This window comes from Microtus oregoni, unplaced genomic scaffold, assembly GCF_018167655.1.
Source record: "Microtus oregoni isolate MIOR12 unplaced genomic scaffold, Mior012 000092F_000, whole genome shotgun sequence".
Classification (NCBI taxonomy): domain Eukaryota; kingdom Metazoa; phylum Chordata; class Mammalia; order Rodentia; family Cricetidae; genus Microtus; species Microtus oregoni.
This window is the reverse complement of record NW_024544601.1, coordinates 3,061,392-3,205,570: the sequence shown is the minus strand read 5'-3', so window position 1 is coordinate 3,205,570 and position 144,179 is coordinate 3,061,392.

The following is a 144,179-nucleotide window of genomic DNA, read 5'->3' as shown; positions in this document are numbered from 1 at the left end:
CAGGCAGTGAGCCAGAGGCCTAGGGAGCCAGCCAGATAGTCTTGGTACAAATCATTTTGTCCTCCCTTCCTGGGGAAGCACCACCAGGAACCAGGCCATGTTCCTGCTGGAAGGGAGGGGGCCCTCCTTCATGCGGATGCCTGGGAGAACCTGCCTTACATCTTGGTTATTGGTTCTTAGCAGTTGCCTCTCTCCCCAACCACTGTCCTGAGTCATATTGTACTCACCTACCAATAAGGTCCATGCTATTGTATGCTCCTCAGCCAACAGCCTCAATTCCCCAAGTGCTCCTCAATCAAAAAGTTAAGAGCAGGTATTTTCAGAGGGGATTCAGGACCCTAACACAGTCGGCTCCCTTCTTATTGGTCAGTGAGGATGACAGCTATCCGAAGCAACTAGTCTTGACAAAATAAATTAGGTGGCTAGTTGGTGACCTATTAGTGAACTGGAGACATTTCACCCTTAAATAGCCTTTCTGTGGAGGCTCCAAATATCTCTTCCATGATTTCATTGTTTTTGTACTAGGCTCTGGCTCTGGCCTCCCCTGTGGTCCTGTTTTCAAAAGATTTTTTTTTTTGCATCTTAATTTTTATAAATCATGGGCCTTGGGTATGGGGCAGCCAGGGAGGAGTGTCTGCCAATATGGAAGGGATATTATTCCCATTTTCCCTCCTAAGCCCACCCAGCTGGGAGACAGATATGTCAATTGCCTGTGAGGGTCTTTGAGGGAAGCGCCCAGGGGCCTGATGTTAAATCTTCCAGAAGAGTAGAATGGGCCAATGTGGTACTCAGCATCAAAGACAGGATACCTCGGGATATTGGGAACAGCTTGCATACCCTTGTTCAGTAATTGATGATGGGCACCCTGGGTGTCAGTGTTGAGAACTGCAGCTGATGCAGGAGGTCCCTTCCTCCACACTCATGCTGCAACAGGTCAGCCAAGACTAGTCACTAGCAGAAAGCAGCATTGCTTAAGTTAAGGGTTCCTGAATGGGAGACCACAAAGTTGCCCTCTTGCCCTGTCGACCCTGGATTTCCCTTGGGAACTAGGGGAAGTCATAGAGTCATTTTTGGCCAAGGATGTGTCATTCTCAGACATCTGTTGGGATGCTCCTGGCTACCCTTGAGTGCTTAGTGGGTATAGGCCATCTGATGGATGAGGGAGCTTAGCTCCTTGCAGGTGCCCTGGATTCTTCCTGGCTGTATACCCTCGGTCCACCTGCCGAACCGCAAGCCTCAGTTTTCCCATCTTTACAATGAAAATAAAAGTTCCAGCATCCTAGGGCTGTCGTGAGATGAGACAAGACAGTGTACATATATGTTTAATACTGTGCCTGAAATGAGGTGATTGCTCATTAATACCACTTATCTCTTTTTCTCTCCATTTCTCCCTTCTCTCTTTTCTTCCTTTGTTTTCTTTAGGGTTGTTTTTTTTTGTTTTTTTTTTTTGAGACAGGGTTTACTAGGTAGCCCTGGCCAGCCTGTAACTTGCTATGTAGACCAGGTTGGCCTTGAATTCATAGTGATCCATCAACCTCTGCCTCCTTATTGCATTAAAGGCACGCAGCACCCATACCTGGCCTTTCTCTGTCTTTTTAATAAAATTCTCTTTGTTCTTTTGAACTCACTGCAGTATATTTGGCTGCAGAGGAAAAACAGACAGCCTGAGTTCAGTCATGCAAGGGATGGTGGCGATTACAGAAACAACACTAGGTCTTTCAGCGAGGTGACTTTATTAGGGAACTAGCTGCAGAGGTCAAGGAAGCTCTGGAAAACCATGCAAGTGAAACAATCTAAAGATTCCTGCTGGCAGGAAGCTGCTACCATGCTAGGACTATAGAGTCCAATGAGGAGACAATATCTTTGGGGATTCAGAAATCAGCTTAGTCTAGTGTGTAGAACCCTGGAAGAAAAAACTTTTGAGAAGCCGCAAGAATGGAAGACATACCCTGGCCTTTCTTGTTCCTTGCTCTCTCATCTGCCAGGACCTCCTGATGGTCAAACTTCCCTAGAAAGCTAAGGGGAAAGAATGGAAGGTATCCGGATGCCCTGCAATCTGGAGAAGACTGGGAGGAATATGGCAGTGACACAAATTGCCATGTGACTTGTCAAAAGACCAGATCTCTGTGCAGGTCTGCTGCTATAGCCCAAACCAGGCAACCTAAGGCCTTTGTGACTATGTCAAGTAGAGTTCAACCTAACAACAGGTGACAGGTCTCTTGTATTTGTCCTGGACCCTGAAGGTACACCCTGTAGCCTGTAGGATGCTGCATTGAGATCTCATTCTTCTTTTAGTTCCCGACCAGCAAGTGACAAAGGCTACCTTGTCCCCAAGGTGGCTATAATTGGGTTGTGTGTCCCATGGTGTGGGAAGTCCTTTTGTATATGTTTTGCTTTTATTGGTTAATGAATAAAGAAGCTACTTTCGGCCAATGGCTTAACTATATGCAGGCTGAAAGAGATATAGAGAGAGTAGGCAGAGTCAGTGAGAAGCCATGTAGCCCGGCTAGAGACAGATGCTGGACAGAACTTTACCCAGTAAGCCATAGCCATGTGGTGATACACAGATTAATGGAGATGGGTTAGTTTAGAATATAAAAGTTAGCCAAAAGCACAGTTAAGCTATTGGCCAAACAGTACTGCAAATAATATAGTTTCTGTGTGGTTATTTCGGTTCTAGGCAACCGGGAACGAACAAGCGGCCTCTGCCAACAGTCCCCAGTCATGATGTACAGTGTTTTCACTAATAAGTTCCTCAAGCTTCACGCTACTGCTTCCTGGGAACCTGGAAAAGTCAGTAGAGGGCCCGGGAGATGGCTCAGCAGGTAACGGTGCTTGACATATGGTTCAATCCCCAAAACCCATGCAGTAGGAGAGGACAAGCTTGAGCTCACCATACTCCGACCTCCGCATGTGTTCTGTGACAGATGGGCACACACTGAAGACATAGAGGAAAAGCCTCTTTAAAGAACTGGTTGAGTCAGCAGACATGCATAAGGGGGCAGTGTGGAGAAGAAAGACTTACGGTAACTTCTAAGAACTACCTTGAGACATTCTGGAGAGAGGCCCTGAACTCCAAACTTACCTCATGCAGGTGTCTCTAAACTCTCTTTATACATGTTACCTTGCCGGGCGTTAGCATTTTTGTTTTACTTAAACATGTTTGTTCGTTTTAGATAAGGTCTCGCTATGTTGCCCAGGCTGGCCTTGAATTCATGATTTTCTTGTCTCAGTCTCGGGGTGCTGGGAATGTAGGCATATGCACACCCCACGTGGCTCAAGGCCTTACGTATTGGAAACCTCACTTAGCAAAGGTCTTAGAGAAATTGGGATAATTTATTCGGAGTCTGTTCCAGCTTCATCCATGTTGCTGTAACTAAACATCCTGACCCAAAGCAACTTAGGGGAGGGTCTACTCAGGCCACAATTCCAGGCTACAGTCTATCATTTTGGGGAAGGCAAGGTGGGAATTCCAGCAGCTAATCACAGGATACCGACAGCCAACAGCAAAGAGCAAATGCATCCTTGCTTGCATATGCTCAGTGCGCATGCTCAGCTGGCCTTCTTCACTCTTACATCAGCCTCAGAAATGATGTTGGCCACAATATGCAATCAAGACAGTGCCCCATAGACATGCCCACAGGCCAGCCTGATTGAGACAGTTCCTCAACTGACACTCTCTTTCCAAACAATCTCAGGTCGTGGCAAGTTGACATTTAAAATGAATGATCACAGAGCCCAAATAAAAATGGAACCAAAAAGCACCTTTCTCCTTGTCTTAAATTCAGGCATTCTCTTATTGAACGTCTTTTAGTGCCGTACAGTTCCTGGCTTATTGCTTTAGCTTGATGTGAAGGTACAGAGTGACTGGTGACATTTGAATGTTGATGGTTGTCTTGGGAACATAGGGGATGTCTGGCTTTGAGAATCTTCCCTTTCTACACCAGGGTGGAAACATGGCAGGGCCAAGTGAGCCGTTATTAGTGGCCTGATTATTTTTGTTTGGTCCCCAATCGTACACATTTGAACCTTATTGGAATCTGTGCCGGAGAGTCAACAATTGACAGAGGGACAAGCGATCGAGAAAAAAGATCAAGTGACCAGATTCAGAGCTGCTGGGACAGATCGCAGCCCTCCCACCCCTACCCCCAAGATATTTGCTCCTGGGTCCTAGAAAAGAAGGAAAAGGCCAGCTAGATTTTTTTTTTCTGTTCTTTGTAGGTTGAGGGAACTGGCTGAAAGAGAGAAGTTTGCCACACGAGTGACTACATAAACAACTTTCCAGGGGGCCTATTTAAAATGCTCTGGGGAATAGATTGTTTTAAAGCTTTTAAAAAACACCATTTACATACAATTAATATGTTGATTGCACGGCGTTTTTATTAATTCATTATAGCAAGGACTTCCAAATAGCAAAACAGCTTTGCAATACTTAGCTTAGTTTGTGATATAACATGAGGCAATTACATACCTAATCATTATATATGTTCGTGTGTGTGTGTGTGTGTGCGCGTGTGTGTATGCGCGCGCCTGCGCACATGTCTGTGTGTACAATTGAGAGTCTCATCATTTCTCAGTATCCACACGATGCTTATATAAATACATTCTTTGCCTCCCAGGGCGGCACAAAAGAGATTGTATTTTATATACTTTTAATCCTGGACTCCCAGTTTGTTATGACAGCAAAGGCCCTTGACTGAGTGGAGTAAGCTCAGTGCACTGCATGAGAAGCAGAGACTCTATGGTTTAACACACACCTTGCTGAGTAGGGGAGCGGGAGAAGGGCAGCAGATAGTAGGGACCTACAGAAAATCAGATTTGGAACTTTCACAGGGACACCAGGATGTATGGTTTTGACCTTGGGTCTGCTTTGGTTCTTCATTGCTGAACAACAAAATCCCTCAGAACTTGTTAGGTTGAAGCAAACATGACTTAATTCCTCTTCCTGATTCAGTGGCTTGACTGGGGATGAACTGGGCTGTCTGCTGGTCTTGGCTCAGATATCTGCTGTAGCTGAGGTAGATGGGAATGGATATCTAAGCCTGTTTTATTCAGCCATGATGGAGGCACACACCTTTAAAGATCCCAGCACTTGGAAGGCAGAGACAGATGGATCTCTGTGAGTCCAAGGCCAGTCTGGTCTGGTCTACAGAGCGAGTTCGAGGACAAACCCTGTCTTGGAAGGTAGGGGGAGTCGTCACCGCCACCACTAAAAAGCCCCAAATATCACGTTTCATGTTTCATTCTCATACCCGGCTCTCTGGAAGGCTGTGGCTCTGATTGGTCTCTACATGGAGTGTGCGGGGGGGGGGGGGGGGAGCTACTGAAAGCAACCAAAACAACCTTCTGAGGATAGAGGTTTTGTTGCTTTAAAAATACTTTTGAGAGAGGGTTTTATTATATACCCTAGACAGGCCTTGAATTTGCTACGTAGCCCAGGTTCGCCTTGACCTTGAATATTATTTTCCCTCTTGCCTCAGCCTTCAGAGTGAGGAGTTTACAGGAGGGGGCCATTATGAAGTTCTAAGTTCCTTCCATTCTGTTTTCTTATTTTCTCAGCCTTTCTTTCTCCTACTCTCCCATGTCCCCATCAGAGGCCAATGTTCAGGGACAAGGACAACTCAGTGTCCAGTGTTCAATGGCAGCGCTTGCATGAGGGTCAGGTTGTCCTTGCTTCTGAAATGTCAAGAGTCATATAGCACAGGCAGGCTAGATTCTTTTTTCTTTTTAAGATTCGAAGTCGGATGTTTTAATATTTCACTGAACTACTGCAGAAAGCCCTTCATTATGGGATGGAAATGCCTGGAAAATGGCCTTCTAATTAACGTGAAATGAGACAGTGCCCCTCAGAGCAAGGGGACTTGGCAGCTGTGAGGGTGATGTCACTATGCCAGCACTTCCTGGGCGGGGTGATTGGATGGGGCCCGATCCTAGGATATATTTGCCTCACGGAGCCCATTCAGCATAAATCCTACCACGGGGCTGGGCTGGAGACAGCAAACTGAGACCCTTCCACAGCTCGCTGAGTTACTGCTTCCCAGAAATTACTGAAGCCATTGATCTTGATCTTTGTAAATCATTAAGTAATTCTGGCATTTAGGCACATGGTAGCTCTGTGCATGGTGACCTGCAGGAAGGCAGACCTGTTTCAACAGCAGATCCTGGGCGCTGAGTCTCAATGGGCTCTGGCTCAGCTACGTGGGTCACAGTGACCTTTATGCTCCTAAATAAGACACCAAGTGGTTTGCTCGGCAGCTGCCCCACGTCCCCCGACAGTCTCACGTCCCCCGACAGTCTCAGCGGAGCAATGTGTTTCTGAGAGACCTTGAAAGCAGCTCAGATCCTGCCAGGATTGCCTGGGAGAGTCTCTGGATTATTTAGATCTGTCTTCTTGGTTGCTTCTCACACTGAGCAAAGTGGCTGGCAGCTGTCCTGGGGTAAAAGGAATTAAAAACTTGCTTCAAAGCTTGGCTTATTGAATGCGAGTAACAGAACCGCTGCACAGTAGCTACTAAGTACTCACTGTGTACCAGCACAGCGCCGTGTACTCGACATCCATTTTTTGCATGTAAATTTGACAGCAAAGCTATAAGGTAGATACTCTCTTCTTATTCCCCATTTGGAGGCTGCAGATGCGAAGTCCTATGTCCCACAACTAGCTCTTGTCAAAAAATTTGCTGTCCTCCTGCCCGAATGACTCAGTTCAGTGTATCTTATAAGACTTGGTTTAATCAATATCGATCGCATGCCCAAATAATTCCAGCATCAGAGGAAGACAAGGCTACAGAACAAAGAAAGTTGGGGATCTTGAATTCAGTGCAGCTCTGTGGCCTCAGTTTCCTGTTTTGTGAAGTGTTGGTGACAATACCTACCTACTAGGGAAAGCCTACTGAGGGGTAAGACTGCCATGACGTTAGTTGTAATATTATTTTCCCGTGTGATGGGAGTGAGACAGAAAGGGATTTGGTGACAGCCGTGGACCGGGTGGAGGGGGTCCACTCACTGGATTGCAGGGAGAGGTGAAGTCGGGGAGGAAGGGCCCAGGGGAAATTCAGGGGGGTGGCCGCATCTCTTTTCTGTATGGAATCTGCTTCTGTAGATGGCATTCCTGAGGTGCTGCTGTGGGTGCTGGGTGGTCCCCCTGCACTTCTATCTTCATTATGGGCAATGAAGCATGTGCCATGTGCCGTTAAGTGGCATTTGTGGCAGTTTGGTGAGCGCTTCACGCTCAGACCTTCCCGGTTGGCTTATTGACATCAACTCAATGCCTTGTCCAGGCCACACGAGGAAGTGTAAGAATGATGTGTGTCTTTGGGCCACAGTTACTTGGAGATCCTGGAGTGATGTTTCTTCCAAGAGCTGTTTGGCTGGGGACATGCCTGCTCCAGGGGGAGTAGAGGAAGTTGACTTTCTGGAACAGTGGCCTGGGGTGGCAATGCTTCTTCACAGACAGTCTCAAATACCAGTGTGAGGACTTTGAGGAGGAACTCTGAGTTTCTCTTCGGGGTGCAAATAATAAAGACTCCACTCAGATCAGCTGGTACACAAAGTAGAATTGGAGTAGGGGCCTAAAATATCTAGCTGATAGTTTCTGGCATAGGCGGACCCAGGGACACAGATAATGACTTAGGGTCCTACCACTTGTTTCTTAGCCAGCCTCAGGCAATAATGTGAGGATGGCCACTGACTTTTACAGGTCCCAGCCTACCCTGTTGGAAACAAAGGCCTTACCTCTGGGAGAGAGGTCCCAAGGAGAACTTTGATTGTCCAAGCCAAAGATAAAATGTCCCAACAAGTATTGGAGAAAAGTGATTGACTAGTCAGGGCTGCTCCGTAGTTTTGCTGATGGGGATGCTGGTTCTGGAAGACTCAGACTTTTTAATATGCCTAGACAGAGGAAAAAGATGCTTTCACTAGAAGACGATAGCAGACGGAAAGAACAGTTAGCCGTGACCAGTTATGGGTTAAACGTTCTAAACTATTAACCAAATGGTGATCCTAAAGTCACTCTGGAAGCTTTTTAGGCAAGCACACTTGCCTTCTAGACTGTCTTTTAGAGGTGCCGGGGGCAGCCAGCCAGGAGGGCCTGACTCCTCTCCCACCCCCCATCGCCTCCTCTGTGCCCAGCTGCAACCATTTAGTTGGGCCCTTTGGCCCTGGGAACAAGGGCCCTCCTTTGACTGTCTGCAATATTCGGGACAGCCTCGTGCTCAGCCAGAGGGCTATGCCTTGTCCAGATGTCCAGAGGGGCTGGTTTCATGTGTCTGACAAGGCCTTCTTTCTATACAGGGGGATCTGAAGGAGGGCGTCGTCTGCAGCCTGGGCACAGGGTGATAAATGCCCCCTGTGGAATGCAGAGATGAATTCTCAAAACGGGGAAAGAAAGTCTTTCATTGCAAAAGCCCCAAACAAGGGAGTTTTCTCATCTCAAACTGCAGGATGGGGGTGGAAGAGGGATGTTGGGGGAACAGTGAGTAGGGGGAGGCTACTGGCAACACAGACTCTTGACTGTAAAACTCCTGGGGAAGGCCCAATAGAGCAGAGACCTCTTTTCCTCTTGAGCAGCCCAGGACCCAAGGCCATGGCAGCCTGAACTCAGCCTCTTGCTGTGTGGCAGGGGCTGTATGTTACTAGCCCCGGAGAATGGGGGCTGTGTTGGCTTCATTCTGCTCCCTCCCCCAGCACCACCCCAGAGCTACCCCCACACAAATGGCATTGTACAGCCAGGGACAAAAACTTCTGTTCATTCCCCATCCACGCCTGGGGACAAAAAGCTGAGTGTGGCTCACTCTGCTCTGGTTTAGGAAAGATGGAGCTATGGGGACAAAGAGGGCTGGGAACTCAGTGGCAAAGCAGGGATGGCTGGAGGACACAAATCCACTCTGGCCACTTGATGAGAATCTGTGACCAAGATACACCAGCAAGGAGGGCAATCCCTTCAGTGGCCCTTGACCCGCTTTCACAAGAACGGATCACCTATGGCGGAGATCAGTGACTGGACCCTTTACAGTTTCCCTGATACATCCACCCCCTGGGCAAGTCTCTTGGCCTTAAGATGTCTCTAGAAGTCTCCATTTCGTCAAATGGCATTTGTAGAGTCATTCCATTATGGTTAGTTAAGTGTGGGCTTGGGACATCAGATAGACCTGGTTTCAAAAATCAGCCATGGTGCCAGCTGTGTGGCCATTAGTTTGTCCTTTGTCTTTCCTCATTTATGAGGTGGAAGTAATCATAGCATTTGTAAGGTTGGGAGGAGCAAATGCCACAGCCCACTGGCATGTACCACACAGAGCAGTCCACGGTGATATTGACCGCACTGTGGATCAATTGACGCATAATATTGGTAATTTTGTTCACCATGCCGTTTTGAGGGGATAATGAAAATTCAGAGAGTAGTGCCTTATGAATGAGTTGTATCTCATAGTTAACTGGGAAGCTTGTTTTCTGGACCCAAACATATAGTTTCCATAGAAACACTGCTAAGAAAAGTCTTGAGGTTTCCAGTTAACCCACAAAAGCCTATTCAACTGTCAGTTACCAGAAATAACTGAGTGGTGGCTTAAAAACATAGCAGAAAATTTTTTAATGTCTCTCCCAATGAGAAGTGGGCTCTGGATCCCCTCTTTTTGAGTTCACCAGGCTTTGTGGTTGCTTCAGTCCACAAAGCATGACAGAAGGGGCATAATGTGACTTCAGAGAGTGGCCAAAAAAGGCTGTAAGGTTTCTACCTTGTTTGTTGGACACTCTTGGAGGCCGGAAAAGCTATGTAAGATGCCAGGATACTTGTAGGCCTCCCAGCTGAAGAGGCCATGGGGTCACACACCACATACATGCAAAGACAGAGACAGAGACCTTCTGAATCCAAAGTCATACAAGTCAGTCCTAGCTTTTAGAGTCTTCCCAGGCAAGGCTCAGGCACTGTGGAGCAGTGTACAGATCACTGTATCCAGAATGAATTTCCAATCCACAGAATCCACAGCATAATCCCATGGCAGCTGTTCGGGTTTGGGGCTATTTGTTACACAGCAGTCGCTATGTCTAGCCCCTGCCCTTTGTAACAAAAACTATGACAACAGCTGATGCTAATGGTGGTGAGATCTTGTGCCATGCCTGGTGCTGTGAGAAATATATGCTTTTTTTTTTTTATCGGAAGTTATTATCCCAGCAAGGAATCACATTTTCTGAACTCTCTCTTCCCCCTTTGTGCTGGTTAGCCAGTCACATCAGATTGTGACACTGAGCTCCCACCAATGGGATGAGATGCAGTCACCACCTAACTCCGGGATGAAAGACAGGAGTCACATAGGCCCTGGTGTGTTCTATCCTAGTTTGGGTTCTGGTTCACCTTTTTTTTTTTTTTCAGAAGGAATCACCTTTTTGAACTCCCTTTACTTTCTTCATGTTCCTTTGTAGGATAGTGAGGTTGTTCGTTGCTTCCAGCAAGCCTGTGCTACATTCCTTCTGTGGAATGGCTCAGTCCATCCTCAGAAGTACCCTAAGAGAGAAACTGGTATCAAGGAGAGTCCTTAGAAGCTTGTGGCAAGGCCATGGCTATGGACGAAGAAAGTTTCTTTATGAATGAGTCCCAGGACTTGAAGGAAGACGGGTTCCCTGGCTGGATCCAAGGAAGCACTTAGAGGGGTGACTGTGATTGTGGATAGCCCTTCCAGACAAGCTGAAGGGTTGCTAGGCCTTGAGGACATTGACTATCGTAATCTGCCTTCACTTCCAGGTCAACAGTCTTTCTTTTCTTTGATTCAATTGTCTCTGTTACAGAATTTTACCTCATATGTGGAATAGAAAACATGGCCTACCTTGTGATTGCCAGGCATGATCTGGTTCTTTCCCACCCTTTGACTTGGGGCTTGACCATGTGACTTGCTTGGCCAATGGGATGAGGGAGAAGGTGAAGTGTTCTGGTTGGGGGCTGAGGCTTCAAGAGTTTTTGCTTGGTCTCTTGTGTTAGGTTTCCCAAGAGAGGAAGCTGCCCTGTTTACATGGTCCCAGGAGGTAGAGGACAGAGATGGTGATAGATGAGCCAGTCTCAGCTGATCGTCAGCCTAGTCAGTAGGACGTGACTGCTCATTGATGGGGACTACTATGATTTTCATATTGTTCCACAATGATTGTGGCCAATATACAAATAATGCTAATTTACTGTCTGAAACAAATGTGTGTGACAGGTGTCAGGAGGTTCCAATGTGTCCTCACAGGTTCTTTCTATCTATCTATCTATCTATCTATCTATCTATCTATCTATCTATCTATCTACTTATTTTGTTTGTTTGTTTTAACCATGTCCCCAAGTCCATATTTGCCTCTTGGTTGCTGGCCATACTGCCTGGAGAACCCATTCCAGGTCAGGCGGGGTGGCCTTCCCTTGAGTACAAAAGTGTTTCTGGTGCACGAGCTGGGCTCTAGGATGATTTCTTTTTTACACCACACAGAATGGTTCCCACCACTCTCCAGTTGACACCACCAGTTAGGCAGCAGAACAAAGAACACAGACATAGTTGCAGATATGGCGTTCCTAATCACAAGGGAGCCGTGCTGAGGGGGCAAAACCAGCTCTTCTCCAGGTGGTCAGAGACTGTTGAGACTGTTGGGAGTTGCCAGCCACCTTGATGCTAGAGTCAACAGTCTTGAAATGGTCTACCCTAGCCTGCATCTTAAGGAACACTGTAAAGAGGACAAAGCAGGTGGAGGACATCCGCTGCCCAGGAGAAATCTGCGTTGAGCTTAGCATCTAGCATCCTTCATAGAGTTGATTTCTTTGGACCTCCAGGAAGGGCTGTTCAAAAGACAAGAGAAGGCTTGGGAGAGGACCGTGGGAAGAGAGAATTGCTCCCACTCTTCTTCATGCAAAGCATTTCTTTTCCTTCCTATGTCCTGTGGCCCATGAACCTCCCTTTCAGGGCCCCTGCGTCCCATCTTGGTTGTGGACCAGGCAGTTGGTACCCCCACTGACCTCAGCCCTTCTCAGAGGAGCGGATGTGTGTCTCGTGCCTATTTTTGGCAGTGTCAGTGTTCGTACTGCCTGCCTTTCCAATAGATGCATGTTTAGCTACAGCTAATTTGGAATTTGTTTCTCCATAAGCATTCAGAGTTGTTTTTGCCTAATGCATCAGATTTAAATTTTGGGGCTAATTAATATGGAGGCATGAGGAAGAAAGGAGAAAGTTGCTTACCAGGTCTAGTAGAGATGAACTGGAATGACCCTCTCTTTAGCATCGTGGCACTTGAAGCAGTCCTGATCCCTGCTGAGACTACAGATAGGGACCATATCTTTTTCAGACTTGTCCAGGTGGCCAAGGGACTGGGGGACTAACGGACAATAGGGGTGTGTGTGTGTGTGTGTGTGTGTAGGTCTGTCTCTCTCTTTGTGTGTTATTTATGGATTGTATGTGTCCTGTGTATAGTGTTTATGTGTTATATATCCTGTGTTTGTATGTCATGTGTGCTATCTGCATGCTATTGTTTTGTTTGTTGCCTATATTGCCTGTGTCTTGTGTCTTGTGCTGTGCTTTATTTGTTTATTGTATACATTGACATGCTTGCCGTGTGTGTATTGCATGTTGCATGCCTTCTGTGTTTGCATTTCGTTTTATGTATATGCTGTATGTTACAGATATGTATATCACAGGCTTGAAAGGAACTTTCAAATATATAAGACTCATTGTAGTTAGGGCGGAGTTTGGCACCTTTGGGGGAATACTGGGATGTTCCCTCTTATGCCAGGTTGAAATTGAAAAGGATAAGGGTGAAGATGGGCGTGGAGTTCGAAGCTTGGATATTTTGGAACTCTCTTAATGCTACAGTCCCTTCAATTCTCATGTAGAGATCTAACTCTCAAAGTGATGATATTAGTAGTGGTACCATTGGATGGTGCCATTCTTTGGATGTGGCTTATTCTCTAAGGGTTCATGTATTGGTCACATGGTCCCCAGTATAAAATATTAAGAGTTGGTCCTCCTCCTCATCCTTCTTCTCCTCCTCCTTCTTCTCTTCCTATTCCTCCTCCTCCTCCTAAGAGGTAGTCCCTTTAAGAGGTTGGGTAACTGGAAAGTAGTTAGGTCATTCAGGAGTATCATCCTCAGAAGAGATTAATGTAATTCTTGGAAGAATCTTCTTAGTCTGTTATCAAACGAGGCCTCTTCTGTAACCTCTTCTGCCTGTGGCCTTCCCTTTCTTACCCTGCCACACTGTGCTTTATTCAGATAGCCCTCTCCAGGGGACAAACAGATAGGGTCACTAGCCATTGGACTTCCATCAGCGGTCCACTCAGCATCGGGCATTTGCTTATGGCCACATACAATGGACTAGTGGGTGTGATTACACAAAAGTGTCTGTGAGGCTTCAGGGGTGAAGAACTAAGGATGGGCTCCTGTGGGAGGATGGTAAAGGAGGAGAGAAAACCAGGCAGAGTGCCATCTCAGCCCAAGTTTCTGCCTCACCTGCTCCTACAGGGGAGCGTTGTAGTGGGAGTTATACCTCTGACCTTGTCCCAACTTGAGGCAGGGAATCCGGGTTTTATACTCTCTTACCAGTTTTACGGACGATCTCCTTGGGTAGCATAAACTCCTAGGAAGCTCCAGAAGGTCCAGGCCAGGTGACTGAAGAGAATTGCAGGTGCAGGCTGTTTGAACCACACAGACGCCATCAAAGGAAACTGAGGGAATCTGTACTAAGCATGAAGCATGTTTGCTACCTGGCAGACTCACATCACACCACCCCAAGTTTGGTATTTTTATTGCTGCACAAAATATATGCAAATGTAGAAACTTAAAATGCTTCGCATTTATTAGTCATGTTCTGCATGATGACAATTTGGACAGTGACAGCCTATTTGACAGTGGTCCCATAAGACTATATCACCTAATATGCTAGACATGGTGATGTGTGCCTGTAATGCTAGCACCTTTCAGGAGGTTCCCTATGGTATTTTGAGTGAGAATGCCCTCCCCCCTGCCATAGGCTCTTATGTTTGAATGCTTGGTCCCTGTTGGTGGCACTGTTTTGGGTGGATTAGGAGGTTTCATCTTGTTGTAGGAGTTGTGTCACTGGTGGAATGGTTTAAGTAAAATGCTGCAGGTTCCTGAGTGGCGGCAGTGGGCAGCAGGCCATGAGACTATGCTGCAGGTTCCTGAGCGGCAGCAGGCAGCAGGCAGCAGGTCCCAAGACCATGGTGGGCCATGAAGGCAGCCTGGTCCCAGGCAGGGAGCCCCTGAGTGGCCCCTGGGCCATGAGGGCCAGCAGGTCCTAGACAGGAAGCCGAATGGCAGGTGAAAGAGATGGATAGGCATGCCATACAGAGTGAAGTCATGTATTTATTTAATGGGTTATAGAAGGGAAGGAGAGAAGGGGGAAGAGCAGAGCAGAGAGAGAGAGAGAGAGAGAGAGAGAGAGAGAGAGAGAGAAGGAGAGGGGGTAAGGGGAGAAGTGGGAGAAGGGAGAGACAGAAACTGCCTCTTCAAGAGAAAAGAGAAGGACTCAGGCTGGAAGCTGAAGATCAGCTTGCCTCAGCAGATAAGGGAGTGGGCAGAGCTTGTCTCTTAAAGGGACAGGACAGACCATTACAACTGGAGTGGGCTTTGGGGGTTCGAAAGACTAGAGCCTTTTCTAGTGTGCTGTGTGTCTCCTGTTTGCTGTTTGACATGTGAGATCTCAGCTGTTCCTGCTGCCAAACCTTTGTTCCACCATCATGGACTCTGACTTGGTCATGATGCTTTATCACAGCAATCGAAAAGTGATTAAGATGCTGAGGCAAAAGGATTGTGAATTGGAGGTCAGCCTTGGCCATGTAGGGGGACCCTTATCACAAGCAAATAAAAACAAAGCAAAAGCTTCTATTATCTATTGTCATAGCCATCTGAGTGCAGTTACAGGACGCCATGTCTGCAAAAGCGACAAAATCCCCAAAGGCCCTGTTTCTCAGAATGTATTTCTGTTGGTAAGAGGCACATAACTTTGCTTCACGGTTCTTTTTCAATTCCTGCCACAGCATACCTGGGTTTTCTATTCAGGGGCTCACCAGGCTAACAGAGAGGTGTTGCCCAGGGCTGGGGTTCTCTCAGTGAGGCTTGGGATCCTCTTCCAAGTTTCCTGGAGTTAGAAAGGTTATGTATATTGGGTTTGGGGTGGGGAGAGTTCTGTTTTCTTACAAGCTATTGGCTAGGGATGTCTCCACTTCTAGAGGCCAACAGCAACCCTTTGCCCTATGCCAGTTCACATAAGTTTCAAAGCCCTCCCCAGTGACACACTTCCTCCAACAAGGCCACACCTATTCTAACAAGGTCACACTTCCTTGTAGTGCCAATTCCTATGAGCCCACGGAGGGGGGGGGGGGTTCATTCAAACCATTGCAGGTGCCCTTTGGGCAAGATGCTACCCAACCAAGCTTCCAACTTCTGAAAGGGAAATGCTTAAGGAATTTTCTGTTCCTAAAAAGCAACAACCAACAAAAGCCGCTGCAAATGCGATTCAAGGGGCCAGGGTCCACTCCAAACTGGCAGCTGAAATTGGCAGTGTCCTCTAAGTGTCATTGGCTTTAAAGTTCTAAAAGATACAGAAGCAAAGAAGTGGTGGAATCTTTCTCCAAGGTTTCCGAGTCACTGAGGAGGTGTTGGGCAGAGATGATGAAGACCTTGATAAGCCCTTTTCGTGAAGCTGTGTGTGACATTGAAGTGGGGATTGCATTAGAGACCCCAAGATGTTGAAGATGCCAGAGCCATGGGCTATCGACCGAGGAAAGCAGCACACAGGGAGCGGAACCAGCCCAGGAGAGAGGCAGACGGCAAAGCTGGGATGGCAGCGCCATCGAAACCCTTTGACCTCAGTTGTAGAGTACAGGATTTGGAGCTTGCTCTGCTGTGTTGAGGTCATGCTTGGGCTAGTATTTCCTCACCATCCCCATTTTCCTCCATTCTGCAATGGTAATATATATTCGGTGCCATTGTATGTTGGAAGTATTTTATTTGCTTTTTGTTTTTATAGGAGTTACAACTAAGAGATTGCCCAGAGTCTCAGAAGAGACTTTGAACTTTTAAACAGTGCTGAGACTAAAAGACTGCGGAGACTTTTGAAGTTGGACTAAATACATCTTGTATTATATGGTCACGAGACTATGGGGATGGGGGTGGAATGTGGTACTTTGAATGAGATGACCCCCCAGTCCAGGCATTTCAGTACCTGGTCTCCAGCTGGTGCCTGTTTGGGGAAGATTAGGAGGTGTGGTTTGTTGGAGGAGGTATGCCACTGGGGATGGGTTTTGAGGTTTCAAAAGAACAGCACCATTTTGAGTTCTCTCTGCTTGTTGCTTTTGTCCTCAGGAGCGCTCAGCTATTCCGGCTGCCATGTCTGTCTGCTGCCGCTCTTTCCCCCGGTGGTGCTGATAGACTCTAACCCTCTGGAGCCGTTGCAAGCCCAAACAAACCCTTCCTTCTCTCAGTTGCCTTGGTCCTGGTGTTCCCTCAGAGCAACAGAGAAGGAACTAAGACAATCACATGTATAATGACAGGATCTACATTTAATTGTACCCACGGGTTCCGCCCATACCCAAAGGGAAAGAGACCATCCAAACACGTGAAAGTTGGCGTAGGTGGTGTGGCGGGGGGAAATCTTAGGGTTCTTCCTGCCAGACTCCACATCTTTGTAGATATAATATTCTAAAGTTAACCCAGCAATGTGAGTGGCAGTTTAGTAGTTACCTCACACCCAGATGTTAGTAGATTCATGGGCATCGGAAAATCCCCAGCCTCGCCTCATTACAGTGGTCCCCTGTCTAGCTAGCGGATAACTGGCAGTTGGCTCTGCTGTCTGCTATGTTGCCTGCAGGGAGCCTGGGACTCTGGTGGGACTTGTTAGGGCAGAAGTCTGGGCCCTACCCCCAGAGCATTTGATTTAGTAAGTTTGGGGTGAGGCCTAGGGGTGTGCCTTTGTCAGTGCTGGTTTTGAGAGAGACCTTGCTGTCTAGTCCGGCTGGCCTAGAACTCGTGATTCTCTTTCCTCTTCCTCCCAACTGCCAGCATTGCAGCTGTGTACACCAGCATGCTAAACAAGAATGGCCATTGTGTTTCTGGGCCCACATTGGCAACCACTGATCCAGGACTTTTCATCTGAAAAAAGGAAAGAGTAAGCACAGAGAAGGCAGACATGTGTTCTTAAGTGTAGAACTCTCTCCTTCACTAGGTGCAAGAATAGTCACATGGCCTCCCTAGAATACAAGAGGAACTCGAAATGTATGCACCCTGTATATCACTGTCGACTGTGTATTATGAAAGCAGAGGGACACAATTTTTGGTGGAAGAATTGGCTCTCTCTGTGTTACCTCCTGAGCTAGAGTTGTTGGGAATTGACCATGTTATGTGACCCAAAAGACTCAAGTGGATACTACCAAGCCTCAAGGCTCAAAATCTGAAGAAATCTTTTTCCATTACAAAGTCCACAGCACAACTATTTCTATGGGACACAGTCTGATTGTGAACTATCGCACCTGGCCTAATCCTAGAGGCTCCCATATTTTGGTTACACATTTTGAAGGACACGTTTCTTGACTCTTAGAGAAAAGGCCACTGATTTCAGGACATAGCCTCAGACAAATGGCCAGACCACACTGAAGAGACACATCCCCAAAGGCACATTGCTGTGGATAACCCACCCTACCCAGCCAGGTCTCAGGGTTGCTGAGTCACCCACTCTTCTGCTCCCACGCCCTGCAGCAGAGAAACAGTGCCTATCGTCAGCCTTGTGTTTATTTACCCTCTGATTCTTCTCTAGACCCTCTGAGCACCTGCCTGAGCTTGGGGGACGAGACATCTCTGCCTAGACCTGTCATACTGCAGCCCATTGTTGCTAACACACCTGTGCTTTTTCTCGTGGAGGAAGCAGGTCTTGATGAACCTCTGCCTCTTGCTCCAACCTAGTTTTCTCCTTGACAAATGGCATCCATCACTCAAGTAGACGGTCTCTGCATAGTGTAAAGTTTGGAGATTGTCACTCATGGTGGAAGGGTTGCCAACTTCTTGAGTCTGAGAGTGATGGAGCACCCGGGAATGAAAGGCAGGTGCCTTTCCATTTCGCATGTGGGGAAATATTAAAAGCACATAAGAATTGTAATGCCAAAAGAATAATTAGGCCACCACTAGCAGGGATCCAGAATGCAAAGGAGTGTAATTCAGGCTTAGAATTCATAGCACATAAGGTCAGGTAATGGCAAGACAGCTCTTCATTACCGTTCTTCATTATTTCATCTAGCACAGTTTTTCAACTCAGCTATGTACGCTGAGTCATGAGGCTCCCTGGCAAGCTTCAATTGATAGGTTTACAGGGCCATAGAAACAGAGCAGAGGGGGAATGATTAACCATGATGATTTGGCTGCCTTCCAGATACAAACTGATTATACCAGAAGGTTCGTTGCAAATTCTGTCATGTGGTCAGTGAAAATGACTCCTGGCATCAGAAAGCCTGGCTGTGGTCCTCAACATTGTCAGTCAGTGGTGGGGTGGGGTGTGGTGGGGTGGTCAGCTTTCCTCCCTGGCCCTTGCACTTCTCATCTTGGGGATTTCCAAGGTCCGTTTTCACTCACATATCCTCTGGATCAGGTAGATTTCAATTACAAATTTACAGAAGACATTGCCTTTCTTGCTAGAATCATTGCAGCTACCAGTAGGCAGCTAAAGCCATACCCACTTGGTGATTGAAATAAATAAATAAAGCACACTTATTGAGTATGGAGGTCTAGAAGTAAATTGATTATTATTGTTATTGGTTATTATTGTTATTATTGTTAGTGAGTGTGTATGAGGGGAGGTCAGAGTACAGCTTTTTTCCATGTAGATTCTGGGGACTGAAACTAGGTTGTCAGTCTTGGCAGCAAGCACCTTTACCCACTGAGCCATCTTGTTGACCCCAGTATAAATCAAGGGCCAGTGAGATGACTCTGTGGGTAAAGCGTGTGCGTGTGCGTATGCATGCATATATGCACGTGTGCATACACATGCACACACACTAATGATAAATGAGAATAAAAAGTGATTCACAAACCTCTTTTGTCACAGGTGCTTTATAAACATCCTTTCTAATTCTTTTTTATTCTTGTTTCTTTTTCAAGACAGGGTTTCTCTGTAGTTTTGGAACCTGTCCTGGAACTAGCTCTTGTAGACCAGGCTGGACTCAAAACTCACAGAGATCTGCCTGCCTCTGCCTTCTGAGAGCTGGGATTAAAGGCGTGCGCCATCACTGCCTGGCTTCTAATTCTTACCTCAGTCCTTTTGTGATGGTTCTGAGGGATTCCTGGGTAGCTGGGGAGGCACCATTTCTGGGCATGTCTGTGAGAATGTTTTTACAGGGGACTGGTATGTTAGTTGGTGGAGTAACATACCAGTTAGTTGTTGACATAACCAGTATGTTAGTTGAGTGAGGAAAGTGTAAATCTTTAGTGTGGGGTGGGCCTCAACCAATTAGCAGGGGCCCCAGAGAACAAAATCCGCAGGGAAAGGCAAACTCACTCTCTTTCTCTGCAGAGACAGAATTCCCCATTTGCTCTTAGACATCAGACTCTGGGTTGACCCACCTCTGGACTCCAGGGTTTGTACCAGCAGCATTCCAGTCCTTTGGTCTTAAGCCAAGAGTTCCATCATTGACTACCTGGTTCTCAGGCCTTCAGACTTGGATCATCTGCCTCTTTGCTTCGCTAGCTTATAGGTCTGCTGTGGAACCCCTCAGACTTCGTAAGCTTGTTATCTACCTGTCTGTCTGTCTGTTCATTTATCTACCTATCCATCCATCTCTATCATTATCCCCTGTTGGGAGTAGTGAGACCCCAGATCCTGAATTTCTTGTAAACAACTTGTTTTCCCCTGATCTGTGTGCCTGCAGCTGCTCTGAGCACGAGACCTTCAAGAGTTCCTGACGGCAGGAGAGTGGTTTCTGGTGGGTTTGGCTGGGGCGTGGCTATCTCTATATAATCTGCCCCTGAACACAATAAAGGGGGCATTTTTGGGGGAATTCGAGGATGACCCGTGCCGCTGTCTCTCTGTCTGTGTGTGTTTGTGTATTTTAACCTCCAGCCCCCTTGTCCGAAGCTCGAGAACTGGGTAATAGTGCACTGAGCGCAGACACGGGGGCGCGGTGCGTGGCAATTGGAGGTCCCCACCGAGATATCAGCAATCCCTTTTGTGGTATTGGTTCTGTCTCTCCAGAGAACTCTGTAGTATACTGTTGAAGTAGATAGCATTACCCTAATATACAGACAGGAATGCTGAGACTCAAGCTGAACCAACTGATCAGGACACTCAACTACAAAATGGTTCTACTCTGTACCGTTTTTGATTAATGACTTAACGCACTACTGAAGTGTTAAGGTTTCAGTGTGATGCACACTTCCACATTCATATGCTTGGATATTGGAACTGCAGCGGGAGGTACTATTTTGGGAAGTTGTGGAGTCTTTGGGCCCAGGGGCCTAATTGGACAAGAGTCTCTAGGGTGAAGTCTTGAATATTATACCCACCTCTGGTTCCTGCCTGCACTTTTTGCTTCCTGGGGGGCTACAATGGAGGAATCTCTGCCAATGATCTTACTGCCCTGCTTCCCTGCCATGATGAGCTGAGATCCTCTGAAATTATGTGTCTCAACAAATCCTCTCCCTTATGCTGCTTCTGTTGGGTATTTTTGTCACAGCGATCAAGAAAGGCATTAATATAGACAGTAAAAGCAAGACGATTTGCAGGTAAAGACCAGCAGAAGAGGTAGAAAGGACAGAGCAGTTTCGCCCAGCATGCTGCACACTCTTGTCAGAAATTGTAACACACTATGTAATGGCACCCAGGGCAGTGGCTAGCTCTTATGATTGCAACATTTTAAAATTCAACCTAAAAATGTAATACTAGTGTATTTTTCTGTCAGAGATACTTAAGGAATGAATCTCAGTATCATGACCAGAGATCTCAGCAACTGGTGGATTTCATATTTGCTTATATAAATAAATTTTTATTTCTAGTTCTGATCAAGATAACCCCAGATCCCATTTTCCACAGTTATCTAGAAATAAACAAATATTTATTTGAATGAATAGATGAGCACACAGGAAATTGACAGAGGCTGCAGATGAAAGGAGAGCTGAGAAGTAGGCCAGCCCGTGAGTGACATGATGGGCTGACAGAAAGTCTGAAGGGTTGGAGACACTGCCTCGGAACTCTAGGGCCGTGGACAATTTAATATTCACTTCGGACGGGGCAGGGTGCGGTCAAGAACTGATGTCTTAAGTTCATGTATAGCAGAAGTTGGATCTAAGAGCCATTCCATCATGCTGGAACCATCCATGTAAGGCTAGGCGAGGAGAAATCTACCCCGTGACCTGAAGGGTTTGTCTGTTTTGTCCTAGACTAAATGAAAAAAGAAAATCTTTGGGAAAAATTTTTGACCTATATCTTATGAAGGTTTGGAATTGAATATATATTACTTGTGTTTTCTAGGAAGCCTCAAACTAAGTAGTTTTTATAAGATTGATAAGCCCCAGAGGGCTGATCAAAAACAAACAAATGTCACAGAAAGACATCCTGTCAATTAGGATTCTAATAAAGTCTACACATAAAACCCTACTTATAATGAGTGCATAATTCAAAACTATAAAATCGAAGAAGAAACAACCGATCATGAGCAAGAACCGCAGGATTAAATACTCACGAACTTTAGATAACAGAGTATTAGAGATCATAAAATGAGCACATTTTGAAATGACTCAAGGCATAGATACAGAAACATAAGAAATAGACAGTACGCTAAAGAACCAGGATGTGTGAAAAGGCTAAATAAACATACGATCATCAAGATACAAACCTCTATGTATGTGTTAAACAGAAATCACTAAACCAACAATGTCGGAGAATTACCCAGGATGCAGTATAGAGAAATAAAACTAAAAAAGGGAGGTGAAAGATGTGGAAGATAGGCTAGACCCTACCAAATACAGCTAATAGGAACCCCGAATAAGTCTAGAATAGAAAGAATGTTGGGGAAACAATAATGACATAAGAGGGAGGGATGAAGCAAGGATCATCGATTCAAAATGCATTAACCCCCAACAGGATAAACACATGGGAATGTACTGGTACACACCTTTATTTGTTCCTAGCATTTAGGAGGCTGAGGCAAGCAGATCTCTATGAGTTCAAGGTCTGCCTGGTCTACATAGAGAGTTTCAAGCCAGCTAGACTTTTAAAAAATTGAAGCCTATCCACATTATAGTAAAATTCCGCCAAAGAAAGAACATTTTAAAACTAATCAGAAAGGAGGGATGGATTATTGGGGTCTGGAGAGATGGCTCAAGGGTTAAGAGCATGTACTGTTCTTGCTAAAGACCCAAGTCTGTTTCCCAGAAACCCATCAGATGGCTCACGACTGCTGTAACTCCTGTACTCATCTGTATATACGCAACACACAAAGACATGATCAAAAATAGCATAAATCTCAGTTCTGGAGAGATGACTCAGCAACTAAGAGCAGTTTTTGCTCTTGTAGGGTACTGGGGTTTGGTTCCCAGCTCGCTCATATACCTGCTAACAACTATTCATAGCTTCAGTTTCAGAGGATCTGACATCCCCCTCTGGACTCTATAGCTACTAAATCACAATGCATGCAAAATACCTGTACACAGAAAAAACAAGCAAGCAAGCAAACAAACAAAAAACAAAAAAATGAAACAAAATGAAAACCTTTAAAAAATAATAGCATGACATTGGCAGAATTCTCACCAGCGACTATAAAATCCAGAAGATGGAATTCTATCTTCAAACTACAGAGTGAAAATAATTTACCTACAATTGCATAGCTTCTTACACGCTCTCAGACAGGTAAGAACTGTCTGCCATTAACAGATCATTGTTGACAAACTCTTAAAACTTGTGCTCCTGGTACTGGCATAAAAACAGACAGGAGGGCCAATGGAACTGAATAGAAGACCTGGATATTAATCCACACATATCCAAACACCTGATCTTTGATAAAGAAGCAAAAAGTATCAAATGGAAAATAGAAAGCATATTTAACAAGTGGTGCTGGCATAACTGGATATCAACATGTAGAAGAATGAAAATAGACCCATATCTATCACCATGAACAAAACTCAAGTCAAAATGGATCAAAGACCTCAACATAAAGCCAGCCACACTGAACCTTATAGAAGAGAAAGTGGGAAGTACACTTGAACGCATTGGCACAGGGAACCGCTTCCTAAATAGAACCCAGCAGCACAAACACTGAGAGAAACAATTAATAAATGGGACCTCCTGAGACTAAAAGTCTTCTGTAAAGCAAAGTCACACATTCAACAAAACAGCCTACAGAATGGGAAAAGATCTTCACTAACCCCACATCAGACAGAGGTCTGATCTCCAAAATATACAAAGAACTCAAGAAATTGGTCATCAAAAGAACAAATAATCCAATAAAAAATGGAGTACAAACCTAAACAGAGAACTCTCAACAGAGGAATCTAAAATGGCTAAAAAGACACTTAAGGAAATGCTCAACATCCTTAGTCATCAGTGAAATGCAACTCAAACCAACTCTGAGATTCCATCTTACACTTGTAAGAATGGCTAAGATCAAAAACACTGATGACAACTTATGCTGGAGAGGTTGCGGGGAAAAGGGAACACTCCTGAATTGCTGGTGGGAGTGCAAGCTGGTACATCCCCTTTGTATGTCAGTGTGGTGATTTCTCAGAAAATTAGGAAACAAACTTCCTTAAGACCCAGTAATACTTACTACTTTTGGGTATATATCCAAAGGGTGCTCAATCTTGCCACAAGGACATGTGGTCAACTATGTTCATAGCAGAATTCTTTGTCATAGCCAGAACTTCGAAACAACCTAAACACCCTTCGACCAAGGAATGGATAAAGAAAATTTACACAGTGGAATATTACCCAGTAGAAAAAAAAATATAACAACATCTTGAGTTTTGCAGGCAAATGGATGGAGCTAGAAAACATCATTTTGAGTGAGGTAACCCAGACCCAGAAAGACAATTATCACATGTACTCACTCATAAGTGGTTTTTAAACATAAAGCAAAGAAAACCAGCCCAAAAACCACAATCCCAAAGAACCTAGACAACAAGGAGGACCCTAAGAGAGACTTACATGGATCTAATCTACATGGGAAGTAGAAAAGGACGAGATCTCCTGAGTAAATTGGGAGTGTGGGAAACTTGGTAGAGGGTTGAAGGGAAGGGAAGAGGCAGGGAGGGGAGCAAAGAAAAATGTAGAGCTCAAAAGAAATCAATAAAAAACCCTTGTGCTCCATACAAAAAAAGAAATTGATCCCAGAAGGTGCATGATGTGGGATGCCCTGTTAAATAAGTAAATCGGTAAGCATAGACTTGTGAGATAGTAGCAGTGATATGTAATTTAAAGGATGAAAACAAGACAGAATTGAAATGGAACCATGGTAACATGATCTTAAGGCAGATCAGCAGAACTAAGTGCCCTAAGGTCTTCCTTAAATTGTACAAAACAAGAGAAAACATAACTACATATTAACTCAAACTTTGTTATACCTAATATGTATATGAAAAAATAAATGTCACATTAAAATAGAGGCATAAAGTGACTGCTTTCCAATCTAGTAGTAATAAAAGAGAATAAAAGAAAGCCAAGTGTGGTGGCTAATCTTGATTGTCAACTTGACACATCTGGAAGGAGGGAACCTCAATGAAGGCATTGCCTTCACCAGATCAGCTTGTGCCCATGTCTGTGGGACCTATTTTAGATGAATGATGAATGCAAAAATGAGCTGCCCACTTGTGGGTGGTACTACTTCTGGGCAGGTGGCTCTGGGTTACACTGGGAAACTGTCTAGATATGAGCAGGGAAAGCAAGCCAGGTAGCAGCTCTCCTCCATGGCCTCTGCTTCAGTTCCTGTCTCCGGAGTCTCGCCTTGAGTTCTTGCCCTGAGTTCCCCTGATGATGAATTATGACTATAAATCATTTTTTCATCATACTGTTTTCATCACAGTAACAGACGGCAAACTAGGACATCAAGTAATCGAACAGAAAAAGTGGAGGACAGAAAAAGAATCATAGTAACTAGGACAAGGTAAGATGGCACATAGGAACATAGAAATCATGGGCAAAAATAAATGGCTTAAATACTCTAGTCAGGGCTAGTTACAATGGGACATTCCTGGCAGGCAGATCTCCTGAGCCCAGGTGTTTGGGGCCAGTCTGGGCAGCATATTGAGGATCCAAGAGATTAACAACAACAACAACAACAACAACAACAACAACAACACATAATAATAATAACAATAACTCTGGATGTGATACTCATGATCTCAGTACAGTCACTGAGCACTGGAAGCTGAGGTGGGAGGATCACACCTCAGAACTTCCAAACCTACTAGACTTATATATCAGAATCTTGTGTCACAAATGAAACAAATGACCTCCTTGAACCTCCAGTTATGAAATATGTGGAAATAAAGAACGACTGAGAAACTTAGTTACTAAAATTTCATAACTTAAGTAAGTAACTCTATAAAAATGTAAGAGATCCCTTTCTTCCAAGTACATTCATGTTACTCTTAAGCAAAGTTCTAAAAGTAGAAACAGAGTAGTGGGGTAGTAGATAAAAAATAGAAGGATGTTAGAATATGTCATGGTGTTGTTGCCCCCTTCCTCTCCTCCTCAAAATTAGTTAATAGAAAATGGAAAATAATTTGGTTAAATAAATTCCTCATGGCAATTACAATAAATATAAGTGGATCAAATTTTCTGATCGAATCCATCTTCGTATTGTCTGATTTCCCTTCTTTTGCTTTCTTAAAACTGAATGATATAGAGTATAGGACTTCCCTGGTTATTCATATTTTTGCTTTCTGTGGTTTCAGTTACGTGTGATTATTCATGTTCTGTAAACATTTGAAACATACAAGTAATAAGCAATTCATGATTTGTAAATTTTGTTATTATGAGTAGCATGATGAAATCTCAGCTTCTCTTACCTATCCTGGTCAGTGTGAAAATCATCCACATATTGATAGCATGCCTAGTACAGTCTAGCATATCCAGACTGCATACACTACCTACCCATTAATTACTTAGTGGCTACCTCAGTTATTGGATGGACCCTGCTGGTACTGTGATACTTGTGTTCAAGTGACCCTCACATTATGCTGGGTCACAAAGCCTGTGTCTTTCACCTTATTTCATTTCATCATGAAAGCATTCTACCATCTCATCAAAGAGAGGGGACCACAATACAATATGATATGATATGAGGGCAGGAGAGAAAGCTAGAGAACATCCACACAACTGTTAGTTACTACAGTATATCATTATAATTGCTCCATTTCATTAAGTAGTATTATTCTTTTCTGTGGCTTATTTGTAAATGGCACACATGTATAAAAAAAGAGAGGGGAGACTCATGTAGCTAAAAGAAAATGAATAGGAAAAAATGAAATGAAGTTGGAATTGAAAATTTAATATCTTACAAAACAGAATATTCAAGGCAATAGCACCACAAATGAAAAAGAAAGGTGGGACATGCTTGGGGAAGGAATTATAGGTTTAAAATATATAACAAGCATGAATACATTTACGAAACAGAATTTATTAAGTGCATATGATATACTCATCATTGTTCTTCGTTGAAATAATATAGCACACACCAAAGCAGTCAGAAACATGTCTCTTCATTATAATTTACAGTCTATGCAATTATCAACATTGCTGCAAGTATTTTAAGCATCAATGGGCAGGACTAGAGAACGTAACAGATAAGTCAGGAGATGTAGACAGAGATCCTAAGAAACTAGGAGGTGTAGATGGAAATGTTAAGAGCTCTTTCTCTGAAAACTAGTGAATAATAAGGATGAAAGAAATTGGAGCTGGAGAGCTGGCTTAGTGGCCAAGAACATTGACTGCCCTTTCAGAAGACCTGGGTTCAATCCCCAGCACCCATATAGCAGCTAACAACTGTTCGTAACTCCACGATCTCTGACACCCTCACACAGACATGCAGGAAAAATAACAATGCAAATGAAAGTAAATAAAAATTTTTTCAAAAAAAGATGAAAAAAATTGGACCAAACAATGAATGAACTTTAATGGATTTCAGAAAAATCTGACACACTTTTTGAATGCATATAATACATTTCCAAAAAAAAAAAAGAGAGAACATAACATACCATGAAGGCAGCATGAGCATATTCCAGAGACTTAATCTCATTCAGAGTTCAGGCTCTTTGCCTTTTAGTCCAGGCACTTCTTTGCGGAGAAAGCTTTTGGAAGGCAAACCAGGAGAAAATGGAAGGACTGTTCTCTGCAAACAATCTGCCTTCCTGGAGTGAAAGCGCAATCAAAATGGTGCTACCCCACAACCTAGAGCCATGGATAGTACTATCCCTCTTCTCCCACAGGGGATATCTTCTGTTGGCTCCTAGTTATTTTATTTTATTTTATCTTGGTTTATATTCTTCTCTCATACATTACATTCTGGCCATAGTTTCTCCTCCCTCCAGTCCTTCCAGTTTCTCTCACCCCACAACCTCTCCTCTCCCCTCAATCTACTGCTCCTCTGTTTCCCTTCAGAGAAGAGCAGGCAATGATAGCAACTGAACACAAGATACAACTAAACACATACCTTCATATCAAGACAGGGCAAGGCAACCCAGTAGGAAGAAAAGGGTCCTATGAGCACACAAAGGAGTCAGAGACACCCCTCCTACTCTCATTGTTAGGAATAGCACAAGGATCCCCAATCTATACAACCACGACATATATGCAGAGGACCTAGGTCAGACCCACACAAATTCCCTGCTTGTCACTTCAGTCTCTGTGAGCCCCTATGATTTTGTAGACTGTGTTCCTGTGGTGTCCTCAACTTTTCTGGCTTCCACAACCCTCCCTCCCCTCTTCTGCTGGACTCCCCAAGCTCCACCTAATGTTTGGCTGTGGGTCTCTGTATCTGTCCTCATCAGTTGCTGGTTGAAGCCTTTCTGATGATAATTGGGCTAGGCTGTGGTCTAGGAATATAGAAGAATATCTTAAGTCTCTGTACTATCCAGTCTCAGGTTCCTGGCCATCCGGGCAGGGTCAGGCATGGGCGCCCTCTCATGTGGACCAGACACTGGTTAGCCACTCCCACAAGTTCTGCACTACTCTTACCCCAGCACATCTTGCAGGCAGGACAGATTGTAGGTTGGAAGTTTTGTGGCTGGGTTGATGTCCAAGTCCTCCACTGGAAGCCTTGTCTGGTTACAGAATATAGCCGGTTCAGGCTCTGTATCCCCCAGTCACTAGAGTCACCCTCATAGATCCCAGGGAATTTTCATTGTATTAGGTTTTCATATCGCCACTCTCCTAAATGCCACCCAACTCCAGTTGTCTCTCCTTGTATTCTCTCCTTCCACTCCTCCTCCCTTCTCCTGATACCTCCTGTTCCCATCCCTACCTACTCACAGTCTCTTTCCCCTTCCTAGGCGGCCCCATGTGTCACCCCATGAGCCCTCCTTGTTACTTCGCCTTTCTGATTCTGTGGATTGTAGTGTAATTATCCTTTCCTTAATAGCTAATATCCACTTATAAGTGAGTACATATGCTTATCTTTCTGAGTCTGAGTTGCCTGACTCAGGATGACTTTTTTCAATTTCCATCCATTTGTTAGCAAATTTCATGATGCCACTTTTTTAAAAAAAACAAGTAATAATCCATTGTGTAAATGTACCGTTTGCACTCCCACCAGCAGTGGAGGAGTGTTCCCCTTGCTCCACATCCTCACCAACATGAGCTGTCACTTTTGTTATTGATCTTAGCCATTCTGACTTTGGAATCTCAAAGTCATTTTGATTTGCATTTCCCCGATGGCTAAGGATGTTGATCATTTCTTTAAATGTTTCTTTAGCCATTTGAGTTCCTCTATTGAGAATTCAATGTTTAGATCAGTACTCCATGTTTAATTGTATCATTTGGTTTTTTAGTAACTCTTTTCTTGAGCTCCTTATATGTTTTGGATATTAGTCCTTTATATCCAAATGTGGACTTGGTAAAAATCTTTTTCCATTCTGTAGGCTGCTGTTGTGTCCAATTAAGGATGTTCTTTGCCTTACAGAAGTTTATCATGAGGTCCCACCTGTTGATTGTTGATCTCAGTGCCTGCTATTGGTGTTCTGTTCAGGAAGTTGTCTCCTGTGCCAATGCATTCAAGGCTATTTCCCCACTTTCTCTTCTATTAGGTTCAGTGTATCTGATTTTATGTTGAGTTATTTGATCCACTTGGACTTGAGTTTTGTGCAGGGTGATAGATTCTTCTACAGATTCTGACATTCTGTAATACCAGCATCATTTGTTGAAGATGCTTTCTTTTTTCTAAGTGTATACTTATGGCTTCTTAATAAAAAAAACCAGGTGTTCATAGGTGTGTAGATTTATATCTGGATCTTTGATTTTATTCCATTGATCAACTTGTCTGTTTTCATGCCAATACCATGTTGTTTTTCTTATTATAGCTATGTTGTACAGCTTGGAATTAGGGATGATGATACCTCTAGAAGTTCCTTTATTGTATAGGATTGTTTTGACTATCCTGGGATTTTTCCTTTTTTCCATATGAAGTTAAGTATTATCTTTTCAAGATCTGTAAAGAACTGTTGGGGATTTTGGTGGGGATTTCATTGAATATGTAGGTTGCTTTTGGTATGATAGCCATTTTTACTATGTTAATCCTACTGATTTATGAGCGTGGAAGAGCTTTCCATCTTCTGATATCTTCTTAATTTTTTTCTTTAAGGACTTGAAGTTTTTATCATACAAGTCTTTCACTTGCTTGGTTAATGTCACCCCAAGATATTTTTTATTATTTGTGGTTATTGTAAAGGTCATTTTCCTATTTTTTTCTCAGCCCATTTGTCATTTGTGTATAGGAGGGCTAATGATTATTTTGAGTTAATCTTGTATGCAGCCACATAGCTGAAGAAGTTTATCTGGTGTAGGAGCTCCCTGGTAGAATTTTTAAGGTCACTTATGTATACTATCATGCCATTTATAAATAAAGACACTCTGACTTCTTTTCCAATTTGTATCCCTTTAATATCCTCCAGTTGTCTTATTGCTCCAGCTAGAACTTCAAGCACTATATTGAATAGATATGGAGAGAGTGGACAGCCTTGTCTTGTTCCTGATTTCAGTGGAATTGCTTTGATTTGTTGGCTATAGGTTTCCTGTAAGTTGCCTTTTTTTAATATTTGGATATGTCCCTTGTTTTCTTACTCTCTCTAAGATCTTTGTCATGAAGGGGCATTGAATTTTGTCAAAGGCTTTTTCAACATCTAATGAGATGATCATGTAAGTTTTTTTTTCAGTTTGTTTATATGGTAGTTTATATAGATTGATTTTCATATGTTGAACCATCCCCGCATCTCTGGGATGAAGTCTAGTTGATCATGGTTGATGATCTTTTTGATGTGTTCTTGGATTCCATTTATGAGTATTTTATTGAGTATTTTTCCCTATGTTAATGAGGGAAATTTGACTATAATTCTCTTTCTTTGTTGAATCTTTGCATGGTTTGTGGCCTCATAAAATATATTTGACAATGTTCCTTCTGTTTCTATTTTGTGCAATAATTTGAGGAGTATTGGTATTAACTTCTTTGAAAGTCTGCTAGAATATTCTGTGCTGAAATCATCTTGATTCCTTGTTCTTTCATCTCTCCTCTTGCCCATGCTATGAGTTTCTCCTCAGATGAAATAAAATGGTACCCAGCTAGGAAGGAGAGGCTTTCCTCCCAGTTCTTGAATAGGGCTTTTGCCTGGACTTGCCTCTCAGAGGGATTGCCTGTGCTAAGAAGTGTAGTTTAATGGCAGTAAGGGTTTTCCTTTGCATTGAGTGGGGCTCTCTCACTTCAGAACAGGGTTGTCTGCTTTGTGGACTGGCCCAGGTCAGAAACCACCCCCTCACCCAACAGCTGCCAAAAACATCATCTAAATGTCACCTACAGGAATTAGATGCCATCTAGGTGTTTACAGCAGGAAACCTGTCTTCAGAAAGGCCTCCATTGGATGCTTCTGCCTCCTCAAAGTGTTGTTGATCTCGGGGCTGTGGATGTGACTTGGTTAGCAGAGCAGCAGCAGGGGCAGGGCTGGATGCCCCATTCTTCTCATGGTAGAGACTGCTACAGAAGCGAAGCCTCAAGTCTTGACTGTGCCGCTGAAAAGAATCTCAGAAGTAAGTATGAAGCCGAGTTGGAGTTTAGTAAGAACAAATTTTAAGAACGATTTTAGGGAGGGAAAGGGCACTACACAGCCATGTGTGGGTGTGGCCTTCCCAAGAGTTGCACTTCATTATCTTAGTAGCTGAACAGTTGTGATTTTGTTGGCTTCTAAAGTTACGTTGTCCGAGAATTTTGTAAAATTGTGTTTTTTCTTTTCCTTTTCCTAGTAAATGAGATCAGAGGGTGGTTCTTGAGGTAGGGTGAATAGGATTGCAGCTGATGACTAAAAAACTAAGACGTGAGGTTGGATAAGAGGCCCAAACTTGTTTCTATTGTAAACAAAGTTCATAATCTTGATGTGAGTCTCTGAAAATTGCAGAAAGTTCATCGACCCTTAGGCTAGTTTAACATTCTTTTTTGAAATCTCTGGGTGAAAGGAATCTTGTCATTGCATTAGCAGCCTTTAGGGCAAGTGCTGTTAATTGTGGCGTAATTCTACTTATTTATTTATTATTTATGTGCATGCATACGTGTCTGAGTGCATGCATGTGTACTGTGTGCGTGCAGGAGCTCCTAGAGGTCCAATGAGGAATGAGATTCCCTGAGACTGGAGTTATAGAAGGCTATGAGTTGCCATATGGGTGCTGGGCACTGAATTCAGGCTATCTGAAGAGAAATGCTCTTAACCACTGAGCTATGGCCCAGTCCCAGTGTCCTGGAATTCTTGACTCTCAGCCAGTGAGAGGCTTCAACTAGACTCTGGGGTAAGGAGTTCCTTACCCTTCTCCTGTCCCTTTAACTTTCTCTCTTTCTATCCTGATCCAGGACAACATTTGCCTAACATGCACTAAACCATGGGTTCAATCATGGTATTTAAAATAAAATTTCACCCTAAGCATAAATTATTGTTCCATTTAGGGCAAACTCTTGGACTTAAAAATAAGTCCCTCAAACTGGATGGTGGAGGAACGTGCCTTTAATCCCAGCCCTTGGGAGGCAGAGACAGGTGACTCTCTGTGAGTTTGAGGCCAGCCTGGTCTACAGAGCGAGTTCCAGGATATTCAAGGCTACACAGAAACCCTGTCTGAAAGAACCAAAAAAAAAAAAGTCCCTCATATGTATCCATTTACTCTAATTTTGAAGATTCTATTCTGTTCCCTAAACCTACTATTCTTAGATATTTTAAGGGCCACATCTGAGTGATTCTCTTTCCTTCTTCACAAGTTTTATCTTGAAAAAATCCACAAATATGGAACCATTAAAACAAAATCAAAGAGTAACACCGCTCCCCATTTTCTTCATGGGAAACACATCAAACCAAGCCAAAAACAAAATCCACAAAATGAAGCTGCAGCTGAGGCAGGCAAACAGAAGTTCAAAAGCGACAGGAGGAATCCACGCTTATTCCTGGATAACGGCCTTTCAGATGTGACACTCGCTGCTCCCCCACATACTTAAAAACTAAATGAATCTTTTGATTGGCATTTGGAGTATTGGAATCTGAACCCAGGCTTTATTTTAAAGCCCAGTCCCATTTGTATTCACGGGCAAGCTTTGCTCTCTGGTTCCACCCCTGCCTTTTGACATTTAGATGTTACCCAAGGTAATAAGTGGTCCAGATCTGAGCTCTGCGGTGGCGGTGGCTTCCCTCGTCCTGGGGCTGCTGTGCTGTTTCACACGCACCCCTTTCTTGCTTAAAGGTATGGAGAAGTTAATTCAGTCTCACATTTGAAAACATCCAGACAAAGAATTAGTTCGTTGCCAAAGCTTCTTGCGGGTGTTCCTGAGAGAGCAGGCCTTAGCTAATGCGTCCATTTTCCCAGCTGTTGAGTACTCCCTGCGACCAAGGTGTCTGCATTTGTGGCTCTCAGCCTTCCTTGAGGACGTGAACGAAAATCTCAGGGTCATTTCTGTGTCATCGTCTCCTCTTTCAGTTTTTGTTTGGAAAGATGTCAAACCTCCAGAAAAACAGAAAGAGTAGACCGTTGGGCAGCTGTGTACCCTACCCACATCTTGATTTATTTATTGTTTTGCAACAGTTGCTTGTCTGTCTGTGTAATTGTTTATCTTTCCCCTAACCCATTAGTATTTTTGTTCTCTAAGCCAGGTATATGGAAACACTAGAGAGGCTGAGGCAGATGTGAGACTCTCTCTTTGTGTGTGTGTGTGTGTGTGTGTGTGTGTGTGTGAGTGTGTGTGTGTGTGTGTGTGTGTGTGAGAGAGAGAGAGAGAGAGAGAGAGAGATAGAGAGAGGAAGAGAGAGAGAGAGAGAGAGAGAGAGAGAGAGAGAGAGAGAGAGAGAGAGAATATGATGAATTTACCAGGCTTCATGACATTTCTCATCTAAATATTACAGCCTGAACGTCCTAGCCACAAGACCATTTTCACATGCAGGGAATTTATACCAATACAAAAGACCGTGTTCCACACCCCCATTTTGCCAATAGTTCCTACACCGAATGCTCATTTCCTGATGCAGAGTGCAACCTAGGATCAATATTGCATTTCGTTGCCATGTTTCCTCAGCTTCCCTTAATCTGTTTCCTTACACTTAGTATTATCTTTCTGCCCCATCACCTACTAACTTAAGAGAGCACCGTGGATGAGAGGTGTATTAAATGAATTTGGAAGCAGACAGCCATGGGATTATTGCCCCTTCCTTGTTCCCTATGATGTCTAGAAATTTAGAGAAACTCGGTGAGCCTGTTTTTTCATCATTAAAATGTGATCATTGGACTAAGCTTACAGCACTGGAGTAAAGATCAAATGAAGTAACCTGGAAAAGCTCACTGCACGTTCATATTCAGAATCTCTTTCTAGAGCGTTCCTTCTGCTGTGCTATGAGATGGAGACAGACAAGCGAACAACACTGGGCTTGACCCCCGTTTTTGTTCAACTTACCACTGGGTTGGGCACACACACACATAATGGTTATTCGTTTCAATTAAAATACTCTGGATGGGGCTGAAGAGATGGCTCAGTGGTTAAGAGTGCTTGTTTTTGCAGAGGACCTGGGTTCAATTCCCAGTACTCACATGGGAGGCCTCAAAACCAACTGCAACTCCAGTTCTAGGGGATCTACCACCCTCTTCCAGACTGCATAGACGCTGCAGGCACCGCATGGTATATGGGCATACACGCAGGCAAAAACACCCATACATATAAAAACAGAGGTTAGAAAAAGATCCTTTATTCCAGGTGACACAGTCCTTTAATCTCAGCACTTGGGAGACAGAGGCAGGAAGATCTGTGAGTTCGAGGCCAGCCTGGTCTATGGAGTGAGTTTCTGGACATCCAGGGCTACACAGAGAACCCAGTCTAGAACTCCTCACCCCCCCCCCCCCCCCGCCACCACATACTCTAGATAGAAAAGCAGACTGTCTGTCTCCTTTATTTCAGTAGCCTCAATGCCTGCCGCTGCCCTTGAGCCCACACTGATAAATGGTAACTGGATTCTTTTAGTACTGACTTCGGGGACTAGTCAACTACAGACACGGCTTAGAAATTCTCATTCTCATTGGTCTCCAAGCAGTACTCTGGAATGATGTGACCTCTGGAATGGATCTCTTTTGAGCAACAGCCTGGCTGGCTGGGATCGAAAAGATATCCACCAGCAATTTCCAAAGAGACCACAAATCACGGCCCATGTTTTGCTTACTAGTCAACTGGCAAGTATTTCCTGAGGAGCGCCTGTGTCAAGCGGCAGGCAAAGAAGCGGAAGGCTTGAGGGGGATGTGAGAAATGGGTGAGAGATTCGTGGAAAGAGGGCCTCGGGTGAGAGGATGAAGAACCTGATGGTGGCTGGGAAGGTGAACTCCTCTAGGGTTGACGGTTAGAGAGATGCCCGTCAGCTTGCCGGTGGAGTAAACGCATGCTGTTTGGATTCTCATGAAATGATCTACTCAGAGGCTGGGGCATCAGAGGCTGGGGTAGCAGCTCGGTGGCTTGGGTTCAAGCCTGACCACTGTCAACAAAACAGTGTGTAGTTCGAATGCTGGCTGAAAATGCTTGCCTTTTAAGATTGAGCATAGATCTAGAATCTGCAAAACAAGAACTCTACCCCTGAGCTCAACTCTTTGGCCTCTTCTCTTTTGTTTTGACACGGGGGTTCACCAAATTATCCAGACTGGCCTTGCAATCACTCTTCAGTCCAGACAGTCTTGAAATGGAGACCCTCTTGCCTCACCCTCTGGAGTAGCTGAGATTACAGGCCTCTGCTATCAGGCCCCAGTGAGGAAAACCCCTTTCTCTTGATGGTCGTTTACGAACACACAGATGAGATGGCTCATGTAAGGTGAAGTAGGCTTAGTTAGGCCACATGGTGCAGAGATGCAGACTGAACACCCTGGAGCAATGCAACATGGCCTTCCAGTGTTTTACTTGGTTTCTTAACCTCTCTGAGGCCCAGCTTCTTCCCTCTGAACTGTAGAGGGCATCTATCTGAGAGGTTGGTGGGTGTCTGAAGTGAGGATACACACACTGAATACTGGGTAGATAGTGTGAGCCCTGTGCTATTCCAAGTGTTCTAGTTTAATGAGATGCAAGCTGTAGCTTGGCCACATACTCTATTTCCCAAGGAGAGCACTGAGTTCAAAGTCAGTTACCCAGAGACACGCAGGTCTAGACACCAGGCATTGGGCTCTCGGGCTCAGCTCCTCTGCCCACAGCTCCTAGCTGCCTGGAAGCAGATGGTAGGGGAAACAGACAAAGCCATGCAGGAGAAGCAGCAACTTGCTCTTGAACCAGCTGACAGCCCCCCTTTCCCCTCACAGCCTCACCCTAGGCCGGGAGCGCATGCTGGGAAGAGGATTAAATCAATGGCAATTCACATCTCTCCAGAAACCGGCTCCCTGATCTGAACTAATAAGCAAATCAGTAGTGAATTAGGGCTGGGGAGGGCTCCGCGCAGCGTTCCTTAAACTCCAGCTGTACGACAGGCGTCAAACCCCAACCACTTTCCTAGGCGACCTCGAAATGATTAAAACAACAATCAAACTACTCTTGTCCCCAACTCAGCCAAGCCCCAGAACCTTGGTGACTACTACAGGCAATTTGGACCTTCCTTCCTTATACTGTAGCTTACCAGAGCTGGTGATCTAAAACCTTTCCTTCCTTACCAGGCTGCAGGCCCTGAATAATTTTGCAGCAGCGAGGATAACCAGAAGCCAAAATGCCCCCGCCCCCAGCCCTGGGCACAAACTTGGCCCCCTTGCTTATTCCCTGGTGAAAGCCTATTATCTCTCACTTACATCTGAAAGACCCCCACTCACTAAGCAGCAGTAATGCCATTTTGCAAGGCTTAAACTTTGGAGCAACGCAAGTAATTAGAGCAGGGAAGTTCGACTTGAAAGCAAGGGCGGAGAAGCCAGGCGAGATATCTGCGGTCAGCCGGTCAGCCACCTGGCCCCAAGCGATAAGGAACCCGCAGCTGGCCTGCTCTAATGAGAACATCCCGTTTGCTTAGGGAAACGGGATGCCTATAGTCAGCACATGTGCCCAACTTAGAATGTCAGTAATTCACAGAAGAAGACAACTCCCCCTATGAAAGATCCCAGCTTATCTGCTGTAACGTCATTTCACAAAGCTTTTGACGAACGACTGTAAGTGCAGAGTAAGGTCAGGGTCCCTGGCTGCAAAACAGGATATTTATATCCATAGATTCGGACAGGACATCAATTAACAGGATGTCTGTTCCCATACATCTGTGCTGGGAAAAGGAAAAACCCCCTGTGCCCCTTGCCCCATTCCAACTGACCACTAACAATGCATTTGCTTCTGTAATCTGCTTCTGCTGCCCTCTTTCCTATAAAAAGACCTTCCCCCAGTCTGCAGGCGCGCTTGTCTTCCGAGAGACTAAGCCGCCCCAGGTACCTGTGTATTAAATAAAGCCTCTTGCTATTTGCATCCGAAGAGTGACTCGCTGCTCCTTGGGAGGGTCTCCTCAGCCTGAAAGACTGCCCACCACTGGGGTCTTTCACATCTAAACTAGCTTTTCATACTATTTTAAAGGCCGCCCCTCCCCTTCTGTAATCTCCCTGTGCATGAATTAAAAGTTGATTCTTGAAACGCACAAATCTTGGGGGCAGTTTCTTTTTCCTTATTTGCATACGCTGTTTTGGACTAACCCTTTTATTTCCTCCCAATTATGATTTCTGGTGTGTTTTCCAGAGCTTTACAACATGGCATCTGATTATACACAAAGCTTCAGAATAAAGCCCTGTTTTTCCCTTCATTAACGACACAAAGGATGGCTGTGTGATCCACACAGCACTCGGTGATTTAATACAGCTTACGCTCTAAATCGCACCCGGCTTGGGCAAAGCAGATTTGGGAGTGAATCAACGCATTTTCTTGCTGCCAGGAGCTCCCTTGCAGATTCCAGCAAATTCTTTCACCACACGGAATTAGCATTTGATTAAGCTCTACAGACACGCTCAAACTTTTACCACTGAGTCCTGGCGGGGCTGCAATAATCTGCCTAGAGAGAGGAGAGAGGGAGAGGCATCTAGAACAGTCACCGCTACCTGGCCTGTCTCCAGCAGATTGAGGGAGAAGGCACTGAAAGAGAGAGAAAGCTGGGAGGGGTGGGGGAGGTTGACGGTGAGGGACATTGGGTGCCGGTTTGAGTTGGGCCCTTTCTTTCCTACACCTACCCTAGACAAGTTTTCTCACTTAGCGTGCTTTCCAACAGAGGAAATACTTTGGTAGCTGTGATTCTTGGACTGCCTGGAGGTGGGAGGGATATGACCTTCAACTAGAACCTGTCTGGCCCCAGGGAATGGGAAGACTCTTTCCCTGTGCTGCCTAGCCCCAAGGTCCTGCCTGCAGGGTTAGCTATCTCTCTCAGCCACCTCCACTTAGAGGAGCTTCTAGATTTGCTTCCAGGAGAGCTTCAAGCTAAAACCCCCTAGCAGCCTAGGTAGAAAATCTCGTCCATTTCCATTATGCAAATACGAGAAGCAGAAGTTTATCAAACTGGGGCTTTGTACCTCGAAAGTGGGTGTGCCAGCATGGGGGGCTATAAAGGCTTTATTGTCACAACTTTGGGGTGATTGCTTCCCTCGCAAATGCCGGGAGCACCATTGAATTATGCAGGTCTTCCAAACAGGTGGCAATAAAAACTTTACAGTCTCCCACACCAGCACAGATTTTGTTTATGCCTCTTAGGTGTCTTATTTTGTTAGAGGTGTTTGTTTTTTTTTTAAACTCTGCTGTTACTATGGAAACAGAAATAGGTGGAGGTGATTCTGGGTACCTGTTTTGGTAGATGCAAATGAGTTATCATGGGGTACTCTGATTGATGGAATAACTGAGGTTTGGGAGGGTGGGAACTAACTAGAACTGAACAATATGGCTATTTAAATCCTCTCTTTGGGGAAGATAGGAAGTGAGGGGGAACATGTCCATTTCACAGATGGTGAAACAGAGGGTCAAAACACAGCTTTCTTGCAGTCAGCAGCAAGCTTGCCACATGAGAAGAAAATAGCAAAGGGCCAAGTATCTTTGTGTCTGGTTTCCTAGGACTTGGAAGCCAAAATTTGTGGTGCCCTTTTGATAACCTGAGGTCAGGCTGCAGTGACATCTGCTGGCAGAGACAGAAGTGGCCCTAGCAGGATTTTCTGTTGTGGGCAACTTCCAGGTCAGGCACTGGTGGGCCTGTCTAGTCCACAATGTGGGCTGTTAGACGGCTTGGTTGGGAAAGAGTTGCACAGGCCCTCTTTGCCCTGAATGAGAAAAGAAAACCAGGCTGAGGTGGTGAGCTGTGGGACTTGGGAGAACTTGGGGGTCCAAGTCCCAGGTACCCTACCTGTTCTAGAAAATTCAAGTCACCAGTGGGTAGGAGGAAATATCCAAGATAAATCTTTTGGTTCTTGTTGCCAACCAAAGAGTTCTCTCACTTGGGGGGGGGGGTGGTCCTGTCTCTTCTTTTGGAGAGGTTTTGACTCTTCTTTTTCATGAAAAAAAGGGTGAAAAAGGGACCTAAGAGGGTGCAGAGGAATCAAAATGATGTTCATTGACATTGTCAGCCACTGCAGAGAAAAGGAGCCCCTGTAGAGACAACATACCACTTGAGGACACTCATGTAGACATGCCATCCTCACCAGAATGAGGAAGTTGGCAGCAGAGCTCATTGATATTAAGGGAGACCTTAGTTTATAAGGTGGCTGTGAACTTGAAAAATGCCCAGTCCTACCCAGAGTCTTGGATTTCCCATTTAGGGGAGTGTGACTATACTAGTGTCCTAGCGCTGTCCCTTGGAGACATCTATAGAATATAACATACAGAATATAATCATCAACATCTATAGAATGTAACACTCAACAAAGAGCTGTCAGGCATCCCTGTTTCCTGGAATGTGTTATCTCAACGACATCCTTGCCTGCGTTGGAAAACTTGTCGGGACTAGGAAGCTCTCTCTGTTCAAGCATGTTAGTCTTCTATGGCAATGATTCTCGGATGGGTCTGCAGACCTAGGCAGGCTCAGCAGCAATTTGTTACCCTGTAAGTGACAAGCTAACACAGAAATCAAGAATATACATTTTACAACTTCTGTGTGTCAGAGTCATTCTATGTCTATGGAATCCAAAGGCCATTAAAATTTGGGCTTAAAAATGTAATCCCCCCTCCCATAGTTCATCTTTGTTATATTTTACCAGAGATTTGTCTGTGAGAGCTGGGGAAAGCAAACAAACAAAAAAGAAAGAAGTCTTTTGGTACCAATCATTTGAGCACTGCTGTCCTGTGGGGCCCATGACTGGCTGCCTATAGCATCCCTGTCTCTAGAACATCACTTCCGCAGCTAGGCACAGCTGGCTACTCTCTCACCAAATTAGGTTATGGATAGCTGTCTGCATCAGGAAGGCCTTTCCGTGCTGCCGACTGCGTTGGCCATGGTTTACAGTGGATATTCATCCAGCTTGTTGGTCTGACTATACTCTCTCAGCCTCAATGGAGCACACCTGCCTCTCGGGGCTGGAGGGAGGGGTAGAGAGAGGGTGGGCAGGGGGTTCCTGAGATCTGTTTCCATCCATCTTCCCATGCTTCCAAAGCTGGGGGAGAACATAAAAAGGCCCTCTTCCGGCTCCCTTTTCTTTCTTCCCAAAGTGAACCTGAGAGAATGGGAGAAGCTATTGAACAGGCAAATGATCTTCTGTAATCTAGTTCATCAGGCTGCCGAAGGCTGGGCCCACCATCCGCAGAGCTGCAGCTTAGGCTTGTTTTCCCCTTCTGTGTATCTCAGAGGACTGCTCCTCTCCCCTTCTCCACTATACCCATTCCTATGGGCCTCCTTGCTCAGGTGCCTTGCCCATGGTACATTCTTTGGGCTGAACCTGCAAGGATTGTTTGGCTGGAGGTCAAATATGGGCGAATGGCTTGTGACCTGGAGCCAGTCGTCTCTCCGAGCCTCACGCCTCTTAGCTGCTCATTGTGTTCGATACGCCTCGTCATACAAGTTAAGTTGTTTGAAAGCCTGGCTATGATCAAAGGGAGGAAGGACCCCCAAACATGCTTAGGAATTGAGAGATCTGATTCTAAGTTTTGTGGTTCTTGGAAATTAAACATACCGCTTCCATGATCTCGTCTGTAATCAGGGGATTACAAAACTCTCCTTCATATGCTTGTTCTAGATTAGAAGAGATGATGCTGGGGAGAGGCACGAGGTGGGGACAGGACACATCAGCTCTTCCAGAGTTCCCAGCATCCACCTTTCCCCCCCCCCACCCCAGAGGCTAGTCGCTTAAGATTTTTCCTCCCATCTTTGTGGATTTGCCCTCCTCTGAGTCAGGTCCGTGTGCCATGCCTTCCTGCTCCGCTTCCACCCAGTGACTCTGTTTAGTAGGCTGACCCAAAGGTCTTTTGTTTAGGTAAATGGGTACCTTCTTCTGCACAGGGGCGGGAAGTGGATAACTGCACATGGGTGGGCAGGTGTAGTCCACTACCCTGTCACTTGACCCAGGCTGGCAGCATTCCTTCCACGGAGCCTGGCCAGGTATTTCAGCAAAGGCCATCAAGTAGCGTACAGCCCTGAGCCTTTCAGGGATTCAGGCTTTGCCTTCTTTAAATTACTTAACCTCTCAAGGTTACCTGGAGCCGCTGTATTTTTTTCGAGTATGCAGATCATCTTTTTCCCTGTATGTTGCTAATTTTATAAATTATATTTGTGTATACTTTTCCTCTATTTCTCTCTCTGAGGTTGTCCCCACCCTCCCCCTCTTCTGGTAGAACATCCACAGCCTTTTACCTTAGTCAGCCCGTTTTGTGTGATTCAAGCATTAAAATATAACCAAATAAATACAATCCAGAGGAGGAGCAGCAATAAATCAAACCATTATATTAATTATTGTCGTGATTGGAGTTCTCCAGAGCTGAAAGGCAATCGGGATGATGCATATTTTAACACCTATTTAATGTCAAACTCGGGGCTTCTAAAGCGGCTCTGCATTTTATTTTAGCCTTCCTTCAAAAAAGTTCTCCAGGCCGCTGATAATTCTAGAAAAACGTAATTGAGATCTACCAAGCAGCTGCTAGACACTAAGCTCACAGTGGGAGATCAGCTGGGGTTTCCCACGGTGTGCTAGAATGCGCTGGAGGGTGGTGGCAAATGCTCAGAGCTTCCTCCCTTTTATTCATAGTTATTTCTCCTGTTGTTGTGAGAAGATACCCGAGTAAAGCAATGGAGGGAAGGGAGGGCTCACTTTGTCTCCACTGTGAGGGTTCAAATCCATCATGGTGGAAAGTCGTGGTAGTCGGCTCTCACACAATAAGACTGCTTCCTGTGCACCGGGAAGCAGAAGTGTACCGAAGCTGGCGTGCAGCTTACTTCTCTGTTTTGGGCACTCCAAGACCCTACCTATCTTCAGGAAATGCTCTTTCCTCTCCACTTAAACCGTTCTGGAAACAAGCTCACAGACACACCCAGAGGTGTGTTGCCATGGCGATTTTAAATCCAGTCAAGTTGACAAAGAAGATTAACCAACACAGTTTCCGACCTCATGCCCCAGCATGCATTGCAGCTGTGTCCTCTTTCAATAAAGCTTGGATGTTTACGGCCATACTCTGGATGTTCCAGGTACTAGGGCTGCAAGACAAATGACTTTCAAACTTAGCACCCTGAAAGCATTTATTAAATCTTCACAGACACTGCTCGCTGGCAACTGAGACAGACGACAGCAGAAACGGCTTGTCTCTGCTTTAGGGTGCCTGGAGGATCACCAGGAAGGCTGGAGTCTGAGGGTCGTTAGAAAGCCTGGCCAGGCATAACATCTGGTAGCTGCGTCTGACTGCCAGTTGGGCTCTTAGCTGTCCTCTCACGTAGTCCAGGTGTCCTTCAGAATTGGTGATTGGGTTCCAAGGATGAGTGACGAAAGCCAGATTATACAGTGCCAGTTTCTTTTTATTTTATTTTACTTGTTTGAAACAGGTCTCACTATAGTCCAGATTGGCCTAGAACTTGAAATCCTCCTGCATGAGACTCTCAAGAGCTGTGATTGTCTGTGTCAAGGCCAGCTGTGTAGTATCTTTCCCAAGGAACATTCTTGGTAGGAGTGGTCATAGGACACGGACTTCATCTTTGTCTTACTTAATTTAGATGTGTGTGTGTGTGTGTGTGTATGTGTTTGTGTGTGCATGTACACAGGCAAATACCACGAGGTGAACATGGATGGCTTTATCTTCTTCCAGTCTGTAGGTCCTGGGAATAGAGCTCAGGCTATCAGGTTTGGCTGCAAATGTCTACGCACTGAGCACCCCTCATTGTTCCACGCCTTACCCCTTTCGATGGGAAGCAGAAGGTGCTAAAGAACACACGAGCCCTGTCCACGGGCACTGTTGGAAAAGACAGCCTGTGCACTGACTTCCCATTCTCCCTCCAGTCCAGAGCGGGCAATGCTGGTCTTTTCTCTTGAAGGAGTGGTGACTCAACAGTCACCCCGATAATACTCTACAGGGGGAGAGTGGGCTTTGAACAGAAACAACCCTACGACGTTCAGCTTCTGTTTTTCTATGGAGCTTGTTCCCTGACCAACACTTTCCCTTGCCTAGACATATGGCTCTTAGGATATTCCTCAGAGTATTTTGTTGTGACAGACAGCTTGGGCCAGGAGAGGAAGGGAAAACCAGCTCCCATAAGTTCCTAGACCCCCTCCACCCCGTAGAAGCACCAAATGAGCTGCAAATATGAGTCACGAAAGTAATTCAAAGTTTTCTGCTAGTCATCTTAAAAATAACAAGAAGCAGGTGACAGTCATTATTAACATACAGAGATCTATAGACTCTCTTTCACTCTTTTATTGTGCCTGGTCTGTGAAATCTGGCGTGTATTTTGTGTTTGCAGCATCCCCCAGTGGGACTAGCCTCATTCCCAGCACTCAAGAGCTGCTTATAACTACAGTCTGTGGCACAGGACAATGCATACACCCAACACTGCCATCATCACAGAAACGAGTATTAGAAACCTGGTATGGGGGGGCTGGAGAGATGGCTCAGAGGTTAAGAGCATTGCCTGCTCTTCCAAAGGTCCTGAGTTCAATTCCCAGCAACCACATGGTGGCTGTAACTCCAGTTCCTGGGGATCTGATGCCTCTTCTGACCTCTGCCAGCATCAGGCATGCATGAGGTGCATACATATAAAATCAATAAATATTTAAAAAAAAAAAAAAGAAACCTGGTATGGTGGCCAGCTGTCTGTAATCCTAGCACTTGGGAAGATGAGGCAGGGGGATTGCCACAAATTCGAGGCCAGTTTTGACAGCACAGTGAGCTCCAGGGTAGCTTGATTATTGTAAGAGATTCTGCCTCAAAAAAACCCAAGGCGGTGGATGGGGAGGGAGTGTTGGAGCGTGGGCTAGAGAGATGGCTTAGTGTTAGGTAAAGGAACCCGCTGTCAGTCATGACAACCTGAGTTTAATCCTGGAAGCCAGTGTCTGCTTTGATATGTTAAATCAGCCATTTGTCCCAGGTTTGAAATCTAACATCCCAGAGTTTTTGTTGATAAGAAAGAAATGATATGGGGCTATGCACATCTCTATGACTATCTCCTGTTGACTCTGGACAGCATTGTTGTTGGAGGGCAAGGAAGCTGGAATGCCGGCCAAGTTGGGGAAGAGCGGGCCATTTCACTGTCCAGGATCTGCAGGACCATCTGGGGCTAGGGAAATGCAGACCACTTGGATATGTTAAACAGGCACCTCGGTTGTTCCTCCCAGGTTTGAAACCTAACCATTATGTAAAAGAAAACTGAAGTAAATTTAAAAAGTTTTATTTGAATAAAGTTTCAGACTTACAGAGCTGTTGGAGAGAGGTCATGGTACGAAGGATACCAACCATGCAGAGTCACACTTTGGTCACTTCTGAGACAGTTTTCAATCTGTAGCCTGGACTGCTCCAGAACTCACTATGTAGCCCAGACTTTAAATTCATGGTGATCCTCCTGTCTCAGCCTTTTGAATGTTAGGATTACAGGTATGATCATATTTGGGTTCAGAGTCACATATTTTTAACATTTTCTATTTCATTTCATTTGTGCATCTCCTACACACACACACACACACACACACACACACACACACACACGTAAATACATAGTCAAACTTCTGTATCCATGGATTCAAGCAGTTGCAGATTAATGTAAGTATGGAGCCCTGGGTGTATAGTTGAGTTGGTAGAGTACTTGCGTAGCATGCACAAGGCCCTGGGTTCCATCCCCAGTTTGGTAAGGAGGTGAACATACATAACCCTAATACTCAGGAAGTGGGGGCATGAAAATCAGAAGGTCAAGGTCATCCTTGGTTACATAATGAGTTTAAGGCCATTTTGGGCTACCCAAGACTCTATCTCCAACCACAATCACAACAGCAGCAACAGCAACAACAACAACAACAACAAAACTAGAAAAGCCAAACACAACAGAACTCCAAAATGTAGTTAGGCCTAGGATGGTTGAGCAGGAACCCTAAGCTGAAAAGCTACATAACAACTGTTTACATAGCATTTATATTGCCTTAGATATTGCAAGTAGTCTGGAAATGATTTAACGTGTAGAAGAGCTACATGAAAATACTATACCATTTTATTTAAAGGATGGGGCTGCTGAAAACTCCAGATAAAAGTGTTCTTCAATTTGCTTCACTTTCCTAATATATAGTTAGCTCTCCTGGTGTATCTAAGTATGCAAAGTTCAATTTGCAGTCATCTTTATAGGGAAAGCTCTGATATATGGCCTGCAAATACATCTAGAATTGTTTATCACATCTTTGAGGTATAGAAAGTAAATGTGGAGCAGAGCTGACCACTAAAATGATTCTAGTTTTGTGCTTTCTTTTTTAAAAAAATAATTTAGTTATTTTTATTTTCCATACACTGGTATTTTGCCTGCATATATGTCTGTGTGAGGATGTTGGATCCTCTGGAACTGGAGTTACAGACAGTTGTGAGCTACCATGTGGGTACTGGGAATTGAGCCCAGGTCCTCTGGAAGAGCAGCCAGTGTTCTTAATCACTGAGCCATCTCTTCACAAGCCCTTGGGTTTTCTTTTTAAAGAAAAGATTAATGAATTAATCTGGTGTGTGTATGTGTGCATGCATGTGTGCGCATGCATGTGTGTGCATGCATGTGTGCGTATGAGTGTGTGTTTGTGTGCATGCATGTGTGTGTTCATGCATGTGTGTGTGTGCATGTTCAGGAGCAGAATCCTGGGATCAATCCTCCGCAGATCACAAGGGATGACTGCATAAAATCTTTTCCTATATTGTTCAAGGGTATGTTCCTGTTCTTATTAACTTGGATGGCTTTTAAACAAAAAGAAATTTAATTTTTCCCCACTCCTCTGGTCCCTGAAAAGCCAGAGTCAATATGCTAGCGTATTCAGCAGTGAGGACCTTCTTCCTGGTTCACAGAGGGCTGTTTGCTGTATTTGCACGTGTGCCGCGGGGTTCTTTTGGTCCTTTACAAGTCAGGAAGCTAGAAGATTTGGAGTCTGGTGAGAACCCACTTCTGATTCACAGATAGCACTTTCCTACTTTGTCCTTGCGTGGGTAGAAGTGACATGCCTTTGGGGGCCTCTTTTATAAGGATACTAATCCCATTAACAGATTCCTGAAGGCTCTATTCTCAAGCCCTCAGCTCCTCCTAAAGCCCCTGGCTGCTAATACATTACATCGAGAGGTAGAATTTCAACGTGAATTTGCAGTGCGGGGAACACAGACGTTCAGACTAAAGAAGTTGTGTGCCTCATGACCTTCCATTAGGAGCTGGATACTGGGGGTATCCATCTCCTAAGAATAGGAGATAGTGCAGCTATCACCTTCAGGAAATTTACCAATATAGGACTTCATTTGGCTTTACATCCATGTTGTGATTTTGTCAATTGCCCTTTTCTTCCTGTGGGGCATAAGATAACTGTCAAGATCACATGTCTCTTCCATTTCCTGTGTGGAACATCACCAGGCCGATCATTTTAAAGGGAAGAATTGTTTATGAATTGAGTTTTCCCTCCCTCCCTCCATGTCCAATATGTTTGTTTTGAGTCTAAAGTTTTAACGCATTGGGTTGTCCTAAATGCAGACCACTGCCGTTTCTAGAAAAGTACGTGTGAGACAAGAGACATCAGAGCCCTGAGCTGTCTTTTTCCAGTTTGGGGCAAAGCCTCAAACCCTAGTTCTAAGAAAAGAACCCCCAGGAGTTCAGCCCTTCTAAACCAGGGACACTGTTTTGCAAGCAGATGGCAAAGCGGCCTTCTGCTGGAGGATCAGGTCGCAGTCCTGGTGTGGTTTCTCAGCCACAGAGGGCCTGCATGGGGTCTTCCTGGTTGCTTATCGTTCTTTGCCTCCCTGAGGATTTTCATGTATGCAGCAGGCCCACCAGGAAGGCATGTAGCAGCTGACCGGAGCTGGCTGCAAAACTCGGGTTCCCACTCTGTGATTTAAGACAGGGCTTCTTCACAAGTTCACTTAACCTCCCCGACAGGCTAGATTGCAAAAGCAGGCAAGAGTTTCCCTGAACGCCCATGAGATCCAGACCAGTTGTCTCGTTTGTTCAATTACAGCGATAGACAGATTACAATGGAGGGAAACTGTAAATTAACCGTGACAGTCATTAATAAGACCAGCTTGGTGGCAGCGGCTGTGTCGGAAGATCGCAGATCCGATGGCTGTAACATACTGGGAATCGGACCGCCCCCATTGGCTCTTTAGTGGGCCTTGAACTTGCTGGAAAAGACCCTGCCTACACACAGGGCCCTGTAGCCATGGCAACAGGCTCTCGCTCAGCAAAAACACATAAAGATGATTCATTTTGTTTTCCTTTCCTTTCTTTCCACCCTAATTTTCATGTGGGTTGGAATCTATTTTTAATTTTTTTTTCCTGGGAGGAGAGGCTATTTTTGATTTTGTTACCTCCTTCCTGGGGATCTGTGAGGTCTCCGCGTGAGTGACCCAGGGAGGTGGGCCCCACCAGCCTGTGGTGACCCAGGGAGGTGGCCCCACTGAGCCTGCGGCTGCAGAACTTCTCTAGGTTTTTCTGGGGTGGGGGAGGGTGGCTAAGATAAGATCTAAAGGGACAATGGTACAGGGCCCGTCTTGGTAGTCAAGCAGGGACCTGAAATCTTGTAAAAGCCCTCAAACTCTTCTCCCCAAACTGGGTTTCCCTTTCAGCTCTTCACTGAGACAAGGGCCCCTATTATATTGTCTCCAGGGTCTCCTTAGAATCCTGACTTCAGTACATTGGCTCTTCTTCCAGCATGATAAAAGTGTGTGTGTGTGTGTGTGTGTGTGTGTGTGTGTGCACATGCCCATGTGTGTTGTACATGTAGAGGTCACAGGTATCTGTACATGTGGGGGTCACAGTCTCTTGCTTTCCACCTTGTTTTTTTGAAGTAGGTCTTCCACTGAACCGAGAGCTCACAGTTTCTGTCCCACTGGCTGTCCAGTGAGCCCCTAAGATCTGCCTGTCTCTGCCACACCACCCTAGCTCTGGGGTTACAGACATGCTGTGCCCAGCTTTTGAAATGGATGCTGAGGATCCAAACTCAGGTCTTCATGCTTGTATGGCCAGAACTGCATCCGATGAGTCACTTTTCCAGCCCACGGATTCATTGTCTCTTTTGAGCTCTGAGGCAGTTAGGTGTGACAGAGAGTCAACTGTCCTGTCTACAGCAGGCCCTACACCAGTCAGGCTCATGGTCCAGCTAAGCAAGCAAGAACAGAGGTAATATACTCACTGCCACATCCGGTCTAGTGCCGAAAGCTTCTTTGCTGACCCTTTCCTCTGTCTTTTTACACAGCTACCAGAAGCATGAAGAGGAAGCGTGCAGTGGTTCTCAACCTCCGAATGCTGCGACCCTTGAATACAGTTCCTCACCTTGTGACAACTTCCTAATCGTAAAGCTATTTTCATTTGCTACTTCATAACTGTCATTTTGCTACTGTTAGGAATCATAATATCAATATTTTTGGAGATCGAGGTTTGCCCAAGGGGTTGTGACCCACAGGTTGAGAATGTGTTGGATGGGGAACCATTAGATAGATAACTAAGGAGCCGGCCACCAGAGCATCCAATCCCATCCCAAGTGAATGTGGATGTAAACATACCTCATTCTTTATTTCCACTAACTTCCTAATGAGATTTCCCATTTCCTCCAATTATGAGCATAGACTACAAACCATGGCTGCCTTTGCAGTCTGAGCCCGAGTCTCCAGTCGAATGCCATGGTACTTCATCTCATATTACCGTGGTTGCATAGACCACCAAATATCATTTTCACTTATCACTTCTTCGAAATTACAGCAGTTATTAGGCCTGCCACTTTATCTTATTAATTACTGTGTTAATAAAGAAACATATATAGTACAATATCGCAGGGCTGTTTTTTATTTTCATATAATTGGGTTTCTCTGTAATTGTACTCTGTGCATTTACAAACCTTCATCTGAGATGCAGCCCATAGGTGCTACGGTTTGAATATCATTTGTCCCCTCGAAAACTCATGTTAAGATTGGATTTCCACTGTGGAAACGCTAGGAGGTAGGGCCTGTCAAAGGGGATTAGGTTAAGAGAACCGATGTCTTTATCACAAGAGTGGCTGTTGTTGTAAGTACCTTGTGCTCTGCTCCACCCTTTTTGGTTTCCCCTCTGTCTGGACCTTTCATCAGACATCATCGTGCCCTTGGACTTCTCAGACTTCAAGCGACGCAAAGCACCTTCTTCTATAGACCACTTAGTCTCAGGTCTTTCGTTACAGCAACAGCACGCAGATTAGGGCAAGAGGCCTCAGTAGATGGTCAAAGGGGCTTGCGGCACCGAGGGGTAGAAATCCTGGAAGCTTGTCCCAAGATTGCCATATGGTACTGCTATATGCTCCTAAATCTGATGGCAAAATTCTAATCTTGTCTCTCTGAGCTTAGCCGGTGTCTGTCTGTAGCTTAGCCTTCGGGTGGCAAGAAACCATCTTCTCCAGTGCACGTGTTTAAAGTTCTGAATCATTCTGGGCTAACAAACACGTGAGGCTGCCCAACAGTCACCAATCACAGGTGCCCACTGAGCACTTGAAATTGCCCAATGGGACCAAAGAACTGAATTGTGGATACTATTTTGTCTTAATTCATTGAATTAGCCACCTATTGGTGGCTCCTACGCAGGGCAATATAGTTTTCTGCCAATGTTTCTGCCACATGAGTGTGTGGAGTAGAAGAGCGGAACAGAGACTTAGCTGGCGCACACAGGACCTGCAAGAGGCCGTGCTGGCTCCTCTGTGTATATATTACGGCTTCCAGGTTTTGTGTGTGTGTGTCAAAAAGTGGCTGGGTGGTGGTGGTACACTTCTTTAATCCCAGACCTTGGGAGGTAGAGACAGACGGATCTCTGTGAGTTCAAGGCCAGCCTGGCTTGGCCTATGGAGTGAGTTCCAGGACAGGCTCCAAAGCTACAGAAAAACCCTGTCTGAAAAACCAAAAAAAAAGTGTTGTCTCTGTTTCTTGTGCCTTCTTCTAGGGTTTTTTTTTTCCTTCTCTGTATTTGTTTTTATCTATTCCCAGTGTATTAGATTTTGCCTTATCTTATTTTTATTTTATTATTATGCCTTAAAAAGCAGCACTGGCAAACTGGAAGTGGTGGCACATGCTCTTTGGGGAAGAGGTAGGAAAATTAGAAATTCCAGGTCAACATTGGCTACATAGTGAGTTCAAGGTCACCCTACAATATTGTGATCCTGTCCCCCAAACCAAAACCAAAGCAAAATAGAGACAACAACAAACTAGTCTGGTCTGGGCTCAAGAATCTACACGTCTTAGCTGGGTGGTGGTGGAGCACACCTTTAATCCCTGCACTTGGGAGACAGAGACTGGCCTCTGAGTTCGAGGCCAGCCTGGTCTATAGAGTTCCAAAATAGTCAGGACTACATGGAGAAACCCTATCTTGAAAAAAAATGACATCTTGATAATTGCAGACAAATGGATGGATCTAGAAAACATCATATTAAGTGAAGTAATCCAGACCCAGAAAGACAAATATTATATGTACTCACTCATAAGTGGCTTTTAGACAGAAAGCAAAGAAATCACAATCCCAGAGAACCTAGACAACAATGAGGACCCTAAGAGAGACATACATGGATCTAATCTACACCAGAAGTAGAAAAAGATAAGATCTCCTGAGTAAATTGGGAGCATGGGGACTATGGGAGAGGGTTGAAAGGGAGGGGAGTGAAAGGGAGGGGAGCAGAGAAAAATGTAGAGCTCAATAAAATCAATTAAAAACATCCGCCTGTCTACCTTGGTTCCAGGTATTGTTGCTACTACCATGTGGTCTCTCAATATACTGTATGATTCTGTGTCAGCTCACCCTTTGCTGTGGGGCTGTTCCTGTACGTTATAGTTGTTTAACAACATGCCTTCCCCAACTCTCACAACTCAAAACATCTTCAGACATTGTCAAATGACCTCTGGGAAACAAAATGTCTGCCGAGCCTCCATTTGAGAACGACCAACTTAGACACACGCAAAATCTCATTTTGTTTTGTTTTCTAGCAGGGTCTGAATGTGTTACTTTAGAAAACCTAAACTGTCTTCAATTGGAATCTGAATTTAATTTCTTCATACATTTGGCTTCAAAAGTATCAAACAGCAGGGAGGGTGATGGCCTATGCCTTTAATCCCAGCACTGGGTAGGCAGAGACAATTGGATCTCTGTGAGTTCGAGGCCAATGTGTTCTACAGAGCTAGTTCCAGGACAGGCTCCAAAGCTACAGAGAAACCCTGTCTCGAAAAACAAACAAACCAAAGAGTATCAAGGAACAGCAGCATATCAGGAGGTTTATTATTATTTAATTTTTTTTCTTTTTTGCCTTTCAAAAAGAATTAATCTTGTATGTGGCTGGGCATTCCGGGGATGCTCTTCTCGTCTGTTGTGCTGCTATAACACAAGACCACAGACTGGGGAGCTATAAAGAAGTAGCTCACTGGCTCATGGACCTGGAGTTTGGGCAGCTCCAGAGCATGGCAGCTAGGGAGAGTCTCTGCACTATTGTCATGCGATGGAAGGGCAAGCGAGCATGCCGAGAGAGGAAACTGGGCCAAACTCACCCTTCCCTAACAAACTCAGTCTCCAGTTAGGCTAACCCAGCCCCAAGAAATGGCATTAATCCATTCATGAGGCTGGAGCCCTTATGAACTAATCATGTCTTACTTGTCCCATTTTTTTTGTCTTTTATTTAAATTTTGAGAGCATCTCATGTTGCCCAAGCTAGCCTCTATGCATGTAGTCAAGAATAACCTTGAACTTGTGATTTTACTATCTCTGGCTTCTGAGTCTTCACCAGCCTGCCCAATTTTCTTTGATATGGGAATCCAGGGCCTTGTGCATTCAAAGCGGGCACTAGGTCAGCTAGGCTGCATTATTGATCCCGGCTTTGCTGTTTGATGCTGTTCCAGTGGTTGCCTCCACTGCTGGCTAGTGTCCCTCCTGTAGTCCCAGCTTCCACTTCCTTTCTTCCCCTCCTTGCTTCTATTTTCTAATCATCCTTCTGTTTGGCCTCTATTTTCTCCCTTTTGCCTTCTAGATTTTTCCCTGCCCTCCTGCTGCTCTTCCTGCCCTCATCTTTATTCCCCCACTGTCCCTTTCCTCTGCCCTCTTCCCTTCACAGCCCCCTCGTCCCTTGTTTCCACTCCTCCTCTTCAGCATCCATCCACATGTAGAATATTGTTTTTCCAGTCTTCTCTGCTTTCATTTTTCACCTCTGCTCTGTCTGCCATCTGTCTGAGCTTCCTTCTCTTCTCTTTTTATCTCCAGTCTGTTTGTGCGGAGCTGGTCAGGTTTGGCCTCTGGCTTCACCTCAACTCCCTCTCAGAGCCTCAGCCCCATCCCCTCCAGCCCTTCCCTTGAGAATCAGCAGCTATGAGCATGGATGACTGTGGCTTGGTATTGAAGATTTTTCTAAGAGCAGAGAAGAAATAAACAGGCAAGACTTGGTTGGCCCCATGCCCAGAGTCATGTGAGGCCACCAATCAGGACAGGAGCAGGAATTTGCCAGGGCTTCCTTTAAATGAAGAATTGAGAGTGTTGCCATCGTAGTTATGGAGGGTAGGGAACAATCCGTGTCGGTGGGACAGCCACACATGGCTTGGCATTTGTCCTGTGGAGAAGTCAAACATGTCAGAGGCTGACATTCTCATATGGAGGTGACATTAAACAAACAAGGTTGTGGGAAACTCTTTAAGTCACCTGCAATACTGTGAGCAGTCAATCAATAGCCGTGACAGGCAGGGGCCGTACACCCTCTGTGACCACTGGGCTTGGCCTCTTACAGGAGCACGCTTGACAGGATCGCAGCTGCTAATTTGGGGCACCACGTCTGTCTCCCTACCTTGGTTTATCTTCACTATTGGTGAAGTTTTTTTAAAAATGACCTTTTAAAAGACCCACACTGAAGACTATTTCTACCCGGGGCTGATTACTTGGAAATATTGGATTGTGGACTAATATTTCTACTTTCAGCTGCCTGCTTGGGCTGGTGTCAGAGGTATTAAGTCACACGAGTTCTATTCTACTCTATTTAAATCTTTATTTATGAGAGCAGTGCAGGCTGGGAGAGTCAATGGGAGGCTGGCCTGCAAAGGAGATCAGGAGCCGTTGTGAATGTCCCACCCAAGACAAGGTTGATTCCTCCCAAGGCAGGAAAGAGAACTTAAACCCCAGTATTCCTGGGAGACAGGGTAGAGATTGGGGGCCTTGATTCATGCTATGTTCTGGGCCATTGATCTTAGAAAGTAATCCTTGAGGCTGAAGGTAAGCTTAGCTGTAGAACGCTCACCATTGTGAAAAAGTCTCTCCTTCCATACCCTGCACCAGGCATAAAACCCAAAGTCTCTTTCAGCCAGATTTGTGTTGGGAGAAAGGCATCAGGGATCTGCTTGAGAATTCTGTCTGATCAAGAATGGGCAGTAATGCGGGGGAGAGAAAGTGCTATGCACCAAAAGTGGTGGGAACAGCAGCTGGCACCAAACAATCCTTCTCTAGTATCCCAGAATCCCACAGGAGCTAATCTCCTGCATGGAGCCAGGCACCCTGTATAGCACACCATTGCCATCACGAAAATTGAGCAATGGAGCACATCAAAGTAGAAGGGTGTGACAGGAAAGAATTGCACACCACATGGTGGGCAGGAAACAGAGAGAAAGATGGAGTGGAGCCTGAGACAAAATACCCTTCAAAGGCTTCTCTTTGACTGACCTACTTTCAGGAAGAGAGCATCACATACAGAAGTTTCTGTAACCTTTCAAAGGGCCATTGAATCCTGAATCCATCTGTAGGTTAATCCACTGGAGAAGGCAGATCTCTTATGATCCAGTCCCCTCTCAGTGATTGATCCACCAGCTGGCAAACAAACCTCCCACTTGAAGTTTTTGTGCAGGACTGTAGGAAGAGTTTTTCTGTCCCACCAGCCGGCTCCCCAAATAAGCACACAGAGACTTAACTATAAATGCTCTGCCGATAGCTTAGGCTTGCTATTAACTAGTTCTTTCAATTTAAATGAACCCATATTTCATTCTACACTCTATCACATGGCGGTACCTTTTTTCAGAACAGCATGTTTATCTTGCTTTTCTCTGAGTCTCCTTGTGTCTCTGCCCTCCTTCTTTCCTGCACTCTCTTTTTGTCTGCAAGTCCAGCTAAGCTATGGGCTGCTCAGCTCTTTATTAACCAACGAGAGCAATACATATTCACAGTGTACAAAAAGATTGTTCCACAGCAGGGGCACTTCATACACAAGCCATTACAGCCAACTTCGTAACTTCTCATGAGGCTGACAGATGCAGAAGAAAGGCAGCTTCATTGCAGAAGTGTTTCTCTAACTGTTCCATCATGTCAAGATTGCTAACGTAAGTCATTTGGCCAACATCTATGGCCAGCATGGGGAGAGGAGCGGGACTCTAACTCTTTGGTGGTTGAACCTTTAAGGTTACATGCTCAAAAGCATGGACAATGGAAGGCTGAGTGAAAATGCACATGAGATGTTTAGTTCTGTTGGCTTGACTCAATACAGAATCACACACCCCCAAAAAGAGTTTCTGTTAGGGATTATTTAGAGCGGATTGACATGTCTGTGGGGAATTATCTTGATTGCCTTAATGTGAGAGGACCCAGTATGAAAGTGGGGGGCTCCATTTCCAGGTTTTGGGCCTTAGACTGCAATAGTAGAGAGAACTAGCTGAGCACAATGAATGTCTGCATCCATTTCTCTGCTCCACATCACCGTGGTTGGGATGTGACTAGCTGCTTCAGGTTCCTGCCTTGTCTTCCCTGTAACGATGAACTGTAACCTGGACTTGTAAGCCTTACTTGCTTTTCTCCTTGAAGTTGTTTTTTTTTTTTTTCTTTATCAAGATGTTTTATCATATCATCGGAAATGAAGCTAGGACAGGCCACTAGTATGTCTACCATAGATTTCATGGAGTCAGGTCAAAAGAGCAAAATTATCTCCTCTCCTTTTATGGGTATTATATTTCTATTAATTCGCCTAAAATTTAATGGGACTCTCACTTCTTGTGATCTCTTTCACCCCTGAGACTTCCCAAGTTTTCCCCTCCTCCCTGTGACTTCCCCCCAATAAGAAAAAGAAGGAGTTCATTTCAACATGTGTTGTTTATATACTCATTGGAACACAGTCAGATTCCTAATCAGGAATTCATCCCTAAGGGAGGATGAATCTTTCTCTGCCTGTATCCCTGTCAAAAGTCATCATCTGAGGAGAGTGGTGCCATGATCAGACAGCCATTCCGCCACCCATATTACAGTACTGTGGGCCTGAGATGTGTGGGACCAGTTCTCCTGCAAGGGGCAAGACTAGCTCTCCATGTCCGGGGCCTTGTTGGTGGCTCATGCATTGATGGGCAAGGGACAGGGCCAGCTCTCCTGAGATGGGTGGGTTCATCTCTCCCTCGAGGGGTGGGGCTGGTTCTCTCAGGTACATTGGCAAGCGAGGGATCCAGCTCTCCTGGGCACAGCGCTGTTAACATGGCTTCAGGCTTCAGGCAGCAATACGGAGGGTCATAGACATTAACATGGCCCTTGACCCTATCGGGACCACTGACCCACTTGTGGCTCTTAGGTGCTGAGGTCATGGACCTCAACATGGCATCAATTGGTTACACATGTCATTCACATCAGCATGGTGCCCAGCGACAGCAAAGCCCGAGGACATGGCCAAGGCATCAGGCGTGTCCAGTTCCACCTCTCTCAAGCGGACATGCCTCTCTGTTTTTCTATCTTTCCCACTTCTCCATCACGTGTTTGTTCTTTGTAGTGGTGCCTGCTACCACCGCTATCCTGGCCATGAGGCTAGGGGCAGCGCTTGGCTGTCTTCCACCGTGGCCGCCGCTGAAATTGAAAGTTGTTATATGTGCTTGCCAGCCTCTGGAGCTCTGCCATGGACCGCAAAGTGCCAACTGCAGGCCATTACATTTATTCCCATTCGATGTTATCTTGATGGAATCAGGTCCCAAGATATTCAGGTGTGTTGGAATCTATGTCCTTTCTTCTTTCATGTCTGACATCACCTGCAATTTTCATTATGGTAGTAATAAATACAGCCCCAAGTCCTACTGTCAGAGACTGTTCTCTGTGTTGTCAGGGATATATTATCCTGTTTTCCTTGTGTCTTTTATACTAAAAACTAAAAGATCATCTAATGTACTCACTATCCAGTCTTGTCCATCTTGTCCCAAGAGCTATAAAGGGAGGTAGGACTTAGAGAGGACGTAGGATGTCGAGGATTCTAGCACGGGGCAGGCAGAGTGAGAGAGACCCTTAGATGGGGTATGTATGGGTGTGTAGGTGAGTGCTCACCTATACTCAGGCTGGCACAGGAAGATGCATGACAGCCAATGGGAAACGAGAGGACATAAGAGATGGGAGGCTACAGAGAATCTGGGCTCGTATTATGAAGAGTTTGGGGTACTAGGATAAAAATTTTGGAATTTTTCTTGTGAACCTTGCTTTTCAGCATCTTCATCCTTTCTAGCTGGCTGTCTGCATAACTTTGATCCTGTAGTGACTGGAAGCCATTCATAGCAGAGTAATACGATAGGAATATCGTGGTCCCTGACTATGTAGGATGCCCTAGTAGTTGTGCCATGACTATTACGGATTGCTTTTGTGTTAGCTAGAAATTAAACCCTTTCTGTGTTGTGTGCTGTTTTGTCACAGCCCCAGCCTTATACAGATGAATAGGAAACCAAGTGACTGGTTCCTTGTTCTCTACTTTAGCCACTGTGGTTTGCTAAGAAGCAAAGAACACGGTTCTAGACTGTGGAGATCCACAGGAGATTTATGAAGCAAGGAAGAAAGAGTAGCACCTGTATTGAATGCCACTAGCAAAATTAATATGTGAGTGGCTCTAAAAAGATGGTTTAACAGTTAAGAGCACTTGCTACTCTTTCAGAGTACCCAGGTTCAACTCCCAGCAACCACATGGTGGATTACAACTTCTAATTCTAGGATATCTTAGTGTTTTACTGCTGTGAAGAGACACCACTGCCAAGGCAACTCTTATAAAGAAAAACATTTAATTAGGAGTTTGCTTACAGTGGGAGAGAGAGAGAGAGAGAGAGAGAGAAAGAACCTAGCATGGGCTTTCGAAAACCTCAAAGCCCACCCCAATGATACACCTCCTTCAACAAGACCACACCTCCTAATCCTTCTCAAATAGTTTTACTCCCTTGTGAGTAACCATTCAAATATATGAGCCTATGGGACCAATCTTATTCAAACGACCACCAGTTGTTAGTTGCCCTTAGGTCAACTATATTCTTGCTGTGGATGTACACACACACACACACACACACACACACACACACACGTTCTGTTGTTATAATAAATACCAGAGATAATCAACTTTAAAGAGAAAAGCTTTGCTTTGGCTCACAGATTGAGGGGTTTCATTTAGAATTTGGACTGTTGCTGTAGCCAGGGCAGTGCCTCATGGGGTGGGTGTATGGGCAGCAAAACTGCTCACCTCAAACCAAGGTTTGACATAAAAAAGCCCTGAAAGGGCCAGAGTTCTGCTATTCTCCTCTAAAGGTATGCAGTCAGTAACCCAAGGACCTTTAAAAAACCCCACTTCCTTAAAGTTCTGTGCCTTCCTGACTATACTATCCTAATGATCAAATTTGGGGGATGGTTATAGCGCAAACTATAGCAGTATATTTGTAGGTCTGGAACATTTTTGAAGAATACTGCAGAAACAGTTAACAGGGTAGCTCTAAGTCTACGACTGGCGGATGAGGCAAGGGAAAAGTTTGTTGTTTGTATTGAGTTTAGAATTTTTGTCAGAAATTCCTGTTGCTTTAAACATTTTTAAAATCAACTTTTATTTTTTGTGTATGAGTACTTTATCTGCATGTATGTCTGTGTGCCACAGAGGCCAGTAGAGGGAGTTGGGTCCCCTAAAACTGGATTTGTAGGTGGCTATGAGCTGCCATGTGGGTGCTGGAAATCAAATTTGGCTTTTATCTCTTGATGTTATAATTTAAAAATACTAATACACACATATTTCATTTCTGCCTTAGTTATTTTTCTCTTGCTGTGAAGAGACAGCATGACTCAGGCAAGTTACTGAAGAAGGCATTTAATGAGGACTTACAGTTGCAGACTGAGCCTGTGACCACCATGGGAATCTTGGTGGGAGGCAGGCAGGCGTGGCATTGGAGCAGTAGTTGGGAATCACCATCCTCATCCACGTGCAGAGACAGAGAGAGCCAACTGAGAACGGCCCGCATGGGCTTTGGAAACCTCAAAGTTCTCCAACAAGGCCATCCCCCCTGATCCTTCCCAAACAGTTCCACAAACTGGTGACCAAGCATTCAAATGTATGAGCCTATGGAGGCCATTCTTCTTCAGACCACCACAGTGTCAAATTACTTCAGGATTTTTGTCAATGTAGGGGCACTGGATTGAAGTTTTTCTATGGTAAGCATTTTCTGCATGTTAAAAATACTACCTTGAAAGAACAAAAATGCTTATTTCCTTAGTTTGTGCATTAATTTCCTGCCTACTTCCAAGGAATAGTTCAAAATCCTAAGGTAATGCACTAATTAAATGCCGCTAAGACGGAATTTCCAGCCAAGCCAAGGAACCCGGATTACCACAGAGCTAAATTTGCACATTGGAAAACTAAAACGCCACCAAAGCCATGTGACTGCACCCAGAGCAACTGGCTCCGAGCCATGGAACAGAGTTAATCCATCTTGGAATCAAGGATCAGAGTGCTGTAGTCTGAATCTATTTCCCAAGATTCCGATATCGACACTTACTAGGCAGTGAGATAGAATTAAGAGGTGAGTCTTCTTTAGGAGGTGAGGATGGGGCTCTTTTATAACAGGGCTTGAGGGGTTTAGGAGATGGCTTAATGAGTAAAACCATTTGCTTTGAAAGCAAGAGAACTTGAGTTCAAATCCCCAGCACTCACAGAAAAACCAACACGTGCCGAACCCCCAATGTTATAGTGGTGGAGACAAGAGGCTCCCAGGAGCACCTTGGCTAGATGCCCCAGATGAAACAGTAAGATTCAGTCTCAGAAAAAGACCCCACTTCAGGAAAAAATGTGGAGAACTATAGAGGAAGATATGTGATACACTCTTCTGGCCTCCTTATGCACACACACACACACACACACACACACACACACACACACACACACACACCCCATAGCAACGAAAACTATCTCAGAGTGGCTTCATTCCTTTCTACCGTGCCGGGATACAGCTTCGGGTTGGAAACAGAGATCAGGTCTTGGAGACACTAAATCTGTTTGTGCCTTGATCTTGCACTTCCTAGTCCCTAGAACTGTGAGAAAACAGATTCATGTTCCGGAGAGATAAATCAATGAAAAGCCTTTCGTTCTGGCAACACACACAGGCTGACCCTTGCTTTAAGGTTTTAGAGACCATGCACATGGTGGCTAATCTTGGTTGTCAGCTGGATTAGGTTGAAAACCACCTGGGTGATTAGTAAGGCAAATCTCTGCCTGTGTTTTTGAGGACGTTTCCAGAGGAGGTGAGCAGCGGCATCCAATAACCGGAGGGCCCAGAGGAGCTAAAAGGAGGAAGCAGGCATTCTTCCTCTGCTTCTTGGCAGCTAAGCTGTGAGCGACTCTGTTCTGATGAGCTCTCACCACAGCAATGAACCGAAACCTCCAAAGTGGGAACCCGAAGGAACCCTTCTTCCCGCAAGTTGCTTATATGAGATTTGAGGAGAAAATAGTGCGGCTTTTGTCTTCCTACCTTTACCCCTTGCTGGGGAGCGCTTCTACCTTGCTGCTGCTGCTATGCTGCTATGCTGCTACTGTCCTATCAGAAACCATCTTCTTCAGCCTTCCAGGCTGAACTGAAGTTCAGAGGCTCTCCGGGAATCTTTTAGGCCTTCTTGGGTACCAGACAGGGACTGCTGAGGCACTCTGTCTCATGGAGTAAGTGGCTTCTTCAATGTGCAGAAGGTACCTCCTGTTGCACTACCCAGTTTGTGTCATATAGGCTTATCTAGTAATGTCCCCCGTCTTTGGTTACATAAACTAACCCATTTATTGTGGGTTAGGGATATCTCAAACAGAAGTTCTTTGGTCTTTCAGTGTCCTCCGTCTTCTGGTAGCAGAGTTGACTGTGGCTCCCAGCCCCTCCAGCAGCTGCCATTGTGCAGAAACCACAGTGCCAGACACCCCTTGCCCATCTCTTTATCTTGGTCTTGCCACAGAAGGAGCAAGTGCCCGTGACACGCTGGCTGACCTCAATTTTTTTCCACCATTTTCTGGAGGGAGATACTATAAGCTGGCCTCATATTTACCAACCTTCCTGGTGAATTTAGCCATGTTGCTGTAGCCTAGGCCCAGTTCCAGGGGAAGCCAAATCTCTTTTGTAATATATTCTATAAATTCTGCTCTCCTAGGAAAGCCTGAATAATACAATGTTTAAAAGTATAAATACGGGGCCGGGAGAGAGAGAGAGAGAGAGAGAGAGAGAGAGAGAGAGAGAGAGAGAGAGAGGGAGGGAGGGAGGGAGGGAGGGAGGGAGGGAGGGAGAGAGAGAGAGAGAGAGAGAGAGAGGGAGAGAGAGAGAGAGAGAGAGAGAGAGAGAGAGAGAGAGAGAGAGAGAGTTAAGAAAATTTCCTGCTCTTCCAGAGAACCAGAGTTGAATTTCCAGCACCCACACCAGGTGGATCATCACTGCCATAACTCCAACTCCAGGGGAATCTATGCCTCTGGGGTCCGTGAATATTTGCAGTCACGTGAACATATCCATACCTAGTTAAAAATAATGAAAGTAAACTCTGAAAAAAACAAGTATAAATACATTTGCAAGACTGTCCCTTGAGAGGACTGCGGGGAAGGGGACACTGCTCACGCATGATCACCTCAGGAAGAGCATCTCCGTTTCAACCCATCCATGCAGTCAGAGACTTTTGAATAGTACTGGAACTTTTCAGACTGTAGTGACCTTTGGAGATGAACATGGCTTTGTAGGGGTCAGAGATGAAGTGTTTCAGTTTATGGAGATATGTTTGGGTATCACATTGAGAAGGGTTTGGATAGGGAAGGCCCTACAAGGCCCCATCCCTAGCTAAGGAGTTTTTTGACAGCCGAGGGTTGCTTAAGGGAGGGACAGTTATTTTTCTCTAGGGGTGTAGACCTTTGTGGTTGAGCATGCTTCAGCAGATGGCCTCACACTAAGGCATATATGAGTACCACTAATTAAACTCAGTAGGGTATTTTTAAAAAGGACATGAAGTTGGCAGAGGGGATGTGGAGTAGGATTCATTAGGAGTTGGAGGCGGGGAGTTGGGCATGTTGCAGATACATTGTATGTGTATTGAATCCTTAAAGGAAAAAAATACCGTGCACACAAACAAACAGAATTTATTTCTCCCTGTGCCTGAGAAGTGGAGCAATGCAGGTGGTTGTGGAAATGGTCTAGGGTGCAGAGGACATGGGCTGGGTCCTTTCATATTCTCTCTTTGTCTCTTGGTGGGATGAGGCCAAGGCTTGTTGTCTATCCTCTTCTTCCATGAGACTGTGCTTCAGTTAACCACCACGGTCATGTGTTGACCTGTGCTCCTATATTGGCTCTTTTCCTGCTCTCATTTTGGTCTTTCATGGCCAGTTTATCTCGGGACACTAATAACCTCCTCGACAAACTGCTTCCACACAATCCTGGCCTCATCTTCTGCTTCTAGAGGAACCCAGACTAAAGCACTAGTCCAATTAGCTTTGACCCATGTCATTTAAGTAGAAGGGCCACTCTCAGAAGGGGATTGTGGGTAGACTGGACATAAGAAGGCTGACCTTGCTTTTAAAAAGGAACTGTTAGAAGGAGAGGTGGAATATCTGCACACAATACAAAGATTATTCCCACATGGAAGTTCATAGACCCGAGGGTGGGGAGCTGTGTTGGAAACCGTGTGGGTGGAGATCAAAGGCGAGGCGAATAGAAGTCGTATTGTAACAGTATATTACAGGCTGCTGGGCCAGATGGGGGAACTGGTGATGGGCTCCTGACTGAGACCACACAACTGGCCCAAAGAGAAGAGAATTACAGATGGGGGCACCCCAACTGCTTGGCTTGCCCAGTTTCTATGAGCTTCAAGAAGAGAGTACCCAAACCAGGTCTTGGCTTGCTTTCTTAATGGTTCATGTCGTGTGAGATGGGGGGGAGGCTGGGTAACAAGGGGAATTGCTACTGCTGAGTTAATTCAAACTAAGATGGAACTATTTGGTGAAGAAGTGAGATGGGACGTTGGGAGCAGGTAAATTCATTGTCTTAGAACAAGAGTCACAGATACGGTCTACTCTAGCTTCAAAAGGCTTAGAGTATTGGCTTCTAGGCTGGGGGTGTAGTGTACACACCAAGGACCAATAAAGATTTCGTGCCTGTTCTCTTTTCTGGGTCCTGTCTCCTAAAGTCTGATTGGCTAGGTTAGAACTTTTAATGCAAGGGTACCTCAGAAGATACTTGGGAAAATTATGCCTCAGAGAATATGGAGACCAGAACTCCTGGCTTGAGACCAGCCGAAAGGTCGGAGGACACAAAAATTAAATTCCCAGTCAGCTACCACAAAAGAGCCCAAAGAAGAAAGAAAAAGGAAGATGATTAAGAGACAGTCACCCAGGGAAATCTAATATACAGAATTAAAAATAAATCAAACAAAAAATGGTTGTGAGGGGATACTCAGTCAGTAGTGTTTGCTGCATAACCATGCGATACTGAGTTCGATCCCTAGAAACCATGTAAAACCCAGGCATGGTAGCATTCACCTGTGATCTTGTCACGGAAGCAGGGGGCCCTAGGTCAATGACAGACTGTCTTTAAAAAAAAAAACCAAGATGGCTATCTCCTGAGAAGTGACACCTCGGGGCCTCCACACACGTGTGCCACACACATGTGCACATATGTGCGCTCGCACACACCCCTTCCCACATACAAATCATTTGAAAGAGGCAACAAATGGCTAATGATGAACATGTAACCATTGCAAAGAACCGAGAGTGTCCCGAGGAAGCCCAAAGGGGCCTTCGGGCTTACACGATGCCAAGGTGTTTGGAGTTGAATTCTGGCTTGGAGGACGTCTGCTTATGGCTTCCGTGAGATACTAGCAGATGATAGAGCAGCTGGCTTTTCTTTCCATTTCCTATTGGTCTCTCAAGAATTACAATGGCCATTATTAGAAACCTCCTTCTGCACAAACTACTTTATTTAAATCTCACAACAGCCCTGCAAGGCAGACACTCCTTAGACTGGTCATCTGTCTACTGTTTGCGAATGGGAGGAATCTGGCTCCTGTGAACTGGGAGAAAACCAGAATTTATTTCTCCCTGTGCCTGCGAAGTGGAGCCATGGAGCTGGTCATTGACATGATCTAGGATGCAAAGGCTGCCGGCCAGGTCCTTTCACATTCTCCCTCTGTCTCTCTTCTCTACACGGGCCTCCCAGTCCTTCTGGCAGACAGATTTCATCCATATGCTGGCAGACATGGACAGCCAATGCCTGCTTTACATCCATCTTAGTCTGTCCTGGGGCTTAGGCCTTCTCTGCCAGTCCAGCTGGAATGAGCCCAGAGACAGCCCCGGTTGGTCTACTTGGGCTCTAATTCTATTCCTGAGGCAGAAGTGCATGGGATCCCGTGGTTGGCAAGGCCTCATGGCTGAATGAAAGACGAGTGGGATGGGCTGGCAAAGGAAGGGACTTCCATATGCATCACCCTGGCTAATCTAAATCATGCTCGAACTGTCTCATTGGCACCCTCACTCACACACGTGGGAGCAGAGCCTGAGGGAGACGCACCAAGTGACCAGCTGATGCGCAAGGCATGTTGTGGACACAGGACACAACCTGACATTGGCTACCACCATACGGAGATTCCTCTTTTCCCTGGACAGGGCTGGAGGAAGAGGACAGGGACTGGAACTTGTTTTCTGTAGCACTGGGGATCGAACCCAGGACCTTGGGCACACCAGGCAGGTGTCCTACCATTGAGCTGCAGCGCTAGCCCCACCTATTTCCTGAGTGGATGTCTTGAAAGAAGTTACTGGGTGCACAGCTCCTTTTACTCGTCCTCCAGTCGTCGAGGGGAGTGGCTCCGGACATGGAGCTGCCCCCGACTGACTGTTCTCCATTGCCCTGGAGCTTGGACTACCACTAGGAAATGCCTGCTTGTCATGGGGTCCTCACACTCCAGAGTCCCCCATGGAATCAAACTAAGGTGAGCTTTCAACTGGACCCCTGTTTCTCTTTGGGGTCCTCTCCCATATTCTATATCCCTCTTTTCTTCTCAGGACACATCTTCATTAACCCGCTGCAGGAGAATCGCTGTCTCAGCTCTTACTTCAGCGGCCTCTAACCTAAGACATGTGGCCAGAGTTTGGGTCCCGATATGGTTGGCAGTTCATGCATGGAATGTCGGGGATAGGAGCCTCAGGAGAGTCAGGAAAGCAGCAAAGCTGAGTAGTGAGAAGGGGCTCAGGAGGCTGGCATGGGACTGGGGCATTTCTCCTATTTTTAGTATTGTGACAAATACTAAATTTTGCATTTTAATCACTTGTAAATGTGTAAGATTGCAAAGTTGAACTTTTCTGGGAGGGGGGAATTGAACCTAGGGCCTTGTGCATGCCAGCCAAGCATGCTGCCACTGAGCCACACCCCTAAAGCTTTAAAACTTGATATTTATTAAGGTCTCACTCCCTGCCCCCTTCTTACCTTAGCCTCTGCCACCCACAGCCCCACCATCTGTCTCTAGGAATGCGAATACTCTAGCTTCCTCAGAAAAGAGGAATCATCTAGAATCTGTCCTTTTGTGCCTGGTTTCTTTCTCTTGGCACAATGTCTTCAGTGTCTGTCCATATTTTAACTTGTATGGGCACTTTGTTCCACTTTAAGGCTGAGCAGAAGCCCACTGCATGGTGTTTCCCCTCTCAGCTGTCTGCAACCAGTTGCTGTGAATGTGGGCATACAAAGATCTGCTCAAACCACTCTTAGACATTGCAATAGTTTGTGTGCTGACCATCCCTTAAATGCCCATGTCTTAGAACTTGGTTCCTATGGTGGCACTTTTGCGAGGTGGTGGAATTAGAAGGAGGAACCTAGTGGGAGGTCCTTAGGGGCATTGGGGGATGTGTTGGTTCACTTTTTGTAATGTGACAGAAGCTAGAGTCATCTGAGAAAATGGGACTTAGTTGGAAAAACACTTCCATTGAATTGCCCTGAAGATGAGTGTGGGGGGTATTTTCTTGACCAATGATTACCGTGAGAGGGCCTATCCCATGGAACAGTGCCCACCTTGGGCAGGCACTCTAGGGTGTGTAAGAAAGCAGGCTGAGCAAGCCAGTAAACAGTGTTCTTCCGTGGCTTCTGCTTCAGTTCCTGCTTCCAGGTTCTTGCCTTGAGTACCTGCCCTGAGTTCCCTTCATGATGAATGAGGATTGGAAGTGTAAGCCAAATAAATTCTTTTTTCCCCTTAAGTTGCTTTTGGACATGGCATTTAACACAGAAATAGAAAGTGAACTAAGATGGCGACATGCCCTTGGAGGAGACTCTGCGACTCTGACTTTTCTTCTTCCTGTTTTGCTTCTGGCCAAATCCCCAGGCCAGAGTCATCATAATGGTGTGAGGTGGCACTGTCTTAGGAGGGAGAAGCCTGGGAAGTTATTCTCAGGTACTTGCGTTAGTGCCGTGAGGTAAAGCCACGGTTGTCACTATGGATAGCTAGAAGATGGCTAGTGCCAAGGACTCTGGGCCTGTCTCTACCTTCACTATGGCCAGAGATGTTTTAAATGTTGTCATTATCACCAGAGTTTGTATTTTTTTTAAAAAAAATGTACCATAAAATGTTCCTGTTGAAGTTGGATAGTGGTGGCACATGACTTTAATCCCAGCACTCAGGAGGCAGAGGCAGGTGGATCTCTGCGAGGTTAAGGCTAACTTGGTCTACAAAGCAAGTTACAAGTACAAGACAGCCAGAGCTACACAGAGAAACCCTGCCTCAAAAAAACAAACCCATTGAAAGGGTATATCACTCAATGGATTTTAGTATATTCACAGCTATCTGCAACCATCATCAGAGTTTTGTTAATAATTGATTTCTTGGTGTGTGTATGATGTATATATGTGTGTGTCCATGTGTGTGCACACTGTTGTGTGTAAGTCTGGGCATATGCATGCCACAGTGTATGTGTGGAGGTCAGAGGGCAACCTCATGTCTTGGCTCTTGTTTTCCACCTTTTTTGCGACAGTGTCTCTTTGTTCACTTCTGTGTATGCCAGGCTAGCTGGTTCACGGGCTTCTAGGGATTTCCTGTCTTTGTCTGCTATCTGTAGAAACACCGGGAATACAGATGTATGCTACCATGCCCAGATTTATGTGGGCTCTGGAGATTTGAACTCAGGTCACATCAAGCAGCTTCCCCCACTGAGACATCTTCCAGCCCCACACTTTGAATATTTTTACCATATCCAGAAGAATCCCCCTATCCTTTAGCTACTGTCCCTAGCATTTCTGCTCATATATTGTCCTTCCTCCTAGTGTGAAGCAGTCACATGGTTTAGATTTTTCCTTCTTCTTTCCCTAATCTCTTGGCCTGTGGCTGTGTCCAGAACTCCTCTGGGCCTAGAAGGAGGATTTTGGTGACAGATTGTTGTGTCCTCGCAAGCAGCTCTGCTGTCTGGCCCAGGGCCATGTGACTGCTTGCCATTCTCTGTCTCCCACGGCTGCTACCCTGCAGGAAGCGCCTGGGTATCTGGTGTTGAGTGTCTCTAAGTCCCTGGGCCTGCCCAGGCAGGGAGTACCTGAGTATGGGCACAGCCAAGCTCTATGGGATCCCCCCACCTGTTGATTTGAGATGAAGATGTTAGTGGGTTCACTTGGGAGGCAAGCCCAGGAAGTGCAGTGAGCAATGAGATAAGGAAGGATGGAAGCAGAAACAACACAGGGGGCCCTGGTGCCCAGGCATTCCGCAGCGACTGTGGAGCAGGCCTCAAAGGGGCACTACCAAGAAAGAGCTGGCCCTCGCTGTCTGAGCTCTGTTCTGAACTCTATCGATTTGCTGCAGACGTGGGAGGAGCATGTTGCTGTGGCCAGTGAGCACTCACAGGCCGAGACAGGAAAAGCGGCTGATACGTGACCCCCATGAACACTGATGGCACCTGCTGCATTGTCCTTGACACTATGGGGAGCGTGTTCAAGTCCAGCCTTTCGAGATGGTTCAGCAGGTCAAGGCACTGGCCATCGGCACTAATGTCCTCTCTGGTCCCCACACCCCACGTGGTGGAAGGTGAAAAGAGATTGCCGCAAATCATCCTCTGACTTGCACGAGCATGCCACAGCACACACATGTATATGGCATGTGCACACACACACACACACACACACACACACACACACACACACACACACTACTCCGAGGAAGCCCTATACACGGCAAAGGTATTGTTCACAGGGGAATGGAAGGCAGAGATCCACAGGGATGGCCTGTAAACTCGGGATCATTGCTGTGCACAAGCTCAAAACGATGAGAGGATTTAGTAGCTGCCAGATCCCAGGCTCAGAGGAGGTGTGCTGGCTATTTTTATGTCAACTTGACATAAGATAGAGTCATTTTAGAAGAAGGAATCTCAATTGAGAAAATGTCCCTGCCAAATTGGGTACATTTTCTTGAAGTGATGATTGATGTAGGAGGACCCAGCTCACTGTGGATGGTGCCACCCCTGGGCTGGTGTTCCTGAATTCTGTAAGAAAGCAGGCTGAGCAAGCCATGGGAAGTAGTAGAAACTCTAAATAAGAGATGAGGGGTCTTTAGTAGAGTAGCCAGCAGCCTTGGTGTAGAGTGAAGCCAGCTGTAGGGACCTGGCAGGGAAGGAGCCAGGGGCGGGCATGCGTGAACTCGACTCCCCTTCCTTGCCTCTGATCACTCTCTGGGACTCCCACTATCTAGCTCCACCCAAACCATCTATTCAGGGAAGTCAGTTAATGGCGCCTGATAGGTCAGCTGCTATGACCTGAGTCAGGAAGGTGGAGGGCGACCTTGGAGTGGGCAGCTATGAAGCATGAAGCTCATACCCTCCCCATCTAGTAGACACAATTCTCCCTGTGCAGGCCAGACTAGTCTTCTACCTGGTATGCTCCTGCCTCTGCCTCTGTGTTTGGAGCAGTGAGTCCCCAGATCCTGAATTTCTTGTAAACATCTTGTTTTTCCCTGATCTGAGTGCCTACAGCTGCTCTGAACTCAAGACACTCAGGAGTTCCTGACGGCAGGAGAGTGGTTTCTGGTGCGTTTGGCTGGCACGTGGCTATCCCTATAGAAGCTGCCCCTGGACACAGTGAAGGGGGCATTCTGGCATCAAGGATGACCTGTGTCTCTGTCTGTTTCAATCTCAAGCCCCTTGCCCGGTTCACAAACTGTATGGTGGCGCAGACAGGTGTGGTGTGCCGCACCTCTGAGTGCTGAGATGACAGATGGCTTAGCCCTGATGCCCACATTTGAGTGTCTGAACATTGGAAACGAGGCTGCTGCCCAGGCTTGCTGGATGGAGCGTTCTGTCCCTTTAAGGAGAGTTTCTCTGAAACAGTGTCAATGGCTTCCTTTAGAGCATGGGGCCATTTCCTCATTGCTGGGACCCACTTTCTCTTCCATGTGCCCAAGGGCCATGATGGAGAGAGGGGGTTCAGCCAGGCCTGGAGAAAGGGAACAAGGTAGAACATTTCCAACTGGGACTAGAACTCAAGGCAGGGTTTTGCTTGCTTTCATAAGCTCCCCCTCCCCCCATGCTCACACTGTGCGCTGTCTTTCCATTTCCTCTCATCCAAGACTTTGCTAGCTTCATCACTTGTATCCTATGCCTGGGCTTGTTCCTTCGGGTTGTAGGACAGAACTTGATACTATTTCCCTCTTCAGTGCCATCATTCCCACCGTTTGGAGGGACCAGCCAGAGGCACCGAGGGTTCTTGCCTGCTCACTTTGAGTTGTCCTAGAACTGAACATGATGTTCACATGTTTCTCTGCATGTTTTAGGTTAGTAGATTCCCATTCCATCAAGTCACCTCCATGCTTTTCCGGAAGACGATACGGAAGCCGAGAAACACATACATGCTGAGCATTTTGACAGACTCGTTCTGTTAGAGGAGTCTAGGAAGACAACACTGGACTCTGAATGAATTACCCTCCCAGCTTGGGGCAAGCTGGCATTTGATTAGTGTGCGTCTTCCATGGGTCCATCTGCCCCATGTAGAAGCCTGCTACATAAGGCTGAAAATTAAAAAATAAACCCTGGAGGGGAATTTGAAAGTGCATCGCTTCCTTTGATGTCAGGGGATTTTACTCTGCCCCTCACCTCTACCACCTGCTCCAGCAGGGCAGGCAGACAGCACACCTAATGCACTCGATTCCTCTGCTTCCCTCCACTGGTGCCGAAAGCAGCAAGTCGGCTGGAGTGGGCACAGTCCCAGTTCCTGTGGTGGCTGGACGCTGTGGACAGTGTGTCCTCTTGCTTACTGTGCAGGTTGCCAGGGCACGCTTTTTATGATCAAATACTTCCTCTTTCTTCCTGCATTAAAATTTGATTCACCGCATGCCAGTTTGCTTATTAAGAACCTCCCAGGTGTTTCTTCCCTCCCTGCCTTGAAATCTCAGCCCTGGTCAGTGTCTTCTCAGTTTCCCCCTTATCCTGGTGCTAAGAGGCCTCAGCTGGTTCTCAGAGAGCACTGCAGAGGCCAGGGGCAGGTCTCAGGGGCAATAGGTCACAGTATGCAACATCTCCTCCTTCCCTGGGAGTGTGGGTCTCACTCGTCTTGCCCAGTTTTTCTCTTTTTACCCTCCTCCTAGACAAATTGAGCCATCTCCCTGCCTGTGTTTACTCCCAGCTTCAAAACCCTTCCCTCTAATTCATTCCACATGTTAATTTCTCGGTCCACCCCAGAGGCAAACCTCAGGATTAACCCACCACTTGCCGTTCCAAATCCAGTACAGAATTTTCTCTCTTCTCCCCTCCCATCCCTTAGACCAGAGCTCCAGTGTGTGTGTGTGTGTACGTGTGTGTACTTCAGAGGACAACCTTTGGTGTCATCTCTATGACTACCACCCACTTCTTTTAAGATGAGACCTCTCATTGGTTTGGAGTTCCGTCAGTCAGGTTGGACTGTCTGGTCAGTAAATGCTCATGAACTCTCCCAGTGCTAATATCACGAATGAATAGCGAGCTTGCCTTTTTATGTAGGTATTATTGATGGAATTCAGGTTTTCTAGGTTTTTTTTTTTTCTTAGATTTTTCAGAATCGTAGCGCTTCTAGGCCAAGCACTTTACCAACTGAGCCATCTTCTCAACCTGCAAGCAGAGTTTTAACCTCTTCCTTGCTACAGTGCTCTCTGTGGGTCTAGGCCAGACTGCGCTGTCATCTCTAACAAACTTAGCGATGCTGGTTCAAAGGGCACACAGGGCAAAGCTCCCACAGGCTTTCAATACCTCCACCCCCTGCCCTGTGCAGGCCCCTCACCTCCCTCAAGTGCCAGGGCACACCTGTGGTCACTTCTGATGCATCAGCAGATTTTACAGGCACAGAGCACCCCAGGTGTGTGTCCTGCCTGCCCTGCCCTGTCGCAGTTCATTAGCTGCCAACAAACGATTCTTTATGATGGGAAAATAGGAGCTGGCTAGCCCCAAGCCGAGAGTGTGTGTTGCGGGAGACGCTGCCCTTGGCCTCCTACCTTTCCAGGCTGTTGCACGAGAGAAAGAGGTGGAGGTGGCGAGGAGGAAGAAGAAGGCAAGGAGGAAATGAAAAGGAGAAGAGGAAAGGAGAGGAGAGGAGAGCAGAGGAACGTTAAGGGAGGAGAAAAAGAAACCTAGCAAGTGGGGATTGCTCAGAGGAACTGGCTTAAGAGGCGGTGGAGTCTGGCTGGTTTCCAGGCAGTGAGTTTAGCCAAAGGGCGCTCGTGGGCTTACATCCCTCCAAAAGAACGGCAGGTGTACCCAGGCAGGCACTGGGCTCTGGATATATCCTTTGCCCATTACCCTCAAATAAATGAAGAACTTGGCAGTCCACAGAGTCGCCGACCCCAGCTATCCCCCCTGGCAGTATGGAAGAACAGTCCTGTGGTGGAGGGATGGCCACCTCTGACTTCCAGAGATGGTCTAGAAGAAACTACCTTTCCAACCAGACATCATTGCTTTCTTTTCCTCTGCTCTCTGTGAGGACCTTGCCTTTTACTTAAATATTTTGTTCAGTGAGCCAAGAACTTGACCCTGTACCGATATTTACAAAGTTAAACAAACCAAAGTCCTCGCTTTCACTTTCTAACTTCTACCAGACTTTAACTAACCATAGCACTAGATCTTAAAATTATTTTTAGAAGAAGGAAAAAAAGCTGCTTAGTTTTTTGAGCTGTGCCCTTGAGGCGTAGTCTCAGGACCTGCAACATGGACATTCTCAGGGAAGAAGTTAAAAACAGAGCTTTCTGGTCCCATCTCAGCCTTCTGGACTCAGAGAGGAGGGCCAGAGCCTCGGGTGTGGGGGGTGTTCCAGGGGATGCTCTGGGCAGCTGTTGGGGAAGAATGCCTACAGAGCACGGCAGAGTCCACATTTCGGAGTAATGTTCAGGGCTGGGAGATACAGCCATGGGGAATTAACAGAGGTGGGCGCTGGTGTAGAAGGTACCCTGTAGTTAATTCTGTCTGCACGTGCCTTAAGACAGGTGCAGATCACTGTAAGTTGGCAAAGGGTCCCTAGCCTAGACGCTCTCGGTGGGAGAGGTACTCCTAACCCCCACCCCCGTGACAAGGAAACAGGATGGTCTTCTAACATGCCCAACATGATAAGAGCATGGAGCGATGAAATATCGGGAGTAGTTAAGTAATCAAGGCAGGAATAATTAGGTAGACTAAGCCCCAACAGAAACAATCCATCTTTTGGAAAGAAATGACATTTTGAAAAATTTAGAAATCTTCATCAAGCTATTATTATTGCTGCCATATAGAAGCACTTTACATTATGCGTTCTTCCCTGCAACACGTGACACATACGAAAGTAATTAAGGGATTTCAGTCTGTCCGGAGCATGTCATCTCAATGATGGTGGCACCGGACACTGGGGACTAATATGAAGAACTCATCAATTATCTTCCCTAAACAAATTGGCTATCAGTTTCAAGATAGTATTAGTTTGAGCCCAGGTAATTAAAAGCCTCATGCTAAATGTTACAAGCATTCTGGCTTTTTTTTTTTTTTTTTATCATTGAATGAGCAGGGTGAGGGAAATGTTTCCCATTTCAAAAGTTCCCAAGGACTGCCTTCCTATTTCATCAGTTAATATTTGTGATGAACCTGCTTCGTGAAATATGGGTGCTTTTACCCTGGAATGCAAGAGAAGATTTCCCCCGATTATATCCTTTGTGAAAAATGGCCTTTGTCATCCGTGACTTGGAGGGAACACTGGTGTACTCAGATCTATGGATTATCAAGGGGCACCCTGGGGAGAGATAAGACAGAGTGTTGGGCTGGGCTCCAGGAGTACACAGTGTGACCTTGATCAAATGTGTGGACTTTACGCCTCAGTTTCCTTATCCACTCAGCGAGCAGTGGAGGGTGTCAAGCTCCTAGATGGCTCTGTGCACCCCTCCCCCATCCTACAAGGATGGAGATCAGGTGCTCAGATTAGCTACAGAATGACCCCTAAAGGAACAGTTGTTCAAATTTAGTGTGTCTCTCTGGCCTGTGTGCATAAGAAGCAGGTATTCGGGGCCCTTCATGGTGCTGCTCCCTCACTTCTTTGAAAAAGTTGCTCCGAGGCTTTTCTTGGTTCAGGCCCTCTCTCCCTGCCAGGAATGTGGGATCACTGTTCTACGATCCACCTAGCTTTAGGAGGCTGCTGTGCTGGGTAGTACATTTTCTTCCAGTCAACGCTTGGAGCAACTGGAGCGCAGAGTCGAAATGACTTCCCTTAAGCGGTTGCGGGAACGTGGAGCAGAATAAACAAGAGGACTGTAGTCTTGGGTTTTTCACTTTCAGAGACCACCTGCCAACTCCAGGTCCCCGCCATGAAGTTCAGGGGGTGTCACCCAAGGTCAGAGATTGTCCTTCCAAGGGTGCCGCCTCATGGCAGACCCTCTCCTTGTTGTTAGGGGGAGAAGCATCTTGCTAAATCCCACATCAGCGATACACAAGTCTGGTAGTTTTCACAAGAGACCTAATGGTCTCAGCCCACTTTTCAGCACAAGACTGTCTCGAGGCCTCAAGCTACTGGAAGAGAAGTGCACGCAAATCTGTGCTTTAGAGAATGCTGTGCTCAAAACAGCCTTCAGGTTTGCAGGAAAAGGATTTCTGGTAAGATGCTAATTAATGGGGCTTTATCCCAAAGCCTAGTTCGGTTCCTGTCTTTCAACTCCTTTGCTGCCATGTGCGCCACGCCTACACTAGTAGGACAGATGCATAAATGAATGCAGCCACTCCTGCCTCCGTTCATCTGCTCCACAACACCTAGTAAACCAATGCCAGCAGCAGCAGCTAGTGTTTGCAGTCTTTCGTTTGCTTTGTTTTTTTTTTTTTTTTTTTTTTTTTGAGACAGGGTTTCTCTGTAGCTATGGAACCCTGGAACTAGCTCTTGTAGACCATGTTGGCCTCTAACTCAAAGAGATCTTCTGGCCTCTGCCTCCTGAGTGCTGGGATTAAAAGCGTGCGCCACCACTGCCCGGTACTGAGAGTATAGATGAGTAAGATTTGGTTCCTGACTCTCGTTATTTGCAGATGTTATGATAGTATACATAAGCGACCCCAAAAACTCTACCAAAGAACTCCTACAGCTGATAAACACCTTTAGTAATGTGGCAGGATACAAGATCAACTCCAAAAAATCAGTGGCCTTCCTATACACTAAGGATAAGGAAACAGAGAGGGAAATTAGAGAAGCATCACCTTTCACGATAGCCACAAATAGCATAAAATATCTTGGGGTAACTCTGACCAAGGATGTGAAAGATCTATTTGACAAGAACTTTAAGTCTTTGAAGAAAGAAATTGAAGAGGACACCAGAAAATGGAAGGATCTCCCTTGCTCCTGGATTGGGAGGATCAACATAGTAAAAATGGCAATTCTACCAAAAGCAATCTATAGATTCAATGCGATCCCCATCAAAATCCCATCAAAATTCTTCACAGATCTGGAGAAGACAATAATCAACTTTATATGGAAAAACAAAAAACCCAGGATAGCCAAAACAATCTTATACAACAAAGGAGCGTCTGGAGGCATTACCATCCCTGACTTCAAACTCTGTTACAGAGCTACAGTATTGAAAACAGCTTGGTATTGGCATAAAAACAGAGAAGTCGACAAATGGAATCGAATAAAAGACCCTGACATTAACCCACAAACATATGAACACCTGATTTTCGATAAAGGAGCTAAAAGTATACAATGGAAAAAAGAGAGCATCTTCAACAAATTGTGCTGGCAAAACTGGATGTCAACCTGTAGAAGAATGAAAATAGATCCATATCTATCACCATGCACAAAACTCAAGTCCAAATGGATTAAAGACCTCAATATCAGTCCGAACACACTGAACCTGATAGAAGAGAAAGTGGGAAGTACTCTACAACACATGGGCACAGGAGACCACTTCTTACGTACAACCCCAGAAGCACAGACATTAAGGACCTCATTGAATAAATGGGACCTCCTGAGACTGAGAAGCTTCTGTAAAGCAAAGGACACTGTCGCTAAGACACAAAGGCAACCCACTAACTGGGAGAAGATCTTCACCAACCCCGCAACTGACAAAGGTCTGATCTCCAAAATATATAAAGATCTCAAGAAACTAGACCGTAAAAGGCTAACCAACCCAATTATAAAATGGGGCATTGAGCTGAACAGAGAATTCTCAACAGAAGAACTTCAAATGGCCAAAAGACACTTAAGGTCATGCTCAACTTCCTTAGCAATCAGGGAAATGCAAATCAAGACAACTCTAAGATACCATCTTACACCTGTCAGAATGGCTAAAATAAAAAACACCAATGATAGCCTTTGCTGGAGAGGTTGTGGAGAAAGGGGTACACTCATCCATTGCTGGTGGGAATGCAAACTTGTGCAACCACTTTGGAAAGCAGTATAGCGGTTTCTCAGGAAATTCGGGATCAACTTACCCCTGGACCCAGCAATACCACTCTTGGGAATATACCCAAGAGAGGCCTTATCATACAACAAAAGTATATGCTCTACGATGTTCATAGCAGCATTGTTTGTGATAGCCAGAACCTGGAAACAACCTAGATGCCCTTCAATGGAAGAATGGATGAAGATATACATATTAGAGTACTACTCAGCAGTAAGAAACAAGGACTTCTTGAATTTTGCATACAAATGGATGGAAATAGAAAACACTATCCTGAGTGAGGTAAGCCAGACCCAAAAAGAGGAACATGGGATGTACTCACTCATATTTGGTTTCTAGCCATAAACCAAGGACATTGAGCCTATAATTAGTGATCCTAGAGAAGCTAAATAAGGAGAACCCAAAGAAAAACATATAGGCATCCTCCTGAATATTAACCTTCAGCAAGCGATGAAAGGAGACAGAGACAGAGACCCACATTGGAGCACAGGACTGAAATCTCAAGGTCCAAATCAGGAGCAGAAGGAGAGAGAGCACGAGCAAGGAACCCAGGACCGTGAGGGGTGCACCCACACACTTAGACAATGGGGATGTTCTACTGGGAACTCACCAAGACCAGCTGGCCTGGGTCTGGAAAAGCCTGGGATAAAACTGGACTCTCTGAACATAGCGGACAATGAGGACTACTGAGAACTCAAGAACAGTGGCAATGGGTTTCTGATCCTACTGCACACACTGACTTTGTGGGAGCCTAGGCAGTTTGGATGCTCAACTTACTAGACCTGGATGGAGGTGGGGGTTCCTTGGATTTCTCACAGGACAGGGAACCCTGATTGCTTTTCGGGCTGAGGGGGGGGGACTTAATTGGGGGAGGGGGAGGGAAATGGGAGGCGGTGGCGGGGAAGAGACAGAAATCTTTAATAAATAAATAAATTAAAAAATTAAAAAAAGAAAATATAACAATAAAAAAAAAAGAAAAAAAAGATTTGGTTCCTGATGAAGCCCGGGGAGTTCATGAAATAGAGAGGTACATTATAAACCCTCAAAAAAACCCCAAAAAACTCCTACAAAATTGTATTTCCAGGATCAAATCCCAGCCCCAAGACTGCCTTTCTTTGGCTTGCATAGCATTAAAAACTGCACTGATCAGCAAGATGGTTCAGTGGGTAGAGACTCTTGCCACCAAGTTCAATTCCCAGGATCTATATGGAAAAAGAATTGACTCCACACAAGTTCCCTGGAACTTCTCTCTCTCTCTCTCTCTCCTTTTTCCCTCTCTCCCTCTCCTACTTTCTTCTCGCTTTTCTTTCAAATATAAACAGGCAAATGTACAACATATAAATAAATAAATGTTAAAAATTATCCAACATGCACACATTGAAAACAGCTATGTAGTGTTGCTAACCGGTGACAGAGGCTTTGCCTAGCATTGATCTCAGGCACTGGATGAACTGGCTATGATGGCGATCACCTTTAATCTCAAAACTTGGGATGTGGAAACAGAAAGTTCACGGCCGTCCTCAGCCATATAGTAACCTTGGGATCAGGCTGGGCTATACAAGCCCTTGTTTCAAAACAAAACAAGACAAAACAAAATGAAAACATCTCCTGAAGGAAGTCAGGATTTCTGGAACGCCTGATCTGGAGGGAACAGTGAATTGAATGATGCCCAGAATGGTCAAGTTGTGTACGAGTATGGATGCCCTTGCTCACCAGCCCAGCCCAAGGCAGGCAAGTTTGCAGCTCATGGAGTTGAGTGTGGAAGGGCAGATTCATGACCAGTACTTCACCGGCTGGTGAGCTGGGTACCTTTGCGGTGTTGTCAGGCAGAGTGAATCTAAAGGAGCTGGCCCGCCCGCTCCTCTGTGATCTGCCTTCTCTCACGGTCCCTTAAGCTTCTGTCTCACACTCACTCACACTTCTGGAAAAGGGCCCTGTGGTTTTATGCCTCTGTTTACCATGACACCGGTAGCTGCTAGCCACATGGGCAGATTTCAGTTTAAAACAAAATGAATGAAAATGGAATACAGGTTAAAATTCCATGTCTTGTTGCCCCAGCAACACATCAAGTGCTGACGTAGGTAACAAATCCTGTGGTGGGTGGTGCAGATCTAGAACACGGTGCTTATCTGGAGACGTTTCAGTAAGCAGCGTTGCTTCTGGGTTTTGTCTAAGGTGCTGTTCTCTTTCTTTTGGATGAACTCTCATATCTGGTCTTCTATTCATTATTGGTTTTGTGCGACAAGGTCTTGTGTAGCCAAAGGTAGCCTGGAACTTAGGACAGCCTTCCTCCCTCAGCCTCCTGAGGGCTGGTGTATACCACCACACTCTGGCACAACAATTGTTTTAGGAGATCATGTGAATATCCTCATCCTCTCCTCTTGAACTTGCCTGTATCTACCTTCTAAGCATCCTAACCCAAAGACCTAATTTTGACCTCTGTGAGCATCCTGTTATTCACTGCAGGCTTAGGGATAGTTATGTTAGCACATGCTAGATGCTCAATAAATGTTTGGGGGATGGACGGAGGAGCAAGGGAGAGACTCACATTCTAGGCAGAGTGCAGGGTTAGGGCTTGTGGTCTGGACCTAGACTACAGAAAGAAGTGAGAGAGAAGCTACTGAGGTGATTGATCCAGTGGTTCAGAGCTAGAAGGCAAGGTTGTTAGGACTCAGAATGTGATGCCCCAAAGGAGCACACCATGTTCCAGAGCTGTCAGTAAGGTTAGAATACCAGAGAATTCTTTTTTTTTTTTTTTTTTTTTTTTTTTTTTTTTTTTTTTTTTACAAGCTCAGCCTTGGGTAGCACATACATTCACAGCAATTTCCAGCTCAAGCGAGCTGTTACCGCAAACCTCTAAGAAGTCGGTGTCTTGCAACATTGAGCAATGAGCAGCCAGCCTTGTGGGGATGAACTCGGAGGAGTCCTTGTTTATCAACTTGCCTTCCCCTCCTCTCTTCCTTTCTCTTTGCCTAGTCAGCCTCACAGGCTCCTGCCTGGCAGCCTATTGCCTTTCGGTTCCTACCAGTCACAGGTAATTTATACCACCCCTGTCTCCAGTCAAGGTGTCTGGACTTCTCAGGGCAAAGAATTACGACAGATAGCACTGAACAGAAACATCTATTAGAGAGGGGACTCATAATTAAAAATAATGAGGGATGGGAGGACGTGCCGACCTAACAGCGAGTGCTGGAAGTCACTGAGTTATTTTCTTTGTAGGGATGGCGTGTCAATATGGAATCTTAGGATTGGTGTCAGAGAAAGGGTACAGCAATGGTGGCCATGAGTCAGCCTGAAAGGTGGAGGGCAGCTCTTTGTCTTCAGCCCTCTGGAGGTTTTTCCTCCTCTTAGAAGTGCAATTTTCTCAAATTTGGCTAGAGATAAAAAGTAATTGGCATTTCTGTTCTGTGTATGTTGTCTTCAACTGGGTTCCCTGGAAATGGGCTTTGAGATGAAGATAGGTATGCAGAAGGCTTTTTATTAAAAGACCTTTATTAAAAATGATTTACATGCTAGAAAATCCATCTGTTTTAAAGCACACAGTTCAAAGGCTTTTAGTAAATTTTTGGAGTTACGCAAGCATCACTAGAGCTCAACTTCGGAACGTGCCTGTTCCCTTGAAAGGCTCCCTGGTGCCCATCAGCAGTCACGGCTTCTTCCTACCCCCAGTCCTCCACAACTGTCAAGCGGCTTTCAGCTTTTCTATAGCCTTGCCTGTTCCGCATGGCTCAGGCAGATAGGACCACACAGCGTGTGTCTTGTGCCTGGTTTCTTTCACCAGCTAGAATATTTTAAAGCTCTCTGTAGCAGTACTACTTCGTGCCTTTTTACTGTTGACTACTATTCCATCGCGTGCCTAGGTGTCACTCTCTTTACCCGGTTGTCTGTTGGTGGCTATTTCAGCTGCTTCTACTTGGGGACTGTTGTGAAGAATGTTTTGGAAGACAGTCACATCCAAGTCTCTTGAGTATATACTTGCGAGTGGAATTTCTAGGTGGTATGATAATGTCAAATGATTTTCCGACGTAACTGTACTACACATTTTATATCCCCACCAGCAATGTATGAGGGAGCTGCTTTCTCCACAGCCTCCCTAACGCTGTTTCTGTCACACTTGAAATGTTTTTAAATGATCCATTTATTTGTGTTTTATGTGCATTGGTGTTTTGCCAGCATGTATGTCTGTGTGAGGGTGTCAGATCCCCTGTAGCTGGAGTTACAGACAGTTGAGAGCTGCCTTGTGGGTGCCGGGATTTGAACCCCGGCCTTCTAGAAGAACAGCCAGTACTCCTAAACACTGAGCCATCTCTCCAAACTGTCTTGTCAAACTTTTTGATTCTAGCTGTCTTCAGTGAGTGTGAAGTGATGCTTGTGTGTGTGTGTGTGTGTGTGTGTGTGTGTGTGTGTGTGTGTTTGTGCGGAGGCCAGAAAGTCAACCTCAGGTGCCATCCCTCAGGTGCTGTCCAATTTTTAAGTCTCTCTCTCTCTCTCTCTCTCTCTCTCTCTCTCTCTCTTCTGGAGCTCACCTAGTAGGCTAAGATGGCCATAGCTCCCTAGGAACCCACTTATCTCTGGTCTGCCTTGCCCTGGGATCACCCCCATGCAGCAACAAAGCTAGCTTTTTTTTTTTTTTTTTTTTTTTTTTTGCACAGATTCAGGAAATCAGATTGGGGTCTTTATGCTTGCACAGCAAACACAATCACCCGATAGCACTGTCTCCACAGCCCCAGCTGCGGTTTAAATCTGGAGTCCCCTGATAACCAAATAGCATCAAGTATCTTTCCCTAGGAAAGGTGCTTTGGCTCTTTGCATATTCTCGTTGATGGGATGCTTATTCGTTGTTTGGTTCACTTGAAAAATTAACTGGTTTTGCTCTCCTTGACATTCAAGTTTTTCATATATGTACTTCTGTGCACATACACACATATGCGGAACACAAGGCCCTTATTTGATTTTTAATTTGCAAATATTCTCTTAGCCCGTGGCTTGTTCTTTTTCATTTTCCTTAAGAGTATCTTTGAAGTGCAAAAGATTTAAAACATGATGTACTACAGTTTATTAGCTTTTCACTTAGCAGATTGTAGTTTGAGTGTCGTAATTAAGAACTCTTTGTCTAATTCAAAGTCATAATGGATTTTCTTTATGTATTTCTTAAATTTTTATAATCTTAGATCTTTTATTTTGGTTTGTGATTCACTGTGTTAATTTTTCTAATAGGTAAATGCCTACATGTATTCTTTTGGATACGTCTAGCCAGTAGCCCCATTACCTTTGAATAGCCTATCACTTTAGTTGAAAAAGTAATTCATCTTAAATATGACTCTTTCTTTACCTCAAATCCATTACATGTAATCTATGTCTACACTTACAGCAATACCACACTATCTTGATAATCACAGTTTTGTAGTATGTTTATGTGTATGAGTGCTTTGCCTGCATGTATGTATATATGCCTTGTATGTGTCTGGTACATAAGAGGCCAGAAGAGGGCATGAAGTTCCTTGGAACTGCAGTTACCTACAGTTTGTGAGCCACCATGTGGGTACTGGGAATCAAACCTGGATCTTCTGCAAGGGAAGCAAATGCTCTTAACTGCTGAGTGGTTTCTCTAGCCCCAGAGTATAGGGTTTTTTTTTTTTTGAGATTTATTTTATTTTTAAAATAATACATTTACTTGTGTGTGTGTGCAGCTATGTATGTGTAAGTGCAAGTGCCTCTGGGGACCAGAAGAGGGCATCTGATATCCTGGGTAGACGTGGTTGTGAGCTGACAGATGAGGCTTCTGGGAACTGAACTCTGTTCCTCTACAAGTGTAGTATGCACTCTTAACTTGCAAGTCATCTCTCCAGCCCCTCGTAGAATGTTTTAATTGAAAAGGTGATTGCTCTTTTCAAAGTTTTTTTCTGAATATTCTGGACAGGGCAGGTGGCTGTGAGCAAGGGCAGTGCCAAGTGAAGCCCCAGCTCTGAGTGGCCAGTGATAACTGAATTGCTGGGCTGGGCGTGTTGATCCTTACTCTCTCTGCTTGTGTGGCTGAAAGCCTTCTGCTTCTTAGGAAAGCTCTCCTCCATTTGGGAAGAATCTGTACAGGGTTTTGAGTGGCCTTCTGTCCTGGAGACACACCACGGAAGGGTGAGCAAATAGTGTGACTGCTACTGAGTTTTCCTAGCCCTCCCCTGCTAACCCATTACAGCGCAGGTCCTCTCACGCTCAGCACTCTGCTGACCTAGCCGTTTTTATTAGTTATTTCGCGTGTAGGGAGAAGTGGGAGTGGGAAACCCTTCATTTCCTTTGAGTTGGAGCCTCTAGTTGCCCTCCGGCTATGGTGGCCATATTTGTTAATTTATCATGAAGCTTGCGCAAGAGAATGCCAAGAGGAGATTGTAGCAGAAAGGCCTTTGGGCACTGAGTGCTCATCCACCTTGAGATTCTAGGACAGGACGCTGCTGCTGCGTTCCAGGTCTGCTGCTTATCATTGGGACAGTGGCTGACTGGTCTGTTGTTGGTTCAGCTACTGACATGAAGATTGGGGAGTCATAGCTTCTTCTCTTAACTTAGCTAGGACATTTCGGTATGAGACTTAGACCCAGGATAGGACAGCTGTTAAGATAATCTCTATTATTTGCTCATTACCTTAAACTAGACATTTAGCATGAGTTTCTTGGTGGAAGTTCTATTCTTGTATGGTTTTGCCTTTTCTTTTTCCTGGACAGGACAATACTTGATATTTGTTCTTATTATATATAGTTTTGCATTAAGTTCAGAACCCTCTAGTTTAGACAAAAGAGGAGGTGTTGTGGGAATTCATTCAGCCAACAGCCTTTTAGATACCAACCTACTGGGGCATGGCCTGAAGTTCTATAAGCACAGATAGGAAACATGCTCACTCTCTTTTCCTTTCGCTTGGTTGGTGGTCAGAGTTCTGTTTGCAGGCCCAGTGCCCACAGAGCAGAGGAACACAGCGTTATTCTATCGTGACTGATTCCCAACAGACATTTGCTATCTTTTATTATGGGCTCTGTGGACCTCTTTTAATTGCACAGCCCAGGCCTTTCACACTCTGTTTTCCCCTGCTGCTGGCTAGACCTTCCTGGCTGGTCTCTCGTCTCCATTTTTGTTCTCACCACTGAGACAGACCTGGGGGCTGTGCTCAGTTATTTCCAATAGGAGCACACATAGAGATCCCAAGAATCCAGAATAGCCTCCCCTAGATCTAGAGAGTCAGTTCAGCTGCAGTTACTCAAGCTCAAATCAAATTAAGCAACAACCATAACCAAAATCGGATTTGCAGTTTCCAGATGGATCACAAATTCTTCACAAATTGTCTCATCCAGGTAAAGTTCTGTCATAAGTCATCGATGAAAAGAGAAGAACCCAAAATCTGGGGTTTTGGTGCCGTGTGCTTGTAATCCCGCCACAGATGAGGTAGAACACAGGAGGGTCCCGTGGGGCTTGCTGGCTAGCCAGTCGAATCTACCCAGTGAATTCCAGTCCGGGAAGAGACCCTCTCTCAAATAAACACAGTGGATGGTGCTTGGGAAATGATGTCTGAGGTTGCTCTCTGGCTCAACACGTGAGTGAGTGTGTGCGCATACGTGCCCCACACGCACACGATGGGGGTGGGGCAGGGGGAGAGAACTTAAAAGACATAGTCTCTGCTTTTGAAAGCTGCCATTTATGTTGACAAATGTGCCACAAGACAAATCTAGCTAATAACAGTGAAAGAGAGAGACAATATGACCCTAAAAACTCTAAGGGTACAATGTAGTCAGGAAAACTTCAGTAACTTACATGTAAAAAAGAACTGATTTAATAAGTAAGTGCTCAGGTGCATGCTATAGCATACATGTGGAGGCTCGAGTATGATTTGTGGGAGTCAGCTCCTTCCCCTCATCATGTGGGTCCTGGAGAGGGAACCCAGGTAATCATCAGGCTTGGTGGCAGCTGCCGCTACCTGCTGAGTTCTCCCACCAGGGATAACTTCTGGTTTAAAAGATTAGTTACTCTCTGCTACAGTAGTAAACAAGTCCCGGGTCTGTGTCTTCACACAAATATTCTTCGCTGTTGATGCTCCAGCCACTTGGGGACCTACTGTAAATGCTGTTACATCGGTTTTGCAGTTTGCCGTCTTCAGAATGGCAGGGTCAACTTGCAGCTGGAATGTTGGCTACCAGTTGCCATTCTTCACAAATACCCAAGAGGACTGCCCGAGGGCAGTCCGCAGTCAGTGGATCGATTCAGGGCTGTAAACACCTGGTTATTTGACCACAGTTGGTCTAGTTCCCAGTGGTTATTCCCTGGAGTTGGAACCAGATCTCCAAAGGGCATCAGATGTTAAACTTCAAGTCAAGCCACGAATTCACTTAGATTCTTCCAGTGTTTCAGTGGCCACTCCTGCTCCTTTGCCTGTTTCCTTCGGTACTTTCTGTCAATAAAAGCTCTTAAAGGAAACCTGCATCTCCAGCTCTGCTGTCTGGGACAAGGGTGGGGAGAACTGATAGAGGCAAATGGAGGGAGGAGAGATTTATTTCTACTGATGGTTTCAGTGCAGCATAGCAAGGAAGGCGTGTAGGAGTTGATGTGGTGGAAACCAATCAGGAAGCAGAGAATGGGACCGGAAACAGGTGGACTATAACCCTCAAGCCTCGTATCCCGTGTCCTATGCCAGCCTAGTTATAGATGCTATGGCTGAAGGTTTCACAACCTTCCAAAGCAGCATCAGCAGCCGAGGACCACTGGTGACAATGGTCACTCTAACTCTCTCATCGCTTCTTACTCGGTGTGGTCAGTGAAGGCAAGCCTCTCATCAAGACAAACAGAGATTGAAATGTGGTTTATTCATACCCCAAAAAAGAAGAATTTGAGACAGGATCTCACACTGTAGCCCTGACTGCTTTAGAACTCACTGTGTAGACAAGGCTGGCTTCGAACCTGTGGTGATCCCCATGCCTCTGCTTCTGGGGTGCTGGAATTATAGGTATCCATCGCTGTATCTGGCTTTAGAAGAACCGTTTGTGGTATATGTCTGCTCATCTTTGCCCTATGACATGTGCTGGCTTTGCTAGATCTTCTTTTAGGGTGAGGGAAGGCCACTGTAGCTTTTGTCTCAGATGCTTACCCAGTGCTTGGGACACAGAAGGTGGGGACCAAGGTTTGGTGGGTTGGGGAGGTTCCCTCCGGTCTGAGGATGGAGGCTTGCAGAGGTGTACAAAGGTAAGTGGGGAATGATGTTGAGGGCAGACATCAGCCTCCAAACACTGGCTCCACAAAGCAGGAAGGCCTCCAAGGCCCACAGTCCATCTGTCCTTTTCCTGAGGGGTAAAGCCAGGTCGACAAAAACTCCAAATAAACCACCACCCCTGCTCCCACCAACACAGCAGCAGCCTTGTGTCTTAGCAGTCACAAACCTGGCAGGGATGGGCTGAAGCAGAGAATTGCTGTGTTAGGCAGGCTGGCTTCCAACTAGAGTCATCCCCCTGCCTCAGCTTCCCAGGCTTTGTGCCATCAAGCGTTGCTTGCAAATGTTCTAATGGCATGCAAGCTCCTCTCCGCTCTCCACCTTCCACCTCAGGTTGCCAAGGTGGCCTCTCTCCTTCGTGCTCCTTTGGTCTGCCTGCCAGCTAATAAGGTTCGGAGGCTGGATGTTTCCTGACTTGACAACCAGCAGCCCCCTTGGCTGGGGGCCGGCCTGGCTCTCATTAGTGGTTCCAGGCTTCGTGTGGATCACAGGGAACTCCCAAAGAAGTCGTATTTGTATGTATCTGAGGGAAGGATTACGATGTGGCCATGTAGACGTGAACAGAACACAGTAATTAAAAACACTGCCTGGTCACCAATGGCAGCTTGGCCTCAATGAATCACATCAGGCAACTTTCAAGGGAGGGCGCGCCTAGGGAGCTGGAAGGCTAGCAAGGGACTGTACGGGCTCGGAATGAAAAGCAGGTGTTGAGGGGTTAACTCTGCTACTATTTTCTTCAGCATCTTGTTCTTAATGTTATGAAAGCTTCTGCGAACGCTCCCCGATTTGTCAGGGGCACCACGCTTTCGTTCCCTATGTCAGGCACTCTGATTTGCATGTTGGGGACCAGCTCACAATTGTCTAACTATTGGTAAAGTGTTTTGAATGCCATTTTTGAAATTCCTACCGAAAGAGTGTTGGCTGCCCTGGAGATGCCACTTCTGCGGTCTTAGACACAGAGCAGTAAACAAGGCTGCTTGGGGGTAGTGGAGGAGGTGGCGTTCCCTGATTGCCAAGTGAGGTTACAACATTCGTTTCTGAACTCTCCAGCTCTGCCTTCGGGAAAGCTGGATTACGTGCTCTTTCCTTCGGTGGATTAAAAAAAGTAAGATACTGGCTTCAAATTCATTTCCAGAACTTACAACTAAAGTGAGCTTTCTTTCTAGAACATTGTCCCAGAAAACAGCAGAGGCCACAGCAGAAGAAGCCAGAGTGGACAGGATGGCTGGACGTTGATCTGTAGAAATCACTTTTGGGTCTGGTCCCACCAGAGGTAACTTCGTCTCGAGTGGCTTCATGGGCTGTCCTGGTATAGTGCAGCTAGTGTCCTGGGACAGGACGGTGAGCGTGTCCTGCTGGGAGCTCTGGAGAGCTGGGTCCAGTGTTCTTGCTTTGACCTTGCCAACCTGCGGATCGCTGAACATCAAGGCATGAGACTGAGCTGGTCCTAGCTTTCCAGAATTCTGAATAGACTCATCTGCTGGAGAAGGGTTTGAGGAGATAATGAAGGTGAGAGGAGGACCCGCAAGTTGCATGGTCATCGAGAAAAATCTGTGTTGTTTCAGACAAGTTCAAGTCTGATGATATAAGGCTGTCTCTGGGGCCATTTCACTCCCAGTCCCATGGAGGAGTCTATGAGCCCTTGCTTACCTGAGAGAAGTCCCTGGGAAATCACCGCCAATCACCTTATTCCATTCCTACGAAAGAAAAAACAGCCATAGGCGAATCTCTGTCCTTTGTTCGAGACCATGGGCTTTGGGCCTCTGGAGGCTAGGCATAGGGATTGCTGGTGCCAGCTCTTCAACCATCACCGCTGACTCTGCAACTGGCCTGGTTCAGTGCCTCGGAACTCATTGGCCAGCCTTGTTTTCTCCCTAGCGATGTCTGTGCCCATCACTCTACCAAAGGAGGGGCTATGTATAAGGACAAACGTCTCTGGGGAACTGGGAGACCTGAGAGAATAGAAGTGTGCCAGCCAGCTGCATTTTGATGGCAACTTGAACTTCCAGCTTTTTACTTCCAGCTCCCTTCCTCCTACCCAGTGCCAGGGTGGCAGCATCCTTAATGGTAATTTTGAAAAAGGTGCCAGGCATCTACTCATTTGCAAACCATCATGTCTAATTTGCATAGCATATCCAGGAGGCCCTAAGTCTGCATATGGAAAGTGGAATACGGTATGAATATGATAAATGGGTTAGGTCAGCTGACTGCAAGTGTAGTCGCAGCTGACCCACAGGCCCCGTGCTCATGAACTACAGAGGTGGTTTGTCAATCAGGCAATTTATTCCGATCCTGGAAGCAAAGCCCCAGAATGTGACTTCATGAGCGCACACACACACACACTAGCGGTCAATCCCTAAGGGAGAAAGAGGTCATCAGACAGTTCCTGCACAGGGCCAGTGTGGCCACGGAAACCCCCATGAAGGGGGAGGGACATTTCTGCAGACCACCTTTGTTCAGTGGCCTTCTGTCAGAGGAATCCTTGCCTGTGGTCCGGGGGTTGTCAATGGACAAGACTGTCTCCTTGAAATTGCTGACGAAGTAGCTGGCAGCTCAATATTTGAGGAGAACAAGTTGCTAGAAGGAAGGGGTCTGGGAGGCCTTCAGGCCTTCCTACCTGTCCTGATCCTCAGGCACCCTGTCATACTAGAGCAGTCAGTCATCTCGGGAGGCGAGCCAGGCCTTGGCAGCTGTTATCTGGGGACTCAGGAAGTCTGGGCTCCTGCTCAGCACGGGAAACAATTACCTTGGCAGCTGGCCACTTGTTTTTCTGTCTGCCACTCAACTCTCTCTTTGGCCTGACACATGAGTCCCCCTAGCTGACCCCCCACCCCCTTCAGGACACAGATCATCCATCATGGCAGTGCCATCCAGGGCAGTAGCAGGTGGCTTGTCATTTTTATCAGCAAAACTCAGGAAGCAAGGCACAAGCAGTGGGCCCGCTTCGGTGGATTAATATGAGACATGCGAGCACCTTTTGCAATTAGTTAATGGCTTGGCTATGTGGGGTAGGCTTCTTTGGCCTTCTGTCTCGGGATTAATGACCTCAGATGACAGATGGGAACCTAAACTCTCTTAGGAAAAGAAAACATGTCTGTGTGTAGTAGGAGGTTGGGTGGAAACAGTGGTCCAAGTTCTGGGGTGGGGGTAGGGGCAGAAAATAACAATTGGTTATTGAGCAAGGATGGAGTTGGGCCAAAGAGATGGCTCATGCACAGTTGGAGGAACAGGGGTTTTACTAGGAGCTGACTCATGTCAGGTGTGTGTGTGTGTGTTTATCTGTGTGTATACAAGTTGGGTGTGCCAGTGTATGGCTATATAAACATGTATATTTATGTATGTGTGTTGCTGACTGTGTATGTATCTATGCACAGAGAAGTTGAGTATGGTGCTTATATATATTAGGTACATATTTTAGATGTATAATGTGTTGATCATGGCTACGTATATGTATTTGCAGTTCATGTTTATGTGGCGTGTGCGTGGATGTGGATGTATGCATGTGCGATTCTGGGTCTGGACATATAGAAGCTAAGCAGGTTTTAATTGGTTGTTAAACTTACCAGGCAGTCAACTCTGTCGGCTGCTGAGTGATTTGGAGTTCAGGCTGCCATGGCTGCTGGTAGGGCCACACACAACACTGACCCTACCTTTTCTTTCAGCAGTTTTTGCTCTGTTTCTTGCTGAATGGCCTCAATTCTGCTACTGCACACAGCTCTATCCATAGTGCATGAAAGGTTGAGTGTCTACACAGCGTCCCAGTTTAGCGACGTGGAAACGGAGCATCTATTTCTGTGGCTTACAGCATTTGCCAGGTTCTTCCAGGCACAGATATTCTCACCATGGTCAACTTCTACCCAAGAACAGTGTATATTTGACCATCCCAAGCTGGTAGAGGAAGGAGAGCTCCCACAAGCTGCCATCCCTTGTCTGTACATTCAATCTGATTGCCTTCCTTTGCCACTCAAACTTAGCCCTGTCCTGGTTAGTTGTTTCCTCGGCTTGACACAAGTTGTCTGGACTGAGACTTGAGAAACATTTCTGTCAGCTTGGCCTGTGGGAATGTCTGTGAGAGAGTTATTTTGTATTGATGATTGATATAGGAGGGCCAGCCCACTGTGATTAGTGCCCCTCCTGGGATTGTGGTACTGCGTGGTATAAGAAAGCAGGCTGAGGAAGTCATGAGGAGCAAGCCAGCAATTAGCTCTCCTCTATGGCCTCTGTATCAGCTCCTGCCTTTAGGTTCCCGCCTTGCATTCCTGCTCTGATTTTCCTGAGTGGTGGACTACAAGCTGTAAGACTTCTCCTCCCCTCGTTGCTTTTGGTCACGTTGTTAATCTCATCAATAGAATCCAATAACAGTGAGGGAAAGGCCGTAGCGGAGTGAAGCCGGGCAGGGATAAAGAAGAACAGATGCAAGCTGCTCTCTTCAAGACCTGGGGCGGGGGGGGGGGGGGGGTTGGCTGACCTGAGTCTTCTGGGAACTCAGCAGTGTTCCATGTTCATTTTCTCTAAAACAAGGATGTCAGGGAAAACCTCTGAATGCCAGTGCCTACTGCGGAGTCAATGTCGCTTGACCGGGAGTTGTGATCGCTGGCCGGAGAACAGAATGTTGAGGGTCCCAGGACAAGTGGTTGACTCATTTCTCCCTAGGAAACAGGCCAGGCATCTAGGTGTGGCTAATCAGGAAGCTTGTGTGTATGTGTGTCTGGCTGTACAGCTGGCATCTGCAGAAACAGCCAGGCGGCTTACCTGGAGCCTTCCTAAGGTCAGGCAGAGGATAAAGCCAGGGGAGAACAAGAGTAGGGTTGCAAAGGCGAGTTGTAAAGATGATGGGTGGCCAGTGAGCTTGACAGCTTCACGAGCCTGTGGCTGCTGGAGAATGGGAGCTTCCCCGGGGGAGTCAGAGGGCTGCTGGTGGCACACCCACCCTGTGGGTGTCATGGACCTGGTTAAACGGGAGGAAGAAAGAGGGTGTGGCTGTCCAGGAAGCTCGTGCCAAGCTGATTCCCACTAAATGCACAGACCAACAGCCTACAGCAGCACTATTTCGAAGCTAGTTAGAAACATACACTCTTAGGACCCAACTGGATTCATACAAGGAGCCATTATGTGTATGTTGCTGGGCGATCCATATGTATTAAGCTCTTCAGCAAGTTCCAGGCTTCGATCAAGTATAAGAACCAATGTTGTGAAGGAGTAGTTAGCTGGGCATGGTGGTACAAGACTGGTACAGTCCCAATTGTGAGGCTCAGGAGGACTGCTTGAGCCCACAAATTTGAGGCCAGCAGAAAGTAAAGGAGCAGTAGAGGCCCAGCGTGTCTTCAGCGGCAGTGTCGCTGTATAGTCAAAGGCTGCTTCTGTCTTGCTTGTCCCCTAAGATTCACTTGTGGCCATGTTAGCTCATGTTCTGGTCTCCAGAGACCAAGTTCTATGGACTGCCACACTGGCGTCCTTGACCTTGGTCAATGTTAGGGCTGACTTACAGTTGGCTCCTGTCAACAGGAGGGACGACATTCTATTTGTTTTTTGCCAGTGGGAGGGTGCCTTTTCAGTTGGTTTCTGGTAATAAGATGCCTGACTCTCAGATGACTTTAGTCAAAAAATGGGCTGCCTCTCAGTTGGTTTCAGCGAATGGGTGGGCTTTCCTTGGATTTGTTTGTTGTGAATACCAGATGAGAGGCGAGTAAATGAGAGGTCAAGTTATTTTGTTTTCTTTGCTCTCTTTCTGCTGGGCAACTTTCTAAGAAGAAAGCAGCATCTTTCCCTCACTCCCCCTCCTACTGGACACCCCCTAGGAGGGCCGACCATTCTTTGAGCCTCACAGTCTTTCAACTTACCCCTGAGAGTACCAATGGTTCTCTACCATCCTTAATTGCAGGGTGCCTTGTCAATATCTCCTCATTTCCCCCCTGCTTTGCAACACCCAATGGATAGCAGTTGGGACATAACTGGGTGTCACATTCTAACTCAGATGCTGATGCTGCCCCTGGCCAGCTTCGGAAAAGGGACAGTTTTTGTCTTTGTTCTTTTCTGTGTTTTGAATGTGAAATGTCCCCCACTGGCTCATGTAAGTTTGAACACTTGGACTCCAGTTGGTGGTGTCAGTTTGGAAAGTTGTTGAGTCTTTAGGAGGTGGAGCCTTGCCAGAGGAAGTGGGCCCTGGGGTCAGGTCTGAGCTTTCAGAGCCTTGCCCTGTTTTCTGGCTGCTCTGTTTCCTGGCTGTAATACGATCAGCTGCCTCACGCTCCCATGACTTCTTGACCATCATAGACTTGAGACTGTGAGCCAGAGCAAACCTTTCCTGTCTAAAGCTGCTTCTTGTCAGAGAGTTGGCCACAAGAGCAAGAAAAAGAAATAATGCAATGTCTGTAGGAAAAGAGAAGGACCATATCCGGCCCAGTACCCACTGCAAGCCAGGTGAGCTCAGCGTTGTTCTGTGTGGAACTGAAGTCACCGTCTCCCTAGCCCTCCATCGCATTCACTGTCATTTCCGGTTTAACAGCAGTGGGGCCAATGCTCAAGGCCTATCAACTGATAGGGGCAAAATCTTAGTTTGAATTTCTGTCAGTGTAGTTCATGTGTCTTTGTTATTACCTGTGCCCAAAGGTGCTTAGGAATAGATAATAAAACTGTTTAGATCCTTCCAATGTCAAGATTATGTCCCAATTGTAGACACAGACCAGAAAAATATCACGAGGAAGAGATTTTTTTTTTTTTTTAAATATTGGCCATTGTGACATGAGAAAGCATTAGCAGGTGACGTGGGAAGGGTGTATGCACTGTGTTCTTTTAGGGACTCTCAGATATTGGCGACTTCACATAACTAGCAAGTGTACCCAATGGAGTGGAGCGCATGACCCATTGCCCAGACAGGGAAGTGAAGACTTACAAAGGTTAAGTCATGTGTACAATAGCAGCTCTCCCCTTCACCCCTTCTCTCAACCCTGTTTTATTTTCCTTCATGCACCAGCTTTTATTGTGTAGTGCCAGCCTGTCCTCATTGAATACCATTCCCTGAGTGGTGCCTGGCATATGCTCATTTAACAATTATTGGCGGAGCCAATGCAAGTGCATTGCAGGTCCGGGAATTTGCAGAGCTGGGAAATTTCAGTTCTGAGCCTGGGATTCAGGAGCCTCTGGTTTGTACTTCACTGGAGTCTCACCTCTCCTCAAATCAACACCTAGAAGAGGATGCTTCCTGTGCTCCTACCATGCCTGGGCTCTGTTAAGTGTCTGCCTCAACACCTGGGACAAGCATTCCTTGTGTTCTTCTGTAATTACACTTTTTCCCCAAACCATTTTAGGATTTGATCTCCCCCCTTTTGCCTCACTAATTTTAATCTGGTTCTGCTTGCTGTGCTTGTTGGCCTTCACAAAGTGCTTGGGGTTCTCCAGTGATCCACACCCAATTCATTGTGTGCCTACTGTCTCAGAGAATCAACCATTGCTTTCTAAAGCTACAGGCCGCTGGGTGCATGACTGAATCCATCAGGGAGGGTAAATACACAGAATGGTAGCAAATACCCCTCTGAACTCAAGTCCGTGAGCACGTGGATCAGGGTTCTTGAGACTCCTTGCTGCCCCTCATGTTACAGAAGTGGCCCCTGCCCTTGGCAAGCTTCCTGAGGCACTCAATGATATAGGCAGCTTATAGTTCTCAAACGTCCCAGAGGGCAGGAGCCTTGGTTGGGGCTATTATTTTACAGATGGGTTCTTGATACATGCTGCTTGCAACCAAATTCATGATCGTTGAAAAATGACAGCAACATTAGATTTGTGTCCCACTCGACTTGCTAGGAGAGACAACTGAGGCTCAGAGCGGGAACCTGAGAGTTACTTGTCCCCAGGGTGTCATCTTCAGTTACACTCAACACTACACACTTCAAATATCAGTTGGGGCTTTGAACAGAGAAATCTCTACACCCCCCTTCTGTTGTGGTTCTGGCATTGGGAATATCTTCAAATGTCGCCACGTGGAGACTTCTGATATATGAGGTTCTCAACTGGAGAAGATATCGCTTTGGCAAGGCATGTTTAGAAATACCTTCTGCCACGCCTCCTGCTCTGGCCAAATGCAGGGGCCAGGCTTGTGAATAGAGTCCCTGCTTTGGGCTTGATAAATTTTCTGGGACACCCCACAGTATGGTCAACCTGCCATGTGGCAGCACCCGTCACAGAAGATGCAGCCTGCCTGTTAGATTTGTAGGTGGGAGGTTTGGGCCGATCTTCTGGGGGCGTCTGGATAGCGTCCTGTGAACTGGGAGTTAAGTAGGAGGCTAACTCCTGGTGTCTGTTGCAACAATCTATACCTCCATGTTGACTCAATCTTCTGAAGAGACAAGAAGCTTCAAGTTACCAATGGGCTCTGTTGAGGACATTAAGGAGATCTAGCACATTAAAGTCAGAATCCATGAGGCGACAGAACTATTTCCCACACTCCATTTTAGAGAGAGACAAAACTCAGACCCTTTTAAATGGCAAAGACCCCTCCCCACCCCTCACAAGGCGTTCACAATACCACCAATTATTCATTCAGTCAGCATTTTCTGAGCTCTTTCCAGGTGACAAAATACAGTTTGTACCAGTTAAACCAGACACTTGTGATTGTTCACTTTATGTGTCGATCCTACTTGGCTCCAGGGTGCCTAAATACTTGGTCAAACATGATTCTAAGTGTTTTCTGTGGGGATGGTTTTGGGTGAGATTAGCATTTATATTATAAGACTGAGTAAAGGAGTTGGCCCTCCCCCATCCAATGTATTGAAGGCTTGAGTAGAACAGAAAAAGAGAGAAGTCTACAGTGACTACCTTAGGACACCCATTCTGCAGCATACCTGTAGAGGGTACTATCTCCTAAACCCGCCCCTGCATCTCCTGCAGCGCAGCCACCTTGCACAACACTCCACCAGCTCTAACACCTAAGGTTAAGATACCTCCCTCAATCAGAGCTGGTGTGTGCGTGTGTGAATTTTTATGTGTATATGTGTGTGTGCTATGTGCATGCTTTCATGAGTGCAAACGCCCAAGGTTGATGCCAGGAATCTTCCTTGATCGCAATCTACCTAATTCGCTGTAGAAGATCTCTTGCTACCCATGTGCTGCACAGATTTCCCCACCTCTGACTTTGTAGGCTGGGGTTACAGGTGAGCGCAACACCCACTCAGTATTTCTGGGTTCTGGGAATCTGAACTCCAGTGTTATTGCTTTAACCACTGAGCCATTTCCACGGTCCTATTAAAGAGTTTAAACCTGAGAGGGGCGAGCGCTAAGCCAGGTGCCAGAGGTTTTACTAGGTAATGTTCAGGAGCCCTGCTGACCATCTTTTCTTCTCTGTAGAGACAGTGGAGCAGTGAGGAAAACCTGAGAGTGCAGCCAAGGTTGGGGAGAGGCTCAAGCAGCTCTCGGTCCCAGCTCAACCTTGACTTAACACTTTCTTTCATAGGACATTCTAGCGTCTTTTTACCATAAACTCTCAAATTGGTTTCTATCACTTTCAACCTTATACATTCACACACACACACACACACACACACACACACACACACACACACACACAAGGAAAGGCAAAAGCAGCAAAAGAAGAAAATGAAGCTGCGGTCAAGGTTGGTGGATGAATTTGAGGCTTTGTGGTCACATAGAAATGCTAGAACTGGGCTGTATTATTATCTTTGAGCCCTCCTGAAACTAACCCACATATGCACAAAATTCTCAGGGACAGCATTCATCCTAGTGCAAGGGTGATAGCAGAGGGCACTGTCTCTATGGGTAGCATTAGAAGGGGCACTAGGCAATTTGGAACCCACTCATTTTTCAATCATCTTTTGCACATATGCATATATAATATGTGTGAGAGAATTTGTGTATGTGTTTCAGTGTAAGTGTGTATATGCCATAGTACATATTTGAAGGTTAGCAGACCATGTCAGGTGTAGGTCCTTGCTTTCCACCTCATCTTAGACAGCGTCTCTTAGTCAGGGTTCTTTATGCCACGTGAGCGTCCAGGGATTCTCCTGTCTCTGCTTTCCATCTCGCCATAGAAGTGCAGACATGTACTTCCACACTTGGCTTTATGTAGGTTCTGGAGATTTGAACTCAGGTCCTTATGCTTGCATGAAAACTACTTTTCTCCACTAAGCCATCTCCTTAACTCTAGAATAGTTCTTAAAATGTCACTTGAGTCAGTCAGGTGTGGTGGCTCATGCCTTTAATCTCAGTACCCAGAAGACAAAGTCAGGTGGATGTCTGAGTTCAAGGCCAGCCTGATCTATATAGTGAGTTCTAGTATAGTCAGTGCTATAGTAGGACACCTTGACTCAACAAACAAACAAACAAATGAGTGTTAATTAGAACATCACCATTGTAACCTGGGAACTTGGTATAAATAAATATCTTGCATTTATATTCTGGGTGTGTGGCCCTCTTCATGATTCTGAAGCAACGCTAAAGCTCTAAAGGAGCACAGCATGAGAAGCCGTGCCCTACAGCCTTCCGTCTCGGCAGTCAGCATGGCAGTCTTCAATAGTGGCAATGACAGGCTGGTATCCCCATCTGTTTTGCAAATGCAAAAGCCCTCCTTCACCAGCTTCTGTGGTCTGGGGGAGGTGGCCATGTGGCACAGACCTGGCCATTCCTGGCTCATGAACTTCCCCAACTATCAAAACTCTGTGTGCATGGCGAATTGCTAACTCATGTGAATCCATGTCAAAACGGGAACACTCACTTTGCTTGCCTAGGAGTCTAACCTTGAATGGGCCTCAGCTCTGGCATGCTTGCTTTAAAGGGGACACAAGCCTGTGGAGAGGGAGAGGGAGCTCTTCTTTTCACGGCAAATGAAAGAGCTGTTTGGGGCACTGGAAGACGGAGCCAACATGGAAAGAGAAGTAAGGCCTAGAGCGCCAGAGTGGGAAAGTGGGAAGACAGTTGGTGGAGGGGAAGAAGAGAGGAGAGAGGACAGGGACAGGACTGGAGAAGAGAGGAGAGGAACTTAGATGGTAGTATTTTATGTACCTGGCCCAAGCTTCCTTGCCTTAGCTGTAACTGACCCTATAGCCTCTTGGTGCAGAAAAGCCTTATAACCTTTCCAACTAGACTCAGGCCAGAAATTCAACTTTCTGTATATCTGACCTCCTGGGGAAACTGATGTCACCACCATAGCTGGTGCACTTTTTTTTTGCTGTCTGTGGATGGGAGTTGGGGGGATTTGCAGACGTCTGGGTTATATGTGTACAGTAGGTGGCAGAAGACCATAGTAGGGGGGCAAAGTCTTCTTCAAGGAGGAACACCCTATTAACTTTGCCTTTAGCCAAGAGTTGATGTTGCTCCAAGTTACCCTTGAAAGGTATGCCAGGAAGTCCTGTGGTTCAAGGTTGAATAATGTATGATGGTGTGTGTGTGGGTTGATATGTTTGTATGTAAGCATATGCATGTGTATATGTGTGGACGTACGTGTGGAAGCCAGAGGCCAACCTCAGGTATGGTTTCTCAGGTGTCATCCTTCTTAGTTTGCTTTTGAGTGTGTGTATGCGTTATGTGTTTGTGCACGTGCAGAGGCCAGGGTTCAAGGCCAGGTGTATTCCTTGCTTGCTCTCTTATCTTAGTTTTGAAGACAGATTTTACTTTTGTCCTCCCCCTCTGTGTGTGTGTGTGCCACAGTGTGTGAGAAGAGGTCAGAGAACAGTTGCCAGAATTTTTTTTTCTTTCATTATGTGGGTCCAGGGGATTGAACTCAGGTCTTCAGGCTTGGTAGCAGGTGCCTTCTTTACCCTTTGAGCTATCTTACCAGTCTCCCTGCCCTTAAAAGGCTTATTCATCATTATTATTTTTTAAAATGTGTTTGTTTATATTTATTTGTATGCATATGTATATAAACCTGTGTGAGTTTGGGTGTACCTTGGAGGTTAGAAGAAGCATAGCGTCCCCTGAAGTTGGGGTTACAGACAGTTGTGAGCTATTGATCTGGGACCCGGAAGCCAAACTAGAAGAGCAGTAAGTGTTTTGGCCTTTGAGCCATCTCTTTAGCTCCCACTTTTACTTTTATGTGTATGTGTGTTTGACTGTGTATATGTGTGTGTGTATGTGTACCATGTGCATGCCTGTTATCTGCAGAGGCTGCAAGAGTGTCAGAGACTCTGGAACTGGACCTACAGATGATTGTGAGCTGCTGTGTAAGTCCTGGGAATCGAACCCAGATCTTCTGCAACAGCAGCAAGTGCTCTTAACTGCTGAGTCAGCTACCCAGCCACCACCTTATGTGTTGAGACAGGGTCTCTTATTGAACCAGGGGCTTACTGACTGATAAAGTCAGGGTGTCCAGACAATGAAGTCCAGGGGTTCGACCGAGTCTATCTTCCCAGTTCCAGGACTACAGTAAATGCCTGGCTTTTTCTGTGGGTGGTGAGGATCTGAACCCAGTGCTTCATGGTTGCAAGGAAGGCATTTTACTTACTGAGCCACATCCTTCGTCTTCACTTCATTTCCTGAGCCAGGATTTCTCAGTGCCGTGGGCTTCTCTGATTAGGGTGTTCTGGTTGGGATTGCAAGGGCATGTCACCATTACTGGCTTTTTCTCCCGGGTTCTGGAGATGGAACTGTGGTCCCCGTGCTTACCCTCGAGCCCCCGCTCCAGCTCACTGTGAGCTCTTTACTGAAGTTTGCAGGGCCACAATGGGCAGCAGCACTGAAGACTGACAGCTTCAAATGATGACTGCCCCAGCCGGTCACAGCTGTGGGACTGCGTCACACATGTGCCGCCAAAACCTCTGGTTCAGAAGGGAATTCTGGGCGATATGTACATTGTCCTGAATGGATCACCTTGAATTTTCATCTGTTCTCCACGGATCTGTGGCCCTAATGAAAACTTAAGATAGGGCCGAGGAGAGGGCTCAGTGAGGAAAGGCGCTTGCCATGAAGCCTGACAAGCCGAGTTCAATCCCCAGAACCCATTTTACAGTGGAAAAAGAAACCTGGCTTCACAGAGTTGTCCTCCAACCTCTACACTCTGGCCATACCACTTGTGCACCCACATACACACATCATGAGCACACGCACGGGGTTGGGGATGGTGGCTATAAGTTAGCAACAACAAAAGCTCACGCTATACTGAACATTGTACTGCTCTATGGGAGGAACTCAGGGATTGCATTTTCCTTTCTGCTTCCAAAAAGGCCACAGAGTTTCCTGAGAAAAACTTTACCTTGGCTGATGGTGTAGCCACAATGGGAAGAAAGAGATCTTCTAATCCAGCCTTGTCCTTACCAGCTAGTGAGCTTCCCCAAATGGAAAACCCCATGTGCATGGCTAATTGTTAAAGCACACGGCTCCAGGTCCAAGTGGACCTTACTCTGTGAACTCTGCCGACCGGCTAGGAGGCTAACCTTGAATGCACTGTGGCTTACCGCCTGCCAAGGGCTTTGGGGGAAAAAAAGCAATATTTATGGAGGATTTCCTGAGGTGACAGTCCATATATCCCATCCTCTGAGATTTATCTTTGGATTAAGGCAGAGTTAGGAAGTGAACTGCTAAGGAGGAGTGGGCAGGACCAGATGGCATGAGGTCAAGCTCCGGAGCCATCCCCATCCAGCTGAACTAGCTGGGGTTGTACATCCAGCTACACTGACTCTTATCCAGAAAATGATTGTGATGGGGATACCTACTTCTGTGTGGCAGATGATCTCCCAGTTGGCCAGCCCTCCCTGAATCACTGCCCTTTGCCTTGTAAGTTGGAAAAACTTGGAGCCAACTGACTTGCTCCACTCATTAGGGCTTGGCTATATGACTCGCTTTGGTCACTGGGATGCTAGCGGGTGGGACACAAGCAGAAGGCTTGAAGTGGGCTTATGTTGTGGCCTTCACTGTCTGATGCCTGTGCCATAGAGACACATCAGAGCAAAACCCAGTGGCCAGACTGTGCCCAGTCCACACTCAGATGAGCAAATAAGCCCAGGAAAGACCAACAACAAGAGCTGCCCAAGCCAACTAGCTCAGACAGTAAGCTCCATAGCAACTCTTGAAACAAATGCCAGCTGTTATGTGCCACAAGGTTTTGAGATGCTTGATTCAGTAGCAAAATCTTACAGACACGATCTTGGTGGTGGCATGACAGTTCTAGCTGCCAAAGTCCTGGGCACGGCGCCCTTGTCTTCTGTGCATCCACAGAGTGTTTCTCTCTGTCTTCTAGACATCATATCATGGCTGTTCAAGCTCTCAGAGCTGTGAGATGCTGAGATGATCCAGCTCCACACACCTAGCCCAGAGCTCAGGACTGTGACCACCTCTCCTCTAGAGGCAGCTCCTCCTCTCTTTTCTCAGGCTCCCTTCTCTTTGGAGCTGACATTATGAGAACAAGTTCTCCATGAAACCAGAGACTTTGCCTGTCTTGATGGCTGCGATTTCTCTAGTGTCCAAAACAGTTGCTGAAACGTAATGGGTTCTCAAGGAACATTGTTTGGGGAGATTACAAATTCACTTTGATGGCATCAGTTTCCTCCATCCCAGCGAACTCTGGCTGACTCTTGCTCCTTCATGCCAAGAAAGCTTAAAGCTAATGGGTGCTGAGTCCCGAACCTGAGCGGCGACTGATAAAGACCTGTCAAATGGAGTAAGTGCTGGCAGCTACTGCCTTTCACCATGAGCCATAGACATGGCGGCCATTCTTGTAAGTGACGTTGAACGTTGGCTGAATGTGATTGGAGGAATACGGGCATGGCAGAGTCTTCTTTAAAATGTCCAGCTCTCAATGATGATTAGAACTCTACACAGAACTGTGTCAACCAGATCCCTTTCTTGCCGTTAGTTTAGACACGCAAATACTCCTGCGAGACGTGCTGTTTAGATGCTATAACTCATCACTATGGGCGTGTTTCTAAAAGTTTCCTTTTTATAAAATTATGGAATTAGATAACTCATTCTGAGAGCATGTTTTACACACCTTCTGCCTGGCTGGGTGCAAAAGCTGTGAATCTATCCAGGCCCCCAGGGAGCATCAAATTGGAAAAAAAGCTGTTTCGTGTCAACAGCTTTACCCGAGATGGGATAAGAGAAAGAAGGACTGTGGCTAATAATAACTACTGTGGATGATTGCAAAAGTAGGCCCAGGTTCTCCCCACTTTGAATCCATATTCGCCAAAAGGCGATTCATGAAGGAGGAGGTGAAACTTCCTCTACTCCCTGGAGCTTGGGCTCTGCTCTAGACAGGGTGAAATATTGTTTGTTTGTTTTCGAGAGGGGGTTTCTCTGTGTAACAGCTCTGGCTATCCTGGAACTAGCTCTTGTAGACCAGGCTGGCCTCGAACTCACAGAGATCCGTCTGCCTCTGCCTCCTGAGTGCTGGGATTAAAGGTGTGTGTCACCACTGCCTGGCAGGGTGAACCATTGTTAGCAAATGTGATCCAAATCAAGATGTGAATGACCCATATGTGTCTTCCGAGGTTTAGTTTTATTTTATATTCTAGATGTCCCACTCTAACTTCAGTTTCTTTGGCTCTGAGAAACGCATGGCCTTGTCACTACTATTGCCAGCAGCCAACCCACAACTGGGGACCACTCATGACGAGTCACTTCAAAGATGAACCTCTGCCTGGCACCAGATCCCCTGGGCCTGGAAACACTGAGTAGCATTGTCATTGCTTTCTGACATTAGAGTTTAGAGCAAAAGTTATCTGCACAGTAATGCATAGCTAACAACTCCGACTCGCCAGTGACTGATGGGCCCGGAACTTGCTATGCCCGTCAGTCCAATACGTGTCCATTTACTAATCACAACAGTTCAACTAGGAAGGGAGGGACTCACTACTATTCCACAAAGGGAGACACAGCACAATTAAGTTCCTTACCCACGGCCGTGTTGCTAATTAATTGAAGACCCCCAAATGATGCAGCTCCAAGTTGTACACGTGTGAGGAGGCTAAGAGTCAGCCTTGGCTTTTGTTCCTCAAGAGAGATTTTTTTTTTTTTTGAGACAGAGTCTCTCATTGTCCTGGGGCTTGCCAAGTAGCCTAATATTACTAGCCAGTGAGGCCCAGGAGATCTACTTGTCTCTGCCTCCCAGGGTGCTGAGACTGTAAGCATGCCACCATGCTTGGGTTTTTTTTTTAAGTGAGTTCTGGGACTTGAACTCAGGTTCTCATGTTGGCAAAGCAAGCACTTTACTGTTTGGGTGATCCCCTGGCCACCCACTGCTGGGCTTCAAAGACAAATGCTTGGAGTGAAGACGCATGCTCTTTTATTTTGGGGACCTGTGTCGGAGCAGAGAGGAGACAGGAGTACTACCTTTGGCTGCTTGTCAGTACAGACCCTCGGTGCTGAGACATACTTCCATTCTAAAGAGCACCAAAATCATTCACCTCATGTCCTCTCCAGGTGACCAAGTCTTTGCCTCCCCTCACTTGCTATGCACAATCAGCCCCTTTCCAGAATGTCACCTAAGTGTTCCCCAGCCCCTGGCTAGGGCCCCGGGTCCAGCACCTCTCAGCTGCCAATCCTCTGACGAGCTCCTTTTCCCAACCCTCAATGGCTGTTAGGGAGGTTTGTCAATAATAAATTCTGAAGCAAATTGAAATATTTTGAGACAGTATAAAAACAAATGGGAGAAAACGGTTCCCATTCCGAAATGCTGATTGAATCAAATATTGCAATATCGATTGTATGATACATTTTCATATTTAATTCAATGAAAACCATGGGGTTCGAATGCTTTCCATTACCCTACAGAATTTTTTAGTTTGCTGGAGAATTTATTATTGGTTTGCCACCCAAATCGGATTACTATTGAATCGAAACCCTGCTATGTTATTCAATCAAAGACCATGATTCTAACCCCGAGAGTCGATCATTACCACTTTCCCCAAAGTGTATTTTCCTTTCACACTCAAAAGGCTACCACCAGTGTATCGTCCACCTCCTCCTCCCTCAAATCTAGCACCAGTGTATCCTCCTCCTCCTCCTCCTCCTCCTCCTCCTCCTCCTCCTCCTCCTCCTCCTCCTCCTCCTCCTCCCTCAAATCTACCACCAGTGTATCGTCCACCTCCTCCTCCCTCAAATCTACCACCAGTGTATCCTCCTCCTCCTCCTCCTCCTCCTCCTCCTCCTCCTCCTCCTCCTCCTCCTCCTCCTCCTCCCTCAAATCTACCACCAGTGTATCGTCCACCTCCTCCTCCCTCAAATCTACCACCAGTGTATCCTCCTCCTCCTCCTCCTCCTCCTCCTCCTCCTCCTCCCTCAAATCTACCACCAGTGTATCGTCCACCTCCTCCTCCTCCTCCTCCCTCAAATCTAGCACCAGTGTATCGTCCACCTCCTCCTCCTCCCTCAAATCTACCACCAGTGTATCATCCTCCTCCTCCTCCCTCAAATCTAGCACCAGTGTATCGTCCACCTCCTCCTCCCTCAAATCTAGCACCAGTGTATCGTCCTCCTCCTCCTCCTCCTCCCTCAAATCTAGCACCAGTGTATTGTCCACCTCCTCCTGTTCCTCCTCCTCCTCCCTCAAATCTCCCACTGATAAACCCGCACAAAACTTCAAATGACAGCAGAACCCTGGCTTTTCATAAGAATATCACTCTAGGCTTTTCTGGCAGTTAGAGCTTTCGCCCCTCTCATTTGTCATCTCCCCTCTGGGCTCTGGAACACGCATGTGTCAGTCATGTATGACGGGTAATTCACAAGAGGCAGTGGGTGCCCTCTGGGCGGAAACAGGATTTGGTGCCTTCGCACACCCCTTCAAGAGCCTTTCCTTCTGATTTCATCGCCAACAGGCGGCACCTTTGTCACCGGTATTGCGAGACGGCTGCGAGTCCCTGAGGATTGAGGGGTGGTTTCTTTTCACTAACACTTCAGCTTCCTTCTCCCCTTCTTGGGACATGTTTGTAGATGAATCCTGTCCTCTGATTCCTGAAATCTCTTGTGGAATTGAACTCAAGGTCTCCTGTGTGGTCCTTTAGTTGACATTGTATTCAATGGTCACTGTCTCCTCCCCAGTCTTATATAAATTCCCCACTTGCTGTTCAGAGAGTAGATTGTGTACATCCTAAAGTCACAGAATAAAATTCTAACCCTCAGTACCACAAACTGGGACTCTATTTGGCATTGAGGTCTTTAAAGACATAGTTAAGTTAATTCTATTTGGGTGGGCCGTAATTCAATAGGACGGGTGGTCTTGTAAAAGGAATAATTTGGACACAAACATTCAGGAAGAAGGTGACACAAGAGACCATCAAAGATGGCCAGAGAGCTCCCAGGAGCTAGGGACAGTGAGCGATCGCTGCTTGGGGCTCCCAGAAGGAAACCAAGCTTGCTGACTCCTTGATCTCAGACTGCTAGGCCTGCTCTGAGACAACACGTTTGTTGACAGGCAGCCTTGGAAAATGAATACCATGCCCGCTTGATGTTTCCTGGCAGAACTTAATAAAATGACTTCCGTGTGAATCCCAGTCTCAGGGCCTGCCATGGGAAACCCAGCAAAGCAAGACTCCACTAAGTCCAAGCTGCCCAGAGCCCGGAACTGTAGCGGCATGTTTACATGCCTGATTGGGATTAGATCTCCAGAATGCAATTAAAAAACTTCCGCCTAGACAAACTCCCCTCTCAGGCTAGTGTCTGTGATGGTAGATGGCCTTTAGTGGGGGACATCCTGGTCACGTGGGGCTCTCTGACCTCCTCCTCACACACATCTTTCTTCTGTGCCCCTCACAGCTGTGGCCCTGGCTGCTTCACTCAAAGTTGAATTGAGTGTCCCTGAAAAATATAGCGTAGCATCCTTTCCCTGCCTCGAGACACTAAACCAATAAATTATAAATCAGGCAGCAGCCCCGTGACATGAGGATGTAATGAGAAATGCAAAATAAGAAGAGACATGGGGAGGAGGACACGCTCCTCCCTTTACCCCAGTTCAGCTTCCTTTGGGTTCAGAGAAAACAATAGCGTGGGTACACACACACACACGTGCGTGCACACACACACACACACGCACACACACACACACTCACACACACACACACACACACACACACACACACACACACACTCACAGCACCTCCACTCACTATCAGAGACTTGGGGACAATCCCAGTATAGCATAGGTATTTGGTTTCTGGGACTTTTACAACTGCTTGGCCAAAGGACCAAATGGCCATCCTGGGGCAGTTGCCTTTGGTGGGTGATCAGCTGAACCCCACCCTCTTCTACCCCACCCTGTCCATCACCTCCTGCTGAGGCAACCCCAGGAGTCTCTCCACACACCTTCGGGATCGCTCGGTGGAAAGGGGCAACTGCCTCTCTGTTTGGGTGCAGAGCCCAGCTGCTCCCCTCTCCCAGCCCTGTTTGTTTATTTATTCATTGCCTCGCTTCCATTTATTCAGCTCTTCGTTGACGGATAGAGGGGGTCTGGGAATGAATATTTTCTAGGTCTCTGGGGAGCAAAACGATGCGGCTAGAAATGCAAGAACAGTTAGCCTTCTTTTTCCCCAGCCTCTGCCCGGTGGCCAGGTTTTCATCCATCTCCATCCCGAGGCCTTCTGTTACCTACCCATTCCATTCCCTCTTCTACTGCTCATAGTCAGGAGGCCCACAGCCTTCTAATAAAGCCATTTGCCCACCTGAAGCATGACGTCCCCCAAACCCCCAAACCTGAGTTTGGCCCCAAACTCCTTTGAAGGCTAAATCTAGCTTGATTTGATGGAAGGCTATTTAAGGCTGCATCCAGCCCAGTTAATGAGACTGTCTGAACCTTTTACTGTAGAAATATGAATGTGTTTGATCATGAGATGCTGTCCCAGGCACTGCTGGGATTTCCTCCATTCTGTGGTAAATGCTTAATATTGTCTTGCTAAAATATGAAAAATGCAAAGTTCTGAATCCCAGCCAACCCCATGGTCTGGAGAAATGACTGTGAACTCACACTCTCTTGAATGAATGGCAAGTTCCAGGGGCAGAGCTGACCTCTTTGAAAGACTCCCTTCAAACATCGCCCCTGCTTACAGTGCTCCTATCCCCACTTCCAGCCAGATGAAGAAACAGAGGTCCAGATGATTTAATAATTTGCCCTAGGTAGCCAGCTACCAAATGATGGAGACAGACATTGACCTCACCTTCACTTGACCTTTTGATTTTTCAAAATGTCTTTTAAATTCTGTATATTTGTGTATCTATGGGGTGTAGGCATGTATGTGAGAGCATCGGATGCTCCAGAGCTGGAGTTAGAAAGTGGCTGAGGACCACTGATGTGGGTGCTAGGAACTGGGCTCGGGTCCTCTGCTCTCAACCATTCAGCCATTTCTCCAGCCCAAACTTCAGCAGTTTTAATCACTGTGTTAGTGATCTCTCTGGCACCCCTAGCATGTACTTGAACTTTGGAGACATATGGAAGTGAAGATGGATGGGAATAGGGAGGGTGTTTCAGTCTAGACCATGGGAGTGGGGTAGATAGAGAAAGAACAAGGCTCCCTCCCTCCATCCTAAGAAAGAAGTTTTCATCCCCATGGGAATCCATGGCTGTTTCCCCTCACTAGGGCCTGTGTGTGAAAGAGAATAAGCATATTTGGGGTTCTCCTATATTTCAGATATTTCCTTACTTCTCTTTTTCTACCTGTCCCTTCTCTTTGGGCCCCCATGCTGTCTTCCTCTGTCTTATGAGGAAAAAAGATATTTGTGGGCAAGCTCCCTTCCAGCCACTTTCACTAGTTAAAATCATATTACCAAAGGAAAATAAAATTGGGTGTATTCTTGAGCCCCTAAACTAATACCAGTAGAGGCTAAAACATCACCAAATCTCATTATAATGGATAATCTCGGTAGTTATTATTAATTATTCTAGCTACCTAACTCTTCATTAATTACCATCATCAAACTGCACCAGAGGCAATATGTATTACCTTCTTGACACTGAGTCCCAAAGACAAAATGTGATGCTCAATTACTATAAAATGTAGTGACAGAAGAGGAAAGGCAACACAGTTACTGGGAGTGGGCTCAGAATCTTGTGAGGTGCCCACCCTCACACCTCTAGGCTGGGTTTAAGTTTTCAGCTTCTCTTGAGAATAGATCTTCCTGACTGTTGACCTTGGGCTAGGCCCGGTGGCTTGATTTGTCCAGCGGAACATAGGGAGGAATGAGAGGGTGCTAGTTCTGAGCCCAGGCCTCAGGGCCACCTTGTTCCTGCTCAGAGAGTGTCTTATACGTTTGCTCTCTGGCCCAGGTGGCACTGCCCTAAGTGGAATGAAAAGGTGTACGTAGCCCCCGAACCTACCAGGAGCTGGAAGCATAGCTGTCTCTCATGACTCGTGACGTGTACGGCTTATGATGGGGTTAGCCTGATAGGCTTATGAGAAGTTGGAAATACTGTGAGCCGAAAAGGAATTTATGTTTTTGATCCCCCCCCCCCCCCGCTGCTTCTTGGGATTGTGTGGTGACCAGGAGCTGCCACTGCCTAGCACCTCAAGAGCCTGGGAATGACCAAGACACCCTTTCTACTGAATATGTATTGTGTTTGCGCCATTGTAATGGGAAAAGATTGTTAAGGCAGGGACCATAGGTATAGGGAGATGGCTAAGTGAGAAAGAACAATTTTTGCATAGGCAAAAGCCCCTGAGTTCGAATCTTCAGCTCTCACATGAAGGACTGGGCACAGCCACGAGGCACCTGTAAACTCAGCCTTGTGGGGTGATTGCTGGAGTTTGCTGGCTGTAAGCCTAGATCCAGATTCTGCGAGAAACCCGGCATCAAGGGAATAAGGTAAAGACTGGTGCATGTACCTACAAACAAATGTGCAAATACAACACCCACACACCCACACACACACCAGTGCACTACTGAGTTTTGAAGTCATTTGTTACTTGGCATGACTGTAGAATTAGTTGACTCGTAACACCCAGTAAAGTGGAATTGAACCCGAATGAGCACCCATCTGGTACATCTGCCATCTCGTTGTAATAGAGCCGGGTAAAGACTGCTTCTGCAGTTTGAGCCACTTAGCCTGCTCGAGCCCAGTCACTCGAGAAGCAGAGTCAATCCTGTCCTACGTCAGCGGTTTGCTTTGAGCCCTGAGTAGGTCTGCTTTGCTCTGATGTACTGCCCACTTCCTAATGCCTCCCGAGGCACTGGAATGTTGCACCTCGGTATTTGAACAGCGTCTTTCATTTTTCAAATCCCTTTGATAGAAATTGTTTACACTACCAGCAAGGCCAAAGCTTATAATTCTTTCCATGTCCACAGCTCTTTGCTGGAAAATTCCTCCTGAAATGTCTCCCAGCCGGGGCCACAGGATGCTGCCACCCTTCCATGTGTTGACCGGATCAAGGGTGGATGCATACTTTTCCATGAGCAGCTGAGACACAGACTAAGTCACTGGTCTATGAGATGGCCTTTTTCTTTTTCTTTCTTTTCTTTTCTTTTCTTTTCTTTTTTTTTTGGTTTTTCGAGACAGGGTTTCTCTGTGGCTTTGGAGCCTGTCCTGGAATTAGCTCTGTAGACCAGGCTGGTCTCGAACTCACAGAGATCCGCCTGCCTCTGCCTCCCGAGTGCTGGGATTAAAGGCGTGCAACACCATCGCCTGGCGAGATGGCCTTTTTCTAAGGCTTCCCCAAATAGGAACGTAGGTGACAGCTCGCTTTCTCTGTGGTGGAGAGGGTGTCACCATCGGAGTCTGTGGTTTGTTTATTAAGGTCAATTTATGCAGGGACAACACAGGCCTTTGAAGTCATTTCTCCTCTCTGCCCTTTAAAGTGGTAGCATCAGCAGCATTGAACACGTTAGAAAAGCTTGCTATCAGGTCCAGCCTCAAACTACAGAATCAGGATTTGCACTTGAACCTGATTTCCCAGGGGAATTTGGCTATACCTTAGCTTGAGAGATATTGCTCATTGTTCAAAGTCATAGGTCAAGTTCTCTCCCTTGGTAACGTTTTAAATGATTTTCTTCATGGATTGAATGGTACTCTTCCCCAAAAGACACAGTGAAGTCCCGAATGTGACCTTATTTGGACATAGGTCATCGTCAGTGTAATCAGTTGAGAGGAGGTCATAGTGGAGTAGAGGCAGGGCTTAACTCATATGCCCTGTGGCTGTCTGTCAAAAGGCTAGCAGTCATGTGAACACACACACAGCAGGAGAATGGTCATGTGACAGCGAAAACAGAGGTTTGGGTAATGCCTAGCGCCAATGGAATCTGGGAGCATCAAGGAAGTGTCTTCATCAGAGTCTCTGGAGGCAGCAGGGCCCTGGCTACACTCTGACTTGGGAATGCTGCCCCTCAGACCTAGCAGGGAACCCGTTTTGACAGAAGTCACCTTGTTTATGATACTTTGTTATGGTAGCCCTGGAAAGTCAACACCGCCCCCATCAAATAGTTTGCAGGTTTGGCTTAAAATAAGGAAGGTGTTAAAGATGGTTCAGGCTGGGGAATGCACCATTGAGGGCTTGCAGAGATGGAACAAGGAAGAAAGAAAAGGCGGTTTATCAGTGGGCTGTGGCTGTGGGCAGACATCTGGCCTCAGCAGGCTGGCATCCTTTGCACAGTATGTGTAGAGGCTGCCTCCGAATCACTCTGCTGGAAGGCAAGTTCGCATGCACCTACAGCCCCTGTCCCAGTTCACTGTGAGTTAGATCTGACGTCATTTATTGTCTCACACTTTAGTGGCAAAGCCTGCAGGTGATTGAATAAGCTTCCCTGGTTAGGGTCATGACCTGTGCGGAAGCCAAGTGAGTCACTTACTTCAGGCATATGTGACTTACAGCTGCTATTTTGCTTCTTTCTCCTCCTCTTCCTCTCTCTCTCTCTCTCTCTCTCTCTCTCTCTCTCTCGCTCTCGCTCTCGCTCTCGCTCTCTCTGTGTTTGTGTGTGTATGTGTGTGTGTGTGTGTGTGTGTGTGTGTGTGGTGTGGTGTGTTCATGTGGATCTAGGGATTGAATTCAGACTTTAAGGGTTGGTAGCAACAGCCTTTCCCCACTGAGCCACCTTGCCAGTGATTCCCCTTGTTTTTGAGACAGAGTGCTACCACTGCCCTAGAACTCATCAAAACAGTCTAAACTAGAGTGCCCAGTCCCCAAGCTCCAGAGATCTGCTGACTTTGCTTTCCTGGTGCTGGGATTACATACATGTCCCACCATGCCTGGACTTTTAACATGAATTCCGAGGACTGACTCAGGTCCTCATGTCGCAAGGCTAGCCCTCCTCTGACTGAGCTATGTTCCCAGCCATCTTGCCATTCTTAATAATTTGATCTTTGAAATTGCGTTTTATAAGTGGTTGCTAATGGGATATTGGGAGCATGTTCTGAGAGCATGAAGCCTCCCAGTTTCCCCAGGACAGGTTCTTGGCCACTTGCCCCACCATTCCCACCCTGTCGCTACTGCTGATCACCCCTGGCAGGGGCCTGGCAGCAGAAATGAGAAAGCTGGGCAGGTGCCAAGCTGTGGGCGGGGCTCCAAGGAGAGCCGGAGTCTGTCCTGAGATGAACACCCACCCGGCCAGAGGGAGTTCAGCTTCAAATAGCAAAGGAAAATCAGTCCTACAGGCCGAGTGAGAGATCACCGAGAGGGAAAAGCCTTTGCCCTGTTTTTGAATCACGGGTCTGTACGTTTCGTTTTGCACCATGTCCTACAAATGTAGCCTGGCTTGGCCTGGATTCTGGAGAAAGCTTTCAGATGGAGGGGGGAGAGAGACAGGCGGTACACACGCGAAGTTATGAGGCTGCAAGGGAACTCAAGTGTTCCAAAGGGACACGGGGTAGGTGTCGGTGGATGGCTTCAGGGTCTTCCCTTCTTGAAGCAGTTGCTTACACAACCTTACATTGCCTGTGGTTGTTTTACGAGTATTGGTGTCTCCCAGTGTGATGCTGAGTTCTGCCAGCACATTCGATCAGGATTTGAAATTACCTGTGAGCTCCCTGGGCGCCTGGCCTCATCACCTGCTCTGGATCAGTGAAAGAAACACTCAGTGCTACAAGGGAGATCACTGGGAGGCCCTGGAGACAATGAACCCCAATGCAAAATAGCTGGGAGAATGTTGTTTCTTCCTGCTGCTGTGAGCCAAGGCAAGAGCTTCCTAAGGCATAAATCAGGTGGGTGTCTGTCTGCCTGCCAGGTTGTTAGTGCAATGTTTGGCATAAGGGTGGCAGAGCCTGCCAGCTCTCAGTCAGAGGAGGGGAAGCTGCAGAGTTTAGGCCTTAGGGAGAGGGGCTCCTTACAGCCTCCAGCGGGGACTCCCAGTGTGAACAGAGGACATGCAAATGAAGTGGGAAGGATGTATCACGGTGGTGATGGTGCGGGGAGGCAAATATAGGAGGAAAAGAAGGGAAGATGGGGAAGGGCTAATGGGGAGATGTGAGCCGGGTGATGGGCAGAGCTGCTCTTGGCTTGACCCGAGGCAGAGAAGGGTCCATTGGCATTCTTGGGGCCAGACTGGTTAGATTTCTGTGCCCTAGTGGGAGCAGGGCTGTTAGAACTTAGCCTGGAATTAAGTCCCAGCCCTGCCATTCACTGAGGACCAACAGCTGGAGGAAGAGGATGGGTGTTAATAATGTCTGCATTAGGAATGTGTCATGAATGGGTTGTGCTCAGCCTTCTTCCTCACATTGGGTGAGCACTTCACACAGTCACCCACACCGGATCCTTTGGTCAGCAAGAGGAACACAAAGCCACAAGGCCAAGGAAGTGGAGACTTGTGTCCATGACTAAATTCTCTCAGGTCTGGCCATAGTTTTGTCTGTTGATTCTTGTAGGTGTCTTCTTGTCAGGTAGCTTGGGTTTCTCGGCAGATAGATGCCATGTGTAAATGACCAGTAGGAGGCACTGGAGGTGAATGCAGGCAAGGGGCTTGGCTTGCCAGAGCCCAGAGTTACAGGTGCTTGCTTTGTCCCGACTGGTCCTGTTTGGGCAGAATTCTTTACATTAGTCGGGGGTTCAGTGTAGTCACTATACAAGCAGAGAGGTCAGGGTGAGTCCGATTGTCTGAGCAGATCATTTCCCAGCTATGTGACATTAGGGAAGTTAATCATCTGTGCTTATGTTTCCTTGACTGTATAAGAACCATCCTATCTTAGGGAAATGGTGTAGGGCCTCTATTAGTTAACGCTGATGCTTTAGCATAGTTGGGTCTAGAAAATGAAACGTATTCTTACTACAGGGCTTCAGAGCTAGGCTGTGGAGAGTCCTAGTCAAGACCTTCCTCAAAGGTGGCCCCAGGATAGAATTCTGTTCGTTTCCTTTTGCCCAAGAACCTGGGGTTTAAAGGCAGATGTAATAGGAAGTCTCAGCATGAGTTGATATTGTCTACCACAAAGTTGCAGAGACACAGCCATAGCTAAGTAAGCCTGAGCGTGACCAAGCTTTTGTGCCAATTCTGAGCTGTTGCTGCAGAAGAGGGGTCCCAGAGGTAGTGGGGAGGGGGTCGTTAATTATGTGAGGGAGTTTGTACTCAAGACCATGGGGGAGCATTGAAGTGATGGCCCCCAAAATGGTGTTTATGGGGCTCATTTATTCATTCATTCGCCAAGGAATCACTGAAAACCAGCCCTGTACCTGACACGGTCCGAGACGCTGGAGTGGTGAGCAGATAGGCACTCTCGGCCTTTCCAGAGCTGTCGGGTTTGTGTGCTTGGGTTGGGGGGAGCGGAATTAGGCAGTCTTTGAGGAACAACAAGCCCCAGCCTTGTTGGTGCCCAGACCATATTCCTGGGCCCCAGAGCTGAGCTGAGCATCTGCATGAGGACCTGGTGGAGGAATATCAGCCTTCTGGATTCCTTGCGTTTGTCATCGTACCAGAGGTAAAGCCTATACCTATCATTCCAGAAATGCAACTTAGAACCAGTGTTCTTCAGAAAGGCCCACTGGGTTTCATCTCCACTCACTCTACTAATGGCTGCCTGGCATTTTCTTTATTACTGACTCCAGCCCCAAGTGTCCCTGGCAGGCAACAATGTACCCAGTGCACTGTCACAAAACGTTCACCAAAGGCCTTGGAAAGTGGAAATGGACAAGCTTTCTTATGGAAGAAATGTCAGTGTTAGGGTTGATTCTCCTGGAAGCGGGTGCTGAAATGGAGTTACTGTTGGCGGGAGATGAGTTAGTCACTAAGTGAGCCCCGGGAAGGACTGATGGCATTGGATACAAAATAATAATCTGCTAGGAGCGCCTGGGTGGCAGGTAGGAAGCAAGATTAGGCAGGGGGGTTCCAGTGGCAGCGCCGATCTGAAGAGCTGCTGTCAACGCAGCAGGAGCTGGGAGCAAAGGGTGACCAGCAGAGAAGCCCCATGCTAGGCAGAAATGGCCAGCCCTGAGGACAGTGGCCAGGTTCCGCCAGTGGTGGTGGACTACCCTGAGAGAAACAGGACCTCAGCTCAAAAGCCAAGGTCTGCTCTGTTGAAGTCAGCAGCTGCAGGCTGTCAGGCAGCCCTGCTTGGAGCAGCTGGTACAAGGTGTTTTCCTGAAGGGGCTCTGACTGATTCCTCTCTAGGTCTGTCACGGGAGCCCAAAGGTGCTCCTGGCACCCTGTGCATAATTCAGGCAAAGTGTCTCTGCCTTCAAGGCTCTTACTTCCTTACCACTTGTAAGTGTTCACAATCCTCCTTGAAGGGACATCCGGGCGAGAAACCCCCAGATCTCAGTTTCTAAGAGGCTGCGCTGCTGTGTAGGAGGTTGTTCAATTTGCCTGGCACCTTGGGAATTTCCCCACACAGACCAATGAGAGTGATCCTTTACCAGCGACGATGGAAGCCTTTTCTGTTTCCCTTTTTTTTCCTCATTTGGCGGAGAAGATGCAGATGGATATGGATCCCATCAAAACGCTCTCCCCAATGATAGATAGCCCCTATTTTGTTTCACTCCCGTTTGGGTTGTTAGCATGGCAGCAATTAAACTTGACAAAATAGTGATTAAAAAACAGTGAGAGGCAAATGTACCCGCGCACCAGCGCGCATCTAGACCATTCCGAAAATGATCTCTTAAGTGTTTGAAATCTGCTTTATTTTCCTATTGCAGGAATGAGTTTTCAAAAAACAGCACTTAGGAAGGGCAATTTGCCACGAGCATTCCACGGCCCCAACAAATAGTATTTCTTTCTAATGGACTCTCCCCCTCCAAATTTTAGCTATAGTTCCCAAATCAGATTCATTATACAAAAGAAGGAACGAACGCCACAGAACACCCAGAAACAGAGCCTTTTCCTGCCGACTTTAATAATACAAAAAGTAAATGAAACTTCTCAACAGAATGAGGCTTGCTGACTTTCCAGGGCACCAGCTGTCGGGCTCCCTTGGTCTAAGAGGTCAAGGCCATCAGAGAGTCTGTTGGTCTAGCTGGTAACAACCCCCAAAGACAGCTGTTGCTTCCTTCTGAGCAGGTCATTATAGCACCTGGCCGTTCCTTCTAGAACTGAAGTGACTCACACGGGACCTTTTAGAGAGAGGAATTAGCAGCACAGGGCATTTTGCACCACGGGCATTTAGTTTGTTTGTTTTTGGAATCCTGATGCATATCCGACTTGAGGGCAGCAGCCTCGGTCACGTCTTTCTGTTTCTAATGGGCAAGCAGCTTTCTGGGTCTAATTATAGATGTAGTCTGAGCATCCGTGATCAATAGTTCTGAGTGTCCTCCCGCCTTAAGAGCTGTTTAGTTCTTGCTGATGGCCTGGCATTTCAACCTCTTGCTCTGAGCAGGCTTTTCATTCTCCAGAGCCCCATCGACAAAGCCCAGGTTTCTCCCAGGGCACCCTTTGAACTTTGCAGAGCTTGGTTAAGCGCCATCTCAGGAGGCCCCATCTTCAGGAGGCTGCAACAAACCTCACAATGTCCAGAAGATCTACAGCGGGAGACTAGGGTTCAGAGTAAGGCGACAGGCAGAACCTGGCTTGGTGTCAAAGAACATCCCTAGAGGTGCCCCTCCAAGAAGGGGCTGAGGAGATGCCTGGCAGCAGTGTCGGCCTGGAGAGCAAGGCACCCGTAGGCGTGCTCATTCTGCACTCATTCTCAATGCTTTCATCTAGACTTGTAAGGAGCTCACTACAGAGCCCCAGAAAACCGCAGCATAAGGCTTCTGTTTAATGAGAGATGCACAGCACAGGGGTAGCAGGGAAATGAAGAGGCAGAGCACAATTTGACCTACAGGGCACAGGAAACCGTGGAGCCAAGAGGTGCTTAATCACAGGGTTTTAGTGGAGGAGAACGAGTGGCTGCCCCTGGTGTCTCAGCGGCCTCCTCCCAGCGCGACCCCACCTGGGCTCTCCGGATGGGCTCTAGGTTCTCTGCCAGGCTGGTGAGCACTGTGGGAAAGCTAAACTGTGCACATTGAGTACCTAGTGAAGGAAGGAGGGGACACTGGAGGTTAATAACTGCTCCAAGCAAGGTGCTATCTCAGATGCGCTGTCGCCCTGGAATTCAGTGTTGGGAGAATCCCTCATCTCCCCTCTGCAGACATGGCAGGGTCGGGTGGGGGCGGAATACCCAGGGAGCATTTGAACAGCTTCCATGGCCACGGATCCGGCCCGCCTGTTTCCATAGAAACAGGCGCCAAGCTAGGAGCCTGCTGCTGGGAGCCAAGTCCCTGGTGGCTGTCAAGCTCAGCTGCTGGCTGCCCACTGGGACCTGGAAGTGCCCTTTTCCAAAACCCATTCCTTGCTGGCTTTGAGTCAGAGGGGTCTCCTGGCATTCACTGTGTTTAGAGCCTGGTTGGAAGAGGAGAGGGAGGAGAAGAGAGGAGTGAACGAAAATATTTATGCTTAACAAACACTTTGATGTTTGAAGACTGTGTGTGCAAATGAGAGCTGGGAACATCTTTGCTGAGGGGTTGCTGTTTCCAAGCAAAGCTCTCCAAGCATACGTAAGCCCATCAAGTGTCCCCCAGCTTTCTGTCTTGATGGCTTTACCTTAATATCACCACAGCAGAATGTGTTGGCTGGTCTTGGAGAGTGATGGGTGAATATCCAGGGACCATCTCTGTATGCCTTGGCTGGTTCCCTTGTTAGCCCCCAGATTGCCTGGGCTGGCTGTTTGGAGGGTACAGGAAGCAGCTGGGGCTTTCGGGACATACTAGACATGCAGAGGAAACAACCTGCTGCAGCTGTGGTGTGGCTGGGGCCTTTGTCGCTGTGATGAGACAATCCTTAGACTCCGAGTTCTTCCCCCTTCATGTGAGCAGAAAAAAACCAAAGAGGCTTGAAACTCTTGGCTGAGTTGACTTTTATTGTGTGGGTCCTTTTATTGTATTGTGTGTGTCAACCCCTTGTATGGTGCTCAGAGAGGGGTGATGGTGATGAGGGATGTGGCCTTTGGAGCCAGACAGGCACTGGCTCCTTGAAAAAATGACTAACCTTGACCCATCCTCGATTTCTTAAGGTAGAGGCAGAAATGACCACTTGATGATGCTATGGAACAGAGCCAAATACATAGAATTTATACCCCCTCCCTCATAGATACCAGCCAGGAGTGTTCGTGATGACTGAGCCTGTACAACATGCAGGGAGCCATGCTAAATTGTGAAAGATACACAGGTACCCGGGGATATTATCTGTCCTAATGGACTTCACAGTCTAGTGAAGAAGTCAAGAGAGAAACATTAATAATTGTAAATATAGGCAGATGATAAAAGGGGAAAGGTCACCATTGTTCTCCCTGCCCTTCCTCATGTAGTTCTCTGGTGATGAAAAAGATTAAGTATGCATTGCTTAGGGAAGGCAAGCCACTGTAACAAATAACCCTTAGATATCGGTGGCTAGATATTGGCGTATTGGTTTTTAATGAAGTGATTCAGGAGCCTACACTCCTTCCATCTTCTAGAACCTAAGAATCCTCCACTGTTCTGTTGTTTGTTTGTTTTTGAGACGAGGTTCACTATGTGGTTTTGGCCAACCTGGGACTGGATATTCAGTTCAGGCTGGCCTCATATAAGCTTTGGAGCTCATATCTCAGTCTGTCCACATTATATTGTCCAGAACTCCATGACTCGGACCACCTGACTCTAAAGCTGCTGGAAAATGTAGTCTTCCTATGAGTCCAGAAAGGAAGAGAAACCGGGATCAATGAACACAGGGTCATCTCTTCCACAGTTGGAGCTGGCTTTGAGAATTCAACAATTGTACCATTTTCAGGGGGTGAGGATGGTTATTCTGGTTACTTATTACCATATTATAAACCACCGCAAAACCATTTTTCTTATAAATATACAGTTTTCACAGAGTTCTGGGGATAGACCTTGTTCCCCTCAGAGTTAACTGGATTGGTGTAGAACTGAAGGCTGAATTCTCTGGAGGCCTGTTTGCTCACATTTTTGGTGAGTGATTCTGGCTATTGGTTGTACATCTCAGTCTGGAAAAAACAGGACTCCTCTGAGACATTTTTGTTTTTGTCTGTTTTAATTAGACTACTTATTTTTAATTACTAAGGGGAAATTAGATATATTTATGCTATTCAATATACCGCCTTGATATATATGCATGCTATCATCTTCATTTGTTTGCTGTTGCTGTAATAGAATGCCTGAGACTGGGTTATTTATAAAGGATAGAAATTTATTTCTTCTGCTTCTAGAGCATAGGAAGTCAAAGGATGAAGAATTTGCATTTGCCAAGGACCTCCTTGATCTGTTAGCTCAGGATGAAAAGCAAAAGGGCAAAGCTGTGTGTGTGTGTGTGTGTGTGTGTGTGTGTGTGTGTGTGAGAGAGAGAGAGAGAGAGAGAGAGAGAGAGAGAGAGACTTGCTCTTGTAGTAATGAGCCATTTCTATAAATAACAATTTTAATCCAGTCACGACATCCAGTTTCTCAACACTTTTATTAGTGATTAAGTTTTGAATGGTGAACTTTGAGAGGCATATTTTAACCATAGCAACTGTAGAATGACTAAGCCAAGCTATTTAATCACTTCACGTATTTATCACCTTTTGTGGTGTAAACAATTGATATCTACCTTCCTAGAAAATTTCGTGTTGTTAGCTACTCATCATAGTGGACAACAGATCTTTCAGACTTACTGTCTAACTGCTTTTGTGTTCTTTGATCTTCATGCTCAGATCCCTCTCTATATTTTGTTGTGGTCTTTCCATGTAGTGTATGCAGCATGGATACCTCCTGGGTAGCATTATTTCTACATGCAGCCCCAGGGCTCCCAAAGCCAGTGTCTGAAAATAACACAAGTTACATGGACTTTTCCAGATCATCCTTAGAAGTCAATTCCACCAACGACACCAAGAGTTAAGTTCATACAAGTGTTTGGTTTTCATGTTTCTTGAAGGTAAGAAATTCCATAAGACTTTATCGGGTTCACTTGGAGACACCATTAGCCAGGGCATCTAGGATGTTTCTTTATTTCTCCATGAGCGGTATAGTGAGTCCCTGGGATCTCTCTCTCTCTCTCTCTCTCTCTCTCTCTCTCTCTCTCTCTCTCTCTCTCTCTGTGTGTGTGTGTGTGTGTGTGTGTGTGTGTGTAGGCCTAGAGGTCAATGTCAAGTATCTTCCTCAATCATTTTCTACTGAATTCTTTTTTGTGATTGATGTCTCTTACTGTACCTGGAGCTCATAATTTTGGTGAGATTGGCTGGCCAGCCCAGCCCTCTGGATCTGCCTGTCTTCACCTGACCCCTCAGTTCCGGGGTTACAAATACATCCTGTTTTTGATGCGGATCCTGGGAATCCAAACTCAGGTCTCCGTGCTTCGACAGCAGGCATTTACCCACTGAGCCAGCTCTCAAGCCCACTTCTTGGGACTTTGGAAGACTAGAAACCAGAGGGAAGAGGCGTGGAGATGACTAGCCGGTCCTTGTCCAAGATTCTTGTGCAAGCTGTCCACTCTCTCAAGATGCGTGGTGACCCCTGAGATCTTCACTGAAGATCCTGGGGCCATAGATCTTGGAGTCCAGACTCTAGGAGACAAGTAGCACCCCAAAGGGAAATTCTATTACTTCCCAGGCCTATGTGGGAGCTTGAGACTGGTCATTTGCCACACCCAATGTCACTATGTCAGTCCTGGATGTTCCCTCTGTTCCCCATCCTCCCAGCACTTCTAACTGGCCTCTCAGCTACTCTCACTCAGTCCCTGTGAAAGGGAAGCTTTTGGAGGCAGGTGTCTAGCTTAGGCCAGTCAGCATGAGGTATCGACATAGTGAATTTTACAAAAAGGCTCTTTGAGGAGGCTACAGTGTGCATGGAAGGAACTCTGAAGTCCTGTCAGATTCAATACATCAGTTTGAGGTGATTCTGGCCTCCGTTCCTCACAACTCTGTTGTTATTTTCTTTCCCAGGTTCCAGCCAGCCAGCCATTTCTAAGGAGATTCTCCTGAATCTCCCAGAGTCCACGTCATGTGCTCTAGAGACCCAGGGGAGGAGAACGTCACTTCTCGGTGTGGGAAGCAGTGAGGCTTTCCTTGTGGTACTGCCCAAGACTGACTGCACCCTAAGAGAGGCTGTGCGTGTGTAGGATTGTTGTGTGCGCATGCTGTTTGAGAGGAGACTCCTGAAGCACAGTAGAGACATGGAGAACTGGGAGGGGAGCAAGGACAATGTCAGTACAAAGCCTGCTAAGGAGCAGCTGGGGTTCAGTGTCCCTGAGCCCCTCTAGGAGATGCTGAGACATATCCACAGGCTTTGCACACTCCAGAGGGAGGAAGCCAGGGTTTCACGCACTTGCCCCACACACCCATCCACCTGCTCCACACACCCATCCACCTGCCCCACACACCCATCTATCTACCCCACACACCCATCCACCTGCCCCACATACCCATCCACCTGCCCCACACACCCATCCACCTGCACCATCCACCTGCCCCATCCACACCTACCACACCCACCATCCACCTGCCCCACACACCCATCCACCTACCACACCCACCATCCACCTACACCATACACCCACATGTGGAGCTGCTATAGGGAATGTTATTTCCTTGCCTTTCCCACCCACTCTGCACAAGAGCAGAGTGGATAGGAGCTGTGGATATTGTAGAAACAAGGCTATCAGGGACAGGGGAGAGGGCTTTGTGAGTAAAGTGTTTGTTGCACAAGCATGGATATCTGAGTTCAGATCCCTGGAACCCCACGTAAAAAGCCAGACATAGCAGTGCATACCAGTAACCTTAATGCTGCACACCTGTTACCCTAGCCCCGAGGGTGGGGAAACAGCGAGATCTCTGGAGCTTGCTGACCGGACAGGTTCAGTGTAAGAAAGAGACCTTGTGTCAATAAATAAGAGGAAAAACAGGAGAGTAGGATGCCCAATGTTGAACACACACACACACACGCACACACACGCACGTGCGCGTGCACACACACACACGAATATACATACAGAGAGAAAGAAATGAAGACTAAGAGTCAGAAACAGATAATTTCTTAGCTTTGTGCTGTATAGGCACGCCAGATGTCTACCAAATAAGCAGAATAACATAATGAGCCCTGACAGGTCATCCTTAGTCAACGACGATCCACTCCCTTCCCTTTGGTTTCACCGCTACCTCTAAAGTGATTTTTATAGGCTAGAAGACACATGGTTATTAAAGGACGGCGGGACTACAAGAAACACTAAGGTCACATCCATGCACAGTCAGGAAGACCATCAGTAGGGCTCCTTGACTCCTGTCACCTGCGTGATAGAGAAGTGAGGTTCTGGTGGCAGAGTGGGCTGGAGCCTTGGCTCTCAGGCTGAGGAGGGGGTGGGAGAGCATTCTCTGACCAGTTGCTATGGAGTTACATCAGCCAGGAGCCTGAACCCAAGGTCTCTTGAAGGAGAGCCAACAGATGGACTCAGGCTCAGGAGTTTTCTTGGACAATGGCGACAGGAGCTAGTGGAGTGGAGATGGGTGGGTGGAGAACAAGCCAGGAAAGGAAAGGCAGATGCAAAGGGTACTACAGACCCAGCTGCTGCTGTGGGCCACAGGAACTCAGTCCTGTAGAAAGTTCTGGTAGACTCTGTTGAGTGTGCAGCAACAGGGAGTGGGGGGAGAGAGGCGCATCGACATTCTCCCGCATCATATTTAGGGGCTGTTTTCTGAGGGTACTATCTCCTTGACACTTCTAATTTGTGATCCTGAAGAAAATTTTTCATGAGTAGAGATGCACGTGCTAACAACTGAAAGTCTGCCAGGGTACAGCACCGTGGGAAGGTGTGGAGGAATCTGGACAGGGCTCTCACGGCCTACTGCACACTGGTCTCAGCTGGGGCTTACTAGGAAGCTGGATGTCCAATGTGGGAAGGGACACTCAGGACACAGGGACACCACAAACTGGGATGTTGAGGGAGCTAAGAGTTGGGAGAGAAGGGAAAAGAGGCAACAGATGGGGGAGTGAGAGATTGGGGAGGAATGATCAACAGGATTTGGCACCGGATCTCACATGTACACACGTAGGAGGCAAATTACCAGAGATAGATTATAAACAATGCTCAGCCACAGTAGCTACATTTTTAAACTTCTGGGAAAGCACCGAATTCATCAACAGTCCTGCTGGGCCCTTCTCCGTTCCAGCAGCTCAGCCAGGCACTCTGAGGCGCCGACTGAGAGACTGGTATCTTCTCATGTGTGGCCACAGGCATGGTCCATTCCAAACTGTTCCAAACTGTGCCTTTGCTAGGTCGGGGAGGACAGCCCTTGGTCATGCATTCCTGAGGACATTCAAGAGCAAGCCTTTCTCCTCCACTGTGCTTCAGAGGGCAGCTTACTGGCCTCAGTTTCCCTGGCTCTAAAGTGGGAACAGCTGTGTACACCCTCCAGCTCAGGCAAGCATTCCCTCGAGGACGCAGTCTGGTTAGGAGCTTGTTTGTTCTGAGGCCTCTGTGGCCACGTGCTCTGCCAGGACAAATGTCCTGTGCGCTTTCACTTTTCTATACTGTCAACAACCGCTCTGCTTCCCAGCATCCCTCCCCTGGTCACACTCAGCCACTCTTTCCGTCTGTTGGAGTCTGCCTTTGGAGGCTTCTCTCAGCCTTGAAGGCATTCTTCTTATGTGGGCTAGGCCTGCAAGGTCTGGTGAGGGAGACCAAATAATAGGCTCCAAGAACTGATTTTGGTACTTGATGGCAGAAGAGAATTGCAGATGTGACTAAATAAGGCTCTTGAGACATTGGGGGGGGGGGGGAGCTATACCAAATTATCCAAGTGGGACTTTATCTAAAACAAAATTTAAAGACATGATCTTACGTAACTCAAGCTGGTCTTGAAGTCACTAGTAACCGAAGATGACTTCGAATTTTGGATTCCTCCTGCCTGTTCCTCCTGAGTGCTGGGGTTACAGGCATGTACTACTATGTCTGATTCTATGGGGTGCTTTGCAGAAACCCAGGGCTTCACGTGTGCTACCTAGGCTCTTTCCCAACAGAGTGACAGCCTCAGCTAGGAGTGAGCTCAGAAGACAGAGGCAGAAGAGCCAGCCTCGTAGACTCCAGTGTGGTGATGGGAACGGACGAGGCCCTGTGCCCACAGTACCATGATCAGAGTGAAGTGGGCCTGCCCTGCGCTGGATGTATTACCTTCCCAAAGGCTCCTGTGTTAAAAGTTTGGTCCCCAGTACAGCCATCTTGGGAAGTGAAGCAGAACCTCAAGAGGTGTGAGACCTAGTGGCAAATCCTTTGGGATTCCAGGACCCCAGTCTTTTCTCTTCCCTTTCCCTTCTGCTTCCTGGTCATGAGGTGGACTCTGTTTTACCACATCTTGCTTTCACCATCTGGGACACTCACTGGAGGCTCAAGGCAATGGGTCATCCGATGTTAGACAGGAACATCCTACATTGCAAGCCAAGATAAATCTTTTTTTTTTCTTGATAAGTGAATTATCTCAGATATTCTGTCATAGTGATCGAAAGCTGACTAACACATGGGCCATGAGCCAAGGTATGGGGTGACCTTTGGAAGTAGGGAAAGGCAAAGAAATGGATTCTCTCCTGGAGTCCCCAGAAGGAACACAGCCCTGCTGATTCATTTTGCTCTTCTGACTCTAGGAGCTAACATGTTTGTGTTGTTTTAAGACTCAAAGTTCAGGGGAACATGTTCCAACAGCAAGAGGGATTCTACACTGCTTCAGGAGCAGCCTGCAGCTGATACCTGCTGGGCAGGAGTTGGTAATTAGCCCAGTTTCCACACCCTAAAGACTGGGTAACTTCGGCACTGATCTAGACTCTTTCTTTCTCAGTTTTCTTATGGGATTACATTCTTGCCATGGCTCTGAGGGGCTTAATAATGCACCCCCTTTCACCCTTTCTTACTTTGATATTTTATTGATGTATTGTATATGATCTGTGTGTGTGTGCATATGTGTCCATGTATGTATAGATGCACATGTAGGAAGGACAGAGGTTTGTGTCAGGAGTCTTCCTCAACCACTCTCTACTTTTCCTTTTGTTCTTTTGAGCCATGGCCTCTCACAGAAGCCGGAGCTCATTGATTTTGCTAGACTGTGGCCAGCGAGCTTCAGGAATCATACTGTTTCCCGAGCATTGGGTCATAAGTGTCTGGCTTTTTATGTGGGTGCTGGGGTTCTGACTTCAGGTCTCTAGGCACGCATGACAAGCACATTACTAACTGAGCCATCCCCAGCCCTTGTGCCATTTAAATCATTCCTTGCGGAATGCCCCCAGAACCCTTTCCTAAAGAAATCACTTGCATCCACAGCCCTAGTCAGGATCTGATTCTGGGGGCATCTGTCCCAAGATAGTCCCAGAGGGTACCTCCTGGCCTAGGGTCAGCTTCATTTTATCCTCTCAGCCTTGTGAAGCGTGCTGTGTTTCCATTTTTCAAGGGAGGAAGGAAGCTCAGAATCTGGGTTGAATCCTCCAGTTGCCAAGTTGAACAGCCCAGATGTGAAACCAAGTATACCAGAATCTCAAGCTGTGCCCTGTCTGCTGAGGGAGTTTGCAAAACACCTGATACTCAGGACAGCCCATTTCAGGGACCCCTGGCTTCTGTCTCGGTTTTATTTTTGTTCTATTTATTTATTTATTTATTTATTTATTTATTTATTTATTTATTTATTTATTTATTGCATTTTTGGTAATCACCAAGGATCAGAAGCCCCCTTAGTCTCATTACCACAAATCAGCAGTCACAACGCAGTTCTCTGTTAGAACTGCTGTAACAAAAAGTACCACAACTTGGGTGCAAATATATTTCATCTTTCTGGAAGGCAGAAGTATGAAATCAGGAGTTCGGGAGGTTTGGTTCCTTCTTGGCTATGAGAGTCTGTTCTAGGCCTTTCTTGTTGACTTGCATATGGACAGCGCTGTGTTTTCTCATTGTCTCCCCTGTATGTGTGGGTCTGTGCACAATTTTTCCCCATTTGAAAAGAGCAGTAGTATACTGGATGAGGACCCAGCTCTTCTTCACTTGATCCTTGTCTTAGTTAGGGTCACTACTGCTGTAATGAATCACTGTGACCAAAAAGAAACTTGGGGGAGGAAAGGGTTTAATTCCCCTACAGTTCCATATAACAATTTGCCATCCAAACTCCAGGGCACGAGTTCACTCATGGCAGGAACCTGGAGGCAGGAGCTGGTGCAGAGGCCAGGGAGGGGAGCTGTTTACTGGCTTGCTTCCCTTGACTTGTTCAGCCTGCTTTCTTATAGAAGCCAGAACCACCAGCCCAGGGGTGACCCCACCCACAATGGGCTGGGACATCTAATTAAGAAAATGCCCTACAGCCTGATCAAAGAGAAGCTTCCAATTGTGTTCCCCTTTTGTGATTATGTAGTTAATTTCTCAATTGGGGAGTCTACTTTCAGGTGACTCGAGCTTCTGGATGTTGCTATCAAACTAGCAGGCAGAGTTATCATCAATGCTGTTCCACCTGTAGTCACAGCCTGCATTTCTAGGGGTCCTCGCTTTAATAGAGAATTTAAGAAGGGCACAAATCACCCAAACAGTCTTTCAGAATAGCCTTTTGGAGTTCCATGTATTTTTTTAAGGATCCCAATTTTATTTGGGGAGGGAGGGAGGGTCTAGCATTCATAATTACTTAAAAACTGTTTATTTTTATGTGTATGAGTGTTTTGCCCACATGCACCACATGCGTGCCTGGTGCCCTCGGAGACCAGAAAAGGGTGCTGAATCCCCTAGAACTGGAGTGACATACTGTTGTGAGCTGCCACATGGATGCTGGAAACTGAAACTGAGTCCTCTGAAAAAGCACTAAGTGCTGCCAGCCACTGAGCCGTTGATCTAGCCCCGGCTATACTTTTTTTTTTTTTTAAAGAAAGCCAGATTATATAATTTAGGTTGGCCTCTAATTAACTATATAGCTCAAAATGGTCTCAGCTGTGTAGCAATCTCATCTCTGCCTCTGAGTGCTGCAGTTATAGGCATGAGCTGCCACCCCCAGGGTTTTGAGGAGTTAAAATATTGAGTCTACTCAGCTGATGGCTGATAGGAAGGGGGTTGTCATAAGCCGATGGTTTCCTGTGGAGGAGAAAGAGGTCAGATTGTCAACCTCAGGTTGTGTCCCCTAGGGCCTGAAGCAGAAGATCCACTCATTGAGATCTTCCTGAGGGCAGACAATAGTCTTTCCTGTTTATCCTTATGTCCCAAACGCGGGCACAGTGCCCAGCACCTAATAGGGCTCCGATGAGTCTGTTGGTTGCTTTAATGGAGACTAGACCTCTGGCCTCTTGGTAGAGGCACATGAATCTTGGGTATGTGGGCAGGACTTGAGGTTGGAGCCAGAGGAGAGCACGCATAAAAAGAGAAGATTAACTGGGGTTGGGGGAGGGCCGGAGAAGTGGAGGAAACGGAGGAAAAGAATCCACGTGGAGTCATATATTCACTGGGCACACATGCTAAAGGCCGTGACATATTCACGAGGTTGGTATGGCAGCTCACCCGTGTAGTTCTTCCTAGCAGCCCTCTTTGGGGGAGAGAGGGGGAACCCTGCCAAAGGGGAACACCCATGGAAGTTTCTCTTTGGTTAGTTCCCTAGAGTATCAGATTACCACCGACAGAGTGGCTGAAAACTACACAGCCTAACCATTTCCTCTTTCCGGAGGCCAGAAACGTGAGATCAGGCAATGGCAGGGTAGGCATGCTTCCTCCTTGGAGACCAAAAAAGAGATTCCTTTCCAAACCTCTTTCCGGGCTTCTGGGGGCTATTGGCAAACTGTGCCCTTTCTGATCATCTTGCTGTCTCTCATTCCTGCCTCTGCCTCCAATCTCACAAATTGCCTCTCCTTCCTTTCTTTCTTGAGGACATTTGTTTGGATTTGGACTTTGCCTTAATCCTGGCTGATCTCACCTTGAGATCCTTGTATTTGAAAAGCCCTCTTGCCACAGGAAGGGCCACATTCCTAGCCTCTGGGTGGACATTCCACCTAATGTAGTTTTCAGGGTGGCCCTAGGCCAGGATCCCTTCTACTTGGACTGAGGCCTGTCAAAAGGTTGCTGGCCTGTGTGTGTCCTGAGAGTTCAGAGAGTTCACTGTGCCACAAAGGACATCTCTGGTACTCTGTCAAAAATAGGTCTTAGGTGAAGACCTGTGGCAGATGTTAGGTGTATTTCTTAAGATGAGCCTCTCCGACGATGCAAATAATTCCAATTAGACCAAATTAGACCGAATAAAAAATGCCCACGTTTAATGCAGCGCTCCGGGGTGGTTCGGAACATGAGGAGGAAAAGAGAGGGGAAGACCATGTGTTTCTTTTTTGATCGGCAGCCTAAATAGCCTGTGGGAGTGGTCCTGACCCTCCCTAGGGAGGAGTCAATGTTTGGAAGGCTTTCCCGGAGGTGGAGTATGGACCAAGGCGATTCCCAGGGGAGAGGGCTTCCAAAGATGGATTTTGGAGGCTAGGATGAGTCCCCTAACTTAATATTACAGCAGAGGTTAGTGTGGGATGGAAGTGGGAAACCAGCAACATCTCTGGAATTGAGCCTCCAAGCTAGGGCACAAAACCATGTGCTTTAATTGGGGGCACCAAAGACAATAGCTGAGTACTTGCAGCAGATGATCACACTACAGATTTGTTTTCAATATCAAATAGCAAAGAAGTAGTCAGAGAATTCTAAATCTAGAGGAGCAGATCAAAAGATTGAAGATAGGAGACACTGGAGTTTTCTGTGATCAGGCTTCCTTGCTGAGAATCAATTTCTTGCTGATGCCAGAGGGTCCCACATGGAAAAATGGGTTAAAGTGGATGTGTGGTGTGGGGAAGTGGTGTTTACTGGGCGCCTATGACAAATTATATCAGCACTCTATTTGGATGGCCCAGTGATACTTGGTTCTGGAAGCTATCTGGGTACTATAACCTGAAAGTTGACACATACACACACACGAGAGACAGAGAGAGAGAGGGAGGGAGAGAGAGAGAGAGAGAAAGAGAGAGAGAGAGAGAGAGAGAGAGAGAGAGAGAGAGAGAAAGCCACTTCTGTAAAGTAAATGACTGCCCTCTGTTGTAGAATATTATTTTAAGATGTGCTACATTTGTTTATGTTGTAGAACATTTGTTTATGATGCAAAGATGGGTTGCATTGTTTTATATTGCATTTATTTAACTCTGAAGCTGCATTACTCTGTCTGTCTGGAACATCTGATTGGTCTAATGAGTAGATGAATGTTCAATAGTAAGGCAGGAGAAAGGATAGGTAGGGCTGGGAGGAAGAGAAAAGAAATAGGAGGAGAAATCAGGGAGGAGAGATCAAGGAGCAAGAAAAGAAGGGGTTAGTCACACAGCCAGACGTGGAATAAGAAGGAAAAAAACACAAAGAGTAATAAGAGTAAAAAAACAACCAACAACTTTTTGTCATACCAACATGAGGTTTCTAGGGTCCAAGAAAGCAGAAAAAAAAGGACACAGCTCCTTTGAGAAGCTTTGCCCTGTAGAAACAGTCTTTTTCATGCTAAATAGAAGTAAAAAACTAAGTAAAAATGCCTGCCACAGTTGAAGGTATTGCCATTTCAGAGCTGGGGGGTGAATGCAGTTCCTAGTGAAATGTACCTCTAACCAGGCTGGGAACTTTTCACAACACCGGAAGCAGGCTAAGCCAGGCAATAGAGCTGCATGGAGGACCTAGCTGTAGCTTAACAGTTTAAAGTTTGCTCACACAGTCGAAAAAGGCTAAAAGATATGCAGTAAAAAAGGTCCAGATGGAAAAAATACCTCTAAACAGGTTCCAATGTGTTTTACAATGTGTGTAAGCTTAAGAATGAAAGAACAGGGGTATAGTCATAGAAAAAAAATGAGTGGTTTAAAAATAAATAAATTTTTTAAAGAGAGTAAAAGTAATATAAAAGAAAAGAGTCATATAAGATGGAAAATACACAGGGAGTCTGGGTCCTGTATGTTATTGTGTTGATTTTGAATGTTTTGGCCTGTAGGCTGAATATGGATGCCTCAACATTGCAGAGGAATTTTGGGTGACTATTCAGACAGTCAGATGTCTCTGTCCTTTCTAATGTTTTGGACGTTACTTACAATGCACTTCCTGTTTACTCAGATAATATTACATCATTCTGGGGTTTTTTATGAAGTTAAAGACTGAATTATTAGAGTTTCAGTTGTCCTTAGTTATGATAGAAAGGAAATTATGTATAAAGCTTTGGAGTCACTAAGATGGGATGGATGGTAGAGTGTTTTCTCTGAATTTGCAAAATACAAGTGAACTGAATATTGTAATTATACTTCTTACTTGATAACTGTTTTTGTTGAATACAGTTTTACTATGTTAAAGTTAAATCTTTCATTTTTATTTAGATAAAAGTGGGAATATTGTAGAATATTATCTTAAGATGTGTTATATTTATTTATGCTATGGAACGTTTGCTTTATGATGCAAAGATGTGTTACATTCTTTTATATTTCATTTGTTTAACTCTGTGAAGTATGCTACTTTGCCTGTCTAAAACACCTGATTGGTCTAATGAATAGCTGAAGAGCCAATAACAAGGCAGGAGAAAGTATAGGTGGGACTGGCAGGCAGATTAAGAATAGGAGAAATTTTGGAGGAGAGATCAAAGATTGAGAAGAGAACTGGCCAGCCACCCAGTTACATAGCAAGACACAGAATAAGAAGTAAAGAAAGGTAAACAGAAATAGAGAAAGGTAAAAGCCCAGAGGCAAAAGGTAGATGGGATAATTTGAGGAAAGCTGGCAAGAAACAAACCAAGCTAAGGCCAAGCATTTATAAGTAAGAAAATGTCTCAAGCCGGGCGGTGGTGGCCCACGCCTTTAATCCCAGCACTCGGGGGGCAGAGGCAGGCGGATCTCTGTGAGTTCGAGGCCAGCCTGGTCTACAAGAACTAGTTCCAGGACAGGCTCCAAAACCACAGAGAAACCCTGTCTCGAAACCCCCCCCCCCCCAAAAAAAAAAAACAAAAAAAAATGTCTCCATGTGTGATTATTTGGAAGCTGGGTGATGGGCCCCCAAAAGAGCAAAGAGTAAAAGAACCAACAATGGTCTTCCCATATGATAACAGGACAGTATATATTAGTTGATTCTGAAAGGTTTTTGGGTACTATGACCTGGAAGTTCATACACACACACAAACAAACAGAGCGAGAGCAAGAGCGAGAGTGGGGGAGGGAAAGGGAGGGAGAGAAAGCCAGTTCTGTAAAGTAAATGACTGCTCTCCAATGTGACAACAGGACAGTGGTATATATTTGGATCTCCTCCCGGACAGGTGACTCACGCTGGCTTATCCTTGTCCCAGGATCTGCAGGGATTTCTTTGAAACACCTGTGCAGGCTGGCTTTGTGCACAACTGTAGTGGGTTTGATTCCAAATGTTAGTGCTAGCAGGCCTCACAAAGAGCAGTGAAAGTGCTCATTCAAAGAAGGGCAGCCAACACTGTCATGCGAGGCTGAGGTCAGAGGTTCTGAAGAGCCCGCAGTAGCGTCTGTGAAAGAGCCAAGGCCTCCAAGTCCTGGGAAGACCTAAGATGCCACCTGATGATAGACTTTCCATGTCCACTTGCTGGACCCTTTTCCCCTATCTTCACCAACCCACTGATGGACACCAGGGAACTAAGCGCTACTGTCAGACAGGAAGGAAAAAGTGACAGATCCCACCCTTATCTCACCCTGAGCCCTCAGAGCTGGTATTCACTTACAAGCATGCTAGTGTTTGGAGTGGATTCCAGATGCAATGTCAAACAATGCCAGATGTTGTGGCTATTTGCTTGAATTTGGTAAACCAGCTGCAAATTGGTTCTGTGTGTGTGTGTGTGTGTGTGTGTGTGTGTGCATGTGTGTGTGTGTGTGTGTGTGTGTGTGTACAACTGTGTCTTTGTAGAAACAATCTCAGAGGAGTTGTGGGGCCTGGGAAGAAAGGAGCTCTTCCTGTTCTGACGTTGTTTGAAAGGCACAGAGAGAGTGAACGAGTGCCCTGGGACTGCTGGAGCAAATGATAGCAAACTGGCTGAATTAAAATAGCAGAAATGGATTCTCTTCCTGTTCTTGAAAGCACAAGTTGAGGATGAAGGTGTTGGGGACATGATGTTTCCTTTAGGAGATGTGGTGAGAAACCTGTTTTAGGCCTTGCTTCTAGGTTCTCGTGGTCAGCAGTCCTGTGCCTTGTCTCTGCCTGTGTTCACACAGCCTTCCTCCTGAGGTGGGTGTGTCTACATTTCTCTCTTCACCTAAAGACTCCAGTCACTGTATTTGAACTCACTCCAAGTCCTTCAAAATTCATCTTAATTTGACTACATCTGCAAAGACCCTATCAACATATTTTTTGAGGGTCATACTTATCTCAGAGAGTCAAGTTAAACATACTTTTGATGTTAGCTCAAAAGAAATTTTGGGGAGTGTCTGATAGGCCACATCCCCACAACCTCCCATTCCACTAGGCTGTAGGGAAATGAACATTCCAATGTTTTGCCTCATGATGGTGCTCAGTAGTTGCAGTGACTATTTATTGTTGCCTTCTGCCCCACACCAGTCCAATGTCTACAAACCCCTCCTGCACCAGCCTCTACAGGCTGGAGGAGTTGGTCATGTGATCAGGGCCTGGTCAATTCTAGGATACTTTGCTCTGGTCCAACGGGATTGCTTTAAGGGAACTATGTGGCTTACTAGGCTCTCAAGATCCCTTGAGACATTAGGAAAAGTGGAGTCCCAAGGGAAGTCTGAATGGATCCACTAATGACCACCTCCAGGGTCCACTGACAGTAAGCTGTAGGTGAATTGTGTCCCCCAAGAATTATGTGAAAGACCTGGAGGGAAAATTTGGGGTATCTTTAGTTTCATGGAGGCTTTTCCTCTTGTTTCAGGTGGACTTTGCTTGGGGAACAAGATCCCAGAAAACTTAGTGACCTCCAAAGTCACTTTAAATCAGTGGCATTGGAGTTCTTGTTTCAAGAATTTAAAGAATAAAAGGCACAGAGCACAAAGGGTGACTTTTAGAGAGAAATTTATTAAAGGGTCATAACAGAGAGTGTTGTTGAATATTACTTTATCTATGGAAAGGTGTGTTGCATTTGTTTATGCTGCATTTGTTTAACTATGTAAAGATGGGTTTCTTTGCCTGCCTAAGGTACCTGATTGGTCTAATAAAAAGCTAGATGGCCAATACCTAGGCAGTAGAGGATTGGGTGGGGCTGGCAGACAGAGAATAAGTAGGAGGAGGAATCTAGAATCTAGAGGAGAGAAGAGAGAATGAGGAGAGACAAGAACAAGGGAGAAAGAGAAGGAGCTGCTCAGGCCCAGCAAGTCAGGCAGCCACCAGCCAGCCAGACATGGAGGAAGCAGAAAAAGAAGAACACAAAGAATAAAAGAAAGGTAAAAAAACCCTGAAGCAAAACAAAGATGAAGAGAAACAGGTTGATGTAAGTTATTAGAGCTAGTGGGACAAGCATAAGCTAGGTTGAGCATTCATAACTAATAATAAATCTCCGTCTCATGATTTGGGAGCGGCAGTCCAAGAAAGCCTGCTACAAGAGATAGAAACTCCTGCATAGCAGGTCCTTGGGAGTGAGGTACCATTGAGATGCTGACTATCCTGGAGGATTTGTTAAGGACTTAAAGCAGAAACTGAGGTGATGAATTGTGTGTGTGTGTGTGTGTGCGCGCGCGCGCGCGCGCGCGCGCGCACGCATGCGCACACACACACACACACACACACACACACACACACACACACGCGCTAGGAAATATACACCAGTCAGTGCAGTTAGCACAAGCACAAGGTGTTCAAGTGCCCCCTCTCACCTCCACTCAAGTCCTCACACACAGCTTCCAGGCAGCTGTAAGAGATAACAAGGAAGAAGGAAGCAGGAAGCAGGTTTTTGTTTTGTTTTGCTTTTTTCTGGCCTCCCAAAAGTACAGTTTTGGAGTTGCTGCTCTGGGGTCCCTGAGCAACCTGACAAGCTCCATTCTTTGTTCTCATCCCTAGTCTCTGGCGCTTGCAGCCGTGATTTCACTCATAAGTACGGTGTCTGCAGATCAGACTGTGACATGGGGGGGGGGGGGGGCTGTCTTCCAGTGATGCTGTCCTTATGAGGAGAGAAAAACTTGGAACAAAGCCATGTGCAGAGGGCAGTAGAGACTGGGAGCAGTGTGTCTCCAAGTCAAAGAGTGCAAGGATTGCTGGGTGAGACAAGCTAGCTGTCATCTTGAGAGCCTTCTGAGGGAGCATGGATACAGGCAGACACCTAGCTTAGGCTTCTGGCCTTCTGCATGGGCAGAGACTTGGTTTACCTTGTTCTAAGCCACCCAGGTTGTGCTCGCTGGTTATGGTGGCCACAGAAAACAGATGTAGTGTTTGGGCCAGTCTCGTGTCCTCGTCAAAGGCACACTTGGCTTATTTGGCCTTGCAACTTTCCTCTCAGTGGAGAAGTTCCTCACACTGACCAGGACTCCTTCGAAAAGGGTCATTCAACTATTATTCACGACGTGCTGACAAGCTATACGCCTATGTGCCCACTTCCGTCCTTCTCGTGTGGTGAGAAAAACAGGGCAGTCCTGGGCTTCATTTTTCCAGAGGCTCAAAAATAACCTCAGAAACGCAGAGGGAGTGAGTTTTAGGCACTTGGATCCTACATAATTTAGCCCCGCTCCCCTTTCGTAGCCCTGCCATGACACACAGTCTTTCACCAGGCCCAGATGCACCACCCACCTTTAAGAGCTGGAATAGGTGGACCCATTCCTCCTCAGAGCTCTTTGTATATCTGCAGGTTTTGCCCATATACCCTAAGAAGAACTTTTAAAATGGAAATTTTAAACGTATATTATTGCAGTTTCTACTACTATAAGAATACCTAAAGATAGGATTTTTCTCATTACATTTATGTATTTGTTTTTGGCAGGGGGTGTGAAAATCTCCAGTTTTCATGTGGAAGTCAAAGGACACCACATGTGAGTCTGCTTTCTCTTATCCCCGGGGTCCTGAGAATAAACTCAGGCCATGAATCTTGGGAATAGGCACCTTTGTCTATTGAGCCATCTCGCTGACCCAAAGAGAAGGTTTTTAGCTTCCTTCTTTGAAGTCTCAAGGGTGTTGTGAGTTGGTTTTGTAGTACTAGCATCACAATGTGGGAAGTGGGTATAAGGCAGGAGGATCACAAGGTAAGAAGCCAGAGTGTGGGCTCAACTTGTCCTTTCACGGGAACTCAGTCCTAAGGAAACTTATGGGGTACCATGATAACTACATTAATCCCTTTGGAGACCAGTTTCCCTATTACCCCCCTTAGGTCCCACCAACCCTCCCAGCACCTCACTGGGACCAACCTTCCAATACATAAGCCCTTGACAGGCATATTCAAACTTTATCTAAACTACGGCAAAACATATTTAAAGCATCTTTACCCAAGACGGAGCTATAACAATGGCCGACTCATGGTCACTGGCCTTCACCTGCATCCTTATCAACGCCTCTCTTCCCAAAACAAGAAGTAGAGCAAATCACAGTGTTACATCATTATGCTCACAAATAGTGTCACATTTATTTCTAAAAGATTAGTGACTTTCAAAAAACTGAGATACCATTATTATGTACAAAGATATTTAACAATTCTTAAGTAGTAGCATATAACCAAGGGGTGCGGAGAGTTCCAACTGCTTCATCAATATGACCATATTTTAATAATTTAAAAAGATTTTTATTTATTTTAAAATATTTAAGTATACTTAAATACTATTTTGATGATGTACTTATTTTATATTTGGTATAGTATTTCATTGTTTTCAAAGTATGGGTATGTATGTGTGTCTGTACATGCTTGCAAGTGAGGGAAGTGGCGGTCAGATCCACCGGAGCTGGAGTTATAGGAGATTGGGAGTCACCTGATGTGGGGTTGGGAGCTGTGCTCAGGTCCTCTGCAAGAGCAGGGAGGGCATGCTCTTAAGCATGGAGGCATCTCTCTGGCCCCCAGTGTGAGTATTTTTAGGTGGCTTGTCTGTGTTAGCATCCAAATAAGGATACACATATGAAACCGTTTTCCTTGAGCTGTTCCCTTTCCTCTCTTGCCACATCTCTGAGGGAGGACACTGGGCTGTTTGTTTCGTGGAGCTTTCCCATGTGTTTTCTCCGGATTGCTCCTGTAATGTCAGAACATGCATGGGGATGCAGGTGGAGGTGAGGTGGTCCTTCTTTGGTGTCGGTGACTGTGAACTGGATGTACAGGGTCAATCTCTGGATGGCTCTCCTCCTCTGCTGGCGGTTCTTTTTTCCTGTTGAGGATCATGATCTACTCCGCCTAACTTCCTTCACTCCGGACACTAGCTCACGCCCTATGGCAGAAAGGCATACCGCATCTTCCTTCAAGATAGACTCCAGCTTTCTTTGCTCCACACGGTGCACACCCTTGAAGGACGGGCCACCTCTGTGCTCTTTTTCATCGTACTTCTACTGCCTGGCACAGAATGGTGGTTCGTGAATATTTGTGGAATGAATGAGTCAGTTTAGAAAGCATGAGAAAGCCTGGAAAGGGACTGGGACAGAAGTGAACCCCAGACTAGGTATGGGGTCTTTTAGGACCCTGGTTTTCTATGAAATGCTTTTGCGCGAACATGCTTACTTCATGGTCTCACCTTCTGAGGCTGCTGCAAAATACAGCTCACCCCTTTTAGTATTGGGTGGCAGTAGGAAGCAAAACCAAAACCCAGACTCTTCTTGTTCTTTCACCCTCGACCTCAGAGACTCAGAATATCTCATCTTTTAGCACCGCCTAAAATGCAGGAGTTTTACTTCCTGGATTAGGAACTGTTTCCTTCCCAGAGAGGCCTGATGTGCCTTCAGGGGAGTCCTTTCCCTCACCCTTTGATCTTAGCCCACCATTCCACCAGCCCCTGGCTCCCTGTGAATTAAACAAGAAGGGAGAAACTAAGGCTCCGGAAGAAAGTTCAGCTTCCCAGTTGTGCTGGCAGGGCACCTGGCTGGCTGCTAAGCAGAGTCCAGGAGGGGGATTTCCGGCTTCTTCCTGGGGATCAGCGCAGGCTACCGGGCATGGGAAGGTCACATTATCCTATAGTCTCTGGGGACTCCTTAGAGGATACAGCTGCAAAGCAGCAAGAACTCCTTTCTTCTTCTGGGAGGGAGGAAAGGGACAATAGGGCCTCCCCAGGTGGTCTCTGCGTGGATCTCAGGGCAGGCTATGTGGAAAAACCTGAAGCAGCCTGGAACAGACCCTCCCTGGCACTGATTTCCAAGCTGGCACTAAAGGTGCCTTGGCAAAAATTGGAGGGGTCTGAGAGTTCCCAGCTTCCAGTGCTTGCTTGCAGTTCCAGGGCTCTGGGTTGCCAGGCAGTGGAGGTCTGCAGAGGCCCGAGACTGAGCCAAGAATGTTAAGAGGGGCTGGGCTCCAACAGACTGCTGGACCGATGGCTAGCTTTACCCACATGGCACTGGGTTTTCGCAACAGTCAACTTAGAACCACCTCATATCCTTGAGGACAGTACCATTCTAGGCAGCTGAGTGGAAGGAGTTTCTCACAGTTTGCTTGCGGGAATGGTTTCCTTTGAGACTCTGTTGGGGGATGTAGTGATTTCTTGTCCATTTTTTGTCTGTCTTTTTGGTTCAGCATTGGTATTTTTTTTTAAAAGAATGGTGCAATTTTAAGACAATGAAACCTTGCATTAAAACCATTACTCCCCAGTTGCTTCTGTTCCTGGGCATGGTCCTCTGAGTGAGACACTTATCGGGGAGGCATTTATTAGTTGCCAGGTGGCCTTTATCACTCAAAAATGCTTTGGTTGGGTGGGTAGCCTGGAGAGATGCTCGGTGGCTAAGAGCACTCTCTACTCTCACAGAGGACCAGAGTTTGGTTCCCAGGTGGCTCACAAACATCTCTAACTCCAGCTACATAGGATAGGAGCTCTCTTCCGGCCTCTGAGAAGACTGCATTCACAGGTACAAACACATATTCATACAATTTACAAAGCAGAAAAATAAAATCTGTAAAAATGTTTCTGGGACACATCACATGGATGTATCTTTCAGAGCCTGTGCTGGGTCCTTTTAGGTGGCTTCAGAGACAGCAGGATTGGGCTACATTTTGGGGATCAGGTCAGAGTCCCCTTGTTAAATTCTGGTTTATGTGGCTGGTAATGCTGAACCTAGCACCCCATTGAGCACTTGGGGATTCATGAGATAAATGATTTCTGTAGGGTAATTTATCTGAGCTGCAGGAGCCTGATTTTCTTGCTTAGTTTGTCAGAACTGGAAGGTGTTTTCAGAAATGATGAACTCGTGGGGCATTGCCTTAGTTAGGGTTCCTATTGCTGTGAAGAGACACCATGGCCATTGCAACTCTTGTAAAGGAAAGCATTTATATGGGGTGACTCACTTACAGTTCAGAGCAGAGGTTCAGTCTATTATCATCATGATGGGGGTCATGGCTGTAGTTGGATGCTGTGTCTTTGTTTCCTGGCTGACCAGACCTGAATAGTCACACAGACACTATATTTATTACAACACTGTTTGGCCAATAGCTCAAGCGTATTCCTGGCTAGCTCTTATATCTTAAATTAACCCATTTCTAGTAATCTATGTATCACTGCAAGGCTATGGCTTACTGGTAAGGTTCTGGCGTCTTTCTCCTTTGGTGGCTAAATAGTGTCTCCTGACTCTACCTTCTTTCTCTCTATATCTCTGTTCAGATTTCCTGCCTGGCTTTACTCTGCTAAGTCATTGCCCAAAAAAGCTTTATTCATCAACAAATAAAAGCAACAGACATGGTAGAAGAAGATGAGAGTTCTTTATCTTGCAGACAACAGGAAGTAAACTATCTCATTGGCTTGAGCACATATGAAACCTCAAAGCCTGCCACTGCATTGACACACTTCCTTCAACAAGACCACACCTACTCCAAGGAGGCCACACCTCCAAATAGTGTCACTCCCTGTGGGGTCCATTTTCTTTCAAAGCACCATAGTCACCATCCTGGCATGCTCCTGGTATGTGTGCCACTGATCAGCATGGCAAGCAGGAGCATCACATTACAGAGGAAGCTGCCTTTCCAGATCCTTCCATTGTTGGGATTCTGGCTCAACACAGTCTTCTTTGCTCCACATCTCCAGCTGCTAGCACAATGCTCATGGCCAATGCCCTAGTTAGCCTTCTCTCAAAGAGGTGCCTACAAGGCGTTTATGTGACAAGAGGTCCCAGCAGCTCGGTAAGTGGGTGCAGAAGTAAAGCAGGAAAGGGAAGAGAGCCCATAAACAGTGTAAACAGTAGGTAAGTGAGGCACAGACCTGCTGGGAACCTCCTGGAAAACAGTGAGGAATGTAGGCCTGGGTTGCCCATAGCTGGCATTGGGAATCTGGGGTAAGTAAGTATGTAGCAATCCCTGCCCTCCTGCCCTCCTGCCCTCCCCACCTTTGTCTGAATATGGTTTCTGCTGTATCATGTCTGGAGCTTCCAGGTTGCCTATAGTATGGGCTGAGTATACTATACTCAGAGGAATGCTAATTTTTTTATTGGTTTTATTGAGCTATCTATTTTTCTCTTCTCTCCTCTCTTCTTCCCCCTCCCCTTCTTCCCTCTCCCATGATTTCCATGCTCCCAATTTACTCAGGAGGAGATCTTGTCTTTTTCTACTTCCCATGTAGATTAGAACCATGTATGTCTATTTTGGGTCCTCTTTGTTATCTAGGTTCTCTGGGATTGTGAATTGTAGGCTTTTTTTTTTGCATTATGTCTAAAAGCCACTTATGAGTGAGTACATATTATATTTGTCTTTTTGGGTCTGGGTTACCTCACTCAATATGATGTTTTCTAGAGCCATCCATTTGCCTGCAAATTTCAAGATATCATTATTTTTTTCCTCTGGGTAGTACCTCATTGTCTAAATGTACCACATCTTCTTTATCCATTCTTTGGTCAAGGGGCATTTAGGTTGTTTCCAGGTTCTGGCTATGACAAACAATGCTGCTATAAACATAATTGAGCACATGTCCTTGGGTATGATTGAGCATCCTTTGGATATATACCCAAAAGTGGTATTGCTGAGTCTTGAAGAAGGTTGTTTCCTAATTTTCTGAGAAATCGCCACACTGACATACAAAGGGGCTGTACCAATTTGCATTCCCACCAGCAATGCAGGACTGTTTCCTTTACCCCACAACCTCTCCAGCATAAGTTGTCATCAGTGTTTTTGATCTTGGCCATTCTTACAGGTGTAAGATGGAATCTCAGAGTTGTTTTGATTTGCATTTCTCTGATAGCTAAGGATGTTGAACATTTCCTTAAGTGTCTTTCAGCCATTTTAGATTTCTCTGTTGAGAGTTCTCTGTTTAGATCTGTACTCCATTTTTTGGATTATTGGATCTTTTGATGTCCAATTTCTTGAGTTCTTTGCATATTTTAGAGATCAACCCTCTGTCCAATGTGGGGTTGGAGAAGATCTTTTTCCATTCTGTAGGCTGCCATTTTACCTTGCTGATTGTGTCTTTTACTTTGTAGAAGCTTCTCAGTTTCAGGAGGTCCCATTTATTAATTGTTTCTCTCATAGTCTGTGCTACTGGGGTTATATTTAGGAAGTAGTCTCCTGTGCCAATGTGTTTAAGTGTAATTCCCACTTTCTCTTCTATGAGGTTTAGTGTTGTTGGTTTTATGTTGAGTTCTTTAATCTGTCTGGACTTGAGTTTTGTGCATGGTGATAGATATGGATCTATTTTCATTCTTCTAGATTTTGATATCCAGCTATGCCAGCACAATTTGTTAAATATGCTTTCTTTTTTCCATTTGATATTTTTTGCTTCTTTGTAAAAATCAGATGTTTATAGGTATGTGGATTGCTATCCAGGTCTTTGATTAAGTTCCATTGTTCTTCCTGTGTATTTTTATGCCAATACTAGACTTTTTTCAGTATTGTAGCTCTGTAGTAGAGTTTGAAGTCAGAGATTGTGATGCCTTTTTTGTTGTACAGGATTGTTTCGGCTATCCTGTTTTTTTGCTTTTCCATATAAAGTTGAGTATTGCTCTTTCGAGGTCTGTGAAGAATTTTGCTGGGCTTTGCATTGAATCTATAGATTGGTTTTAGAAATAAGAGGCAATAGGTGAGTTTGGAACTTTCTCTCAAGGGCCAGGTTCCCCTCCAGGCACTATTGGGCAGAAGGGATAAGGAACAGAGCAACATGCCCTATAAACAATCAAATGTTTGTTGACTATATTTGTGGGGTGGCTGTGTCTCCAGGCAGATTTTCTAATGTGGGGATAATGATTTAGGGACATATCAGTTAACAGGGTCATGCCTTTCTAATTTTAATTCCATACACATGAATGTATAGAGTTGCCAACCCTCTAGTCTTGAGTGCAAATCCCATATTAGATGGTTTGTAACTAATTCTTCACTGTACATGGATGGCATCAGTTCTTATGTTCTCACCAACTTCTGGACACGACATCCTCTTGTGAAGGTGTAATGGAGAAGAGGTGTGGCTTGCAGTCACAGTTCTGAGTTTGAATCTGGCTTCTACCTCTCTGTGACCTCAGACAAATTGTTCCACCTCTCTGAACGTCCTCCTCTGGGATGAAGCAATAATGTCACTTCCCTGAGCTATTTTGAGGATCAAAAGAAATACCGTTGGTACAGACAGACAGACATGTATCCACCACTGTAGAACGTGTTCTGTGTTCAGATCATCATCCCCTGATGAACTGAGTAGGTAGGAGAGGCCTATTATGAGTTAGCCTCTGTGGTGGGTTGAAAGAAAATGGCCCCCATAGGGAGTGGCACTCTTAGGAGATGTGGCCTTGTTGGAGGAAGTGTGTCACTATGGGGGTGGAATTTGAGGTCTTTTATGCTCAAACTACATCCTGGGTCACAGTTTACTTACTATTGCCTGCAGATCACGGTGCACAACTCTCAACTGCTTCTCCAGCACACGCATGTACCTGTACACACCTGTGCATCTGCATACACAAACATGCACGTATGCACACAAACATGCATGTATGCACACATGCAGACACAGATGCTTGTACAAACTTCAACCCTTTTTATAGTGTGCTAAAAGCTGATAAATTTCTTGGAAAAACCTAAGTCTGGGGAGGGGAAGGTGGCATTAAGCTGACCTGAGGACGAAGGAACAGACACAATGACATTAGATTCACTTGAGTAATGCAGGGTGGCCTTATCTGAAGATCTGTAACTCAAACACACCTGTAAAGATCTTTCTTCCAAATAAATATATTTTTTAAATGTATAGTTTGAGGATCACCATTTGGCCCATGCCGCAGGACAACTGGAGAAGAGAGAAGCAGGCAGAGTCTAGCCGGAATGAGCATGTTTGGAGTCTCTCGCAAATGTTGGCCTCAGCCCCTGACCTGATGGCAGAACTTCCCACTGCATTTACCAATTCTGGCTTCCTGCGTCCACATCTGTGGTTGCTTTCCTGCGTTCTGCTTTTCCTTGCTGTCTCCATTGATGGATCAGAGTTGAGCTGATGAAAAAAGGCAAGGGCTTCCTGACTGTCCTCAGAATCCTTGTCTGCTATCAGACACAGGGACTGACAGGACCTTTTGGGCCATCCACATGCAGAGTCCAAAGTGTCTAGCCACTTCTCTGTGACCTGCTGCTGAGTTGGGGGATGGGAATCGCTGCCAGGCCCAGACTGGGTGTGTTCACCTCTGCCCTGGTTTTGTCCAGAAGGTTAACTGCCAGGCAGTCTCTCTCTGTACAGCTAAGGAAGAAGACAAAGAGGAGGATGGCAAAATTCTTGGCTGCGAAGTTCTTAGACTGTCAGCTGGGATGATGAATCTCGCTTGTCACTTTGGTTTGATTGAAAGATACCCAGGAGATTAGTCGATCTTACCTCTGGGTGTGCCTGTGAGTCTTTCCGGAGACAATCAGATTGCAGGGCTCTGACTAATCCATTGTCGAATTTCAAACTTAAGTAGAGAGCTGGGAGGCTGGAGGAAGGTGGAAGGTGGGGTCTAGCTGGAGAAAGTGGCAGACAGTTGAACCTTCAAAGGCTGCATCTGGGCTCTGGGCCCTTCCTGCTGTTCCTCTTTGCTTCCTGGCTCCCATGAGGTAATTCACCATGCCTTTCTTCTAGGAGGTATTTCTTTACTTAGGCCAAGCAGCATGGACCAAAACCTCTGAAACGATGAGCCGAAAGAAAGTCTTTGCTGAACTCGTTTCTCGTGACTTTTGTCACAGCGACGGAAATCTAACACACTGCAGAAGTAAAGCCTGCATCTAAGTCACTACAGTTGTCCCCTCCTGCATGGGAAATACTTTGCAAGACTTCTGGTGCATGCTTAAAGTTACGTGTAACGCCAGCTCCTGTATAGACTACGCTAAAGGTTACCAGGAATTAAAAGGTTAATAGCAATGACAATAAAATGGAATTATAACAATACAATGAAATAATAACCATGAATGCAAGCAATGTCTCTCACTCGCACAATATCCTACCTTCTCTCGTGCTAATGGAGCAGATTCAGAATTTCTGTGATGAGACAAGTAAGGCGAACAACATAGCAATGGTGACAGCAAGAGGCCACCGCTGAGGTTCTTCATCCATCTCCTCCTGTGAGCTCTTGTGCCCAGTGTGGCGAGTCTCATGCCATCCTGTTCCATTCCTCCTGAGACAGCAGCTGTTCCTCTTCACCTGGCGGATCCATGCTATATATACTAGCTACTCATTACTCGCTCTCAGTATAGGTGCTTGGGTTGTAGTAAGTCAAACAATGACAACCTATTTAAAACGTAGGAATTACTTCTTTCTGAAATTTCCTCTTTCATATTTTCAGACTGCGATTGACCATGGGTAATACCAAAAATAAAAGGGTTGGCAAGTGGGGGTCCACGGGGTATCACAAAGGCATACAGCAGGTACTGCTACTTTTCTGTGCTGCTTCTTGGCCTGCCAGTCTTCCTGGGTGCTGCGGCCTTGATTCTAGCATACCGTCTGCTTTCCATTCCAAGGGCGGTGGCTCTCAGTTCCACTGCCTGAAGGCTTTGTAGGCATAAGGGCAGTTTGCCTGGGCCAATACTCGAACGGACAGCTAGTGCCCCAGGATCATGGTCCAGGAAGGATAATTGATCCAGCCGCTTTGCCCTGCAGCCAAGCCCAAGACTAGGGCCACAGGGCTTCACCCAGGAGCTGAGCTCTAGCTACCTGGTAGCGGGTGTGAGGGTGTGGAGATATGGGGGGTTTAGGAGGATTAGGGGTGTGGGGTATGGGAGTGTATACATGTGTTCTCCCCTTTTCTGTTTTCCTTCCAGTTAGGTCTCACTCTCCCCAGTCCCTCAATGGGATTCCTAAATTTGCTTTACAAGTTAGCAACCAGTTCCCCAATCCTTATCTTACACCATGTTTTGGGAAGGAGTGACCAAAACTGTGACTCCAGACAAAGAGTAACAGCTTCCAACACCTTGCTAAGACGAGGTGGGAGAGAACGCAGCAGGGCTGTGTGGAAGGGTCTTGGAAGATGTCTCAGTGGAAGTGAAATTTGCTATGGGTGCTGAAGGAAGTGTAGGAGTTGAAGCTCTGGTATCAGGAGCCAAGAGAGTGGGCTGCCTTTGGGGCTGCAGAGGGGTCAGCAGAACAGCAATCACAGAGCAGAGCACAGGGACAGCAGCCCGTGAAGCCGCCGCTGGCATAGTCGCTGCAAGCAAGTAGTGATGGGCTTCCGAAGCCTGGGAGGAAATTAGCACACTCGCTCTGCAAACCTCTTAGCTTTGCTCCAGAGACAGAACACTGTGTACAGACACACTAATGGAGGTCAGGATCGGGGACAGGATGGAGTGCACTCTCCTGCACCCAGCTGCTGCTTCCTGAGGGCAAGGGCACAGGAGGTGAGCAGCTCTTTTTTTCCTAGGAATTCTCCATCTCCATCTTTTCAGCCATTCAGCCTCACAGCAGCAGAGTGAAACCAAAGAAGGCAGTTTGTTTGGGGGACATCTTTCCCTCTCTACCTCCTCCTTCCCTGAACCATTCTGATCATCTTTCACCATTTCTCCCTCCCCCAGCACAGTCAGTGTCGTCTTCTCCTGAACCATTTACTTCCAAGCAGATTCATTCATCCTAAAGAAGAAGTGATAGATTGGAAGTACTGCATAAATGGACGTCAGGAAAGACTAATTGAGGCTGAAGAGATGGCTCAGCAGTTATAAACACATGCTGCTTTTACAGAGGACCTGGATTTGGTACCCAGTAACCATATAATGGTTCACAACTGTTTTTTAATTCCAGTTCTAGGGAGCCAACGCCCTCTTCAGACCTCTGTGCCCCCCCCCCCCACACCACCAGATATACATGCAGACAAAATATCCATGCACATAAAATTAAACAAAAAGTCTAGACAAAATTATTATTATCTTTAAAAAAAACATAACTGAAGTTCTTGCTTGGTTTACTGTATAAGATAATGTACTTGTCTGTTTCTATTTAACTATTATTTTTATTAACAAGGCCTTCCTATATAGCCCAGGCTGTCCTCCCTGGCAAGTGCTGGGATCCCAGGTGCATCCCACCCTCCTGGCTAAGCATCCAATTTGAGAGTGTCATAAACAACGAAGGCTGTTGGCCTTCTTTCCTTCTGGACACTGCACACAGCTCTTCCCCTTTCTGCCTTCTGACTGAAGGTGTGGCCCGTGTCTCTGTGCCAGGCTGATATTGTTGTAACACCAGTTCTGGCTCCTGCCAAATGACAAGAGATGCGTCTTCCCTACTTCCTACTTGAATTCACACTAGAGAGGAAGTTCCTGAGAGGTTGGAAAGGTAATCTCTAATTCTGCTCCCTGTTTACCCAGCGCTTTCCTCAGCCCTAAGGCTGCTTCCTAAATGAGCTATGAGCTGGGTACTATAATGTCCTCTTCTGGTGTCTGAGGCCAAAGCAGGCTGTCCCAAGGCAGATGGAATCCTAAAGACCTCCTTCACGCTTTCCAGGGATCCAATACAGCTGTTCCTTAGCGGCTGCCTTGTAGTAGGTCGTCGTCGTCATTGTCATCTTCTTTTCTTCCGTCTTCCTTTTCCTCTCTTTTTGCCTCCTCCCTTTTCTTCTTCTATGAAAAATGGAAAAAGTTAAAGAAGAAAAGGAAAGGGTGTTGAGGGCCACTGTGCCTTGCGCCTGAATTTCCCAGCAAAGTCACCTTTCCAGCGCTCACAGGCTCTCTGCCTCCGCTCTCAGCAAACCATATGCTGTCGCTGCTGCTGGCCGCGTCCTGGGGATGGCTTTTTTCCCCTTCAGCAAGCCTCCAGAAATGTCACCGAAATTTATACGCTTATTCACAGAGGCACTAAAGCAGAAAACCGGCTTTTCAGCTATTTTTGTTTTGCTTTGCAGATGGGGAGTGAGAAGCATAAATCTCTCCCTCATTGGACTCGGGGGCCCCCACTCTCTGTTTGGTATCTGATGCTGTTCAGCCCATGGTGGTGATCTCCAACTCCCATGTTGTCATCTGCACAGAGGACCAAGAAAGTGACCCTACATCAGTGGTAGTTGCTTGCTACTCATGGACCAGGACATCAAGGGCCCCATCTTCAGGTGGTCCATGGGGGTGTTTCTGGAGGGGGAAAGAGCTTAATGATGACTATGGTCTGTTCTTGTGACAGTTGCCTCTCTGTGTGTATGTGCAGATCAGGGGACCACTGGGTCTAGCCCACCAATGGGCCTTCTGCAACAATCAGTGCTATTTCTACTCTCCTTCTTCCCTTCCCCTCCCCTTCTCTCCTTTCCCCTCTGTTCCTTCTCCTCTTCTTTCTTTCCTTCCCTCTCTATATCTTTCTCCTTTCCCCTCCTCTCTCCTTTTCTCCTTCTACTTTCCTATACTCTCACTTTTTCTCCCATCTTCTTTTTTTCTCTCTCTCCTTCTTCCTCCACCATCTCTTCTTCTTGCTCCATCTCCTCATCTCTTCTCTTCTTTCTTTTTTCTTTTTTTTTTTTTTTTGAGATACAGTTTTACCATATATTCCAGGCTGGTTTTACGCTCACTCTGTACCTCAGGCTGGCTTTGAACTCTCAATCCTCCTGCTTCAGCTTTCTGAATATTGGGACCACAGGTACCTATAACCAAACCCAGTTGTCCACTACATTTCCATTATTATTGTTGAATGCTTAACAACCAGTGGTCAAATTTCAAGGCTTCATTTTACTTGTGGTCTCAAGGGCCAGGAACTGGAGAAGGGCTCTGAAGGCAGGTCCTAGTGGACCTCGGTTGGATCTGGAACAGGGCTGGAGTCATCTGAAGGCTCAGATGATGGGTGTGTCCTCAGTGTTTTTAAAGAACAGGCTTCTTTCAATGGAACAGTCTTTTTGTACACTGTGAATAT